The sequence below is a fragment of the Lepisosteus oculatus genome, chromosome 12 (genome assembly GCF_040954835.1).
Source record: "Lepisosteus oculatus isolate fLepOcu1 chromosome 12, fLepOcu1.hap2, whole genome shotgun sequence".
Lineage (NCBI taxonomy): Eukaryota > Metazoa > Chordata > Actinopteri > Semionotiformes > Lepisosteidae > Lepisosteus > Lepisosteus oculatus.
In genome coordinates, this window is record NC_090707.1 from 8,410,923 (window position 1) to 8,549,648 (window position 138,726).

General features: G+C 38.3%; 1 protein-coding gene across 14 annotated transcripts; it reads left to right on the plus strand.

Annotated features, from left to right (window-relative positions):
• The first annotated feature begins 59,483 nt into the window (after window positions 1-59,483).
• On the plus strand, window positions 59,484-119,632 carry ikzf2 (IKAROS family zinc finger 2). 14 transcript variants are annotated; one of them, XM_015358582.2, is made up of 10 exons: window positions 59,484-59,850; window positions 68,521-68,592; window positions 81,072-81,120; window positions 91,133-91,296; window positions 92,632-92,736; window positions 100,488-100,676; window positions 103,993-104,160; window positions 108,190-108,327; window positions 108,788-108,919; window positions 112,651-119,632. In XM_015358582.2, the coding sequence occupies exons 4-10, from the start codon at window positions 91,179-91,181 to the stop codon at window positions 113,424-113,426; spliced, it is 1,626 nt and encodes a 541-aa protein (XP_015214068.2). In that variant the 5' UTR covers window positions 59,484-59,850; window positions 68,521-68,592; window positions 81,072-81,120; window positions 91,133-91,178; the 3' UTR covers window positions 113,427-119,632. The 14 variants fall into 14 exon arrangements, with proteins under 14 accessions (XP_015214068.2, XP_015214080.2, XP_015214083.2 ...); XM_069196442.1 differs by lacking the exons at window positions 59,484-59,850; window positions 68,521-68,592 and adding exons at window positions 73,602-74,172; window positions 74,664-74,798; XM_069196443.1 differs by lacking the exons at window positions 59,484-59,850; window positions 68,521-68,592 and adding exons at window positions 74,198-74,483; window positions 74,664-74,798.
• The last annotated feature ends 19,094 nt before the right edge of the window (window positions 119,633-138,726 follow it).

Sequence of the window (138,726 nt, forward strand, 5' to 3'; positions counted from 1 at the left end):
CCCAGGCAGGCAGAAATTCATATCCTATTACTCCTTTCCTCAGCCTCTGGGTAAAGGCCACTTTGTCATGGCAGTGATAGCTGTTTTAAATCTTGCGCTCAACTGTTCCTCTTCCTCTTCCTCCATTGCCACTGGTGCAGTTTTGTAATGAACGTTTAATATCTCAGCAGGCTTTTGCCAGACTGATCATTGCAATTAATAATAATAATAAATGAATCACATCATCTTGCAAATGGAAGATCTGTGCTAGCATTGAAAAATTCTTTTGAAAGTTTCAGAGATCCAGACTATGAAACTCATGTTTTTCTGTGAGAACTGAAACTCTTTTATTAATTTGAGGTGTAGAACAGGTAAAATAACTTCATAAATGCAAAACAATGTCCTGCTTTATCAACAACCTTGTGTTTTTACAGTATATCAGTTAAAACATATGTATCATGTTTTTTTGGTTCATTCCTAAAGTATTTTATTAATTAAATAGATTCTGTTTCATTTTAAATATCATTTCAAGTTAGGAAGTACTCTTTAACTGATACACACATTTTACTCATTAGTGGAAGGTCAGCTTAATTTGTTATTAATGATATGTAAGATCATATCATTAATAATTTTTTTATTCAGCAACATAATAATTGAATTTTGTCCTTTAGAACAAAATACTCATCTGACATATTTATTTTCTAGCAGATACAAAATCCCCCTTGTTTCCTGTCATCAAGATTTTAAATTTCATAAGTAAAACAGATACAGATATGTACTGTAGGTAGCGATGTTAATAATAATAATGAAAATATAATACAACCAGTGAATGTGCTTTTGAGTGGAAAGTTAAAATCCCACTTTAGCAACACTTTATTCAAAATGAAACCTGACCTCTTGAATAAAATAACGCAATGCTTCTTCCAGAGGTGTGACAAGATTAATTAAAGACATTTAAAGAACCCAGGTTCCACCAGACACCGTGTGGATTAAGAGAGTTAACCAAACGCCAACAGGTGTATAATATAACAGGACACCCTAATGACATTCCTGCCCCAGGTTCATTAGGACCTCATGCCAGGGGTCTCCTAACAAACTCCTACAATTAACATAACTTCTAGAATCATGCCTGTGCTACATAACGCAGACCCGCAATCTGGCCCAGACCACACTCTGAAACAGATCGCTGACACGACCGCCCCCAACTTGTCATAAAGACAGAAGATCAAGTATTCAACACTAGTTGGGTTTAAGTAAAATGATACTTCTAAAACATAAAGTGTGTAAAAGAAGACAAAATATTTGATTGTCTGATTTCAATTGATCTCAAAATGATTCCTACATCAGTGAGTCATTAACTTTAAATGTAAGGGTAAAACTGATAAAGATTCTAGCGCAACAGCCTGAGGGATACAAAAGGGCAAGTTTGTCTCTAAGCAAGGTTTATCCTTTATTAATTCTGTTCAATTTGGAAATGTATGACATGTTTGGGCAGCAGGGTTACAAGGTGCACTGAATTGCTGAACATGTCTTGATGGGTTCATCAGGCTCTGTCCACCGAAGCGCTATTAGGCTGTGTCAATAACTATGCAAATCAACCTTGTCCTGCAACACAGGGATGTGCCTGATTACATCTCCTTGTGTCACTGTGATCTTGCAATCCAATAAAACATTCCAGGCAGATGTAGACGGGCACAAGGATAAGACTGTGCCCCTGTGACAGCCTGAGATCAATACTATGTAAATTGCCTTACTGGTGTCACATGAGCTGGCAGGTTTGTACACTGGGAAAATGCATCGTTAATTCTGTGACCATGATCATCAGACCCCACTCTGTTGGCAGAGTGCAGTCTTACTGCATGGGAGATGTCTTTGAATGTCGTATGGGCGCTTGCTTTTTTGCCGATTTGGGCCTGGCAAAGCTATTTGCAACCTAACAAAAGGACAGGCAAGTTGAAAAGGTTGCCATCAGGGGAACAGCCTTTTAAACACAACTGAAACATAAAGAAAAACATATTTTTGCTTTCTAAAATCCATTCAATTTCTTTCCACTGTGCCTGCTAAAGACTAAATATTCACAGATTTGGAATTTAAGATGTCAGTTTTTCTTTACAGTGGATGCTTATGTGAAAATGTAAAGGAATAAATGTGCACTGTACAGTATATACTGTAAAATCACACCCATTATAACAGTAACTAATTTCTTCACAAATCTGCACAAAAATAAATCATGTATACAGTATAAGATATAATCACGCATTGATGATCACCTCCTGCTGAAGGCGGAGATACACGCGTCACCTACAGTATGCATCTCAAAAACAATTTTGCTCACAAAAGTTAAATTATTTTTAAAGATCACTGAGCCTTTGGACAATGTTTTGTAACAGGTCAGAAAAAAATCCAGAGTTTGCAGCTAAAAGATTGCAGTTCTGCTCAGAGTATTGCGAACTTGAATAGGCTGTGATTCATAAGAACAGAAAGCACAGCACAGGACTATCACCCACTATATTGATTAATTTTCTGGGGGTTTGCCCTTCAGGAATCCCTGTTCTAAAATGTTATTGTTGCTGAAGAAAACAACAAACATTAAAAGGAATTTAGAACATCACAGTTCTAAATAACTGTGTGCTTGCTTGACTGGTGCTTTTCCATTAAATGTGTCTGGGTCTGTTTGTAAAGCAGGCGTCTTTACCAAAGTTATCTGAGTGCTAAACATTTGCTCCACAACAGCAATGCCCTACCTGGTATTTGAACCCACAACATAGATAGATAGATACTTTATTGATCCCGTGAGGGAAATTGCAGTGCAACAGCAGCTTTACAGAGACAACATAGCCACAGTATAACGAATGATACAATAATAATAATAGTAGTACAATACATACAATACAATCAGTACAGTGAGGGGTGCACTAAAAGAGTTACTCACAGTCCAGACACACAAAGAACAAACTAGAACAGAACAGTATGCAGAAAAATCGTACAACACATAAGAATATAAATATAGATGTAAATATAGATATAGATATAATTATAAATGTATTGCTTATATATAAATGTATTGCACGGGTCCCTGGCATATATTGCACAGAAAATCGTTGTTAACAGGAAAAGAAAGAGAACAGATGTAGCAGTAGATGTGTAGATGTGTTCAGTCCAGAAACAGGTCACTGTCAATGTTGCCTCTGCCCAGACGCAAGGTGGATCCATTTTACAGTCTTATGGCAGAAGGCAAGAATGACCTCCTGTAGTGTCCCTGTCGCACCGTGGATGAATCAGTTTATTACTGAACGTGCTCTTTATTTCTGCAAGCCTGTAATAGAGGAGATGGGAGATGTTGTCCATGATGGCCTCTAGTTTGGACACCATTCTCCTCTCAGCCACTACCTCCGAGGGGTCCAGGTCAGACCCAATGACAGAGCTTGCTCTCCTGATGAGCTTGTTCAGCCTTTTAGAATCCACTGCTATAATCCCAGGGCCCCAGCATACCACTGCGTAGAAAATGGCGCTCGCAACCACCAACTGATAGAACATATGTAGCATTTTACTACATACATTGAAGGACCTGAGCCTCCTCAAGAAGTAAAGTCGGCTCTGTCCCTTCTTATAGATGGCCTCGATGTTCTTAGACCATTCCAGTCTATCGTTGATGTGGACTCCCAGGTACTTGTACGAGTCCACCATCTCCACGCCACTCCCATGGATGTAGACAGGAGTAGGTTTGACCTTTTTCCTCCTGAAATCTACCACCAGTTCCTTTGTCTCAGTTCCAAGTGGTTTCTCCCCACACCACTCCACAAAGCTGCTGACCAGTCCTCTGTACTCCTCCTCCTGCCCACCCTTGATACATCCCACAATTGCAGAGTTATCTGAGAACTTCTGCAGGTGGCATGACTTTGAGTTGTACTTAAGTCTGAGGTATAGAGGGTGAAGAGGAATGGAGACAGAACTGTCCCCTGAGGAGCCCCTGTGTTACTCACTACCTGTTCAGACACACAGTTCTGAACTCTCACAGACTGTGGTCTGCCTGTCAGGTAGTCACAAGGTCATGGAGGCATCGACTTGCATCTCCTCCAGCTTCCTCCTTAGTAGTAAGGGCTGTATGGTATTGAAGGCACTGGAGAAGTGGAAAAACATTATCCTTACAGTGTTGCCAGCCCTGTGCAGGTGTGAGTAGGCCGGACATCAGACAGGTATAATGTAACTCCTAACCACTGCTCCACACTGCAACCTTAAGCAAATTAAGAACTTCCAGGGGAGTAGAAGCCTATTCCATCAAGCTATGGGTACAAGGTGGGGTACACTCTGGATGGGACACTAGTCCATGGCAGGAAGACAGACACAGACACTCACACAAGAGGACATTTTTACAGAAGTCATTAACATACAGTACCACCATGTCTTTGAAGAGTGGGAGGGAGGAAACGAGGGCACCCAGAGGAAACCCACACAAACACAAGGAGAACATACTGTATAAACACCCAGATAGCACCTCAGGATTTGAACCCAGGGCCCCAGCACTACAAGGCACCAATGCAAAACACTGCACCACTGTTTCGCCCTTTCAAAGGTGAAGAACTTTTCTTCTCATAAATGATGTCCTCATTGCAAAAGGTTCTTTATCAGTCAGTGAGCAACTGGCATGCAAGGGGTGCAAAGGGTGTCTGGTCTTGTGCTTGTGCAGTGTTCCCCTGGGCCCTGCTGGAGGCACAACAAGTTATCACCACAAGCCCTTCTGCAGTTCACCCAGGGTGCCAACAGCTCATCTGTACAGTGGCACAGAGCACAGCTGGCAGGGCCAACAGACAGGCAGCCAAGCATAGAGTCTGAGGACTGAAAGAGAGACACAGGAAAGGGAGTTCAAGCCACGGACTCTGCCGAAAAGTGTTGGCGCACTAAAGCACCTGATCTCAACAAACACACAGGAGCTGGGGAGATGAGTCACTATTTTGTTGCAATAGCTGGGAGGAGATGTTTCAATATGAAGTACATGATGAGCTTGCTGGGCTACAAAGTATCCGAAATATAAGGCGAAAATGCATGCGAAAGGAAATTCCAGGGCTGCAGCCCTGGAATTATTATTTGTAACGTTTAGAAAGTTTAGGATTTAATCCAAGGTGGTTGGGAGAGTATGCTTTTTTTTATCTAGCAAGATTGCATTGGGGTCCCCAAAATTCCCAGATTCCTCCCTGCACTAGAATATGACCCCCTTCCCCAAAGACTTGAAAATTATTGGAAGGAGGGGACACATTTCAGGAGTGAGTAGGGTGTCCCTTAGAGAACTGGCAAAATGATATCCCTGCACTATTCTTGCCACAAAACTCATGACAATATTGCACGTAATGCTGTGAAGCCAGCTGAACCTGATGAAGCTGTGAATGTCACCTCACAGACTGGGTTTTATTTTGTGACACCTGAGTGACACTGGGTCATGCGCCTTTGCCAGGATCTGCGTAATCTATATAAAACTCTGATGGGAACATAACAGTTTCTTAAAATAGGCTTAATAGGTTTCTTAAAATCTTACAATTGCCATATTATATACAACACCACACACTAATTACCAAACAGTTTACATTTATCAACAACAAAGCACTGTAATTTAAAACAGTATTTTACATTTATATTTAATTAAAATACAATTCCTGAATTATAACACATTTTTCTGAATTGCTATCGCTATAATTTCCTTTAATTCATTCTAACTTCTCGCAGATTTAAGTAATATTCAGTATTCGTTAAAACGTTTTTTTAGTATTCGTTAAAACTGTTCTATCAAACTCAGCAACGGTGACGTCATCGCGACACAGACAAGCTCCTTCTCGAACACATCATGAGGACATGAAGTTAATTTTCAAATTTTGACATGTCGCGATATTTCTAGCTGGTTTGAGGGCTTATTCAGTAGCATGTGAAATATTTATTCGGCACATAACTGGGGAGCAGACGAACAAATTCACAGAATCGCTGTCACGTGGACCCTCCAGCTCTTCTCGAGTTCCCCGCGAGGCGACAGGAGTCACGTGGTCGTGCACCGCAAGCGGTATGGCGCAGAGTGGTAGCGCAGTTTACAACTCTGCTACCTATAACAAGATTAGCTCCGTAAAATCAGCATGTCACATGACTGTGTGACCTCTTAATCTCCATTTTCTGTACAGCATTGCAAACAAATACTGTAAAAATAATTTACCTGAAACGCAAGTTTGCAGTCTGTTCAAGCTGACTTAAAGCTCCACAGAAACTAAGTTAAGGAACTGGAAGAATTAATGTTATTTACACAGTGGGTGTTTGAGCTATATTCCCATATGTGGCCATGGACTAGACTATCTGAATAACTTTATTGGAGGGTGTTAATTAAAACACAGAAATAGAAGGATACTTACAGTACTTCTCACTTTTGGTTTTGTCACCAGAAAATAAATCTCCTATTTATTTATTGTCCAGCTGAGTGTAAAATTAGTTTTATGTGTGTGTTTTCAAGCAGCATCTTATCATAATTAAATGTTCTGAAAAGACTTTCAAACTAATAACAGACTTCAGGTGAAGTAGTGGAGGAGATTTGCATAGCGTGATTCAATTAGGAAGAGTTACTTGTATAAATGATATTGTAATTCCATCACCGACTGCAAATACACATGCTGTTCCAGCTGAGAGTCAGGTGGGAACATTAATTTAGAGTATTAAACACAGGACAGGCCTTTGTGTTTGCACTTGCATGGGTGCTAAATTATTTTTGTCAGGGTTGGCTAAAGACATTTTCTATTAAATGGAACTGATATATCTCAAAAGGAAGCAGCAGGCTGGCTGGCTGCATATTAAAAATAACATTTATAACATCAGTAGGCTAAACAGGAACACAACTGAGAAATGAACAAGCTACAGTATTACATCCTTAAAACACTACAGATTCTTTTGATTCAGGATAACCACCCTGTTGGACTACATGCCCCTAAATCCACAGATTAAGACACTGATCTAATGTATTCTGGTTTGGGGCATCTGGATAGCTGCCTAAAAATGATTTAAAGAAGCAACATAAAGGTTTTGTTGTATTAGAATCCCCAAAATGACATGATTGTTTTAGAAACACATTTAATATTTGATCCTTGCAGTCCTCTGTGATTTACTCAGTGCTAGTCAAATAAGTCATCTACACAAATAGAAAACTTCACAAAAGTCTTCTAAAATAGGCTTGACCCTTGATCCAGTACCTGGAGGGAAACCTCCTATGAAAGGTAAGGTTGCTGCTGAAAGAGGTGTTAGTGAGACCAGTAGGGGGCGCTCACTCTACGGTCTGTGTGGGTCCTAATGCCTCAGTATAGTGACGGAGACACTATGTTGTAAAAAGGCGCCGTCTTTCGGATGAGACGTAAAACCAAGATCCTGACTCTCCGTGATCATTAAAAATCCCGGGGCGTTTCTCAAAAGGAGTAGGGGTGTTTCCCTGGCATTCCTGGCCAAATTTCCCCCTGGCCTTTACCAGTCATGGCCTCCTAATAATCCCCATCTCTGAACTGGCTTCATCACTCTGCTCTCCTCCCCACTGAGAGCTGGTGTGTGGGGAGCGTACTGGCACACTCTGGCTGCCATCACATCATCCAGGTGGGGGATACATATTGTTGGTGGTGGAGGTTAGTCCCCATTGCTTGTAAAAGTACTTTCAATGGAGTGTCCAGAAAAGCACTATATAAGTGTAGGGGATTTTTCATTCTTATTAATTAAATTAAAGTGCAATTTATACCTTTGCTTTAATTAAGTAAAATTATTAGGAGTGAAATGATGCTCCTGTGATTCAGATGATAAAGAGGAACTTCTCGCGACAATGTGAGTGGAGAATTCCATCGCCGATTTATGCAATCCTCAGACTAAGGGTTGACAGACTGCTCTGCACTCTGCAAATCAATAGAGACTCACACTCTTTAAAGATAGCGGTGTCTTCTCTCCCCTTCAAAGAAATGTAATAATGAAGCTATAACATCGAGTTCTGAAAGTCTGCTCTTTGACTCAGAGCCAGCTACTGCGCTGAAACGTCCCAGCTTGTGAAGACTGTGAAACGTTACTTCCTCGTAACACGGTGAAAGAGAGAAGACCCTGCTCAGTTTCCGAGTGGTGGGGTAGGGTCTTTTTTCTGGATGGCAGCTGTCAGTGTCTTTTCTTGAAGTTGTTCTTTAGTTTCCTCCCCGGGCTTCTTAGACAAATCAGGTTAGTTTCTGACAGATGGCTGGCTGGGGGGAGTAAACGAGTTACGCAGAAATCATAGGTAAAAGAAAGAAGGAAAGTAAATTTACAGTAATTGTATTTTTCTGGCAGCATGCAATAAAGTAATACAGAGCTTAAAGGAGGACATGAGAAGTATTTTGAACTCTTTGCATTCGAAATGCAAAGTGCATGTTCAGGAGTTTGTTTCTCCTGAGGGCAAATTAACTGCGGAAAATATTGTTTCTAAACTCCCTTTAATTTATTAAGAATTTCTACTGCACATCTGCGTCTTTGATTTAATTGTAGGAAAAAGCCTTCAGCATTTGAATAGTTATTGTGTACAGTGTTCCATTATCACAAGACATAATAATAACAATTATTAAGTATGAAACATTTTCCACTAAAGAAAGGACACTTATTATGCCCCTTAATACACCTACAGTATATTTAGTTTATGTCTAGAATTTACTTTTCTCACAAATTTACTGTACTTCTACTTTACATATTTGAAGTAAAGCTTGACTAGGCAATGTATTTAGGGCAGAGCAGTGGCTCTGTGGCTAAGGATCTATGCTTGTAGCTGGAAGGTTGCCGGTTCAAATCTTGCAGCTGGCAGAGGAATCCTACTCCATTGGGCTCCTGAGCAAGGCCCTTAATCCCAACTGCCCCAGGGGCGCTGTACAATGGCAGACCCTGCGCTCCAACCCTAGGCTCTCTCCCTGTCTGTGTGTCTCATGGAGAGCAAAACTGCAGTATGCAAAAAGATCATTCCTAGTGCAAGAAGTTGTAATGGGTTAATAAAGTGATGTTATTATATGTATTCTGGACACATGCATAGGAGATCAAAACATGATAGGAATAAAAGGAGGGGCGCTTTTGGATTTGTAAGACATACAGACGTGTATCCACATGACAGTCTATATACAGTACTACTGTATGAAATCCTGTGCTCGTCAGAGTTCCTTGCAGAAAAACCTGAAACAGTGCTTTATTGTTAAATTATCTTTAGGGCTGTGGTAAACAAATGCCATTCTGTTCCGTTGCAATGCTTTGGTCTGCATCTGCTGCATCGTCAATCTGCTGCCTCACCATTTTACTCTTAAATGACCCAGCTGCTGAACGTTATTTAAATAATGAATCATCGGTTAGGGCATAGGAAATTGCATCGGGATGCAATGGAAGTGTCAGAGGGGCCTATTCGCTCTCTGGAAAATAAACGTGGTGGGAATGTTCTGATTGCAATCAGCAGCTGAAAATGAGTCAGACAGGGTCGGCAAAAATGTTTTTTTGATTTGATAAAAAAGGAGTAGTTAAAAAGTACGGAGGCTAACATGGACAATGACTGCCAGCAATCAGTTGGGTTGTTGAGGTGCATATTCTTTAAAGTATCCTATAAATTTGATATGATATGCACTGTCTTTCAACAGCCATTGTTTTAAGAACGAACTAGCCAGTAGCATCATCCTAACCACATTTGCTGAGACTAAACACTCAAAGTGTTTACAAATGCATCTTTACTTTGAGCTTCAGTATGGATTCACAGAAATACAATAATCAAACTGGAAATGATATTACATACATACCTATACTAGCAGGTACAGTTTTATTAGTTTACAGATCTATATTCCAAGGCTTAAGTGCAAAAAAATACATATTTGCTATTAAGTAGAAAAGTCTTGATTATTCTGTTATATACACAATCAATGCATACCCTGTACTGTACCTCCGCATTATTACATTGGCAGGAGAAATCCTCTGTTGTCAGACCTGTAATTTATTTATGGTGGTTTTCTCTGCAAAGTAGGAAAGGCATGAAAACCATTTCCCTGATTGGCTTCTGTTATTTAACACATTCTTCATTTCATAATACAAAATACCTTTTTAACCTTTTTCCATTAAGAGAACAGGACACAGGAACATATAAAGATTACAAATCAGGAGAGGGTATTCAGTCTTTCTTTACTAATAGCCACAGTAAGTGGTCCTAAAATCTCATTCAGCCATTTCTTGAAAGACGTAATTTCACTCCTAATCTGTCATATGGCTAGGCATAGCCATAGGCCTAGCTTGTTCCAGACTCCCACAACCCTTTGCATAAACAAAAGTGCATTCTGGTCTGATTTATAATTAAGGTGACCTTTGGTTTCTACTTGTGTCCTCTACTTCGTGTTTCAAAATTGCTTCTGAAGAAGTCTGTTGGGATTAGTTTGTCAGTGCCCTTGAGAAATTTTGAATACTTGAATCAGGACGTCGTATTGTCTTCTTTGTTCAAGAAACAAAAGATTCAGTTATTTTATCCTGTCAGTGCAACACATTCCTTTAAGCCCCTGAATGTACCTGTAATGCAGATAATATATAATCTGCACGGATTCCAGAGCAACAATATCTCTTTTGTAACTTGGTGACAAACATTAATTTAAATTAGGTGTTAAAAGTTCATTGTACAATTTAACATAACTTAGTTTTAGCAGTATATCACATAATTCTGAGCGACTTCTTTACTGCATCCTCCGATTTTCTGGGAGATGTACTGTAAATGAAATGCCAGTGGCAGAAAACCCAACAAATACTGTTTTTAGTTAAATGTTGTGCCACATCCCAGTCATCAAAGCCACAAACAGATATGGAACGAGACTCTAATCCTGATTGTAAATAATAATTGAAAATAATGAAATCTGAAAATAGGTCAAGTTACAATTAGTGACTTATTCTTCGTCCCACAGAATAAAGATCCAGCACAACACATCTCAGTTAAATGAACTGGATTCATCAATGCATTAAATATGCATTTTAATATGTGCACAATAGACTTACTATGAGAAATGCCATAATAAGAACTGCTGTTACTGCTTGCCACTACTACATTGCTACTAATAATAAAGGCTAGGATCAGGAGACGGTACCATTTATGGCATGCAAAATATATTTGCATTTTGGGAAAACGGTGAAAATTGCACAGTGCTCCTCAAATACAAAGGAGATTAAAGGAGTAATTGCCGGTCTTGACGAAGTCAATTTGCTTCCCTATTTTTGCCAGAATTGAGGCTCAGGAATGTCCACGACATCACCCCCACACACACACACACACATCTCCACAGTATACCTGAGGCCTGATATCAATCTGCGCTCGGCCGTCTCTCAAAGGTCAGGCACACAGCTCTATCGGGGTGACATTTGAAAGGAGCCACAACGGGACTTCCTGTTTGCACATGCTGGGGAAGGTGGTTAGACGCAACAGCCTCTTTACTGCAGACCCTTCTGAGTCCACCAGCGCCCCCCTCACCCCCCAGCTCTCCTCCCCTTGCTCCAATATCTGTGCCCGGGGGCCAAGGGAAGGACAGGAGCACAGGGCAGGTACTTGAGAGAGAGGAGGGAGGAGAGGAAGGACACTGTCGATCAGTCAGACCCCCAGATTCGCTCAAAGCCTCTCTCTTTCTGGCTCAAGAAGCTCCACAGACAAGTCACTAGTATAACTACAACATCAAATGGATAGAGAAGAACAGCTTTCACAGTCGCTGATTTATTCTCTTTAAGCCTCCAAACTTCCAGGGTGTAGTAGATGGCATGGAAATGCTCCAGAGCACAGAAAAGTGACGGACCAGAGATAGGATCACACCTCTCTGCTGGTGTCTAGGAAGCATTGTGATGCTTTACACATAAAATCACCCTACAGTACCCTGTCTCAGGCTTGACTCAGCCACTGAGACTTCGGGAATGAATTTCTAATCCTTCACAGGAAATCCTCACTATGGAAATCATTTTACCTCAAATCGGGCCGTTTTACCTCACATCCTATCCTGACGCAGGACATCGTTTTATTTACTTTTGATCATTTTTGCAGGAGCTTGAATTCGTTTGCAATAGCACACACCCATGCCATAATAACAACATCAACAACACAAAATGTTTTATCTTAGTTTTATCTTCATAATAACAGTTGTTTTGGTTATTGTTGTTATTGTTTTCTGTTTCTTTTTGTTTGTGATCATTTGACCTGATTATTTCTAAGCGAAGACGTATCCTGTTTTAGCAGCTCAGAGACGGTCATGTCCTTCGGTTGCCTGTAGATGGCTCTGCAACTAGGCAAATGCAATTCGGAGAAAGGAAAGCAGCAGTTATTACAATTCATGCATTAACCGCTGCTAGGCTTTACGGAATGTGATAAGGAATCAGAATTGTTAACTTCATTTCTCATCCACCCATAACCCCTTTGTTTAAAAGATCATAAAAAATCCAAGAAAATTCCCACAGGGTACAGATTCGAACTTGCAAGGAGAAATGGAATTAAAAAAATCACCAAATGCTAAGAAATCAGTTTCCTCCACCCCGCCACTGCAGCTGAAGGTCGTTTTTTATCAGACAATCTCAGTCATATTATGGCACATTGGGAGCAGAATAATGCGTTTTGGTTAAGAAGTCGTTTCACCGCAATACAACACTTTTGTTTCTTCTAGGGTGGGGGGCGACACCAGGGTTCGTTCGTGCTGTGCAAATACTGTACAGTAGGTTAAGATGATCAAGACACGTAAAATCTGAACGAGTGGCACCTGTTAAGCCAGACATTATGCACCAAAACAAAGGTCAAGGCGTATTTACAGAGCTGCGGGCTCCGCTCAATGCAAGACTGTAAGTTTGGCGGGCACATTCATTTCGAGCGCATTTTAATTTTAAATCGTGACGAATGGGCCATTCTGTAGGTAAATTCCTCTGTGAGGTTAAATCGTTGGCTTCCAAGACAGTCATGTCTCAGTATAATCGGCTTCATGTTTCGTTTTAATAGTCTGGGAGTCTGCCACAGACCTCACTGGGGGGTGTTTGAGGGGTTTCTTTGTAATCCAAAGGGAGGTGATATTAAATTCCCCGCTCCAACAAGCCTTTCACAGAATTAAAAAAAACAAAACACCTTCAACCCTAAAACAGACTTGACAACTTACAGTACTTCACCAGGACCACAGTTTCATTTGCATAAAGCTTTATATTACTTCAAAGCCTACAGCCTACAATTGCTTTGTTTTCTAAACGTATGGAACCATTTAATTGGTGCTTTTGGAGGAACGTCCATTAGCGACTTAATATAATAATATTCATCAACAGATATTAGCAGACATCCCGAGTCTCCCGGAAATCAGCGTCTCCTCCGTGACTCCCGAAAGTGATATCCATAATGTCCCGGAAATCGCCGCCCGCTGCCAAATTGTTTCTCAGATCTGCTAAACAAGCCGCATCTCTGTATAACGAAAGTTTGCAAATGAAGTGAGATTATTCAACTGGACTGGTGAGTACAGTATATATTTATAGTGTATTGTGTATATATATTATCTATCAGCGAATTATTTAATTATATAGGTGTAATATTTTTTAAGGGGTACCCCCTGGCCTGTAAGTTGGGCTTTTTGAGATTCCAGGTACAGGTATTGAAAGATCAAGCAAAAAATATATATTTTAAACAAAACCAATATCTTCATAGATTTCAAGTATTTCTCACTACGTTCAAAGGCCTGCGCCATGTCTTTTTTTTTTAATTTCTTTACAGACTCCGCAACAAGTAAAGGTTCAATCCGAGCTGAAAAGCATAAAACGGAAACACAATGTTTTGGCAGTTGAGTCTTCATCAGGTGTCAACAGATTTGAGGCATCGCACTCGAAGAAGGCTCAAAGACTGAAACCTTGCTTTTATTTTTTTATACTTTGGAGCGTGGAATACATCTTTACTTGTTCCATTGTTTTAAGATGTTAAATAAATTAATGTTAAAGATTGTAAAACAAAATCCTCCTGTAGTCCAAAGACATACTGTACTGGCTTGTTAATTGGCTTCTGGGAAAATTGACCCTGGTGTGTGTGTGTGTGTCTTTGTGTGCCCTGATATGGTGTCGTGTCCAGGGTGTACCCTTCCTTGTGCCCAGTGCTTGCTGGGATAGGCTCAGGCTCCCCCATGACCCTGAATTGTATGAAGTGGTTAGAGAATGGATGGATGGACGATAAAATTAGGCTTGTGTATGTTACTAGCAATAAGACAACTTAACACCACATTACTCCTCCCTTAGTAACAAACTCTTCAAATAATAAATAACACAATGGAAGAAACTGCCTACTAAACACATTTGTGAAATCCCATATAAACATTTCAATTCTTAAGCCCAGAAAGGCAATGTTTTATAGTTCCATTTTTATATACGGAAAATGAAATATTAAAGTGAAAACCTGACAGTTTCATTTATAGTTTTCTATGGAACACAATGGTGCAAAAGAAAAAACGAATATGAAGACATTATTTAATACTTGGCAAATTGCTAGCAATGCACAAACATTATGGACAGTGAAATGAACGATGTTTTTCTGACATTATTTAGGTTTCATTCAATTACATTGGAAGTGAATAAATATATTTTGCAATGTATTATAAAGTCTTTAATAATGCTTTCTGGTATTGCCTGCAGTGTGACTTCAGCAGTCAGACATTCTGAAGTGACACACTATAAATTCTTCTCAGTGAATACTCTCCTTATGTAATTTAACACAAAAAAGTTCCCACTCTGTACACAGGCCAATAAAACATCTCATAACATTTGTGTAGTTACAATAGTGTACCTTCGTGAACAAATTTTGGGAGACACCTCAAGATACATGTAATGTGTATATATATACATTAGGAACAAGTAATAGGTTTATTCCATGCTGAAAAAAAGAAGAAAGAGAACACAACGTTTCGGCCGTGGAGCCTTCTTCAGGCTCCATGGCTGAAACGTTGTGTTCTCTTTCTTCTTTTTTTCAGCATGGAATAAACCTATTACTTGTTCCTATATATACATTATTAGTGTAATTTAAGAGGCAATAATATAATGTAGTCTTAGTTGATCTAGTTAAGGATAAGGATACCAAATGTATGAAATGTCTGTAAAAAACATCATGGGATTATGTTTTTATATACAGTATGTTCCAAAAAATAAAGAATCACTTTCTGAATTCTGTGTCTACCTTCAGAGGTAAACAAGTTGAAACTTTTTTCATTTTTTTGCAGCTTAATAATTAAATTACTATATGCTTTTTGGATTATTTAACTAGACCATTAAATTAGGGTTTTGCAGTTGTCTGTGTTCTTGCTGTGTAACATTGGTAACCTGTAACATTTGGGGGTGAATTAAACTCAATATGTCTATGACATGACTCGAGACCATTTAGTTTTTTTTTTTGGTTACTTGAGAGAGGATGTTTTGCTTGCAATTGAATCATTGTAAAACAGTTGAGAACACTGATCTAAATATGATAATCTGCAGAACAGATGGCAGGGAAATCCCCCACCTACCAAACCACAGAATTGCGGCTATTTACTTTTTAACCCCTGTGCGCCTGTTGTCATGCGATCTCGATTATTTGAGTGTTTTATTTTCAGTCCACATAATGTTTGTGCTCTTATGGGGTTAAATGAAGGTTGAAGGAAGCAATATTTATCAACATAATTAGGTTATATGCATTAACTTACAAGGTTATTGTTTTACTACATTAAACAACTGTATTAGACAAAACCATTTGAGGCAGAAGTTATTAATCTCTTCCGCATTAAATACATTTTTAAGAAGCCAATAAAACTCCTTTTAAAAGGAGGTGGTGTCCTTTTTCAAGGTGAAGGGGCATTTTATTATTATTTTTCACCACATGTGTAAAAGAAACTATATGTAATTGCGTATTACTCATTTAGATCTACTGTATATTCTATTGTTCAGGAAAAGAGCTTTAAAATACACTCCCATTAGAGATGCAGTTTAAAATCTCTCTTCATGTAGGAGTTAATGCTACAGGAATGCTCCTCAGTCCCAGTAAATATTCTTCCTGGTGTATTAATAGAAAAGTGAAGATAAAAATTCACTTAAATAAATTAAAATAGAATTCTAGTTCAGCCTCTAAACTTTTGTCAACAGGTCTTATTTAAAAAAAAAATGAGTATGCTGAAGATGTGAGTTGTGAGGGAGTTACATTAAAACCAGGGAATACCACACTGGGACTGACAGGCATGGAGAGTGAGTTGGCTCCACACAGATGTACAGTAAGGTACTGAAGCACACTGGGTGACAGCAGGGGAAGGAGACTCACTGCCACCCCTCTGCCCTGTTCTAGAGTAACAGAAGGGATGAGCTCCAGAATGTCAGAGGACCGTGTTAACTCCAACAATTATTTAATGGTTATGCCTCTCATACTGTACATCACATCGGCATGACAACATGGACGAGGCTTTGCAAGAAGGTCAAATATACTAGACTGAAACCCTGTAATACTCTGCCCTATATAAAAATGAGCAATAAAGGCAAAGTGGTCTCGGAGATTATCGGCTTGTTCTGGACTTGAATGCAGATCTGTCAATCATTTTCTCTGCAACAGGAGGTTGTGTGATGCATGTTAATGAGGATGGTCCTCTGGAAAATGGAAAATGGACTGTGGAAAAGGGAAATATTTAAAGGCAGCTGAAACCTGTTAAATAGGTACAGTATACAGTATACAGTATATACCCTGATCTTTCCCAGCGGTACTCAAAGCTAATCTCCAATTTTGTAGAGGCAGAACATCAGTACAAGCCTGAGGAAAGTGCTTCAGAGCATTAAATAAACAGAAGCACATTTATTCTAAATTCAGTACACAGCGGAACCTAAAAAAATGTTAAACAGTTCTCTCTCTCTCTCCCCTTCTCTCTCTCTGTCAGCGCATTGTGAGTGCTGTTTTAAACTCTCCCTAAATCATGCTAGCTCAGCAGTTTGGATTGTTTGTCAGCGAAGTACTCTTTGAAGGGGAGGGAGGGTGGGCAAGTTGGTTTGTTCACTTCTTTATAGCATCTTAGGGTCCCTACTTTCCTGTGTGCATTACACATTCAGGGAGCTATCAGTTGAGAAAATGGTTCACATGGATTCCTTCACGAAAGCCCTATGCAATCCACTGTTGTTTTGCTTGTGTTTTATCATTGAAGCATTTAGGACTGTTAGTTGTATGCTCACTGACCAAAACATTAGGAGTGGACGCTGAAAGAGTACCTAGGGAACTAGAAAAGTTGAAAAAGGACATGGCAGGTATTCTGCAAGATTGGGAGATGTTTGGAGCACATTCAGCCAAAAGCCATTATTTTAGCAGGATCGACTTCAGGTTGGGGCTGGGATGAGGGTAATGCTGTGTGAGATTGAACAGCATGCTCCACTGGCTCCATCAATGTTCACATGGATTGAGAGTTGGGGATTGTCCTGGCCAGGAGAGATCTAATGGCCTTCAAGGCAGCCACATGTTGCCTGCCACTGATGCTTTAGACAGGAGGACCCTAATACTTTGCCCAAAGAGCTTGTTTAAATCCTCACCTTTAACCCTCTCTATCGCCTGTCAGAACCTCTCAGTCACCAGCCTGCATAAATGCAATTAAAAGGCTTTTCTCTAAAGACGGCAACAAAATCGATAGAACAAAAAAGAGCCTTATCTTTAAAAGATGAGCTGGAATCAATAACTCTTCATCTATAACATAATACACTCAATCATAAAAACTGAAAAAAAAAAACAAAACCTGAAAGTTTCAGCATCTGTCTTGTGGCCAAAACCTTTAGGTGCATATTCTGGTCTGAAATCTATAAAATGCAGAATATACTTCAACATACTGCGTGAGCTGTGTTGGGGACAGTCAGGGGATTTCTTTTAAAATGCTCTTTTTGAAACAGATTCATTTCAAAAACATTAAAATTTGGAATCTTTCTTTTTTAAATGAAAGGTAACTTAACTTCATATGTTTTGTGAATAATAATATCTTTGTGACATAATCATTCTGGGGAGAGAGCATAAAACAGCAAAGACTAATTCTTCTTTTCATTATCACTACTGTATAATGATCATCATGTTTATTGCACCAGCATACAGGCAAGTATGGAAGGCAAAGTGACGTAGAGACTGGTGTCAGGCTGCTCCCAACGTTTGGCTCCTGGGTTTGATTCCAGACTGGAGGTTTGCATGTATCCCTCTTGTTCTATGTGTTTTTTGCTCTGGGTGCTCTGATTCCTTCACTCATTTCAGAAACATGCTGGCTGTGTCTGGCTGATTCGGTCTCTCAATAGTCTGTGTGTGGACTAGTACCTTGTCCAGGGGTGTAGCGATGCTTTGCACTCTGTGCTTTCTGGATAAGTGCCCAGTTGCTTTCTGATGATGGGTGGACTGTCAGGGACTCAGAACACACAAAATAAAAATACTCCTGTTCTCTAGGGCACTGTTCTCACTTGCTTTCAAAGAAATAAGACAAATGACCGTGGGATTGCTGTTAGCAGAAGCACCTCCTGTTCACTCATTTAACCACAAGAACAGGAGGAAGGCATTTCTGTACACAAAGGAATGTGGGAGTCTTGGAACAAGGTACCCAGACATGTTGTTGAAGCCTACTGTATATCCTGGCTTCTTTCAAATCTACAGTACATCAATTATCCCATAACCAAAAAACAAGCTGGATAGGCTGAATGACCCCCTCTCATTTGTAACAGTTTTCATTTTCTTTTGTTTACTAGATGTGTTGCTTTCACACGAGCAAATGGTCAAATACTTTAAACAATTCAATGATGGTCCCATTATGTAAAAATCCTTTATATATGAATATATAAATATATATTACTTTTTTTCTGTTTGTGGTCCGAATACCTAACATCTTGTAATTATTGTCTAAAAATGCTTGCTGTTGTCTTTTCAGCCAGCAGTTCCAATTTAGTGGAATCAGATGATAAAAGCAATGAAATTCTGTTCAGCTCCCATGAGCATGTGGAGAAATGATGCATCATCCGAACAGCTGAAAAATAAGGCAGATGTCTATGCTAGGAGCTCAACTATCATCCACAAATCACTAGAAAGTTGGTCTTTTCTTGAAAAAAAGAACTTGTGTCTAGGCTGTGCTGTGAGGCTGAAACAACAACAGCTGTTTTGTTTGTGGTATACTGTAAATCCTACAGTCAGCTGATAAAGGGAATAGTCAATCAATTATTATTTAAGAGGCTTTCTATAATGGGGTGGACAGAAGGGACAATTTGAGGTCTCATGTGTCTATATTGCCCAGAAAAGTTGGTATCTGGTGGAACTCAGCCCATTTGAACACAGATGATGGTACGATCTGCCAGATGTTCACCAACAGACCCCAAGACGAAGATGAGGAGCTTAAAAAAAGAAACTGGTCATCTACACGAGACAGCTCTGCCAGCTTTGTTGTAGATGTTTTGTGAGAGTTTCTGCTGATTTGTTGTTGTTTTTTTTTTGATCTCATGTTTTTTCCATTTAATGTTTTTGGAATGGTGCTGAAAGTAAATCCATGTTCATGAAAACCCTAGAGCTCTGAATTACAAGGATAGAGTATGCTGTTAAAATATTTAAGAATTTCTCTAATATTTGGCTAACGTTTTAAATATGGATGCATTAACTGACATGACTTGTGGTGCAGTAGCCATATACTCACAATATTTGTCTTATATCTTAGCTTTTAATGGGAAGACATAGGAGAGTCTTTCTAGATTAGGGAAAGGGACTTTCATTACAGCTAGTCACAGTGACCATTTTTGACTCAAGAAAGTATGATAAACATCCAGTACCAAAACATATAATATTGGTGGAATAACAATGGCAATCCTATTCCCAAAAGGGGTCTGGTTGTAGTAAATGAAGCTGCTATGTTAAGCACAGCAGATAAATAAGCTAAATTCTCTGTCCATCTTGATACAGTACTTAAACTGAAATGTTAGAACATTGAAATATCTGTAGCACATCACTGCATTTTGCATGACTTCACAGATGATAACTGCGTTGCCAATACAGCAGACGTTAATTTGTTTTTTAGGTGGGCATGGAAGCCTTTCGAAAAGATCAAACTGCGAGAGTATTTATAGCACCTGCTAACGTATCCCTTCCACAGAGGAAAAAAATGTCCCCCCTGAGGAAATGATTATGCTGAGAAACAGCTGTGTGGAGCTCATTTCTCTGTCTTTGCCCCTGTGTGCGCTTTTTTGAATAACGATTGCGTGACTGTGGCATATGTATGTGGACTATGGAGGTCTGTATGGATGGAAAAACCATTTTGCCTCCATAACAATCCCAACCTCCTGAAGTTTCTCCAGCTGTATTGGCATCGGTGGACCTAGGAGTTCACCTGAGTGCCCTATGGCTCGTTTATTTTTGCGAGAAAAGTTACAAGCAAGAGATGGCCAATCTAGACAATCTGGTAGTTACTAACTTACTGTCCTGAGGATCTCATTCAACTGTTTCTTGAAGGAGGGCTGGGTATTTCCATACTCCCACAAAGCTTTGGGTAAAGAAGTGCATGCTGTTCTCAGTTTTAAATGCACTTCCACATACAGTAGTTTCCAGTTCTGCCCTCATTCGTGTTTCACTGATCATTCTGAAGTAACCGGTTGACTTTGTCAGTGACTTTGAGGCTGTTGAATACTCGTAGTGGGTCCCCTCATTGTGTTCTCTGTTCAGATTCATTTCATTCAGTCTGTCAGTGTAGGACATTGTCATGGCCACGCATAATCAGACACAAGCCTCCTCTGATTCCCGCAAACACAGACTCATTAGTTAATCACCCAATCAGTCACCACCGCACCAGAGTACTTAAGGACTCTTTCCCATCATCTCAGTGCCCAGTATTGGGTATCCCACTGCAGCTCCTAACCTTCGTGTGTTCTCACTATCTGTGTGCTGTCTGTTTCCTGAACCTCCGGCTTACCGACCTGCGCTTGCTACAACTACGACTTCAGATACTGCGTATTGGTTAAGTACGCCTGGCTCTCACAAAACCTGTGCTTCAGATAATATCATTCATCACATAGGGTCCAGCTTTAATCTTGGCTGCTGTGCCATAACAAACATCCCCTTAAGTCCTGGAACACATTTGGTTACTCTTCTCCAGACTGTTTTCTTTAGTTGCAATATTTTCTATAATGCAGTGACCAAAATTGTACAAAATTGCTTAGAAAGGGCCACTTACATGTACTGAATGTGTCCTGTTTATTTTGATCATAATAAAAGCAAAATGAAAGGTATTGCTTTAAGAGGCTAGTGTCTTGATCGGTATCCCACCCTGCTTCTGGAGAGCTACAAGTCTTTCAGTCTGTCTGTGGTTTACTTGAAGTAGTCAAGTGAGCTTTAAACACCAACTGAACACTTTTAAACCCTTAACGATTTAGGCTGTCTGGGATGGAAGGTGGAGACCAGAGATTTATAAATGGTTGGGAGTTTTCTCTTTCAAAAGGGGTGAGATGTGCCAGATGACCTCGTCTCAGTTGTAACCATCTCTGTGTTCTCTGTAGTGGGAGGTATAGGTTTTCTAAAAACAACAACTGGGAGTGAAGCTTGAGCTTTAAGCAATTACACAGAAGAGACCGAAAAGCAAATAGTTAAAAAAACATCCTCACATTAAAAAAACTAAGCTACAAAACAGCTCTTGACTTGTGAAAGCCTTTCAAATCCCTCAGTCTCCTTGGGAAAGCAGTCCTCAAAGCTCACAGTATCACAGTACACACAGCCACTTCCTCCCCAGCCTCCGTGCATCGATTAAACACTACATCTCGATGTGTAATCTACTTTCCACTAGCACCAATGTTCAGTTTATGCTTGCCACAAAAACTGCCATCAATGACATTTTGTCGAAGCAACATTAACAACAAGAGCAAAAAAAAAAAAACTTCAGGGCTTCTTGAGTTCTAATTCATTTTTAGCTGGTTTGACATTTAAGGCATTTTTCCGAGCTGCGAGATGACTGTTCAAACATAGATCTGACTGCTGGTTTTATCAGTCTCTAGCAGATATGTAGAATATGTGTAGCACAGCTTTCTGTGATGCCAAAGATAAACGAGAGCAAGGAGGCAGACAAATTGTTTTCTAAAACAACAGATGCGGAGACGTCTACAATTAAGATTTTAGTTGCAGCAGCTGTCACTGTGAGCCACATCATTCAGCTACACAGACAACTTCCTCCATGCCTTGATTCATTTGGCTTCAGAAAGAATGGCACTTCACAGATATGTCTTATGCTGTGTCTCGCTGAAAACACTGAATAAATCTCAATCTTTAAGTGTATTATTTGTGCTGTAGCAGGAAGCTTTCTTTTGTGGTTTCTACCGTGAAAATCCATCCATCCATCCTTTTGCAGGAACTGCTTAATCCTGTGGGAATGGCAGTGAACTGGGCCCTAGCCTGACATAGCATGGCGAACATGGTGGGTCTGCACCCTGGATGGGACATCACTTTACACACACACACACAAGCCCACAGGGATGATTTAGAGACACCAGTAAACCTCTCTGCCTAGCCAGCATGTCGGTGTGACAGGTGGGAGGAAACTGGAGCTCCAGGAGAATCTCGAAGCAACCCCATGGAAACTCCACACAGAAGGCATGCCAATGAGGATTCAAATCCAGGCCCCAAGATCGGTGTGGCAGCAGAGCAGCTCCCTTTCTCTGTAACACTGTGATGCCCGGTCGGGTTGAAAACTGATCTGTAACAAAAGCGTTCTTTCAGGACCCTATGCAGACGGCATAATCCGGGGTAGAGTGAGGAAAACACAGGAAAAAAGCATGCAGGGGTCAGGAATGAAAACAGGGGGCGTGTCCATGGTGTGGGATTAAATGGGATTAAAAACAGGAACTGGGTCAGGACCGGCACGGGAACAGGAACTAAAAACTTGACGGGACCAGGCGCTTCCAGATCCCGGACTCGCCTGGTACAGGAACCAGTGCAGAGCCCGGAACAGAGTGAGCGTCTGGCTTTTAAGGTGAACTGAAAAGGGAGCTGGACCAGGGAGCAAGTGCGGGAGATGAGTAAAAAACAAGGAAGGGCTGGAGCGTCCTTAAGAGGAGGGGTTTATGAACGTGACCCGATCAAATTCACATGAGGAACTCGACCCGCCCCCGGCATTACATGCACTAGATTTGGCAGGCTCTCCAAAATGAGCATTGTATTTAAGCCCCACAGCACCATGTCTCGGGGCTCGGTTACTGGGGTGCTCTCGACTTCGCACTTCCCCGATCTGTGAGTTCTGTGTTTCAGCCGAGTCCTGCTTTCTGGCGATACTGTGCCTGCACAGTCCCACTTCTGTTCCTGGTCTAGTTCCTGCTTCCCTTGTGGACAGCGATGCAAGACTCATATCTGTGGAATTCGTCACGTTTCCAGTCCTCTGTGCGTTGTACAGTCAGGCTTATGACAAAAGACTCACTGCAATACTTCTGAGCCAGTCGTTAAACGTGTCACTTTAAATTAGTAATTGCATTTACTTGGGCTGCTCTGGGTTTTATTCTGGGTTTTGCCAGCAACCACATCACCCTACAACTCAAAACCGGCAGCCCACTGAAGCTCAGCAGTGTGAGCCTGGTTTGTACCTGGATGGGAGATCTCCTGGGAAAAACTACAGTTGCTGCTGGAAGAGGTGTTAGTGGGGCCAGGAGGAGGTGCTCAGGGAGACTATACTGTAAAAAGGCACCATCCTTTGGATGAGACATAAAACCGAGGTCCTGACTCTCTATGGTCATTAAAAATCTCAGGATGTTTCTTGAAAAGAGTAGGAGTGTAACTCTGGCACCCTGGCCAAATTTACCATTGGCCTTTACCAATCATGGCCTCCTAATAATCCCCATCTATGAATTGACTTAATTACTTTGCTCTCTCCCCACTGAGAGCTGATGTGTGGTGAGTGTACTGGTGCACTACGGCTACCTTTGCATCATCCAGGTGTGGCTGCACACTGGTGGTGGTGGAGGGGATCCCCATTATCTGTAAAGTGCTTTACATGGAGTGTCCAGAAAAGCGCTATATAAGTGTAAGGAATTATTTAATCGTTGGTCAAAAATAACAATAACGAAAAGGTGGGCTCCTATTTAGGTTCGGGTGTGGTGAATCTTTGTGCCACCAGGTGTCACTGCTGAGCCACTGAGGCAAATGAGAAAATGAGAAGACTCGTTTCAACAGTTCTTGGTCCCCATGTTAAGCAAACCTAACCCAGAATGGAGCTTTCTGCTGCAATTCATACATTAAATCTTTTGTCATTTGAACAGATAAAATAATAACATGCTTTTTAAGAAATGAATGAAATGAGGATGAACCACATTCTGGACATTTTTGTCCTCTCTCGTTTTATTGAGAAGAATTTGTTCTGCTCTTCTTGCAGGCATTTTCTGTTGATGCTTTTGTGTTGGCTGATGAAAAAAGTCATTAAAAATGGAATTACTGCCTGCTCCCTTAGATCCCTCCGGTAAACACGATGACTCATCTTAATGGACTTAGTGGTGGCAGAATTAAAATAAAAAAGTTTAAAAAATCCAGTACAATAAAATCTTCATTTGAACAGTGTCTTTCATCACAAAAATCCCAAGGTATTCCACAATAAAAGATGATAAACATGGAGTTATTGAAATATTTTACACGCCATGCTTGCTGTTCAATATTTTAGGGGGTAGTAACGAAAGGCCCTTCATGATGAAGAATTGAAAGATTATGAGAATGTCTTTATTAAATCTTTTGGATTTTAATAAAAATATCTTTGTGACACCAAAAACAGAAATCATTTGCTTTGGCATAATTATGTATGGGTGAGCACATGTCTGGTATTGATTGTGAAATCACAGGAAAACGATAATAAAAAAAACAAAAATCCAAAGCTTTTATGAGCAAAATATCTTTAAATTCTGTCATCTTTCAAAGATCAAACTGTGTAGAAAATCGTTATTTTTTCCTCATTACGACTAATTGCGCCTTCCCATTGGAACAAGCTGTGGATCGGTGTACACATACACAATCCAGAGAGCAGCTGTCCAGTGTTAATAAAACTCCCATTACAGAGCAGTTTGTTCCAATGTTGTGAAGAGCCTGACTTGGGCTCATTCCTGACCAGGGTATGTGACATTTCATGAATAACCTTATAAGAAACAGCCATTGTGCCATGTGTGGGAAGTATTTTGTATTGTATAATGCGTATGTAATATCTAAACACCCCTTCATGGTAATGACAGCGGGTTCCCGGAGCTGTACTCAGACTATAAACCTACAGTACCTGCAAAACTGTTTGGATTCAGGGCACCATAAGGTACACATCTTATGTGCGTCTTCTTTGTTGTTCTCTGTAAGATGGCCTTCTTCTAATAAAAATATGGAATTTGTTAGGAATAATGGATAGGCTGTACTGATGCAATGAATATGTTTCAAATATAATTAACTTAATATTACTAACTTAACATGCATGAGGTGTTAGGCTGAAATATTCTGTGCTTGGTGTTGTGTTTAGAAAATATTTTTCTAAAAGGGAGGTATTACGGTCATTGTGTGATCTTTCAGTACTCACTTCCAAAAGGAGAAACATGGTTATTTAAAGAGTTTTAGCATTTAGCTTTCCTTACAAGGTCTTTCATTAAACACTGTGGTGTGGTACACCGTTTCATGTTTATTCAGAGCTAAACTCCCTTTGAACCTTACAGGAAACACAATTACTGTAACTGCAGCAAAAGGGTACAAGTATGCATGACTGACTGAACACTACTCATCTATGAACTGGCAGGGCCACGTTCTGTAGGTGTCTTTTGTCAAGTGAGAGTGGTACTTTCGACAGAAGTGGAGCAGACAGTGTGAAAGCTGAAGCAAAACCTGGGTTCTGTAACCAGCCTCTTTCTCCTGCACAAGACACAAACCCTAGGATGCCCTCAATGCAGTCATTCTCCTAAATGGATCGCATCCAGTGTGTGAGAACATCCATCTAGCACAGGCATGAAACCAAAAGGCCTATATGAAACTAACACGAAAAGAGCAATGGTAATCTATAGAACTCACACAAAAAAACATATTCGTGTCATATTCCTTATTGATAAAGACATAAGAAATAAATATAAAACAAAAAAGATACAGTATAATGAGTGGTGTAATAAACAACGGAACAAATCCCACCTTTGGTAGTCACAAGGTCTTGGGTTCTTGTTTCGCTGTTGAAATCGATAGTGATTAGAAGAAAGTCAGTGGGTTTAGGGAAAGCCTTCAAGAACAGATAAGCCTTCTGTTTCAATTTGAACAAGCAGACCAAAGTGGGGTCCCCCCTCACCAGCTGTGGGGGTGATCAAGAGATACTTGCGTACGTGGTGAAACTAGCCTGAGAACTGTATTAAACAGCCCTGGAAGTGGGCAGCTCTGGGCATGGGGGTGAGAGGGTGTAGAGTTTCAAATATTCCAACCACTTGATAGTTTCATGGCTGAGCGCTAGCGTTGCACATTTCATGTTCCATGACACAAAACAACGGCACTGCTAAAAACTGTCAGACGACACGTTCGCTGCACCTTCAAGACTGTCCAGCAGACATTTACTGTAAACAGCTGCGTAGGTATATCTAAAAACGTTGTTTAAACGAGGTGTTCACCAATTGGAATTTGGAGCATGATGGCTTTTTTCCCCAATCTTCCTACGAAATACAGAGAGAGATGTTTTTCATAGACTTTGAACAAAGCTCTTCCAACTGTCATTGAAAATAAGAGGTGTTCCCCAAAAATGGGATAATAATAAAAGTTCCTTACACATTATATGTCACTTTTCTGGACACTCCACTCAAAGCACTTTACAGGTAATGGGGACTCCCCTCCACCACCAATGTACATCCCCACCTGGATGATGTGACAGTAGCCAGAGTGTCCCAGTAGACTCATCACACATCAGCTATCAGTGAGGAGAAGAACAGAGTGATGAAGCCAACTCATAGGGGACTATTAGGAGGCCATAACTGGTAAAGGCCAATGAGAAATTTGGCCAGGATACCGTGGTAACACCCTTATCATTCTCTTTGCCTTTTTACAGTATAGTGTCCCTGTCACTATACTGGGGCTTTAGGACCCACACAGAACGAAGGGTGAGCACCCAGTACTGGCCCCGCAAACACCTCTTCTAGCAGCAACCTTAGCAGGTCACCAATTAGAGTGGTGGCACTGTTGTTAAAGATCTGTGCCTGTGGCTGTAAGGTTGCCGGTTCAAATCCTGTGGCCGGCAGAGGAATCCTAATCTGCTGGGCCCCTAAGCAAAGTCCTTAATCCCAGTTGCTCCAGGGGTGCTGTACTCAAATGGCTGACCCCTGTGCTCTGACCCCACACTTCTCTCTCCCTGCCATGGAGAGCAAGCTGGGTTATGCGAAAAGACAAATTCCTTTAACAAGATATTGTATAGGGCTAATAAAGTGATCTTATCTTATCCAAGTACTGACCAGGCTCACAGCTGCTTAGCTTCACTGGGTGGCCAGTTGCGAGTTTCAGGGTGATATGTCTGCTGGGATAAAACTACAGACCAATTAATTTTACCATCCTTGGTTAATACATTTTAAAAATAGTTACAGTATTATGCTAAGAGCCATAGGAATAAAAGGGAATGAACTGAAAGATAAAGCATTGAGACATGGTTATTGTACTGAAGATGTACATGTATTAATGATGGGAGATAATGTAACAGGGATGATGTACTTAGTGGAGTATATCAGTTGTCTGTATTAAAATACTGCTCTTCCTAATTTATGTCAATGTCCTTTACTCATAGAGGGTGGAGCTGCAAATATTGTCCAAGCAGCACAGGAATACAAAAAAGTTTACATACTTTACAAGATGGGAAAGACACATGTCAAATGGAAATTTTTCAAATGAAAAGTAATATGTGTAAGTACGTTACCACACTTGTGGGAGAAACCTATTAAAGACATTTAAGTTTATGTTGACTCATCGTTGTCTTCTACCAGAAAGTGTGGGAAAATGATAGAACAGCAGCAAAGAAACAGTAATGTAGAGTTCAAATCAATGTACGGTATGTAACATGAATTATTCTATGCAATTTTGATCACCACTTTACCTAAAGGAAATTGTTCCCCTGAAAAGAGTTTCTCAAGACGTAACCATTCAGGGTTGAAAAAGGATTTCTATAGACAGACCTGTAAAAGGAACTAAATCTTTTTGATCAGAGCAGATTATGAGGGGGGTAGATAACAGCTGTAGGAAATGAAAGGTATTGACAAAGGTTGCTTCATTGTCTAAAGGCTTTTAGAAGCAAAAACAAGAGATTGATACAGTGCAAAGGATGTAGAATAAGGCACGTCTGGCATCCTTCAACTGTTGGCTGGTTAGGGTTTTTGCATCACTAACTGCCAAGATAACCAGCAAGTATGATCTGGGAATGGCAGTAAATGCATTCGGTTGGACATTGTTGGTGGTCGGTGTCCGGTAGTGGTGCCAATATGTTAATTACCCAACTCGCAACATGTTTGGCCTGTTTTCAGTGAAGCACAATGAGGTCAGCCTCTTTTTTATGTTTCATCTTCATATCTATGCTCGGAAAGACATAGTAGTTTGTCCACTTAACCTCATAAACATATATAGATTACAGCATTTATATAATATGCATAGTGTCTGTTTAGACAGTTAGTAATGGCTCCCAGCACTGTAAAACAGTCAGAACTAAGAAATTCTCAAACTTCATGGCAACTGTTTCCTTTAAGACACACCATAACCCTGAAAAACTCTCCCCATAAGGTGGTTACATGATGGCCAAAAATTGATGTAAAACTGGACCCTACGCGGTAGCAGGTTTAATATCAAGCATGGAGTTTGAGAGAGAGAGACGGTTGGCCAATTGTAGAATCCGGAATCGTAGTCAAAGGGAAGCACGGGTCGGAAAGCCAGAGATTCAAGAGCCGAACAGCAATCAAGTAGACACGAGGACGTTAACTTTACTGAGCACTGTGGTGGTGGTAAACAGGATTCTGAGAACTGGGAGGTGTGATGGTGATCGAGGGGTGTGATTGGAGAATTAGTTTCTATGCCGGGGTTTGCAGGATTTGGAAGGAGTCTGTTTCTGATTACTGGAAGGTCGTGACACACCTGCATCAGTGGTCAAATTTATCAGTGCCCCACTGAGGGGCTCTAAAACGGTAAAACAGCTGTTCTTGTCTGCACACTTTGGGTTCTACATATGCAGTAATGAATGAGAAGTCTATTTACATGGTTCTGCATTTCAGCATTATGAAACAGTGAGAATGTACTGTGTATATGTAAAATGCTATTGGTGTTAGGAAAACATTGGACCAATAAGCAAAATTAAGTAGGCCCAGTGAAATAGCTGTTGAAGGGCCAGTGTTGATCCAGTTCTTGAGTTATATGAGTACCAGTCACATAATAATAGTCATAATAATAAGGACTTTACAGTAAGAAAAAAGCACTTTACAGAACTACACAATCACAATAAAAGCTGGAACACAGTAGAAAATCAAAGGGGCTAGTTTTGGGGGGGTGACTCCTTATTTGTAACCTTACTTATGTTATTCTGTACATGAAATAAGGTGCTCCAAACTGTAACACACAGTCACTGAGAAGAGCACCTGGTTCAGAGAATGCCCACATGATATCCCACCAAAGGATCCTTTTGAAACATTATACAACTTGACCTCTTCGTCAGCTTTCAGCTACTTTCCCCCTGACAGCTTTACTCTCCAGTTGCCTCTCCTCTGCCATTTTTGTGTGGACCTAAGCAGGCAAAAGAGAAATCACCCACATTAAAGACAATGATAATGTGATATAATGCTGAATTTTGACAGCTGAAACAAGAGAAGCAGGAGGAATGATGTGGTGAGTGGGGTAAGAGCTAATTAGAATGATGACTTGTGGTATTCAGCACAGTGGGGTGGGAGCTGTCACACCATTCATCTCTGTGTTCTAATCACATAATAGAGTCTTGTCTGCCTCTCACCCATCTCTCTGATCCGCTCAGAAGACATTTGTATTGGGCTACAAGAGAAGTGATTAACTGTGGAATCTAACTCACAGGACAGACTGGCTATCCCACTGTTGGAGGAGGAAACAGCATGGTGAGAGAATATCTTTGTAAACAGAGCAGCTTCCAAATAGATTCTTTCTTTGTCTTTTTTAAAGGTGTAGTTATTTTCATTCCCTGTCTGCATGTACATTTAAGCCAGGTGATTTAATAAATCAGAGGGCATACTGTAGAGCGTTATTTTAAATCTACTATAACATTTCATACGCTATTTCAAATTGGGCCTTTAATGCACTACAGGCAGAAGGCCTGGGAGACTGTATTCCAGCAAGTTTGAACATACAAGCAGGCAGTATAAGATTATCAAAGAAAGCAGGTACTTTGTTCATGTTCATGGTCCATGTTGGTTTTACAAGGCTGAAGCCTTGAAAGGAGTTTCAGGTCTAGTTTTATATGACTGCTCTTGGGCTGACTGTTCAACACTCACAGGAATTGTAGCTAAGGAGGCTTAACATGGCTCAGTAGTAGACATTTTTCATTTCCCATTAAAGATAACCTTTGGCCTGGTAAAAAAAAATACAGTTCCTGATGATTCTGAAAGACCTCTTTTGTTTGTTCTGTGCCACTCTTGATCATATCTTTTGCTGAAAAAAAGGTCAGTGAATATTGTTGCTGCTTGCTTGCTTGCCTTTTTATTACCTTTTACAGTTCATTAAAAAAAGCCTTAAGGCATACAGTATATGCCATACAGATGCATCTCTCCTGACAGACGTCAGACAGGACTTTTTCTAATATCCAAATTGTTTTTTTACCTGTTCAGTCAAAGGCAGTTTTGATCACAGTTAATGCGCATTATGGAAACAAAAATCACATATATATTAAGCAGATTTTGCAGATTGTCTTTCACGTGTAATTTACTTTCCTGCCATTCTTAGGCTGCTGTTCTCATGTCTATTCTGCTTACCCAGACTCTGCTGTAGAGTAGACTGTCAGACTCCTCTATCAACCCCTCTCTTTCACCCAGCATCTGAAACTCAATTCCTCCTAAACTACATCTTAAATGAGCTTTCATTTGGATGGTTACTTACCTCTTCATTTAAGGAGAAAGAACCAAAACTGTTGTGAGACACAAGCTCTGCACAGATGCCTGCCTCAAGCAGTGGCGTTTCTCTGCTTTTCATTTCCAACTCTTTCAAATTAGGCTTTTAGCAGGGCAGGTATGGAGTTGCATGTCATTTCCTTTTCCAAGCATTAATCAAATAAAATTCAAATGCATGTGCTCTTCTTCATCTTATAGATTTGGATTTGTCGTCGCCATTATACTCACTGTCATTCCTGGTTTGGGTTTTACATGAATTAGATAATAATTTGTTCTATACTCAGGGAGGCATGGTGGTCCAGTGTTCAGCACTGCTGCCTTGCAGTGCTGGGGCCCAGGGTTCAATTCCAGAATGGAGGTGCTGTCTGTGTGGCGTTTGTATGTTTTTCCTGTGTTCAAGTGGGTTTTCTTTGGGTGCTCTGGTTTCCTCCCACAGTCCAACGACATGCTGGCAGGTTAATTGTCTTCTGAGAAAACTGGCCCTGGTGTGAGTGTGTGTGTGTTTGTGTCTGTGTCTGCCCTGTGATGGTCTGGCGTCCCATCCGGGGTGTGTCCTGCCTTGTGCACATGGCTTCCCTGCCACCCTGTTTCGGATAAAGTGGTTTCAAAATGGATGGATAGTTCTATTTTCACCTTTAATGTTTAGAAGAATTGTATATCAATATTCGAATGCATTATCTCAGCTGCTTCGCATTTCCATAAGATAACATTAGCTGTGTATTACTAGACAAGTCTTAAATGTTTTTCAGTTACTTTAACATAATTGGAATCTTATTCACACAAATGTTTCAGAAAACGTTTCAGTGCTTTGAATAAAATAAAGAAGATTTTCTTGCAATATAAAATATATTTTTCCTCTAAGTAAAGCAAAGGATTATGGACACACAAATACATAGTTAACTGGCCATATCAACTGCCCATAAACAGAATGTGACAGCATATAATTATTTTAGTATTAACAAGGTATGGCCAGCAGCTAACATTTCTAAAGCCCCCATAAATATATTGCTTGACAAATAATGGTACCTCAGACTTAGAAACCATTTAACGATGTTGAATGAGTATTTAGGTATGACAGTAGTAAAATTTACAGTACCTTACCCCTCTTGTCTGAAGGCCAGCCCCCCGGGCACAGGACGGAGAGGCTGAGACCCCAAAGCAGAGGGACGAAGGGGCTGCTGCACAGGTGGAGATGGGAAAGAGGAGGGATGCAGGAGATGAAATGCGAAAAGACACAGATTTGTGGAAGGTATATACTGTATACTGTACAACTATTGAAAAAAATGATACCCAGAATGACTGCAATTTAGAACAGCCAGGATGAAAGTGGCTTGTTTGTGGTCATCCCTACCAAATGTGAGTTCCAAGCTTCCATTGCTGTAAACAACTCAAACAATTCTTTTAAATTTGTTTGAACCAATTTTTTAATTATACTTATTACAAACCAAATGTTCAGTAAGATCATTAAAGTTTAATAGCATCATGGATCACTTTGAACCCACAATTAGGCTGCCTTATGTGCAAACCTTTGGCCCCCTGGCATATCAATATGTAATTATCAAATAATTAACATCTGTTTACAATTCACCTGCCTCTTACTTCGGAGCTCAGGGATGTCTTCTTCCTCTTTCTTCCTCTTTCTTATTTCTTTTCCAGACCAATCGAGACAGGACATCATTGGAAACATTCTAACAAAACTGAGAAATTAAAAAGCAGTTTATCAGCAAATAGAAAGCAAGATCCATACAATATTTAATTTGGGATTTAATCTCTTTCTTTAAAGATGCTGTTTTTAACAGAGTACTCATGTTACCAGGCTATGCTGATAACATTAACATTGTTACTTTATGACACTGAAGGAAATGTAAGCAAAAAAAAGTACAGAGCGAATTTCAAGATCATTGAAGCAAGCAAACTGCCTCTTTTCTGTCTGTGAGACATTTTTCAAGACCAAGCAGGCCAGTGTCTATTACAAATGAACAAAACAGAAAACAAAGTAGGTAACATTGAATTATGTTTTCATTTCCTTTCAGTCAACATATTTGGACTAATTTAAAACATATTAATATATACCACATATTGTAATATATAATACATATTTTAAGAAGTTTCTTGCACAGGTTCAGAGATTCAAAATGCTTTAAGCAAAACCTGGCGAACCCTTACTCTACACATGTACAGCAAAGTATGTGTCCTGGTTTTGGAAGTTAAATAGAAGGTCACCAAATTCAATCACCACTGAACTTTTAATGAATCTTTGTGGAATGTCATTATAAAATCTTGCGCTAACCTGTTTGATGAACCATAATGATTTTGTCTTGCCTTCTTCAGCTGGAAAAAAAAAATCGTTAACAGTCTCCAGCTAGATTATTGAGGTAAAGACATTTTCACAGCACCTCTGGGCAAGCAGCGACCTTCAGAGAGACACTGGCCAGGACAATAGGCTGATCAATACTCTTACTTTTTTTCATGCTTCAACTTTCTTACAGAACCCCCATAAAGGGCATTCCAGACTTAATAAGCAATCCGTTCTTGCAGATGATATTTCTTATGACATCTTAATTCTTAAAGTTGGGATATTTCCTTTCATCGCAGATTCCTATCCACATCTTTTGGAGAGTTCCCATATAGCTACTCTGTCTGGTTAAATCATTGATTTATATTTCTATAACAGTGTGCAATTACATTTGGATTCCTTCTACACCCAAGTATCAAAAGCCACAAAATGCAACTTAGTCCCAATGGACCAGAATCTCAGAAGCAAACCTGTCTGAGGAATGCGCATACATATATGAGTATCAATTCTAGGCTATTACAGGGGTAGGCATTTCATTCCTTTGCAGGAAATCAGTCCGATGAGACAGTGATTTACCTAATTGACTTTCATTTCTGTTTAATAATGTCACCTATTCAAATAAGTCAGTCAGTTATTCAAATAATAATAATAAGGATGTCTCTCCTGAATCCCAGGACTGTTTTCACAAAGGTGGCATGGTGTGGTAGATCTGGTGCTCATCTGGGTGTTGTGGCCAGTGTGGTCTGCCGTGCATCAAGCCTGGCCCGCGAACCGTAGTTCAGGACCCTATGCAGACATTATAATCTGGAAGTAAGTGGAGAAGGACATCGGGGGAGGAGGCAAAGAGGACCAGGATGGGTTGACAGACAGGGAGGCGCGACTATGGTGATCCAGTGCTTGGGGGGCGTGGCGATGGCAAACAGGCCCAGACAGTCCGAAAGGGGGAATCCGGGGCGCAGTCCAAAGTCCAAAACCAGGAAATCCATCCGAGACAAGACAATTAAAAAACAGGGACAGGGACATTGAACAAGGAGATTAAAAACGGAGTGATGGGGCCAGGCGCTCCAAGCCCCAGATATATATATATTGGTCCGGACGCCGTTAGGAAGCCTATGCCTCGGACGTAGGGCGATTTGATGCTAGGTGGGCCTCCGGGTGTCTGTCTTGCAATGCAGAGCCAGGAACAGCGAGAGTGCCCGGCTTAAATAAGGAGGGACAAACAGAGGGCAGGTGCATCAACTAAAATATGAAAGGGCCGGAGCGCCTTTAAGAGCAGGGATTCCGATCTTGACAGTAAAGGCTGCAACGTTTCAGCTAAAAAAGCTAACAAACATCAAATTAAGCAAAAGCACCAGTTCAGCTCAGCGCTTTGGGTAACGGAGACTTCAGCTGGGAGTAAATCCAGACAGCTCAGAGGCCACATGGATCGGGATTGGAAAAGCATAAGGCATGAAGAGGAGCAAACATTTTTTTCAAATGAAGGCATCAGTTCATTTTAAACTTCAGCTGCCAAATACAGTATGTCTGTAGTGCTATGCGGGGTTGTTGTTTTCCATCAATATGCTTATTTAAAACAAAAGATTTTGTCCTCTGCATGTGCAGCTTTAATGCTTGCCAACCAATCTTCTTGACCTTTTTGTGAGGAGAAGAGCAAAATGAGCAAGGAGTCTGCTCATTATTTCACAGCCTCTGACATCACTTGGGGTGACACCAGCGTTTGACAGAGCGGCTAATTAAAGAGCAATTATCGTTTAATAGACCTTTTTTTGCGTGAGAGCAACCAGTGTTCCAGAAATGTACCTCTAACCTCCAGCACTTTAAGCCCACACCATCTCCCAAGGCCGTGTTGTCAGGCACTGCTGTTCATCATGTTTCTGTCACTTTCAAAAACTCGGCTTCTGCGTGTCTGACTGGCTAAGCTGGGGGATAACTCGGCTGGAGTCAGGTACACATTGCAGACACAGGTACATTATTCATGCTGGGGCAGTAAACATTGTATTAAGCAATTGTCCTCAGGATGAATGCTCCCTTGCATGACAAAAACACTCCTGAATCTTCAGAAGCCTCGTTGTTGTATCATCTTTGTCATTGGTTCCTAAACCTGGTCCTGCAGGAACACTGGGTCTTCAGAGGTTTAGAACGGCCATCATGTAAGGTGTGCTGCGCTAATGGTCACCAGCTGGACCTCTGCAGAAGGAAAACAAAAACACTCATTGCAAGCGTGTCACATTCAGTCTCATTCCCACTTGTGCCAGTTCATCATCAGCTAATCATCTAGTGAGATCATCTAGTGTTTCATCAGCAATAATGGTAAGTACATTGAGGAGACATTGTGTAATGTTCTGTGTGCTATAAGTGTTGGAAACAGTGCCCCTATAGCCAGGTTTTTTTAATACTGAGGACTGGCTAAAGAAAATTAAATAAATAAGAAACAAAGTGATGAATCAAGTAATCAATTAGCACTGGAGATGCAGAGTTCAGATGGAAAGAAAACCAGCAGGGATGGTTTTATCCAGAACCAGGGAAGGAGACACTGATCTAGATATTCTCGAATTATACATTTTCAGCTGCCTATGTTCTTTTTCATAAACAATAAGTTAAGAGGTAACTTATTGATTACATTGTTTTCCGCTTCGGAAGGCTTTTTGCACTAGCATGGAGCTTTCGCTCGAGAATTTGCAAAGTTTCCATACATGAGAACTTCACATTTAGATTTACACTATATTTGCAATTAAAATACCCTTTTATTACAGACACTTACTGTAAAACGTGACCTAATATCCTCCAGTGACGACCCCCGTTCTCACCTTCTGGAAAGGCTGCTCTAGATAATAATCTGGTGGTTATCTATGACTAGCAAAGAGCAACCATTCTCAGTGCCTACACATTTATTTCGCATAACACATAAGACGTGTTTTTCTGAATTATTCAAGTTCTGTGGTTACAGTGCCAGGTAACAGAAGGCTGTGGTTTGGAACATTGACGTGAATATTCATCAAAAGCCTGCTTCCCCCTCACCTGAGAAGATTTAGCCTGAAGCAGTGTTTTGGATGTCATCTGTATGTACGTATGTCATTTACTTAGATCTTGCATGTATACAGAGTGAGGCTGTTTGGTCAGCAATGTTAAACAAAAAACGACCTTAAAAGAAAAACAAAACACTGCTCTGCCTTTGCCAGTCTGGAGTTATGTGAGTTCAGCAGCCACGCGCCTTATCATGTTCCCCTCAGAAAGCAGGTCTTCGGTGAAATGAAAGGGCAATTCTCCAGCAGAGCAACAAGGTGATTCTTGATCCTGATCACAGCAGCAGCGTACAGCAAAGAGGGAAACATCCATCCATCCATTTTCTAACTGCTTCATACAATTCAAGGTGGAAGGGGATCCAGAGCCTATCCCAGCAAGCAACGGGTGCAAGGCAGGGTACGCCCTGGACAGGACACCAATCAGGGCAGCAGGAAACATCTTTTTCAGACTATTTATTGAAGCCTACAATTTCAGAAAGTATACACATATAAATGCTTGTATGTTTACATCAGAAAGTATTTATAATTTAGCATAAACATGATAATGACTAAAATTTACTGTAGATTAATTGAAATTATTGTAGTAGGAACATCCTAATCCTGACCACAGCCTGAATCACAGACTATCCATAAACCTAGGGTTAGGTAAATCTAATGCTTTTGTTAGAAATGTCTATAACATGTTAAAACATGGTAATAGGTCATTTTTAAGAGTGTCATAAAAGAAATCTAAAGTATATCTGAAAAGTGATCATTAATGGTGACTTTGAATGGTTATTTTTTTTAGTATCATAAATGAAGTTCAACTGTAGCGCAAACTAACTTCATTTCTGCTCTCTTACAGATACAGTGCAGAGAAAAGGTTTAAGTTGGAATGTATTCTTGAGTATTTGTTATCCAAAATGTAATTAGATCTTCACAAAAAGCTTAACACATGAAGACAACCTGATTAAATGTAAAACAAATATATTTTGATTATTTTATTGACAAAATGATCCAACAGTTAATACCTTTGAGTGAATAAGTATGTGAACCCTTAGATTCAGGAACTGGTGGCACGTCCTTCAGCAGCAATGATTCAACAAGACATTTCCTGTGACTGTTTATCAGTCTCTCCCATCGGCTTTTAGGAATTCTGGCCCATTCAGCCTTACGGAACTGTTTGAAGTCCGTGATGTATCTTTACATGAAGAGCTTGCCTGAAGGTCCTGCCAAAGCAGGTCCGAACTTTGATGTGGGCAATCCAAATTGCAAAATTTATTCTTCCACCATTCTGTTGTAGATCTGCTTGCATGACTAGGATCATTGTCTTGCTGCATGCCCTTCCTGCTGACTAATGTATGTCCCGACATTCTCCATCAGGAGTTGCTGGTACCGAATTCATGGTTCTGTCAATGATTGCAAGCCGATCGGGTCCTGAAGCAGCAAAGCAGATTGCATGCTTGTAATTGCAAAGCATGATTAATACTAGAGTTGAGGTGCAGCCACAAAATGGAACTACACGGTAACACAGAAGAAACAGTGTAATTCATTGGTTAAAACACAGTTGAAAATACCATTCCTTATTTCAATATAATCAAAACTCAACAGTAATTACTTTAAAAATAAGCACACAACATTTTTTCAAAGTGACTCCTTACAATACTCCATACCCCTGTATAATAATTACAGTGTTATTTCCCTATTTTGTATGTAGGGGTCAAAATCCCCTATCCTTTCTTTATCCAAAGGGATCAATTATTGGGAGTGAGAAACAAATAGCTAACTCCTGCAAGGCTATTAAATGTAATGCAGGATTAATTACTCAATTATCTCCAGGCTTTGCAGATTCTCAGGGCACAATTTATGTTGTTTTTTAAACAGGGGTCATTTCTTTTCCTTTTCTTGATAAATATACAGCTTTCACAGTGGTTGTTTTGTATGTTAAATAGAAAGGCAAACATTAAAAGTAGTAGTGCAAAAAGTGGAGTGTGCTTTTAAAGCCATAAAATATTTTGAGGCAACTTCAGTAGCATTATTGAATGTGTTGGCTAGCACTATAGATTTAAGAGTCTAGATTCATAGATTTAGTAGTCTATGTTACTGTGGACATTTTTGCCATCTGAATTTCATTTTCGGAAGCTTTCTAAATGTTACCATTTCTCAGGAGCTTCTGCAAAGGAGTTTCTATCAAAAACAAGATCATGTCCCTGACTGGTCTCTAATCATCTGGGTTGTGCTGGCTTTTAAGCTTTCTTGCAGACACAAAACTTACCTTCTCTTTCAATACATATTTCTATACAGTAGCTTCTTAAAATATATTTAAAAGGCTTCTTCTGCTTTTGAAACCCACTGCATGAAAAGATTGTGTACATTTGTGTTGTTTTTGGCAGGTGGTGATTCTCATCTGGTATTAACAAATCCATACATTAATTGATTTTAAGACAGCACAGTAAATACAGTTTATTGAAGACATGTGACATAAAGACATTTTCTAACAAGGTTAGGTTTGTAGGGAGCAATGTAACTAATGTGTAAGGCAGTTCTGCATGCTCTGCAGTTTAACTAGACTTGCATCACACTCAGGCACAGTGAGCCAATAGAGGGGTGTAAATCCAATTTACTCTGATAAAAGGGAAAGTTCATCCAGGCTAAGAAAGGAAGAGTGATCAGCTGTGGTCTCTCTTCTGCTGTCTCTCTTCACGGAGAAAAGCCCAAGGTCTGTGTTCTGAACCCCTCTATGTTTCATTAATATTTTGCAGCACAACCTCTGCCTACAAGGGTGACTTGAGCAATTCCACTCTTCTTTGATACAGTACCTCCCTTTTTTGCTCTTTCTGCCACAAAAAATGAAATCTCCCACCCCACAAGAAAAAAAAATCAAAGCAAGGACTATATCACACAAACACCTGAATATAAATATGTATGTGTTTCTTGCCTAGCATTGAATACACCAGGAACCTTAAAATATTTTATTTTTCTTGGCATTCAGATTGAAAATTACAATGAGACAATTCACTCTCTCAATTGCAACATCAGAATAAAGAACTTCTCTGTATCTTGCAATTCACCTGGGATCTTTTTTTGCCTGTCTGAAACCCTACTATGTCATATTTTTCAATCACATGATTATGCTGATTAGACACTGTGGCTACAGCCAGGAGGATGCATAAAAAATCTGCTACTGATCTTTTCCTTTTAAATATAGAAAACACTAACTGAAATTTATATTTGTTTAATACAAGCATGTTAATATATAAAGTAATAGAGTAATAGAAGCAATGATAGATTACAGCAAATACTGCTGGCTAGTAAACAGAGGAGAGGAAAACAGGATTCTACGATCTGTTTTAGTGTCTGTGTCTATTCCTGTTGTGCAGTAACTCCCAGGTTAACACATAAAAAATGTTTTTTTAAAAACATGAATTCAGTTATGATATCAGCTCCTGGTACAAGTTCATTGCAGACATGTTAAACTGCTTTAAAAAAAGTGAAATTCACAGGATCTGCGAGTTACACCCAGGATCAGTGACTCATTTGGGAGGTAATTTTTGCCGGCTAGCATTGACGATAAAATATTGCACACATATCTCTGGTCTTCGGGACATTTGTCCACGAAGACTGATCACTTGTACAGTACAGTACGTTTTTATGCCCTAGCAGGTTTTATTTTCCACGGTCAATTTAAAGTTTTTCATCAAAGGTCATATCGCTTTGCTTTTTAAAGCAACCATGGCAGATTACAAATAATGTAATAAAAAAAAAAAGAATCGAATGTCTACCCCTGAAAAATAATTTTAAGTTCGGCAAAATACAGAAATTAAAAAACAATCTTGTTTTCTGCATCAAACAGTGTTATTTTCCTTGGCTGCAAAGGTCAGGGCAACATTTAGAGTGTGGATGGAGTATTTCTACAGCATACAACATCTAGGAAGAAGATGGTATTTTGTTTCAATTAGTCAGACAAAAATCTAATAGACCTGCACACCTGTAATACATACTTGCCATCCCTGCTGTGGGCTGAGAGACTAAACAGACACCATCCATTTTTCTTCTTTTGCAGACAATGAACCTTGCCCATTCAGCCTGAGGGATGTTGCATGCACTATAAGTAGGTGAATAAATAAAGCGCTTAAATAAAATCCTCTTGTTTCATAATGTACTGTAAATGCATTATCTTTGGCTACATTCTTCAATGCAATCAATTGTGAAGCAAAAGGAGAAGAATTACAATTTCATGCAGAGAGCAGAGATATTTTGCTGCAAGTGGCTCTAAATTATAAATTGAATTATTGAAAACAATTGGACATTACTTCACAGATTGCAGAAAGAAAACATTTTAGTATAATTGCAAATAAAAGGCTGCGTTTTTTGTGTAGCCTCAATTTAAATTAGTAAGGCAGGAGAATATCTAATAAACAAGTAGTTGTCTGGTCATGGAAAAATGGTTTATTTTACATCATATCTGCCCCAGAGGTGAGTAATGTAAATGCATTAAATTGTGGTGTCATAAAGACTTATGATCAAGAACATTTAAGTACAAAACCGCAGCAACATAGCTTATCATAGTGTATTTAACAGTGACAGCAGCAGAATGAAGTCTGAAGTTTAAAGGAAAATTGCTTATGTCCACTGATGTAAAAGCAAATGCGCCCATCTTTATTGGGCACTGCTTCACCATGCAGCGTGACATACTGCATATGTCCAATGCAACTAAGTTAATTGGGAGAAGTCAGAAAACAACAAAATATCAAAGCTTCTCAGATAACCCAAGGGGTCAGTGACCTCAGTTATTGCTTGAAATGAATAAGTGACCAAATTCGGACTTTTACACTCTGTATACAGTATAATTGACTTAAAGTATCAATGTGTTATGGTCCCTTGAAATCATTGGGACGAATACAAGTTCTATTTTTTGTCTCAGTCATCAAATGTGTTCATGGAATCGCCCCAAAATAAAAAAATCTACTCAGCCCAAAGGATAAATACAGTATGTAATTAAAACACATACAACGCACTGCTCTAGACCACAGCTTCAATATTAACCCAGTTGAGTCACATTCAACAGGAAAACTTGTCTGTGCTTTTCAAAGGACTTTCTTTTAAAAAAAAAGTTGTAAAATTTGCTATTTCTTTCAAACAAGCTCTAGAAATGAGTCATTTACAGTATGTATTTACCCACAGGCACACCACAGCGTCAATGACGCGACATTTGGAGTTCATTATGAAGCTGTGCTCTTTTCTCCCACATTTAAAAAATTCTTCTGATGTTTAAGCTTTCGCTCGCCTATTTTAATTATATTTTATTTTCTGAGTTGACAGTGGGCACCAGAGCATGCTAAAAATCAGACACCAGCAATATTCAGGGGATGAAGCCACTGTCTTTCCAGATAGTTCCAGAATAAAAAGTTAAACGAATTCACCAGCGTGGTGCCCTTGTCAGGTAAACTGTCTGACTGGGAAGTGGAAATTTGTGAAAGGCACACTGAGCTGTCATCCCTACGTATCTGAACAACAGGGACTGCTAGTGCCCAGATTTCATCAGGCTAGGCAGGGGATTTTCTATAGGGGAAGGGAGGGAGTGATGAAGATCTTTACCTGCCTCAGCTGTGAGTCTGACCTCACTCAGACACACAGACACACAAACAGCAAGGGCTAAAATGATGGGGTGGCAGATCACACTCAGGACTGGCACCCGAGAGAGAAAACAACTTCTTTTTTTAAAAAAAGGCTGGGGCAAGAGAACGTACTGTATTTATTTTTGAAAAACTGAATCCTAATCTAACTGTTTGTGTTTCTAAATTTCTGTTATATGTACAGTATACGGTACATATCATATTAGTCCAATAAGGGCTGTGATTTTACAATGTACTTACAATTAGCTTTTTGTCTACAACATCTGTCACCATGTCACAAAAAAGATACTGCTGCTCTGTTTCAAGGGCTTAATTGAATGTCACACTCTAAATGGATAAAAAAAAATATTTTTAGTCTTGAATGGAGACGACAGAGAGAAGCCCTGATTCAAGTATTCAAGGCCAATGATAAGTTACAATGGACTTCAGAATTACGTAGTAAGTAGAGGACGTAAACTAAGAGAAAACTAAGTGAAAGCTAAGAGAAAGTTTATTTAGATCTGAGACCAGGAGGTACTTCTTCAGCCAAAGGGTTGTGGGAGTATGGAACAAGCTGCCCTGCCATATTGTTGAAAGCAAAATCCGTGGCGATGAAGAATGAAATCCTTGTATTAATAAACTATCAACTGCTAATAGTCTGTGTCCTGTTGTACATCCAAAGCACCCAGCCACACCATTATGTTAGTCCATTATCCAGTAACAATTGAGCCAAAAGCATCAAAAGTAATAGCAGAACTGCTTGATAATCTCATCATGGAGCAACTCTCCAAACTGCAAACTATATACTGTAGGTACATCAGACCAGCTGGTAATGACCCCATAATTTGATTTGGGATAAATTATGTTCCTATTGATTTAAAAAATACACACTGTGTTTCTATTGCTTAAGGCTTAATAATTTTCTTTGATTATAGCTTAGAAACCCCTGCTTAGGAATATAGATTTTAGAATTACTCTTTTATAAAACCAAATGTGGAAAAAAAACATCAGTCCCTTGGATGAGAGAGACACCAGGCTGTTAAAACCCAGGTACAGTATGTAGGTGTTGGGTGACTAAAGGTGAAACTCTCAGACCCCTAGTGCAATTGAATTCCCTGTAAAACATTTTAATGTCAGCCCCACGTACAGAAACTGAAGCCTTTTTATCACACACCTGCAACCCGGATGCTACCCTGGTAACTTCTAGTGTCAGGGAAATTGCAAGATTTCACTAATATCCCTTCATTGCTGCTGTTTCTCGTAACTCAGTTATTCATCTTCAACTACGTGTTTGCATGTCAAACAGGAAGACTATTTCAATTAAAATTACCAAAAATGTGATGTCTTGCCTTTACCACACTGAGAACTGAGAAACTCTGATCTTTTAATAAATCTAAGTAATGTTTTTGATAAATACAGACCTAAATGTCTCCCAGCTCACAGGTAGAAGATGGATGAAGATTTACAATGTAAAATTGACTAATACTGTACATTTATCTTAGCCAGATACACTGTAATAATGTTAGTGCAGAATTTTGATATTTGGTAGAAAGGATAAAAAGACCAATTCTGTTTCACAAATATTAAGTCAAAATGGGCAGTCACAGACACCAGTTTGTCATATTCCTCTTCTATAGGAAAAAGCATAAGCTGTTTGAGACAGTTTATGGACAATATTTTTATATATGTATATATAAATGTGCAACCTAGAAACAGATTTTCTTAGATTTCCAAATAATACTCGTATGACGTCCCTGATTTATAATACAGTCTTCTCAACATTGCAGGCCCATGTCCTTGTCCATTGTATCATGGTCTATTTGAGGGGAAGATTATGTTTGTTAAAGGGTATTTTATGTGCTGTGTGATTCAGCAGAGAAGGTGACATGTTGAAGCAACAGAACTGTTGTCGTGTTTGTGTTGGATGATTACTCACATCGCCCAGCTTAATGGGCCCTGGAGATCCTACCTTTCGGCTTCTTTATATCAAGCAACGTTAAAGCCTCCTTCATGCGCAGACAGTGAAATAGGGGAAGACATGTGGTGAAATACACTAAGCAATGCACTGAGGGATATGTTAAAAAATAAAACTGCTGGAATCAGGTTGGCATAAGCCTCCGTTCCCATGCTGATATGAAAGTATAAACTGCCGTGAACAGAAACAAAAGATAAATGTTATAAAAAGTTTATACTGAGAACTGGCCTTTTATTGACCCTATTACGACATCTGTTATAATGTATTATGGCATAAAATATGATTATTTCAGTCACAGGAACGTTTCTGTACATTTTAGAAGGATACATTAAATGTATTTGTATGGTCCAGAAGTCACTGGTTGAAGTCCGGAACATGTTCAAGATTCCCCGAATAGCAGGGACTTTGGTGGCCTTGAGTCAGCCAGGTCCTCTCAGTTTCTAGTTAAGGCCTGTAGCTGAGGAGACTTGTAAGATACTGGCTGCACCTACAGGCTTGATGCAGTGAGGTCAGTGACAGTGGTTGCTTACTCACCCGCTCAGCATGTTAAATGGCAAAGGGCTCTGACAAATGACCATGTTGGAGGAGCATGCCTAGGGAACCTCATCTTCCCTGCATAGAACAGAAAGAGCACCCTATTTAGCTAAATGAAACAGCCAAGTTTTCAAAACAATAATTACCCACTTTTTTTAAAAATTGCAGCACATTGTACTTATTATTAGACCGTAATGAACTGCATTACGGCATCAATTTTTTGTTTTATAACATTACAATATTAAAAGTATTGATCAATCAGACTGGAGTTTCTGAAACCCGTATCCTGTAAAAGACATCACAAATATATGTACTTTAACTTTAAGAACTGTGACGAATATATGCACTGTTCTAGGAATGAAAATTCTTTCATTTCCTGAAGCATTTTCATCCTGATAGAGCATGCCAAAGCAGACTTATGGAGGTAGATTGCAACAGCAAAGGGACAGAATGCAGATCACAGAGAAAAGAAATAGTGTTTCTATATGACGTATGAGCTGAGCTTCTTCAAGGGCAGTGTCAGCTGTTCAAAATCACTTCACAAAGGCAAATGCATTAATGCATTAGGCATCACAGGAAAAAATGAGCGTTTATGATGTATCAGAGGCACTCAGTGGTTAAAAGCTTAAAGTTAGCACTCAAGAGTTGGAAAAATGGTATTGAGCAGAAAACAAGTATTTGACATGCCGTAATCTGTTTATAGAATCGTTTAAGAGCAAGCACACAAAAAGAGGACAACTTCTATTGTAACATAAATAGCTCTAATGTAATCGACTTTGACGACTCACCCGCATGTTAAATGGAATTAGAGATTCTGTTTTTTGGCAAGAATCTTTTTTTTTTTTAAATCTGATTCTTTTCTGTGAAAGGAGGCATAGTACTGGCAATTTAGGAACGATGTTGGCTGTGACCAATCCAATTTACAATGCCAGTGGCTAACAAATCCCACTTGCCTTTGAGTGGCTGTCCTCGATTAGGGAGCTTGACTGCATTATCCCCAGTGGAAAATTGGATTTCATTAAACCCCTTCTCTGTCAACCACTAAGAAAATATATATTTTTCATTTTCAATTTTACTGCGGCCAAACCAATAAGCTTCCTTTATGAAAGTGAAAACATTTCTTTATCTGCTATCAATAAATGTCATCACACACGCTTAAAAGGTTTGAGGTTCTTGTGCTTTTATTAATAGTATATCTACCTGATGATCTCTAATATTTTTTTACATCACATAAGTTTGAATTGGTTCAGATATACAGTACAACAACCAATCCGCTAGTCACTCCCAATATATTGCACCCAGCAAAGTCTTGATATTTATCATTGGCAGTAACAGTAATGTACGAACTGTGACTTCCACTTAAAAAAAATCACACTAAGAGTGGTTCACAAAAAAATATAATAACAAAAATGCAAACAATATTTGAATACTATTTGCAAAAAGCACATAATATGCTCTGGCATTCTGATGCAACATAATGCAAAATTAATACATTAATAATACATTAATACATTAATAACAAAACCATGAAAATCCAAAACCTAAGTTGTATTTCAAATAGAAATGTGTCTAAATGATACAGCACAGGGAAAAGATGCTATCCAGTGAATGTAGATGCAGTTGTTTTGAATATTATGTCTCAGTTTGTCTTATTTTATTTGGAATATATATTAAGTAACATCAGCAGGATAAAAGCAATGTGAGGATGAAGTCACTTTAATTGCTAATTAAGGTGATGGATGAAGTAAGTGATTAATTCCACTGTGTTTGCTTCAGTGTGCTTTTTTAATTTGTTCTGAGTCACAGCCTGTGGAGTTATAAACAGATGCCCTGGACTGGCAGGAGAGTGTAATTCTTCTGAGAGATGAAATGCAATACTGCAATAACAGTGACTTGACCAATTGTGCTGCAGAGGTCTAACTGTATGGCACACGAGCCAGAACAGAGGAAGGAGATTTGAAATGGGGGAGATTAGCATTGGCACACTGGAACAGAACAGATGTGCTTCCCACTTCTGATTATTCCTTTCTCCTTGACAGCAGTGCAAGCACGGGGGATTGTTGTCATTAAACAGGCAGATTTTTTTGTCTCTTGCCTGTTTATCTTAATTCCACGCCCACAAGTTCCAACTTCAACACGTGTATTGCCTCCCAAAGGTGCCTTCTTCTTGGTTTTTGCTTTTCTGGGGGGTTTGTTCCCACACGATCGCAAAGCCAATCAAGAACAGTGGAAACAGAACCGTACAATGGGCGCACTTTGGTCATGCAGTCCAGAGTGCACAATGAAGGGTCACCCCTCTGTAGCTTTTTATGTATTAACAACAAAACATCCCAGTGTGACAAGATTAAATATCTTAATTCAGATTAAGATTAAACAGGAATACGGTCTAGAAAAGATAAAGGAGTAGATGGAATTCCATCTGGAGTCTTTAATTAGACAAAGAAAGGGATGAGCAGTCCTGATGGAGTGGACAGATATAGTGGATCGGGGAGAATTCAGTGTTCAGGGTCATCGATGGCAGGGAGATTCTGAGCAGGAGTAGGGGGAAGGGCATTAGATAAAAACAGTTATTTAAATGGTTTCCTGTTTTCAACCATCACTCAAACGCTCAGCCTTTCACTTAGCTGAGCCTCAGAAAGGCTTTCTTGCTGAAATATTTAATAGTCTCATTTCCGTTTTGGATTTCAGTTTGCTTTTACCATCTGTGTACAGAAGGATGAAAGTATTTAGCAATCTTATGTCATGGGTATATCCATTTATAACCAAAGAAGTACAACACATACAAATCCGAGTTGTGAAAGTCATCCACAGATAAGTCCTGGATATGACTAATAATGAGTATATCCCTTTAATTCCTATGCTAAGTGTTCTTGTTGCTCTAAAATATAACAAGCTCAATATGCATTTATTTGTTTCATACATATGTATTTCTAAATAAAAAGCATCACTTACAACTATCAACATATCATGCATCTTTTAGAAACTTTTCTTTTGAAATGCCAGCAGCGTGTTCATGCATCAGTTCCTGAACAATGCATGCTGTTCTTCATACTTTAAACTGTCAAACCTCCACTGTATGAAGCATTTAATTATTATCTGAACTTTGACAGGGAGAATGTAATTCCATTAGGTGATTTTGAAAAGATTCAGGAGGGGCGGAGGATACATTTCCTCAGCGGCAAGGGTGCAAGTCATTTATGCAATCCATTAATTAGATCTTTTCCCCCTTGTAATCCACAAATGAAGCTTTGAAATATCACAATTCCATTAACCATGTTTTCTCCCATTGTAATGACTGCCGAGTCATGCATGGAGTGTTCTGCAGCAGATGAAAGTACGAGGAGATTAAAAACAGCAATCACATCAGAGAGGACCTGTCAGAGATGGTGAGCCGGCAGTCAAATTAGGAGCCCCTCAGCATCAGAATGGAGCTGTATTCCAGAGTAGGGTGTCAATGAAGACGAGCCTAATTCATCTGTTATGTTCTTTGATAGGTGTTCTACAGATCCCTCACCAAGTGCTTGCATTGTGGATATTGTTAGTGGTATGGAAACATTAGCTTGTGTGGCTCAGAAGCAAAAGCAAACCACAAATTCAGATTATTCTGCACTGTGTTGTAATTGACAGGTTAAGAGGAGAGCATGGTGGTTTAGTGCTGCTGACTCCCATCCTGGGGCTCAGGTCTTATGTGTGAGGTGAACTTGATCTCCCTGTTCCCTGAGATTTCTTCAAGTGCCACTGTTTCTTCCCACATGCCAACGATGTGCTGACTAGGTTACTCAATCGTCTGTATGTTTGTGCTCTGCAAGGGACTGCTTACAGTCCAGATGCCTGGCTTCCACAACCCTTGCTCTTGTAGCGGGCTTTGTAACAACAGATGGATGACAGGATTCACATTTCAAATTGTTTTGATGTACAGTATCTCAGAGCATTATGCTCTCTATTGATGATGGGCATGGGGGTTAAAAGATCAAATGAAGTGTATGGCAACAAATGGTAGTTAAGTTAAAGTTAAGTGCAAGTTAATTTTTTTTCTCTCAGCCTGTTAGTGGTGCACATTATCCTAGTGAGTTCCAATTCTTTCTTTACTGACTTAACACTCCTTTTCCTTTTGATAATTTTAAAACTTTTATATTTTATCTAATGCATGTATATACAGTATATGCAGAATTTATAGACTCTAGGACGGAGTCTAAAACCAGTGAAAGAATGCCTAATAATACAGTGATTGCACTAATCAAAATAACTATTTCTGAGAACAAAGTAATTTAAAAAGGTGAGACAACGTCCTGTTATAACCATGCTAATCTGAACCCTTTGGCATTGTAAGTGAAAAAAAAACATTAATCAGCGAGAAACAGAAGATTATGACATACATCAGATATTCTTGTCAGTTGCAAGCAAGCAGTGATTTTATCATAATGCACATTCTGAAGAGAGACCCTTTGATTTTGCTCCTGCTTTAAAGTATATCTCTTCTGTAAATGAACCTGTCTTTTAAGACTCACAAAGCCATAGTGCTACTAAGACAATGTCATTGGCTTTGACAAATTCTTGCCTGTCCCCTGTTTTACTCTTAATTGTATCTCTAATCTGCATGAGGCCATTTTTTCATTCAGAATTCAGTAGAGTAAAGTAGGCTTTACAATTAACTGCAGAATGCTTCAAACTCCAAGGTGAATACAACCCCACTTATAAAAGGACAAGGGCCTACTTTAAGTGGTTAGGGTAAATGAACTATAGAATATGTATGACATATGATCATACTTGTTATTACAACATGATGCTACATAAACAAAATGAAGATCTTTTAACTCTGAGAATCTGACACTCTAAGGCCCAAATGCCATCTACAGAAGATTAGTAAATGACTTTCCTTATTCATACCAATCAGTAACATGATGTAAAAAACTGACGAGTGACTTTTAAGCTTTCAGCCACTGTGTTCTATTAGGAAAGTCCTAACTGAAAGCCCAAGGAGAAGGAGAGATTAATGATTATTCTTTAAAATGCCCTTTTTTTTGTATTGGATTTTAAAAAAAAACAGCAAAACAAATAAACTGTTCCCCCTTTCTGTGCTGCTGTTGGCTTGGTTGTTTTTTTTTTTTAATACAAGCCTACGATTTCTCCAAACCCTGAGGAAAATAACAGTAACTCAAGGCTCCTGAGGCAATTCTGAAAAAAAAACTTTTTTCAACACATAAATAAGCAAATGCATGAAGAAATGAATAAGAATAAAAGATTAGAAAGGGTAGAGACCGAGCAAAGCAATATTTCAGGGAAATGTTGGAGCTTGCCAGTGGTGCCTTGTATTCACACCACACACTTTACTGATTGTGCCATTTTAATCTGAACTATCTGTCCTGTGTCGTTGAACCATGAACGACTAGGGAAAATCATTTTATGCATTTCTCTACACCTAATCTCTGGGCACTTCTACACCTCTTTCCCCCCACAAGAATAAATCAACAAAAAGCCTTCAATGCCATGTCCTCACGGCACCTTCAAGGTGATGTCAGGTGTCCGTGCATGGTACAAACCTGGCATGGATGGATAACAATAATCTACAGGCGACAAATACATTTTTAACTTCCAGAGGATAATGGAACAGGCACTGTCTGCTAGCCCATACCTAATCAAGATCAGAAAATTATTTATATGCTACGCAGCATGACTTTTTCATAGTGGGAACAGCATCTGTGTGCAGATGTATTCGTGATTGTTTTTTTCAAAGCTATTCAGTAATTTCACAGTTCAGGGTTTCAAAGGCACATTAAAAATAGAATAAACAGCCTGTGCCCTTTTTGCAGGCATCATGCATGGCGAATAATTATTAAACACATGACAAATTAATCTAAGGACGCTGCAAGTATTATAAGTGGAAATACCCTTTTTAGTTGTTTGTCATTTTTATTTGCTTTCTTGAAAAGGCCATGATTTTTTTTTTAAATCACACATCGAGTGTTTATAATTTAGTTTGTAGCCTATCAATCTAACATGAACTAATTACACATGAAGCAAATCTACCTGAATGAAACTGCAATGCACAATATTTTGTTTCTGTCTTAATGTGTTTGGTGTCACAGTTAAAACTTACAAACGATCCCGGCATTACAATTTATTCTGTTTTCTTTAAGCTCACTCACAAAATGCTTTAATAACCTTAACTGGATTCTGCCCCAGTCACCTCAGCATCGATCCTATAACCACATTAACCAATCATGTCATATGTACTGCAGAGATCTGTGACATTGACTTAGATCTCAGTCTATAGCCATACTGTCAATAATTTCTTGTCTGCTTTCATTAGCAGGAAGTTGTTTCATGAAACTATGGAATTTATTTCAGTGCTTTGCTTAAAAAATGCAGGAAATGAGGATGGAATTTCTGCTCAGTTTCAAAAAATAAAATGCTGTTTCCTAGGCAGACAAAAAAGGCTGTTTAATGTACCTATTATGCTAGTCCAAACTCTTCTAGTAGTCTATGTTTGTCAAACACCTCTTCTGGCAATCTGAGTATCTATGGGGAAGAAAAAGGGGTAATCTGTTACAATCTCATATGTGCAGTGCAAACCGATTTTGTTAGCAAGTAGGATTACCAATGACTATGATATTGCATGCTATAGTTGGAAAAATGTCTAAACTGCAACATTGAGTTATGACATCCCACACAAAGGAATGGAGTATGGACTTTGTGACACCCTGTCTGAATGGCCAAGAATGTCCTTCAGAGCCGCAAATGACAATTTAAAGCAACACAGAAAAGTAACAAGACAATTGCAAAGTGCAAATGAGCTCCAGAACTTTCCCAAAAGTTGCGAGTTTATCCGGAATTTGTTTTGGCAGTATAACTGCTCAAGATCAGTTTGTGCTGGTGTCTACATCTGGAGATTTCTTGAGTCCTCAGGAGCAAGTATCCAATACACCTCACTCATGTATTCTCCAGTATCCAGAGACAATATAGTGCTATTTACCATAAACCACTTCTCAGGAGCATATAGCTGCTTGAAATGGAAACCGTAAGGAAATAACCAATGTGAAGCTGATTAATAGATTACCATAATTAATTTGACTGTCATAATGATATTCTGTCTCATCAGCGCTTCTGGATTAACAAGATAAGAGCTTAATTGATTAATTTTTCATTACCACTAGACTCATGTCACCCTATTTAGCTAAAACGAACAGCTAATATGCAACATCATATTGGTAAAAAGGAGCCCAAACAGCGACAGCAGTGGTTTGAATAAATCACAGTCATAAAGCAAAAAAAAAACAGGGCTCTAATTAAAACATAACACATCATAAAAATAAAGTAAGTGTTCTCCCTCCAATATCACTAACGCTGACAACATTTCTTGACAGAAGCACTCAGCTGTGACTGACAGTTCCTTAGGAGTAATTTATGCAGATGTTTAATCTTTGACCACTGTTTAGGTCTACACTTTTGCTTGTGTAACATTTTATTACGTTGGACAGAGCCTGCCAGTTCTTTATCTATGAAGGTCTATGCAAGGGCAGTGAAATGAACAAGTGCCAGAAAAGACACGACTCTTTAATGCAAGTTGTTACCTTGTTGTTTCCTTCTGCCAAATTATGAAGATAAAGGGGCCAAGCTCACTAAAATGAAACAGAAGCACTTCTGGAATCGGCAAATATGTTTTAGATTATTAACACACACACGCCCTTGTGGGATTGCTAATTGTTTCAAAGTCCTACTCTCTAGCAACGACTCCCATACAACCTGGGAGATACAATGAGACATTTGCTCTAACAGACCTACTGATAGAGACTTTGACCAGTTAAACTGGCTTAATGAATCTTTGAAGACACACTCTTCAGAATTAAAGTGTTTTCAATCTACATACTGTACCCAACCATCTCTTACATATTTACACAGCTCTTATATAACCAATTATGAAGCCTTATGTGAATTCACAAATTGATGGAAATGAACTAAATCAACAACCAGTGAAGACAGACTGATATACTGTACTTCAATGGCACGCTCATGAGTTCAAGACCTTTCAAAAGAGATGCAATTATTGAACATTGCAGCATGAGTAACAGTTTATTTTCTGAGCAACTGCACCCAAGCCGGGCCACTGTTTGATAGTGGATACAGATTCCTGAGAATTACAACATAAATTAAATTGTTTCCAATAAAGCACAGAATACCATTCCCACAGGGTACTTTATTGTTCCGCAAAACTCATCACTCTAACAGATCTGGCAGTCCATTAATTTCCCTTGGAAATTATATTACTTCAATCAGCCAAGAAATTGCTTCATTTTCAAGAGATTATGAAAATCTATGATAGATTTTTACCGCAACCCACATCAGTAAAGCAAACTTTGCCTCCTCTGAAAAGTAATAAGGAATTGGCTGCCGATATTCAGTGTGGCTGAGCGCTGGGTTTTGATTCTGGATCAGAACAAGCCGCAGGGCAGACAATGGCAAGATAACAAATTATCTAAACAGGGGACTGATGGGTGCCAGTATTCAATTAACTGTGGCAAAATACCCACAAGGAAAAGCTAAAAACCATACAGAAAAAAATCAGAACTCACAATACTTGCTGAGTAATAACTAAAAGACTTTGCACATATGACAACAACCATTCAGTATGGTTTTACACTGATGGTAAAAATCTGTACAACAACATTTAGAAGCTAAATTGGATTATCTGTTTGTATACTCTGTTGTTGAGCTTCTGTACAATAAAAAAACCTATTGACTGCTGTGCAAATACAGGGATGCAACATCAAAGCTTTGCACAACCCTCATAGGCCCTTCATGCCCTTTTATTTGTTGTGATCTAGAGATACAATTGTCATTTTAACATTTTACCACAAAGTGAAAGATAATCTTATTCTAAACTGGTTGCCTGTAAAAGTAAAATAAATACTGAATGGTTGTTTTTTATACAATACAAAAACAATATTTTATTCTAAAACATGGTGATGTCTGAAGAGTATCCAGTAATTCTAATATACAATGTAGAAAGTGTTAGTAATGCTTGAAACAAACTGGTCAGATATCAGTTTGCTTATTTTATCTTCATTGCGGCCTGTACGTCTCTCATACAGCAATGTATTATCTTAAGAGAGCAAGAAGTCAACATTATGTGACAGGACAATGGTTGAACCCATCTTATATTCTCTATCACTACATAAGATTTATTTAATCATCTGTGATGAATTATTTTCATTACACGTACTGGTTATCCTAATTATTATTTTATTGACGTCTCAATTCTTACAAAAACAATCCAATAAACTGCTCAATAATGATTTTACAAAACTACAGCGGGGAATGATTTTCTTGAAGTGATATTTTATTTGAAGCAAACCTTAAGCTTCAACGTAGGGCTTAACTCTGTGCAGATACATATTGCAAACATACTTACTAATAAAGGTTGGGTTTTTTTTTAAGTTATTCTAGCATCAATTGTTCCTTTCAGGGCAAAATAAAATGTAGCCTTGAACACCTACAGAACATTCAACATGAAATATAAAAATATATACATATTGTAAAACTTCTCTTAAATGTTGTTTATGAAACATTTTAAAGCTGGAGCACTTCTCCTCCCTGAAGCCTTCCCATCAAACCACTCTCTGTGTGGCAGTGCTTATCATAATGAAATACCATTAGTTCTGATGAACGTAATGTACTCATTTCCCTGGCTGTCATCAATAACAGAGTTGCAGCACAACTCCCTACTCACTTTCTGTCTAATGAATCTCACAGAAGTGCATCAATGCTCCTAAGAAAAGCTATTTTGTATTCTGCAGGATTATATTATCATTTGTATTATTTTATATACTGTACTAGCAAAATATTAGAGAATGGTATGCTCGATAGTTGTGTCTAAACTAGAGGGAAAAACTCATCTTGTGGAATATCTGGCGTCACCTGGGGACTGTGAACTAGAAGCACATTCTTCATCGTGCTGTGTTATGGCAAAGCTGGTTCATCACAATATAGGTGACTTTACAAGAGGCTTTGGCTGTTGGGGCCATGGACCCCTGCTGAATCAAGAAAGGTAACAGAAGACCTGGCTAATTTGACAATTCAGTGGTTTGCCTCGATGGTTTATCCCATATAATATATATCTTTTGTAGTAGTTAGCAAATAACAAAAAAATAATACTTGAAGTACAATTGAGGTTGAAAGAAGTCACTGGATTTCTCAACACAGCCTTGTCAGCTGCCATGTCTTTCTGTGGACATCTGAGAATATCAAGGGGAGTTGTGAAATACTGCAACTGAAATCAATACTGGTGCATCACCCACATTTACTGTAGGTGTATTGTCTTTTTTCGTGGATCACTAAGTCATTATACTGTAAGTGGAGTTCTATAGTGACCAGACACTCCCCCATCAATCTTGGAAAGTATCATGACTTGTGGTCTCCCAGATTGAGTCCTGTCCTTGACAGACTATTTTTGGCTATATCGTTTCACCAGTTTAGACATTGCTTACTGTGAGCATCCCAGACAATAACAGTGGGAAGACTAAGTCCAGCATCCAACATAAAATTGACACAAAATTGGCAAGTGTCAAGCTCAGCCGGACCTCGGTAGATTGGGATCCTATGCGAGGCACCTCTGATAGCGAAGGTTAGGAGTTGAGTCCGTAGGCAAAGACGTGGTCGAGTACAAGAGCTGGGGTCCAAAATCCGGGAAGGCGTCGGGAGTTCGCCGGTACCAAACCGGGAGGTGAAGACGTGGTCGAAGGAAGGCGTTGAGTCAGAATTCCAGGGATCAAACAACAAGCAAAGCAGGGTAGGTAACGTACGAGGACGCAGCTCAGGGAGGAGACCTCAATCGTGAGCGAGGAAGGGAAGACTAGTGAGGGTTTAAATAGTGCTGAGAAGATTGGTGCATGGACATTTAGGGAGAGAAGAGCTCGTGGGAATGTGGGAGTGCTAACATGCCCATGTGCAATTCGTGACAAGAAGTGGGGCATTTTGGCTTGACATTCAACAGTCTGGAGCTTATCAATTTACCTACATCAGATATTCTGTGGATCATACCTGTAGAATGTGCCAGATTTAATGTAGGATTCAGTTCTCTGAAGCAGATTTTACATACTTACATCAGATTCAATTGCCCACATATACATTTGCTACCAATTCGTTATATTGGGAGAAGTATCTCCCTCCCACGTTACTGCATGAAAAGCTGTTGCTGATCAAAGCAATACAGAATGAAAGTAAACTTACAACAGAAGGAATGCAGCTGCTCGTCAAGGCATCATTAATGAGCATCACTTCATGATGGAAAATCACCTCTGAAAAAAACCCCACAAGATTAACACAGCAGGCAGAGCACCAGACCACAGACTGAAGTCCATGTGCCTAGTCTGACACACATATAGAAATGCAAGGACAAAATACTAACATAATTACTATGTTCCACCTTTTCAATGCTGAAACAAGAAATAGTTAACATATCTTGTCGCATTTCTTCTTTTCCAGTCGTATTAGAAGTTAATTGCTTTTTGATGGTGTAAACTTATTTGTCCCAGCTAACAAAGCAAAATCCTCACGGACACTGGCTGCTGATAGAGTCAAAGGGCTTTGATTTAATAAGATTAATGCTACGCAGGTTTAATAACACTGTTTGTGGAGGTGGTGAAATAATGCTATTGAATTATACAATAATGACGTGCCTTGTAATCAACATAAAAACCCAGAAAAAATCAATTACATCAAAAAGTGTTACTCAGCAGTGATTTATCATTCTTGGGTACTGTAGCAAAATGACAGAGTATTTAAAAAAAAATTGGTAGTTATACTGTATGACACAAGTTGTTTGTCATCTACAGTGCATTGTAATATACATCTGTAATATAGATCTTTACATATCTAAGATCCAGCCAAGAATTACATGTATGAAGAGTATATGAGCATTAATAATTTACTCAAAACCTGCAATTGTGATCTCTATTATTATTACAGGTTTAACTGTTATTAAAACATATTAAAATGGGTGAGAAGAAACCAAACTTGGAATTTAGAAAAACATATACAGGTATGAGCAGCCAATATGAAATGATATAGTAGCTAATCCATCACTTTTACCAAATCTAATGGACTCATTGTCAAATGTTGCTTATTATTAACATCTGTGCTTTCTACCATTTGTACTACACTGGACACTGGAGTGCTCTTTTTCCACATCCAAGACCTTCCCAAAGGTTTTCAATGTCAAGCCGGAGAAGACTGGGGAATCAGTGATGCCGCATGTACGTTAAGCACACTCTATAGCCTCAGATATCTGAGATCTGTCACGGTGAAAAGTGCGCTGCATATAATCAAGTGTGAGAAAAACACATCCATAATCCCAATCAAAACACCAGTAAGGAAGGCTTCTCTTTAGCACATCATATACAAATGTGAGGAGGTGTCTGATGGTAGTAATTATCCAGCCCCACAATTTCATACTTCTGCCTCCTGCCCCGTATAGGGGTCATATTTATACCTCGTCGGAACCGTCTTGTCTCATAAACGTTATTCAGTATGGGATTGGTAATACTGTATAATAGCACTGCACAATTCGCAGATCCTCAAATCAAATCTCAGCATTCCGGTTAAAAGAAAAAGTTTAATCCTTATTCTGATGCGAGCACTAGAATTCTGGGAACTCATGTCAAACACAAAAATATTAAACCAAAATTGTGCAATGGCTTTAAAAGCAGTCTGCCTTTAGTTTTCACTTGCACGGAGAAAACATCCCCGCTTACTCATCCTGTGGAAGACACGCCTGGCCGACCTTTGTGCTTAAGCGAAGAACTTGCAGAACCGCAAGCATTTGAACACAACGTAGTGTTTTTATTAATTCTGACCTAATATTTTGGGGGAGAATACGCGCAACTTTTCAGCACAGTTTATTTCATGTTTAACTGCATATACTGAATGAATTAATCGCTATATTTTGATACATATCTGGAAAACACGGTAGGCAACATCTCTGCGAGGTTTGCAGTTTGCACGGCTTGAACGACGGAGAGTAAAGGGGGAGAGTCAGTTTCTGTACAAGGGTATTGTTTCTCACCTAATTCAGTGTTGCGAGTATGTTCTGAAAGGTCACTAGTGCCCTCTAGCAAAAGATGTTCAAACTTCAGGAATTTTGGTGATGAGGTTCGTTTTTTCAAATTGCACTGATCAGAAATGAACAGAATCACTCTTACATAATTAAAGCACATATTGTTATGACGTAAGGCAAATAAAGGGAATATTTAATACCTCCTTAACACCTTCTCACATAGCTGTTTCAGAAAACTGCTAGAGCACATGCCTCTGAGTACTGTGTAAGAGCTAGTCAAGTCATAGCTCAACAGAATGAATGGGTTGAAATTTAAAAAGCACTCTTTCTCACCATCTACACGCCTACTTCAATCGTACAAATCTACTTGTAAACAAAGGGCTGAGTCTTCTGACTTCCTTAGTTCTGCAGATGTTCAAGAGACTATGAAGAATGAGTCAGTCATTTCACTGTATCTTTTTTTCCCAATCAAAGCACCAGCGACGCAGTTAAAATGAGCATGATCATTTTGTTACATCTGAACGATTAAAGCACAGCGAAGAATAATGAACGGCGCATGCTAGTCGCCAATGTGAGCCCTGTAGCGAGGATGAAAAAAAAACGTACAAAGCTAAGAAAAAAAAGTCTGTGATTCATATTCTAAGTAATTTATTGCAGTGCAGCTACATTGGCAAACAGAATGTGACATGAGACTCTCTTGATTCAGTACTGGGGAAAAGAGAAACCCTTTCTAAATTAAGCCATGGCAAATACTTTACTCAAAATGATATAATAATAGATACACTGTTTCATTCTTCAGTGGAAATGAAACACAAACGGTCCCTACAATCATCATTTTCAATTTTTTTTTACTTTGTTTATTTTGTGTTTGTGGTTTTCACCACCACATTTTGCCAGTCACACGGGATAAGGAATCGGGTATTTAAGCAGCGCGTTCAACAAATCTGAAAACATATATTTAACAGGATGTCCTGTTCCTGCTCACCCAAGCCCACAAAGAAGCAGTATCTCCTGTCTATGCAAGAACTGACACACGCATGCTAATTAAACGGGGTGAGATGAGTCTGAGTAACTAGATCAGTAATTTTGCTAGATAATAAAGCTAAGAAGAGACCCAGCTACATGGAGCTGCGGTCCTAAGTCTGATCCTTGAGGTTTCCCAGCGAGTAGCTTCTCGTAATAGGATGCAGTGTTCTCAGAGAACGGATAAAATACTATTCGATTACTTTCCCATGGTGAGAAAATAATTAAATCGTGTCACTCGTTTAAATTTCAGTTACAGAGATTTTTTTTCTAGTTCCTAGCATCCAACGAACCTAAGAATTTAAAATACTTGTTGGTCATGTCCTTTTTTTTAAAAAAAATGTATTTTAATACTACATCACTTTCCATGCCTATTCTTTTCCACACAGTCTGTGGTGATTATAGAATATGGTTCCTAATTAAAATCGTAAGTACATTGTATTACCATATGAACTGTTTTTGATAACTCCATCTTGTTTTCCACCTCGGGAGATTCTATAACCTCAGATTTTTTTTTTAAAAAGCATAAAAAATATTAAGTGACTTCCTCATGAGATTCAGCCTCTTCCTTTCTGATACATGTGTCTACAGATGGGTAAGAAGTGGATGTTTAAACAGCTATATTGTTCATTTTAATTTGTGGGGAGATCATTCAATACATTACAAAGAAACATAAAACTGATCACAGCAAATAATTACGAGTACAACCGGTTTCGTTGGGAGATTAAAAAATAGATTAAACGACAGATCGACGAGAGATTTGCTAATGAATACGAAACAGGTAACAGCTACGAGGATCTCCGTGCTGTTCTGACACTGGCTGCCCATGTTGCCGAGTACCTGAAAGATCGTTGCTAGGAAACGATAAAAACTTCCCTCTCGCGAGAGTCGGAATACGTCGAAAGCCATTAACCGGAGGCTCTGAGACCCTCCCATTTACTCGGTTTTCTCAGGGGCACGAAACCACGCCTATGTATATGCGCGAGGAAGCGTCCTTTAGTTGCCACGGAGACAGGGCAACCCGGAAAACGTGTTTCCGAAAGTTTTAAAGGGACAGTAACTAGGAGTTTCAGTTAAACCGTCCGCTCCTGGCATCATCATCATCATCATCATCATCACCACCACCACCACCACCATCACCACCGCTGTTGTTTATTCTATCTTTTAACTTTACTCCGTAACGTTTTATCTGCTAGATACAATAGTTTTCTCACATTTTGGCAGTCTTCGTCCAGTTGTTGGAAGTTGGGGCTCTGGGAACTGTCAGTTAAGGTTCCTGGTGGAAAGCGTCGCATCTGCCACAATGTAAACAATACAAGGTAAGATTACGTCTCGTCGTGGCCTGTGTGTGTTTATTCTTCTGGAAGGGTTTTGAACAGGGCGAGAGTCTCGGCAACAAGGCAGCATCGGGAAGCAATACAGTATATTGACCTGGGAGGAAATGTTTGAGAGAGCCAACTGTCAAACCCGGTAAATGTCACATGGCCTCACACATACAGTATGAGAGATGTTCTGATTTTATGATCGTTCAGCGTCAGAAACTCAGCTATGTTGATTTTGTATTATATATCGTCAAACAAACATTGCCAGTTTGCGTCCTACTCAGCACCCGAGTCCTCACGCCTCACATCTGACTGAATTACAATCCCAGCAACAGTAACGCAGCAGTGGCGTTGATGCTATCGAAATATCTTCGATCTAGCTTGCTCTTTCCTTTTTCTTCAGAGAAATAATGTGTTTAAAACGGCATAAACCGTAGATCAGAAACTAGTGGTAGTTGACTAAAGGGAAAGCAGAGTGAAAATGGGAAGTTCAAATCCTGGGAAATTTTCAAAGCATATCCATGGAAAATACCCAAGTTTTCATTTCGTCTCGACGACTGGGATTTTTTTTAAAGTCCTGTCTCGACGAGTTATTTTGCTTATACAATTGTTTTTTTTTTTGTGTGTGTGCGTATGTGTTGTTGGTAAACACGCTGTCTCGATTACAGTACTGCGTTATTTGCAGTTTAAACGTACCACACGGTGGCAGTATTATAGCAATGTTATAGCACAGGGGCATACTGTCAGACTCAGATCACAGTCCCCTGAGCGCACTTGTTTTGTTCTACAAATTAATAGTAGCGTTTTCTTTATGACCACATACTGTAGCTTCTGGGAATATTCTTTCTTTCCCCAAAGAGTCACTTGTGCTACGTTTTACAGTGGAAACACAGGGACGCTGTTGAGTATCACGTCTAGTACTGCCCGTTCACTGTGAGAAACTACAAGACTGAGTAAAAAACCAAGATGAGTTTCTTTGATCTTTTTTTTTTTACTGTAATAATGCTTTAATCATATTTCAGTTTCGATATTTGCATGGGTAAGCTGTGTTACTGCCATGACTGAAAAAAAGAGAAGGACGTTTTTATATTGTACACAAGGATTAAATGAGTTTAGGGCAGCATATCTTTCACGACGTTGCGGACAAAAGTCGGGTGTTTGTGTAAAACGTGTGAGGATGACGCGATCACGACGTCAGAATACAATGCAGAATCCAAGAAGATCTATAGTTCCCTGGTCAGCTGTGCCTAACCACTTAGGAAATCCTATCTGGGCCACTAAATCCACATTGACAGAAAGTAAACAAAAATACCTAACTGTAGATCTCACTCAGTTTTTATGGGGGAGATCTCAGTGTTTACTGACAATTTCTAAATGCGCTTTAGGCATATCTGGTGTGGCATACAGAACGATTTTATTTTATTTCCTTTCTCTGCCTACTAAAGGCTTTTGTTGTTTTTAACACCGCTTTTAATGCCTTCATAGTGAAGTCACTTCCATTGGTGACATCAGGGTTGAGCCTGCTCTTATGTGCTAATGCATAGCCTTATAAATAAATCTACTTTTTGTGTGAAGATTGTAAAGATTTGGGTAATGAGCTCTTTATTTTCTGTCCAACCCATATTTTTGGCAGGAAACAGCTTTCTCCTGCAAATTGTTTCAGGTGATTTCCATCTTTCTGTATAAACATTTCCTGTTTAAAGTGCAGTGATGGCTGTAGAGCTTTGAGGTTCGCTGTAGCTGTGCTTGTGAGCTGAGTTTCGTATCGCTGTCCTTCATTCCCTCAACAGGAAGCTTCAAAAATATCCAGCCACATATTCTTCGATTCACTGAAATTAATTGTGTGGGCGTTAGAAGCGTTCATTTGTTTCTGAGGTTTAAGTTTTTTTTTTTCAGAGAGAACTAAAAGATGGGTTAATGACAATACTGTATCTGCTCATGGTACGGGTTTTAAATGTCAGAGAAAGAAAAAAAATACAGGCATATGCAACAGTTAAAAGGCGGAGAGGTTGTGGTCTGTCTCTTATTGGTGGTTGCATATATTATTTTGCTGAATTTGTATACCTCAGTGTTTAATAAAGAAATATTTGTGCCAAGTTAAATCAGCGCACTGACCCAGATAAGATGCTTTTCAGAAAGTTCAAGGAGCTGTTTATTGTTGTACATTCCAAAAGCAAGGATACAAGTGGTTTACATAACTGGGTATGAATAATCACATCATTATCCAACATCCATAATCCAACCATGAAATGTTAATATGGAATCCAACATTGTGGAGATGTTGCACATTAACATTAGGTTTTGGGGAATGAATAAATCTGAATCTAAATCTATAACTGCCTATGGGTACTGTTATCACATAACAACTACTGTTCCGGTGTCTGGAATCTGGAAAAACTGGATTTGGGGAAAATCTGGATTTGGGGAAAAGGCATGTGGCAAAGTACCATATTATATGTATACTGTATTTTATATATATGTAGTTTCTATATTGTATTATTTATTTGTACTACATGTTGGGAGTGGTAAGCCATCTTTTATACTGTACATCACATTCCTGTGCGTAAAGTTTCTTCTGGAATTACCCAAAACAGGGAATTGCCAACTTAATGACAAACCAGAGAGAAAGTACAGTTTAGGTCATCCTATTTGTAAGTGATTACAAAGAGCAATAGAAAATGAGTCACAGAGCTGGAATTGGAACATGAAAACAAGAAGACAAGCTATAAAAATACTAATCACACAGAGCAGTGGAGAATGATGCTTGATGGACTAGTGTCACAATGGCTTTGAGGTGTTCTCATACTAAACTAAAAAGAATTGGAGAAGAGGAAGGATATCAAAAAGGCAATTCTACAAGAATTAGTCAGGCACTATTAAATTTATTCTTCTTTTGTAGTCTTTTGAATTGAATGTGTCTGTAGCAAAATAACATCAACTTCAATGCATTTTGAATGTGTGTGATTATCAGAGAAGCAATAGACATTTCCTTCCATTCTAATAGATTTGTAAACATGCGTGGCGCATTATAAATTTCTCCCAGATATATGCCTCTAGGTCTTTTTTAGGTAGGAACTTTCTTACAAATACTGACCTACAGTAGCCCACTTACTGCGTCCTCAGCATAATTCTCTGTTCTTGTTCCCCTGTGTTTGTACAAGGTCCCCAGCACCTGAAGGTGTTGTACGTGCCTTAACTTTAACTTGGCATCCATGCTAGTGATGGACTGCAGGCTCTAGTCTTTGATGTGATACACCGACTGTCTCCACATCAACACTACCACTGGAACAGAAAAAGAGCTCTGGCTTCTTGGTGTCAAGTGCTCTGATAAAGGTCTTCTTTCCAGCAGCCTCATCAATGAATCCTCTCTCTTTTCTTCTTTTCTTACTACTTGTGCTTACACCTTAACACAGAGGTTTTTAAGTGCTATGGTAACTGTAATACATGTAACAAATACATATTTCTTTTTTAAAATACCATGCAGGAGAAACTGTACCTGGAATGTACTGTATATAGATAAAAACAAATATGTTTTTTTTCTATGAAAAATTAGGTGAAATGTCATATTGATTTACTTTATGTACATGGAAAATAGATATGCAATTACTCATATTTACAATGATATCATAAATAGTTGTTCTGTAATTGACGTCAGGGTATACACCACTGTAAAAGACATTTAGCATTGCCCAGCTCTTTTTTCAACACTTAATCTGGATAGATCTGTATTTGTAGTACAAAAAGTAGCCATTTAGCTTTACAGGTGCATAAAGAAGACAGCATCCTGCTAATGAAGAGGAACACCTCACAATCAATCAGTCTGATCTGATGGTAAATGTGATGAATACTCATGACGCTTTTGTTATAATAGTAGAAAACACTACCGGAAGCTTTGAGTAAATTGTCAAACTCCTGATTATGTCCAAGGTAACCAAAGACATTTACATAGAAGTGTATTTACTCTGTAGTTTATATTCCATTACAAAATTAACCAATAATTACACTTATACACAATACCATAGTAATATACAGTAGTTAGTACTTATTATTAGTTATTATTAATATTTGTATACTTAGAGCTTGAAGTGTTCGGCGTTTATTTTCAAGAAACACACCTTCCCTGTGAACCGATTACAGTACTGCTTTTTAAGCAATATGTGTGGCTCAATTAGGAAGGAAGTCTGTAAATATGCACCACATGCATTTCAGAAAACTAATTAAAATCTTATATCCAACAAATTGGAGTTTTGAATAACGTTCAAGTACATGGCTTTATGTATGCTGAAATAAATGTCAGCATAAATTGTACAACACTTCATAAAAATAATCAAAAGCTCAAAAATACACTAAATTAAGTGACTAGAAGAATATAAGGAGTGATCAGTACCTCCTGTCACTCATGTTCCTGTTACAAAAAAAGGGATATTTGACCAGCAGTTCAATCAATACCCAAAGCAAACCTTTTTTCAGAATTGTTTAACTGTTGTGCTTTTGTTTCATTATCAAACCAAATTTTCAAATCAAACCAAATCACTTAGCAATAATTTTGAATGAGTTTCGCATTAAACAACAATAAAAACAAACGCCCCTGTATACTTAAAGAGCAAGTGTATATTTAATATTATATTTAATGTTAAAGGTCACCAAGGATTTTATTAAGATTATGTCCAAAAAATATGGAATGTTTATTTTTCCCCAACCTTGAAATATACATTGATTTGTTCCATAAAAGATTAGTTTTTCCATAAAAAAATTTAAAAAATGCAAAATGAAACAAAACCAAAGAGTAGCACATGTTAAAGAAAGCCAAAAGCATTGACATTGGATGATGGGGTTGTAAGTAAGTACTGTAGCTCATCACACAATGGGAGTCTACTGATGTCTGCTGAGTTTCAATAACATCACTGAAATAAGCCATTGTTCATAAAATTGTCTTTAACCTGATTAGCTAGATAACCTCTAGTGCGTATTTTTCTCTCCTGTAGTATGTCATATATCTGTGTGCCACAGCATGTTTTTTTGGTATTGTTGTAAAATAAACAGGCTTAACAAAGACAATTCCCTCTCTGTCCAGGGCTTCCTCAACCTTCCACATAGCCACAAGAGGGATTTCTGTTCAATTCAAAGATCACATCACAGTAGATGAATTTCAAGAGCTTCCTGTCTGAACCACTGCTGAGCTCTATTGTAGACCCAGCATTTTTATGTGCTGTGAGTTATAAGCATGAAGAGCCAGGGGCAGCTGTTCTTCAGATACAGTGCAAGAGATTGAATAAGGTGATACTGTATACATAATCACAAAGTTCCTAAAATCACTTAGTAAGAACATATATTTTTTCATATACTGCAGTTACATCTGAAGATGGTTCACTGAACAATTGAGCAACTGTTGCAATTAACTTTCATCACTGTACTGAAATTAAACTGAACCTGTTCAATCTGTTTTTTTTTCAGATATGTATAGTATAATACATCAAAATACTGTACATATATGCACATTTCCAGATTATATATAGATCACCTTTTTTAAAGACTTGTGTGCATTGAGAAAAGTGTATTATCATTTACCAAAACCTAGTGGGAAGTTTTAAAATCTTTGCTTGATAAGTTAATTTTTCATATAAAAATAAACGTTTGTTGTATTATATTGTTATGATTCCTAGATTGTGTGAATTATTAAAGACTACCTGCCATAGTATATGCATTTTCACAATAGCTGTAAATATTGAGAAAAAAATGACCATAACACTAAAAAGATGTCTGTGGAGATCAAGTAGATCTGCAATTAAATATGAAATATATGTGATCTTGGAATCTTGTTTCTTTATTTGCTACATCTTGTTCACATGGCTCAAGCAATATATGTCACAGACTGCTTATATTTTAATATTCTATATTATTTATTAATTACATCAGTTATGTAAGAATCAGTTATCTGCAATCCTGCAATGGCTACGAAGGAATAAATATCTAATGGCAGAATGTGTATCATGCAATTACTGCACAAGTAAACATTGTTAACGGTACATTAATGGTTAATGCAAGTTAATTTTATGGAAAAGCCATAGGAATAGAAATGTTGGAAATAAAAAGAAAGCTTATGTCTTATTCAAAGCTGTTTATTTGATATTTTCTTTTGTTTAGGAAAATAGGTCTGCTATTTTTAACTATTTACAGGTGCAAAATTGAGTGAAGAAGGAAAAAAATAATTTGCTTGTTTTTCTCCTTGGTGTAAATAAAGTGGTTTAGTAGTTTGTTTTTTTCTCCTATAGTACTGAAAGCCTAGAAACCCTTCTGACCTTTTCACTGTAACAGGTTTCACACAGGGCAGTGCACTCTGCAGAACATTCATGGAAAATGCTTTTTCTGTACCTATACATCTCTGCACGCGTTTGCTGCCTGCAAGCGAAGCAAAGCTGATACTGTGGTAAGGGAAGCTCTAGACAAGGGCCTTTGACCTGTGCAAAATGCATAGAACTGTGTGTATGAAGTCAGGCACCTGCTGACCTCTGCATGTTAGATGAAGCTGAATGTTAAACCCTTTTATGCAGTGGTTAAAGAATACCCCCCGAGACTGTAAGAACACCACAGACTCCTGGGTCTCCACACGCCATGACTTGACTGTCTCAGCAGTAATTCTGTGGATGGAGAATCCGAATTCTTGCCGAGCACAACCTCAATATGAATGTTTTTTTCAAAACACATTTTATTGTTCTCCTGTTAGCTGTTGTACAACAGGGTTTCACGTTAATAGACATTTGATAATGCTGGTACAATTGAAACATAAAGCTAAAATAAAGCACAGAACATTGGGTTGTTTTAAATTCCCTGGCTATCCGTGACAATATCATATCAATTTTCATTTTTTATGTTGCAGAGTCAAAGATAAAACATATCAAAATTAAAAATTGTACTTTCACAAGAAAATGGAACTATAAAATTGAGGTAATGTTCATCTCTTTAGTGTTTGCAAAATTATGTCTATTTATTTTGTCCTGTTTGAGTGATTTAGATATTTATATCACTGTGAAAATGAATTTCTGAGATGCTGGGCAGTGATGACGGTGCCCTGAGATACACAGTTCTCCACGTTATAACTACAGCTAAATATGGACAAAGAAATAATAGCACATTGCAGCATACAGCAATTGCAGCTTTCCAGCAATGTTTCTTGCCATTTCATTCCTAACCTTTCCATGTCCCCTTTCCGTGCTGTAAACACGTTTTAGCCCTAACTACTGTCGTGGTTTGGATAATTGGTGAAACCTTGTTTAAAAAGCGTAAAATCCTTTAAGATTTAAGAGAGTGCGACAAGCGTTTAGTTAAAATAAAACAATGAGTAAACTCATCTGTCATGATGACCCAAAAGATTATATAATATTACAGCTACAGTGCTAGTACTGTAACAGATTGCAGAGCGGTTTCAACACGCATCATTTCCTTTTTCCTAAATCGTGTCGAGATGTATATTTCAATGGAAAGCATGCATGCTATGAAAAGGATCTCTGGTTTGGCGTAGGAGGGAAGACTAACACCTTAAAGGCTGCCCAGGTGGCTTTTGTAGGGTTAATGCCTCTCAGTACAGTTGTATGGAAAAACCCTGTGCAGCCCTGAAGAGAGAAACCACAGTGCACTGTTGCTGCTGGTGCTAGTGGTGAGGAGGGAGGGAGAGAGGGAGGGAGGGGGCTTGTAACGGTTTTCCTTCACCTTCAAACAGAGTCATGTCTCTGCAATCAACAGCTTACAGTGGAAACTTCTTCACTTGAAAGAGAATGCTCTCTGCAAATGAGTCCTGTCAATAGTGATCACTGCTTTGATCGTCCAAATTCACGACATATTCAGGGGCAAAGCAGTGTGCGTGTGTGTGTGGATCCACCCAGCTCCGCTGGGAGATGTGTCTGTCAGTCGGCTGGGAGATTCCAGCACTTCGAGTCACAGAAGAGCCATGAACCAAAAGGAAAGAGAAAAGGGCAGCGGTCTGAAAATCTTGTCATCTGCGCCATGTTAGACAAAAACTCACTTAGTCTTATCGGGACAATTTAAATACTGTAGAAGTAGAAGGGATTTCCTGAGATTCCCAAGAGGAGTCCTAAGGGAATCCAGCCATACAGCTCATCCAGAAAGGGTATTTCCCAATCAAACCTCCCCACCTCCCACCACTGTTTCTTCTTTGTGATTGGACCTTTTTAGGAACTTTTGCGCTGACATCTTTGCCACTGTATTCTAGTTTTGCTTTGGAATGAGTAAGGACTGGATGAAAAGGTTTGCACTCTCTTCTTTGTCTTTAGTTTACTGACGTGCAGCACAATTTTCAAATCAATACGAGTATAGTGTATCGCATTATCTCTATTTACCTGATTAACAAGCCTTCAAATAAGTGCCTTCAAATAAATGTATTTTGTTTTTCAATGAATTTTTCAAATATGTAATAATAGGGCCACTCTGATATTTTTGAACCTGAGAACGGGCTTTGTTCTTAAGAACAATCTTTAAAAAAAAATCTTTCAATTTCAGAGTAACAAGTACCATCGATATTTTATCGTGAACATGGAATGTGCTGTTGCAATTACTTCATCATCTGATAATAAGGTTCCACTTCAAATAGTAAGCACTAAAGCTTTGTGGCGTTAACTATAAGAAACACTTACATTTTTATTTTTATAACAGAGTCCAAGAATCTTGAGGTAAGGACATCTGAAGAAAAATATAAACCCAACAAGGAGAAAACTCAGCCACAAGGTAATAAATTCTACTCCTAAAATATTTGGCTAAAGCAAGCTGATGGAAAATGCTAAATAGTATTAGGTTATTGAAAAGAAGTAGACCTATAAAATATTTTGACTGCTACAGTATATCAGAACACAACTCTAAGTAATTGCAAAAAAAAGTTGAAGAATTAGTTAACCCCGACTCCTGGAATTTTTCATTTAGTGTTTTATGTTGTTTAAAATGAATTCACTGAAGCTCCGTTGATCATCAAAATTTAAATACAGCTGTTGAAATGCCTTCTAAAAAATCACTAGCAACAGACTTTGAATTCTTCTCATTTTTCCTGGTTTGGGCTTTATTGATTTTATTGAAAATAAATGTAGTTTTGCTCAACACATTAGTACTGCATTCTGCATTCTTTTTACATCCTGTTTTAATCCACGCCTGAGTTACTTTGCTTGTGTACTGCATTGTGCACCTGCAATGAATGTGTTGGGTAAATGGACAGATACATTAATAATCAAACATTCTATTGCATTTTAGCAATTCAATCCAGTGATCACTGGGTAAAAGATCCAGCTGTTACAAAGTACCACATGTATGTCTTTTGGATCCCATAACTTAACATTTGAATTAGACTTCAATATAATGTGACAAATTCTAATCAGCATACTTAGAATATTTAGTAACTCTTTATACCACAGGTACTTTGTATTCACTTTAATAGTTCCACCATAACAAGACTTATTCATTACCTTTATTGTGAACAAAATTCTATGCTCATGGTTTATCGTACTATAAGGTTACTGTATATTGAGCAACCTGTAATTTTGTTGTTCATATGCTACGTATAATACAGTCTTTAACTTCTGTTTCGCACAATATTTATGAAGAAATACATTTCTAACTCCAAACAGATGTGCCTCGGCTATCATGTTCATTTACACATTTCTTACATTTCTGTTAGAAACTACAGTATATTGTCTGAAATGTTTTTCAGTGTACGTGGCTGGTAAATACAGTATGTGCTCTATAAAGTACATCTATAGATATTACAATTAAAATCTACTTATACTATAATATTTACCACTTTTCTTTTATGGTTGTTGCTTGTTTTTCCATACTTATAAAAAACATTTAAAAACAAATAAAGTTTTATTTTATAAATTGATCATCATATATCATACTGTACTGTATAATTCATTTCTATTGAGTATACAGTACGTACCTTCTAGAGGGTAGTTCAAGGAGCTCTGATCTTTAATACTGTACGTACCAGGCCATTGCTATTCAGACTGCTGATGGTCTATGTAGAGAGTACTCATTCAAATAGACTATAATTACATAAATATTTATTTAAGATACAGTAACTCTTCCATAGATCAATTTCTCTGGTTCAATCCTTCATTGTGTGCAAGAGCTGATGACACAATGACTGCTTTTTATTTTTTTTTTATTTAACTATTCAGTTGATTTGCTTGTTATGTCAGAAAACTAATTTGTTTTTCAAAACCTCCTGAACTCTTAATTTGAAATAGAAATGTTATTTTAATTTCCTGTATGCGGGAACATACAGTATCTCTTTAACAACGTGCTACAGTAAAATACAAGAAAGTAAAATTCTTCTTTGCAAAAGGCAAAGGGTTTACCCCTTTATAACCAGACGCACATTCTTTTATCGTTCACTATGATTTGAAACCAGACATTTTTTTTTTACTTGGAGGGTTACAATAAGTAAGAAAGTCAGCAACATAACCAGAATAATGTCAGTTTTATCTCACTTCACTACTACCCTGTACATCATGTCCCTAAAACAGTGACACAGATTCAAGTGGAACTCAGATCTTGAAGATTGTAGCTTGTCATTCAATGGAACTGGCTCAGCTGTTGTCATTTGTGCCCGCATCTAATGAGTCATTATTTAAAAAAAAAACATTTTTTCAGCTGTTATTCAAAGGATGATTACTGCACATAGAAATGCGGTGATCTGAACACAAACATTTCCTACCAGGTGGTCAGCACACATGGTCGTGTGCTACTTACGACAAGGTCTTACAGCTCTTCAAATGACATGATTGAGCTACTTTATGTCCCAACTCTAAAAAGCCTCCTGCATGGTTCCAAATAGAAAAAGTTTTAAAAACCTCACAGATGTCACACAAATAGATACACCAAGAGCACAGGAAAAGACCCACAGAAGCACTCCCCTTCTGTGTTTTTCACTGTGGCTATGAGGCACTCCTCAGTAAAGCCTGTTTTCTTTTTAAAAAGGCAAATCTTTGATTGGAATATGACAACCTCGGGAAAGACTGATGACCCAACTCCCATTTATCCAGGTACCCTTCTTATGACATCTGTGCCTGCCAGGAGTGTAAAGGAATTGCATGGAGGCCACACACACCCGGCTTGGTTGTGCACTAGAATTGGGGTAAAAACCTTTCTTTCCCCACCCCAGCTTCTTCAGTGCTTGAATTTCCGTAGTTAATCAGCAACTGAGCTAAAAAGAAAAAGTATAAAAGAATGTTTGACACCTAGGTTCTATTCTGTTAAATAGAGACCTGCTAAAGAGTGCACATCCTTAATTATGATTTAGGCATCATGGGTAGTTCCTGTCATATAAGCGAAAGGATTTTCCTATCATAGAACTGACGTTACTTTCTGGTAGAAATTTAGTTTCTTCCCTTAAATGTGGGTGTAGCACCCAAATGGGTCAACTGAAGAATATGACACGTAGGCCTGTAACCACAAGAGGGAGCCAAAGACACAAACTGAGAGGGGGGGTGTCATTGCATAGTCCTTGTAAAAGGGTTTGCAAGACAATCTAAACTCGTCAGGAACTGCTTTCGGAAGGATTTCCTCTTTTTTCCTTCTAAAAAGCTTTTTTAAATACTATGTTCTTCACAAAAGTAGTTATTTTTGACTATGTAAACCTCTACCGTTTGCCTCAACTAATATTTCAGCATAGATGAAATTTACTGTCCCTGACTTTGTGAAAGGTTTGGTGCAGTATGTTGTGGTCTATCTGCTTCGTTCACATTTTCAGCGACTAGAAATTACCTATGCCCCTTTTCAGTATATTTTTGGAAGTGGGGGCAAGTTCATCCTTCTCCATCAGCTTGACACGCAAAGCTGATATACTGTATATACTGTCATTGTACTTGTCATATTCCAAGATCATCATCTGTTCCCCTGCTTCTCTCTCTGATCACGATCTAGAATAAAATCCAGAAAAATAACATTGGATTATTACCCTCTTGAAATAATCGTTTGCCGAAATTAGATTTAGGTACATAAAACTTACAACCTTACAGGTGACCCTTAATGAACATTTTATAAAGACTTAACAAATGTAAACTTTTCAATTTTTTTTAATGTTCCAGGATCCAGATCCATTTTTTGTCATTCGTTTTTTTGTCCACGTAAGGCTGCATTTCATTCCAAGTAAATGTCATGAAAATTTACAACAAAAGACTTATAAGTAATAAGTAAATGATTTAATAAGTAAATTATTTACGGTGATCTCCTGTACAAATCCTGCTAAATGACCACTACAGGCCACCCATCATAGTGCTTAGATTTGAGCTGTTATAAATATGTGTGGGGTTTTTTCTCTGTTTCTCTAATATGTGATTATTTTTAGTTTTTATTTTTCACATGGAAGACAGGAATGTTTAATCTCCTTTACAATTTCTGACAGATTGAATGGGTATATTTCCCTTGTAACCTATCAATCCAGCAAAAAAGAAACCAGTTTATACTATATATTAACCACATGTTTTTTCAGTACTGTATATTGCATGTGGGCACTCGCAAATTTATAATAATTAAGAATCATAGTTACAAATACATTAGTTTGTAGCTGAACAAAATGTAATAGCAAAATCAGCTGTGTATGGTTTGAAGAAATCATAGGACGCTGTGGTCATTGTTTTTAACACTCTAGAACTGCAATATAATTAAGTAATATAGGAGAGCACAAATAAGTAACTTGGATTTTAAAATAGTAATGAGAGCACAGAGAGGAAATAATGGACTGAGAATTCTTAAATTGCGTTTTTCTTTTTTTTTATTTGTGATGGTCATTACATAGAAGGTGGCATCATGCGTTAACTCCTTACAGTAGAAATGATTTGTGCACAATATCAGTTTTAAAAAACAATTCAAATAATTTAATTTCTTGCTCTTTCTTGAACAGTGGCTAGAGATGTATGATGATGCTTGTGCATTATCGAATGCACCCTGAGTAAGAACTACAGTAAATACAGTAAAATGAGTAATCTTAATAAAGTTGTAGAAATTCCATTGCATGAATTGCAGCGCATCAAGCATCGGTTTGTTTTTGCGTTATTCAACTTGTGGTTTTCCGTGTCTTTCTAAAAAAAAAAAAACATGCATACAGACTCGCTGCTGTATGACCGCTCTTGTCTTTCAAATAATAATTGTTGTCAAACAGCATAAAACACGCGTATCGTGTATTTCTAGTCTCGGCTGTGAAGTCCTGTCTGTAATCGATTGCCGAGTACACGACGGCCGCTCTGGGGGATCCGTTTCTCTGCGTTAGACCAGTTTCCCAGAATAGCCACTGCTCGTTCGCCTGCCTGGCTTGGAAGAAGATGGAGGAAGTGCAAACAGGATTAACTATTGTTATAGATGTGTTATCTTTCAAAAAATAGTTTTCTTTTGTGCAACAACAGTAAAAAAAAAAAGGAAACTGGCGCAATGTCTAGATCTAAAGCAAAGGTAATGGGACTGTTTCACCTCCTGCCTTGTTAAGGTAAAAAAAAAGAATATAACAGCGTTATAACAATATATTCCAGGAGGTATCTGTCTTAAATGAAATACTCCAGCGTTAACAATGGTGCAGAATTTACAGGACAACACAACCTTTCTGCTGTCACTCTGATCAGTCACATCGCGAAAGAGTCTTGCATCACCAAGACTGAATTTCGCTTGTGACATGTCGCCTCGCTAATCGTCGATCGTCACACTTGTTGCTGACCCGTAGAAAGAGGTACCGATATGCCTTAGGACCCGGGATCGTGTTGTAGAGTAAGACGCAAAAGTTGTGCTATTGCATCGGTTCACCGTTGCTAATATGAGGTCGTATGCGTCCGGCTTGTCATTCCTAATCAATCAGTTAAACCGGTGCTATCGGCGGGCTAATTTCTACAGCACATCCACATATCCCAGAGCTTTAAGCACTGACGTATGTCGAGCGCTGATGCATACTGTACAGTACGTTCAGTGGGAATGGAGACGCGATACAAGTGAAGATATCGCTGTCTGAGTGGGTCCAAAAATCTGTCTATTTGTGATCTGGGGCCACAGAACCCAAGAACTTAGCCTTGACTCGTTGGCTTCAGTTTTAACATATAGGCTGCTCCCCTTTTCTTTTTCTGGGCTGATTCCTTAGAAACCGGTGGATCCTGTTTTTCCTTGGTTAATCGCTTTCTTATGCACAGCTGCGAATGAACTTTCCTTCTCCTATTTAATAGCATCCCTTAAAAGTTCGTTTTCTGTCTTCTTCTTCCTCCTCCGTGCGTCTATGACATGATTTATTCGTACAAGTCTAATCTCAGGGGGAAAAAAAAGGACACCCAACTTCTACAGGTGCGGTGAACGGACAGAGCTTTTTCAGGTTTTCGGGTACAGTGGAAATGTTGACAGGCTAGTTTAGTTCGGAGGAAGTAACCTAAAAGATTTTGTTGAGGTGTTTTCTGTTACTGTGCACTTAACCATTTAATTGGTGAACAGGCTCTCTTCCTGTTCCTTCTGACGCATGTGGTACTTTGCCAGAGTTTAAAGAAAGCTTCATTTTTTTTTTCTTCAAAGATTTTCAAGCAGGAAAAACATATAAAGAAGACTTCCAGTCGTTTAAACAGATGCCTCTTCTATGAGCTGGTAGCCGCGTTCCCCCTGTTGTGCGTTTTTTTTAACTCATTTAAATACATGATTATAATTTTCATATTAGGATCATCAGTAGTAATTTACAAGGGAGGGGGCGTGTTGTCATTGTTTCCTTTGGGGGGGTTATCGTTGAACAACTCGGGAAACGAGGCGGGGTGAAAGTTTTTTAATTTTTTTTTTCTTATTGAGAATAGCAAGAAAAAACGAAGCAATCTTACCTGCCTACTCAAATAAACAGAAATCGGAACTTTTCAGAGGGGACAGACTACAGCTTTTAACCTGGGACCTGTTCGTTCTGACTCGAAGAACTGACGTTGCTTTTTTTAAAAGTAAGTAGAAGGCAAATCCCAGACAACGCGTTATCTTCAGGGCTCTGGTCAGAGGCTGACAGTCAGGCTAATCCCGACAGAGCTACGCAGCAAGAAAGATATCCTTAACCTGTTGATTTACTTGGTGCAGTTTCGTGTGTTACCGTTTTTAAGGAATTATCAATTGTTACGTGTGAAGTATCAGCAGAGGATTTTCTACCAATGAAATTATCTCAAGTATTTTCGGTACTGTATGTGGTGGCATCTAGGGTCATGACTCTGCTTATAGTTAAAAAAAACAAAGGCGAATAGTAGTACCAGATGGAGATTGTATATATTTATTATGCGTTTGAACAGCCCAAGGGTATAGGCTATGTTGATAGACTCAGGTCTGAGAGGCAGTTGTGCTTGCCAGCATACAGTGACTGAGCTAACTGATGATAATGTACGTGGGCACTCTGTTTGTAGAAACCGATGCCTAGAGACAAGAACTAGGCAAGAGCTGCTCTGCCTCCTCAGTCCTCTCTTTTCGGACATGTTATTTTGTGACAGTTTTATTTTATTTACAGGAACTCTTTTTGTGGAAATTCTCCCAGAAAAATGTTGGTCCCTCGACAAACTCGGAACACGTACACAATACGCAATATGTTAGGCAAGAGCCGAGTTTGGATGGTTTTAAGTGACGTTTTACAGGATGGCGCGTTGATAAAAAAAAAAAAAGAAACAAGCTGTTCAGGATTTATCATGAAGCAAGTCCAGTAGTGTATTAATTTGTTAATACTTCTAGAAATCCATTGCTAGTATAGTAGGTGTTGTTACTGTTGTTGAAATCACGACTTTAAACATTGTCTTTGAAGAGTTTTTTTAGCTTTTTGGTTGCGAGCGTACCATTTTTAATTTGGCTATTTTGGAAAACCATTTGAAAGTACAGTACATACTTAAATATTTAACATTATACTAGAATTTGTTGATTTCACTGAAGCAAAGGCTGCTTAATCTTTTCACCAGCATGCTCATTTGTTACAGTGTGAGTGTATGTTTCTGTGCTGTGCACCTGTTAGCTGGTACAATTTGTGTGTGTGGGGTTCGTGCTGTGTTACTATGGATATTCACAATCTGATTTACAAACTCTTTTGTTATTAAAGGGCTGAACGGTATGATTCTGGATAGGCAGACGTTTATAAGCCTGGCTTTTAAAAACGTTTTAAAGCTCATGCAAAGTATGCATTTAATACTTAAGATTTCTGAAAACAACAACGAAAGTGGCCATATTTCAAATGTGATTTGTGTAAGTATGCATGTGAAGAACAAAATGGTGCACATATTTTAACACCAAAATGAGCAAAGCAATATTCTAATTCAATCTTTTCACACTTCACAAAAGGTTGTTTGAAACGCTACAAATTAATTCTCCCATTTTGAACTGTTAAACTCGAAAGTAAAATAAATACAGATTTCAGAAGAACAACAGAGGATACAGTGTGTTTGTATAAATTATGACAGACGCAGAGCTAGAATGTTGGGTCCATGAAATTTAAAGCAAAGGATTTCTTCTAGAGCTTAATTGGAAACGATTTCAGTAGGATTGAAACACAACAATTTCCTCTTGATCGTTTTTTAATTTAAATCGCTTCATTGTATGAACTGAGTTAGGAATGAGTACACAGGTAATGCCATACTTTGGATAGATCGCACTATCTTGAGTACACATCTAACACACATTTCAGTCCGTCTTCAGGTGATTTGTCTGTCATCACAAGAAGAGGAAATGATTTTTGTGTTTCCCACCCCCCAACAGGGTCCAATTTGGTATATCCTTTTATGTCTACCTAATTTGGTAGAAAAGGCTTAAGGCACGTTAAGTGAATCTGTCTGATTGCTCTGGCCAGCCAGGGCTTCTGTTTCTCCAGCAGTTCATAATCGGCATGTGTTGCAAAACTAATGAGTGACCTATGGGTCACAGCAATTTCCAATTTCCTAATGGGCATCCACTCGGGGAAGAGTTATTGTGGGAATCAGAAAGCTAGCAAATGTTTTCCCTGTAATACCTGGCAGAATTAGAGCAAGAGCAGTTTGGGGATCTTGGGGTGGTACCCATATGAGAAGCTTTAGGCATCGAGGTCCCAGATACCCGACTTCATTGATGGGCACTTTTAGTGCTTTTGTGTGCTCCAGTTGTGTCTACGGTAGTGTGTCTAGATTGATAGAAATATATGCTGCTTTTGTTCAGAGGAAAAATTCAAAGAAGCTGAAGTTGTAAACAGAATCTTCTGCCCACGGTTGTTGAACAAAATCCCGTGTAATTCTCACTTTGCAAAAACTTCCGGCTGCAGCAACAAAATACAGCACGTGATTTTTAATTATTATTATTCGATGTATTCTGAACTGCAAAGGAGTGGAATAATATGTTAACCTGTTTTTGATTCTTGGTGGAAATTGCCGGCCCACTTCGCATAGCATCCTATGGAAAGAAAAAAACGTCGTTTCATCCCCACTCACAGAGTGAGGGCCTTTGAGTATAGAGAGCCATGGCATGTGTGTTCACCCTTGACAGTTTCTTCAAGTCACAACACCCATCGTTACTCAAAGGCAAACCTGAAAGATTGAATCAGTTCAGAGGACGAAATGTTAATGGCTTCCAGATCATTTCTGCTTTCTCGTGCCTTATTCAATAGTAATCCTCTTGGATTTCCTGCAAAGAGAAGGCCAAACGTTACAGTACATCCACGATTCTGCGGCAATCTTACAATCTTGTTTTTCCATCAGGAATACAGTCTCAAAGCCGGCAGCATTAATATTTAAAATAGAATTTGCAAGGTCATCAGCTTTCATCATCCTTTTTGATTGGTCTACTGTATCTGAAGTAAATAGTCAGTGTCTCCTTCCCTTGTTCAATCAAAACTTCCTCCACAGGTGAGTTGTTCCTGCCAGGTCCCATATAATAGTTTATTCGAGTTTTGGTGGTTTTAAATAATGTTCTACAGCATAGTGTTGTAAAAAAAGAAACAGAAAAGAGCAGGATTTATTCTGAAACTGGTCCAATAGGGTGAATATTTGTTCATACTTCTAAGAAATGCTTCACTGTGCTCATGTGAGTACATGTTTAATTGTGAAAAGGCTCATGACATCCTAAAGGAAGTGGGACATTTTACTGATTGATGCATGAAGTCTGTTTTATATTTTTCATTTATGGTTTTTACCAAAGAAAATGTGTCTTTCTTTCTGTGCAGTTACTAAGTGGATGTTTTAACTAAATGTAAAAAATAATCATACAAAAACGTGTTTAGTCCATATTATGCATTGTATGTAATGGCTAACGATTTATTTTGTTTTTACTATTAACAGCAGTTTATTACATGCATAATACATGGAAATTGTTTCCAGACTGACGTATTATTTCATAACATTAGGAAAACATCTGTCAGCATTCAATAAGACCGATTACCTTAATACAGGAGTACAGTATCCATTTGAGTGGGATTGCTGTAAGTGCTTCAAGGTAAATACCATATTATTGTTGCTCCTCCCTTACTGAAATGGTTTTAGTGAAGTGAAGAAAGAAAAACATGATGTGTTTGACTACTTTTGGCCCAGCTAAAATTAATGACTTCGATGTCCGCTCTTCCTATCGTTGAGAAACAGAATTAACCAAATATTGGATTGTTCATCCCCTCACAGGGAACACAAGCTGGGTTAATTTGCTGTGAGATGGGTTCGTTTTACCCCACCAATGATGAGTTATCGCGATTGCAATCCTACTGAGTATAAGAGAACCGCAGGTTCAGACATTTGGTGTCTGTGCTTGGCTGAGGAGCCAATGGTGCAAAGCCACCATCTGTGGGATTATGACTGAATGCCTGTAAAGGAGAATTCCCCTTAAAAGAGGGTGATTTAACGAGACAGGTTTATTTAAGGGAAATTGTATTGATGGAGCAATAAAGGACAGAGCGCTGAAGTCACACATTTGGGTGATTGGCGGTTCAGAGCCTTTATCTCTTTGCTGTTTGGTTGAGTGTGTTGAAACATGTTAAACCAAGAGGTGAAACTGTTGGTGCACTTGTCAGTTTTGACATTAATGTCCAGAGTGGGAGGATACCTTAACTAGCCAGTCAGTGTGATCCGAATCTATTTACCTGTAAAACAGGAATACTATATTTTCAATTTCTGAAGAAAAAGAAAACGAAGAGGACAGGATTTTTTTTTTTTACCTGTAATGGAAAACAAGTTTTTTTTGTAACAAATATTTACATTCAGCCAAGTTTTCCAAGGTTGCCTGGGATTAAAATTGATTATGTTTACGCTGTTTTATAGCCTTAGGTTCCTTCAAGAACACTTAGACTGACCGCCTTCAGAAGAATTCAAAACCAGTTAGTTGAGAATAAATCTGCATTCATAAATATTTTTTTATTTTATTAATTTATTTGTTTGGTTTAGTGAGAAAGTAATTTCAGAAAATATGATGTACATCTTTCTGACTAGGACTCCATTAATGTGTAATATATTTACTGACCAAAAATAAAAACCCAAGGTCCATATGATTTTTTTTTTATTAAAGGTGCTTTAAATACATTGAGGAAGTTGTGTAACTCAGTGCTTAAGTCCTGAGTCTTCAAAGCAAAGTGGTTAATTCGTAGTTCACCAGTACTTTCAGAAAGATTTAATTTTGGTATTTAACCTGCATTAAAAGGACCTGAAACTACGAGGATTCTTACATTCAGTTTAGAATCCTGTTTCCAAAGATATTTAATCTCCCTTAAGAGAGTTTGTCCATTCTTAAATAATGGAGTAAAGTCTCCTTACATTATCCTGTATCCTTTATTTTGTCCATAGTGATGGAACACATGTATTGTAAATAGGATGTTCCTGGAAACTGCTCTAAATTATTATCTGTTGCTATATTCATCATATTGCGAAATGTCTGAGTGTTGATGGTTTTGTATAGTTGTGTTGCACAGGGTAATGCAGTCTTGTGCTCATCCTGTAAACTGGTCTGTAGTTGACAATGAATGAAGAATTACTGTCACTGATGTGAATGTGCAGTATATAGTGTAGTGCAAAGTTTTTAATTGCAAATCTCTTCATTATCTGATATTTTAATGGGCTTAATGTGACTGATTAGCCTAGATTTTATCTTTGTTGCTTCACATATGCAACTTTTAATTACAGCATATTAAAAGTGACATGTCCTTGGATTAAATTTGAGCTGTAATAAAAATGGCATAAAAACAATATGGGTTATTTTTTTAAATGAGACATGGTTATCTAAGCATGATTTATGTGAAGTTACCAGAACTAACAAATCACACCACAGTAGTAGTTAATAATAAAATTGTTCACTTTTATTTGCTTGAAACCTAAAACCCTTTGTCTTAACACCAGTGGAGGTGGAGATTTGGAGATGAAGTACATTAAAAAAACTGTCGACACAATCATCATAGATTTCTTATACACACTATTAATTATTGCTATGAAATCAGTATTATAATTGTATTAATTGTAGAGTTATTAAAAAAATCAGCTCCTTTTCAAATCAGTGACATTCAGATTCCACTGAAGTGAGATTTCAATAGTGAGTTGCTTATCTGATATGTAAGAAACTGCTCAGTAGTGAACGAAAGTGTGGTTAAAATATTTTTTAATAAATACTGTCATGTTGGTAAAATGATGAAAAGTTTGTTTTACTCTTTACTGGGTCATTGGCTTGAAACGTGTTGACAATTAATATTGTCTGCATTCTACTTGATTTTGTTACCTTGACAATTCAGTCATGTCAGGACACTTAACACTGCTGATATCCTATCATACATTATTAATATTTGGAAAGGTTTAAAAAGGTGCAGTGGGATCCTTCTGAATTCTGATTTTAAAATAGTACATTCCTTGATGAAATGCATTCTATTTCTGGTAGAATAATTCTTTTCTTACAGCTGTAGAGCTCTTTTTAGAATCAATTGTCTAGTATAGTGTAGATGGATAAAGTCGCATATTGTACATTTTAATCAGGTTTGACCAAATCTCTGTGAAGATCTAATTTTAAACCTCACTACAGGGAAGAAAGACCAGCCCTTTTGTTTTTAAGAGCCGCTAGTAAACGTTTTTTTAAAATAGTTTAACACATTGCTAAAGCTTTAACAAAGTCCACGTTCCAGCTGAAAGAAATCATTCTTTTGTTTAGGGTTAAATTTGAGAGTACTGTATCTTTAGAAAACACTTCATACTTAATTCACATTATCAAAGATATGACAGATTACAAAATATTTTTTCTAATGAGATTTTTCGCTTTGATTTCTACAGTTCTGATCCCTGACTATGGAAACAGAGGCTACAGATGGCTATCTCGCTAGTAAGTTTAAATTTAATAATCTATATGTAATTTAACTCATGTAATTGGTGGTGGTGGAGGGGAGTCCCCATTACATGTAAAAGCGCTTTGAGTGGAGTGTCCAGAAAAGCGCTATATAAATGTAAGCACTTATTATTATTATTATTATTATTATTATTATTATTATTATTAACTCACTGAACTAAAAGTATATTAGCATGATATTACGTTTAATATCAAAAACACGTGTGAACTTTTAAATTCTGAAATTTTATAAAAATAGATTACATTGGAGATTATATTATGTGGTCTTAGAAATATCCATTCACGTAAAAAAGGAACATATTTTATGGGCTATTCGGTTCTTTACTTGCACAATTATAATGATTAGCTTTCTGCGTTTTAGAATTAAAAGGTTAAGCTTCTGAATGTCTTTGTGATATTCTTATCTTTGTTACATAGAATGATTGTTGCTCATCCAGACTTGATAATGGTGTTGCTAAGATGACCCCTAATTGTAGTGTTTTCCTTTGATATCCGTTGTTGTTACAGCTGTCAGGCACTGTAGACTGAGTGAGTCCTTCATTCATTTACAGATTCATTCATACCACTGGGTCTCAAGCTGCCTGCTAGTATCACAAAACCAAATGAGCTATACATTTTCCTATAAAAAATGAACATTATCAGTTGACAAAGGTTAGGATAAAGCTCAGATATGCTGTTTTCTCATTCCCTTCCTGTTTATATACTGTATATTAATTGATAGGTAGTGACTCCAATTGAACGCCTTTCAGAAATGTTCATGCGACATACTCAGTTCTAATTATACTGTAAATGCAGCATATATGTACAGTAACTGCTGTACGATATTGTGTTTTTTCCTTTGGGTAGAGGGGTTGCTATCTCACACCCCATCTACACTACATGTTTCCTTCTCTGGTTTTCTGTAGGCGCCCAGCATTGTGAAGGTATCAATAAACAGTTTTGATCAGATAATGTTTGTTTGTGAAAACACAAGGGATTTTCCGATTCCTAATAGAAGAATTGACCTGCAGTGCAGGTGGCTTAGACGGAGAAGGAGAGGTTCATTCCAAGAACAGAATCTGTGAGCAGAATGAGTCAGCGAGGACAGAGGCCATCTGTGACTTCTATACAGACTCCAGTTTGGAGATGAGTTTTCTGTTACAGTGTTCTTGAAAATTTTTCATCATGTTAGCTTCAGCATTTAAGAAGAGACCTGGAACGTTCCTGAACAGTCACGTTGCAAAACTCACTGGATAATAAAATCTGACCGGGTTTCCAAGTTCCAAAATTGTGCCTGACAGACAGGGCCCAGTGAAAGAAAGTGACCCCCGTTCAATTTTCAGTGTTGTCCCGAGCTGTGTGTGTTTTAACAGCTTTTAAGACAAAAACGATGCATCACATTAAAACAATGAGCTTATGATTTGCATGTCGGCATACTGTATATTAATATAGATTGCACTAAATAGAATGGTTACAATATGTCCATGGGGTGTCCAGTCTAGGGTATATAAATGTGAAACTTTTGCCACTCAGGTTTTTACATGGATCTTAGAAAAACTCTAATTAAAATTCTGAATTAAAATTAATTGTAAAAAAATGCTGTTGCGGATTTGAAGGATCTTAAGTTCCAGCTCCCTTGTGGGCTGTTTCCCAGTTACCCCGGAAAAAATATTTGGGACTAATTACAGTCGAATTACAGTCAGACGCTTGACTATTATTGTAGCTCTGAATGTCAGAAAAAAGGCTGCTGGAAGACTCTTCTGGCCAAAGGAATCACTTGACATTTAATAACATGTTCGACTCTTGACAGTTAGTTATATGTCCAGGAAAACAATATCCTGTATCATGTTATTTACTACTGTACTTGGTACAGAATGATCACAAAGGGATCACAAAGCCTTCTCTCGTTTGTAACCTTAATGTTCTTCATGTTACTGTTGCTATAGACATGTATACTCTCCCGTAAGCCCTTAGATATCCAAGCCCTGGTTTCAATTCCTCTGCAGAAGAGGTTTCCTGACAACCTTTCGCAGGGCTTTCTTGCTTTTGTGCTAATCCTTCCGTAGAAATACTGTGTGCTTTCCATTGAAGGTGCCACCATTTGGATGTTTTCTGTATAATATGCGTATTGCTCTTCACTGTGTGATTGATAATGAAGATCAAAGACAAAGGTGATAAGTAATTCTGTTTCAATCTCATAGCTAGGTGATAACCCTGGGACTGCTGTCTGATTTATTGTGCAGCTTTAGTGCTTCGATTTTTATGTTTATTTCTGTTTCTAACTTTAATAAGGTAAATGAACTATTCATCTGGTTGAAAATAGTGGCTGCATTTTAGTTACAGAAGAAAAAGATGTATCGTATTTAGATTCAAAAGTGCTATCTTGTGTTTTCCTGTAAAAGTTATAATCTGAAGGGTGGTACTGTACCAGGTGTGAAGAGGTACCACCCTTGCTCTTTGCTTTGCTTTCAGAACCATCAGTTCAGAACGTACAGTACTGAGTTTGCCTTCGGAGCACTAAATCCTGATGATATTTGTATAAGAGGTTCTCTCTTTCCATACGTAGTAAAAAACAGGGTGTCTCAGGGTGTCTTGTTTTTCTAAATTTCATTTCCTTTTTTTTGTTAAGATAAAACAACTCTGAGCTTAAGCTGACACATTAAGATTTTAGTCCATGGGGAGAAGAATGATCTCCTATTAAATATTCACGGATCTAGCCAAAGTCATAGCTTAAAAACAGTTTATGCATTTGCTGACAATAGACTACAGTCTGTGACATTTGCAGAAGTGGATAAAGATGTTAAGTACAGTATGCTTCATTTTAAATTCAGTCAAACAACCTTTCTTGTTTTTTGGTGCAGGATATTTTTCAGTCAGAGTTAATGTGCCAGGGGTACCCTGAATGAATGCATCAAATGAAAAATGAAAACACCTGTAATTCTCACAAATCTTTTATTAGGAATACAAAGTTCCAAAAATAAGCTATGCAGAAGCTTAGTATACTAATACTGTAGGCATGTAGTGTACTGTAGCAGGAATTGTTATATGTGACAACAGGCATTCATGTACAGTATCATTATTGTTATTGTTTGTTTATGTAAAATACATAGAAACCATTACAGTACTGTATGTCTTATAAAATATCCTTAGAAAGGTGTGTTATAGGTTCATAGTATATTCATCTAAGAGATAAAACATTTTTAAAATAGTAATAGTAATAATTGAATACTGAATGAGTTCTGGACAGACACACTTTTTAATTTATTGTACTGTCATGGTATTTGTCATCCTCATTAATTCAACTCATTAACATTCATTTAAGTAATGAGAATGCTGGCCATAAAGATGTTTATTTTTCTCTTAAATCTAAAATATTGAAAATTATTTTATTTTAAAGCCTGTTATGGATAACAACTAGCCAAATGTAGCCAAATATCCAAATTATCTTATATGTTCTTGGGATATGACTTAACAATACAGAGATTATCCTAATAAAAGACAGTCTAACTCCTTAATGTAGCCTTAATAATTCCCAATACCACTGCACTACCCCATTCAAAGCAATGCCATTGTGATACACAGAGCATAATAAACCTTGTGTGGTTTCTTCTGTGCACACATTCTAGCATTGCTAAATGAGACACAGAGCTAAATTTCATCAGACAATACTCTGTTCTAATATTGAGTAAATTGTCATCAGCTTTGATATGGTAACGACCGTCAGGCAGCTTGATGTGATGGCTTTATGTTGGGGGGATGGTCTGTTTTGGCTATTGGCAGCAGATTTATCAAGTGGCTGCAACTGGGTTAAAGAATCTTCACCGTTTATGTTACCAGCTGCAGATACTGCTGTGACTATGTGATCCCTCAGGTGGTCTCTCCATTGTTATTGCACACAGTTGACCAGGTCTAAGTCAATCACAGGTGTTTCCTGTCAGTTGGTGTTGCTGTGGGGGGGGGTTAATGATGTTAATGACAGATCCTGATTGTCTTAGTGACTTGATATTGTGATGTTCATGACAGCAACAATCCCAGAGCATGATCCTTCTGGTGGCATTGTTTTAGGGTGATTTAAACCACTAAACCTGTGTATCTTTTGCACATGCAACCATCCAAATGGGAAAGTGAGCCGTGACATATTCTGTAGCATATTGCAATACTGTATAGTGCTCAAATGCTGTGACCGTTTAGTACTGCAGAATTAATCAATAGTAGTAAAAACACATGCTGCATTTCTGAAGAGTTTCAGTGTAGGCTTTCTTCTGAAATTAGCATAGATGACTCAGGAGATACCATAAATGAAAATACATCTTCAACTCTTCGCAGGTAATCGTGCAAAATGCATCTAGTCTGCGGAAAAACATCAGAAGCACAAATCCTTTTTTTTGTCAGTTCCCTACAGCAGTAGCGTGCGTCCACAGCAGGCATTACCTGCCTGACAACTGAACTGGTCTTTTGTTGTCTGTGTTGTTTTTCTTTCTAAAATCTGAGAACCTCGGGAGAAAAGAATAAAACTGTAGATCTCCACCGTTCGGTTCAGGAGAGGATCTTACTAGTCAGCCTTGTTGAGGTTAGGGACCTACCTGATGAGGGCTGGGAGATTGATTATTGAAATCTGAAGACTCATTGTAACTTCAGTCTTCAGTCATTAAAAAAAAAATCGGAATTTCCTGCAAGGAATGTGCGCTCTATAGACACGCTGAGGGATGGTCAGGAAGAATGACACTTGGTGGGACAGGAAAAACCAGATCCATGATCACTCTTTGTATTTTGAACTTGCGAAGACTAGGTGTTGTTTGTTTGGGGATAACTCCTGAATATTTCAGCGGCTGTGTGTTACGCCCCATTGTCCTGACTAGGCAGCAGCGCTGAGCTGTGGTTAGAGGTTCTGGATGACGCTGCTGTTGTACCTGTGAGCAAGACACTGCAGATGAGCTGTCCAGTAAAGGACCCAGCTACATGAATGGGTGCAGATTTAAGTAGGTTTAAATAAAAGCATCAGCTAGATATGTTAGTAATATTGTAAAGTTTCAGCTCCTGGCTTCTGTCTTCTGTCCCATCTAGCTCTGGGTTTATTCAATGCCAATGACTTTGTATAATAAATTTCACATTTTCTTCCTTCTTATTTAATTAGCAGTTTTAGTGGGAAGCCCTTTACTTTTACCGTACTGGTCTGATATTGGCTGAAATGGACGATACATTTAATTTAGTATATTTTTGTTGATGTAGTGTCCTAGGGCAAAATGCAGTAAACTCATTGGTACCATGACAAGTAACTGCAAGTCGTGAGTGGGTCATTTGCATAGACTTAGCATATTTACAGTGTGATTACATCCACATTCTTCTTGCACAGATTTTTGGAGTACACCAAAAAGTATAGACATTAGGACAGAGCAGTTATTTTCTCAAACATATTCTCAAACATCTGGAGTGCTCACATCAATGTAATAGAAGAAAATCCATTATTAACACTCTAAAAGAGAGTTTAGTCTACCATATATAAAGTTTGATAATATGATGTTTATAGAATATTTACAACAGTGTAGTTGTATAAGTTGTGCATACAAATGAACTACAATTATTGTCCTGGCCAAAAAGTCACATTGATTAATTGTGAAGTTGGATATTAGTAGCATTATTTGATTAGAATTGTTATTAAAGTCTGGACACTTGTGCCAATAGCCTTTTGGTGTGAATGCTAGAAGAAATACTAAATAAGATTTTGGTAAAACTGTGTATACAGTTATATGAACCTTAATAAAGAGGTTTTTACTCTCTGTGCCTTGGAAATCAAAGAGTTTCTAAGTACAATGCTGTGTGAATTATCCAAGTTCATTGTGTATGTTAAGTACATAAAAGTCTCCATCATCTTTTCAAGCTCCTACTACTGACCTCCATAGTGAGTACTAAGCATGAGATGAAAAGAGATTGCTAAAAGTGCTTGAATGACTCAGGATAACACAGTCTGATTCAGTGTTTTCATATCACTCATACGGTCTTTTACAAATGCACCTAAATACAGCAGAACCACAATTTCGGAATTAATACTGACCCCCACATCACCACCACACCCACTGAAGAGAGTGGGAAGAGTCTTGAATTCTCCTAAACACAGCCCAGCTTACAGTCAGTAAATGCATCTAGGGTTCTAGGGATTCTGAGCTCAGCTGTGTGGTCATGGAAAATGAGCTGAGCCGCTGCTACTGAAATCTGGACTGTGACATTGCTGTTGCCAGGGGAGGTCTGTTACCTGAGATTTCCTACATATCCGCTGTCACCCCTTCTGTTCACTGTCAGCGTTTCCAGTCTTACTAATACCAACTTCAATTGACTAAAAACGATAAAGATAATCACAATATAAAAATAATATTGAGAGCATAAGATAAATGGCTGCTTTTAATGTCTGTTAAAAGAGCGCCGTAAAATGCACTAAGGTTTGTAGTCTTTGTTTTAGCAAAGCAGTGCAGTTGAAGCAAAATCTGGGGAATATTCTTTTACTGCCTTAATGGAAGGATGGTGGTTGTCTTTTACTTTAAGGATGCCTATATTGATCAGCAGACAGCAATACAAGAAGGTCCCAAACTAAATAGTTCAGGAAAAATGAATGTATAGTTTTATTGGTGATTTTGTGCCATAGTCACTTCTTCAACCCAATTGACTTATCTGTAATAAAGTGAGATGATTTGTGTTGATGTGTAAGATGATGTGTAAGCTATATATCACCATGATCATGCATGTAAGCATGCTAACCTCATGTACAAAGCTGGGAGGCCATTATAATCGTTCATCATGTTTGGTTCCCAGTAGCACATGGATCTGAGAAAGACGAAAGGAGGCAGGATATTTGTTTCAACAAAATGGCTGAATGGATTGTTGTTCCAGACATCCACAACTCTTTTAGTAATAAACTGTCTTTTGTTCTCAGTTTTAAATACTTCCATGCAGAGTCCTGTGGTTTGTTTTTCGCTGTTGGTCCTGAAGAAGTTTAACAGGTTTATACCTGTCATTGTTTGGAATACTTGGATTGGTTGCTTCGTAGTCTTCTCTGATGAAGATGAAAAAGATTGCGTTCTTTTAGTTTGTTGCTTTAGGACATACCTATAAGCCAGTGATGTATTTGTTTGGTCTTTCCTGGAGTGATTACAAAGCAGCAACATCTTTCTTGTTCCTTGGTGAACACAGTTGTGAGTTTTCCTAGCACATTATACAATTTTAACATTACATCATCAATCCATTCAATTTTGGAACTGCTTCTTCCAATTCAGGATCTTGGCAATTAGCGGGTGCAAGGCAGGGTACACCCTGGACAGGACACCAGTCCATTGCAGGGAAAAAGCAGAGAACACACACACACACACACACACACACACACGAACACACGAACACACACAGACAAGCTCAAACTCACAGCAGGGCCAATTTTCCCAGAAGCCGATTTAACTATTTAGTTAGTGCCCTGGGCCTGGAACTGAACCCTGCATTACCCTAGCACTGCAAGACAGTATTGTTAAACCGTGTGTCACCATGCATTACATCGCTTGGTTTGAATTCTGAGGCCCTTAAGTGTTTCTGATTCCATCTTGTTTATGCATCCCTATATTGTCTGGAACAGTGGCTCACAATCCTGGTCCTGGACTACTCCTGAGTCCTGGAGTGTCTGCGGGTGTTTGTTTCCACTTGACCCTCAATCCCACATTGACACCCGTTATTTAGATGTTTTTCAGGATAAAAATTCTGTTGCGACAGTGAAAATAAACTGTCACAGACGTTCTGAGGTTCTTAGTGCTGCAACTGTAGTAAACCTGTCTGGACAGCTAATCAGTTGTGTGAGACTAGAAGTGTACTTTGGAGGGGGATATTTGAAAGGACAGGTTTTTCCAGGGTGATCTGAGTACCAGTGATTTGAAGGCAGCGCCAGAGCAACGTTTTGAGTAGTTTTGCTTTTGCAGAGAATCTTCAGTGTGTATAATGGAAAGCGACTTTAAGGTTGTGTGGGGCAGGTAGCCCCTGCCCAGCTGTGATTTCATCCAACGTCTCTCAGACTTCTGCCATCCCGACAAGCTAGATAGACAGCATCACCCCTGACAGACAGCGGAGGGCAGCCTTCTTGTCATGAGAGAATTTAACACTATAATTCACTGTAACAAGTGTTTGTACAAGATCTGTTACACTTGTGGAATGTGAACGTGCTGTGAAACGGAGTGTAGATTTCCAGTTCTTATGGATGATTTACCTGCTAACTTGTTTATCATACTAAAGTAACTGGATTATAGCCATGTGTAATAGTCAGAGAATTAAAGAAACACCCAGTATACTGTACAGTATATACATATATTGGCCAGGCTGGTCTCTAGTAGGGCATTTAGTAACAGTGTTTAGCAAGCATTGTTGCCAGCACCCTGTGCTTACACTTTTGTATTGCACTAGACCCCAACCCTTCTTACCAGCTTGGGGTAAGTTTTATTGCTCAGGAGCCCTTCATCCTGCTATAGGATTAAATAAGGCTTGGTATTCAGTTTTATACACACACATATATACAGTACAAGCTGGAATCATATGTAGTACAACATAAAGAAACAATATATAGATGCTGGGAGAGCAAAGAATATATTGCCTTCATAATTTATGTGTTTCCTGTTTTTACTACTTTCTTTACATTTCTGAGAATGGAAAAGTCTTGCCTTTCATAATTCAGTGCAGATAGTTTCATAATAAGGCAATGTAGACTCCTACAGGTAAGAATGCTGTTATATAATATGAAGTGTGGTAATGCAAATTTGCTGATCAGTCACGGGGAGTTGATGTTGGATATAGGTTTTTTTATTTTTAAATGTGCTAATACTGCAGCCTTTTTTGTTCCCTGCCAGTTTGGAATTGACAGTTGATGATCAGCTCTGCATATGAATATGACTCTAGTAGAGCTTTGACTTAATTATATTTGAAATGAAATGTGGAATAGTTGTCTCACTCGTCTTGCTGCAAGCCTGCTCGAACCCATAGACGTAAGCCACATGGATAACTGCTGAAAAGAATTTCAGCAATATCCTGTCGAGCCCAATCATACTTAAGAGATTGTAGGGAATCCCAGTCACAGTTATCTTTGACCAGAGTGATTGCAGTATTAATGTTTGTTATGGGTTGGTGCACATTGGAAATGTGTACAATGGTGTACATTGAAAATCTTCTTGGTGTTTCATTAAATAATGAAGTACAAGAATGTAAACTACATTTTCACCACACTTACTGGGGAGTATCCAGTAGGAACAATAGTAAAAGTATAGCAGTAAAATAGCTTTACTAAAGGCATATATTTGACATGCAATTCCAAATCTTACAAAAGCTGTTCTCTTCTTATGTGCTTTCTGGCTCTTCAGTTTATTGCAGAATATAACTTTTTGTCATGATCAGTTCTGTGGAATGGCAAATTACTTCTTTCTGCTTACAGTTAACTCACATGAGAGCTGCTACACTTAGCATGAACTCATTTTAATAAAGACTCAGTCACAACTCAGAACCAATCTGGCAATTGGCTTCTTTTCCAAACAGGGCTCTTTATAATACTAGATGGATTTGCTGAGAAAGCTGCAGGATTAATGTCTGATGTATACACCTTATATTGCCTAGTGGAACACTAGATAGTTCCATTACTGAGTTCTGCAATTATATAGAAAAGCACATTTGATGTAGATTCCAGACAACAATTTTGTGGAATACTGTACTCTTATATATTGGAAGCAATGTTTTACATATCTTGAACTAGCTCGTAATTCTAAGTTTAAAATATTCAATTCATACCAAGAATGATTTGTATAAATTAAAACTATGGAAAAAAAAACTTTGGCATGTGTATTGTCCACAAAGAATATTCTGTCTACAAAGATTGTTAGGGTTGTGGTCAGCGGGTTAACTTAAAGAGGGCTGGCATGTAAAAGGCATGCTATTGGAAAGGTCTTAGCAAGTTAGCACAAGGATAATACTTTTTGTTCCCCTGGCTGTCATTTTTCACCAGGGGATTGAAAACGAGAGCTCTCCGCGTTCCTCTGGGTATCAGGTTAATGCCTGAAACTCCGCAGAAAGGTGGAGTTTTCCCTGGGGCAGCATACCGAGATCCATCATCTAATGACCATAAGACCTCTGGAAACCTGTTCTTTACATTTGAAAAGCACAAACACAGTAAGGGCTGCTCTGGAATGTTTTACTAGTTTATGCATATGTGTTCCTGCGAAGGTCTGGGGTCCTATTCAGAGTGTATCCTGCCTTGACCCCATTTCTTGCTGGGATAGGCTCTTGGCGTACTGTATTGGATAAAGCAGTTTAGAAAATGGATGGATGTATAGGTGTTCATTTGATGCACTGTACAGCTGTACACCGTACACATACTTTTCCTTTCCAAGAGGACAAGTCACATTTTTTTTAATGTAACCAAATAAGTTAATTGATAGCATATCTTCATTTCCCTTAACTGCTTGGAGATCCACTTACATCAGGAATAGAGAGACTCTCAAATGTAGTCCATTTAGGAGTCCAGTGCACTGGACCACCTGTTCTATGCTGCTGCACAAAGGACCAGTGAGGACCCCGTTAGGTTTTGAAAGAAAGATGTTAATGCTACCAGTCTTTGAGCTGTTTCACCAACCTCAGTAATAATTATAATAAAACATTAATTAACATTACAAAGATGGAGTTTTTCATCTATAGATGTGGAATAGTATTTTTCGATTATCAAAAAAGAACTACCAAAACAAGATATTGTAGGTTGTGTATGAGATGTTAATCCTTCTTGCTCCTTGTTTATTTTATTTAATAATTTCTAACAGGGAATTCTGTGTTATTCTGTATCTTATTCTCTGCTTCTTGGGTCACACATCATGCTGTTAACAGGACAGCCCCAATATGTTACTCTGTTATTAATATAACCCAGTAACTTATTAATAACAATATATTGTGGAAGGAGTTCTGCCAAACCCTGCCAAAGTAACTTTTTTACTAATAACCTATGCATTAATTCAGACTTCTGGTTTTCTGATGCTTTTTTTATTTATATTACAGTATGTTTATTAATCTGTGTTATAATACAGATGTGGTACAGATACAGTCTAAAGTACACAGAAAATACAAACAGTATCATTCTTAGGAGGTACTTATAGCATAATTCATCACTCCCATACAGTAATTACCTCTCTTATCTCTTGCTGGTGGGTTTTTTTTTCAGTTTCAAATTCATCTGTGAAGGAAATGTACATATGATGTTTGTACTGTATGTGATGCCCAGAATTTTAGACGAATTGTTACATTGTTAAAGTTTTTAAGGGTTGGTCAGTACGTTCAGTTAATTTAGACAATGTTTAAAACAATTCAAAACAGATATAGATGACACAGAAAACAGTCTGGTATACACAAGGTCTGAATTGTTTATGCAAATATTGTTTGTATGAGAGATTATTAATGCTACACTTTGAAAGGCAGTCATTTTACTCTTAAATAAGTGCCCTTTCTCTTGTCTCTCAGGTAATGGTGACTGTTCTCCCAGGAAAGACCACTCCAGGATGGTGGTGGACCTCTCTTCAAATACACCCAATGGGCGACACTCTCCTCTAGGACTCCACACCAATAGTGAGTTCATTTTCCTTCATATAACCTCTGTGAGTACTCATATGTATATGTACAGTATATATATGAGACTCTATGTTAAAAATATTCCAGGTTAGGAGAAATAATATATACACAAAGTGCTCTGCAATGTATTAGGACAGTAAAATCAACTGTTATTTTTGTTTGCAGTCAAACATTTCTGTTTGAGATTAATATGAATGAGAGGATGATACATTTGTTTTTGATTGGTCACCACTGGAACTATCTCACATCTTTAATGATGAAGTAACTAATGATGGCTGCAGCAGAATGAATTCCGACATTTGCGGACTATTTGTTCAAATATCATGAATTGTAACCATGGATTTAACCAAATATACAATGGCTGTTATGTAGTGCATTCATATTAGCTAATGCATTACAGTGGAAGGAGCCAGCAAAATAATCGGTGCAGAACAGCTTCAGCTGGCAGACATCTACATCAAACAAATAGTGTGGAAGGCCAGTATAATCACTGACTGTCATGACCACCACCTGCACTGAACCTGAGCTTCTTCCATCAGAGCATCAATTTAGACTACATAAATTTAAGTGCTATGTCCTTTTTTATTTTATTTTTTCATCATGCATGTGATGATCCAGTTTCTATGTTTTTGTGAAGGTTACAGTACTTAAGCTGCTAACCTTTTTTCTGCTCGTATCCACGTATGTTTCTTAGTTGTTAATGGGTTCATGTTGTGTTAACTATATTGTGTATTGTGTTGTCTTTTATACCTGCCTTTAGGATAATCGCCAGTCTAAAAAATAAACAATTAGACTTTGCTGTCCCAGTGAAAGGAATCATCTTCAGTTTTCTTTAATTGAAACCTGTGTTTTTTTTGTGTATCCCTTGTTGTTTTCTGGTAGTCCACATAAGCACATGACAATTCTGAACAAAGAAATGAAATGTAATTCATCTCTGAAGTTGCACTGTTGTGCATGTGAACGGAGCAGACATTTTTGAGGCCAACACAGCTGGCTTTAATTTCATGTTGTAACCTTTTTTTTCCCCTTACCCGTTATCTGATTGTATAACCTCCAGTTCCAAAATATCTCATCCCTAAAGTGAACTGAAAAACAAAGAACTGATAGGCAGTACCAGCCATCTGATAATGTTGAGCATGTCATCGTGAGATGGTCCAATGAAAAAGGGAAGCACAGCATTCGTTATTAATCAGCATCTTGCAGGGACAATAAAAGCAGGACTCTGATCCTGCGATTGATATTCTAATACTGTTATTCACATTTCTAGAGAATGGAGGTTTCTTACAAAAACACCTACTGTGTCAACTTCTGTGGAAGAAACATATTTTGTCATATAAGAGAAGGTGCTGGTGTACCTTCATGGCAGGAGTTGTTGATCGTTGCCTAATAAAGACGGTTTCATCTTCCAGTCAAGATGGCGTGCCCCGAGAAATGGGTGCTGATAATTGCAGCACGGTCCTCTGATAAAACATGCTAGGACAGCACGTTCATAGATTTTCAAAGGTGAAAAAATGTCTTCAATGGAACCAGAACTGAAAAACAGCCAGCAGTTTAAAACGTGACTCACAAGTCCCATGTTCTCTTTTGTCTGTTGAGCCCTGTGACGTTCGAAGCTTGCGCAGTGTTGCTCTTAAAGGGCGTGACATATTGTGCTTTTTGCTGATTTCATGCAATTCCCCTATGTGATATACAGTCGATGGCTCGGGCCAAAGCTGGTGTCAGGTACTGTACGTACTGTAAATCCATCTCAGAACTAGCATTGTTGTGCATTGAGCTATTAATTGGGACATACAGTAAGTACAGTATAGAAGTTCATGCATGCTATGTAAGATTTCTAAATAGACCCCAACATGATCTAAGCTGTGGGATGCGGTGAATTAAATATATTTCATGTAAGTACTTAGCATTTATGTACAATCTGGACTTTACTGAGAAAAATGTATATGGCTATTGACTGTGTATTTTTTAAAATCCCATAAGGAAGGTAAACACAATGATTGATTTGTTCATATGTACATAACTATATATATTAATATTAAGGTCTGTTATAGAAGATACTAAGAACAGTATTTTCTTGCTGTGTGCACCATGCTAGTTACACATGCTGGTGAAGATGCACCCTTTAGGAATGAGCGTGAATTCAATGTAAGGTTAAAAAAACTAAATGTGCAAATCCGGGTATTTGCCTTTGTAGCTTTTGAGTTGTAATTGCTTTTGAAGTGTGAATTTCGTTCACTGGCAGGTACTGTTGCAGCTCCTCTGCAAAATGTGTAAATGGGGTGCACCTACTATAGGCTTCAATCACACTCTTCTCTTTTTTCTTTTGCTCTTTTGAGCTGGGTTCCATAGGCACTCCCACTCGAAGGTATGTGCCTGTTTCTGGCTCAGGAGGCTGTACTGTTTGGCTGCAGGCCACTGGTGTCAGGAAGGGGCTGGATGGCCCTGCAGGCAGGCTGGGAACAGGTTTCTCAATACTAGGGTTGGGGACTAGGCTAATTGAGCCCTCTTATCTGTGCATGGCACAAATTGTTGCTTTCAGCCCAGACTTTTATGTCAGCTGGTATTGGTCTGCCTTTTTTCTGCACCTAACTTTAGAAAAGTGATAGGAAAGTGAAAGACTGCATCTTCTGAGAAAGGTTATGAATCATCTTTTGATCCAAATCTGACTTTTGAATTAGTTTATTTCTGTAAGAATATAGCCATTCGTGTGTGAAACAAAGGTGATATACCTACATGAAAAAAAAAACAAGTAGCTGTTTGATATGTAGGCTAATTGTCTAATTTTTACACTCAGTATGTAAGTAAGATTAAATAAAAATGTCTTTGATATCTATCTGATAGACGCTACAAGGCAATACAAAAATTCAAATGCAAGGGCTCTTTTAACTTTCTCTAAGCTCATTGTTGGGATAGTGGTGTCTGCAGGTATATTTGCATCACATTAAGAAAAAGACATAGATTTTTCTGTGTGGCACATTCTCCACATGCATACTAGCATTGTGATCTTCAGGCCTTAATTTGATCCTTGGGAGAGATGTTCTTTACTTGGATTTGTCTCTGTGTTCCCATGGAAACCATTTCAAGTTCTGTTAGTACAAACACTGTAACACTTCATGAAGTGCACTGCCCTACAGAACCTCTAAATTTTCTGCACTGTTGCCAGGATACAAAAACAGGTTTAGAAATCTATTCTTTCTTGGGAAAAGTTAAACAGGATGTAATATACATCTGGTCACATAAATCCCTTGTATTTGTGCATTACCATTTGTTAGTGCATGCCACTTGTGAGGTGGGCAGCATTAGGAAAAGCCTCAGAAAGGCTTTTCTTTCCTTTCCACATTTTCTTTCTTTTCCCAATTTAGTGTGAAATGTTTGCTTTGAGTTTTACACATGCGTGATGAACTACAGTATAGTTAACAATGAAAATATGGTTCTCCTTCTAGTTGACAAATAACAATCTGAAAAAAATTACTGCTCATTTTGCTTGGTGGTTGTCTTTAAATATTTATCTTAGTTAGTTGATCTTCACACAGACAGTGTACAGTATATGTGGTGTGGGGGTGGAGAGAGAGAGAGATGGCTCTCTCTAGCAGATGACAGAGTCAGAGCAGAGAGCAGCAGGTTACTGTCAGCTGTTTCTGCGACAGCCTAGGTTTGCCAGTGCAGAAATTTCGCCATCAGTACAAAGACTCTTAAACTGCCATGTTGAACAAAAAGAAAAAAGGCAGGTTTGATTGAACAGTAGGGGTTTAATTATCATGTCACAAAGAATGTACAGATATTTTAGTATGATCAAAGATAGATTCCTTTAAGTGGTACATAACTTGATTCCTGAAATTTGCTAAAAGGTTTATCTTAAAAGGAAACAGGAATTGCTAGATTTCAAAGTGTTCAAGGTAGGTATGTTCAGTTTTATGATCAGGTAAGAATGCAAAAATGTACGTGTGACTCCTTTTCGTGGTACAGGTGTTCCAGGAGGAATTAGCTTTCATCTCCAATTTGTTTTTAAGAGGATCTTATTAGAAGTATGTTTGGGGTCATCTTCATGGACGTTTAATATTGAGAGGATTAGATCCCGCCGTTGTCAGCTTTACATAGGGTAACGTTATTTTTTATTAATGAATAGTAAAGTGCTCAAAGTAAATTTCAACATCAGTCATGTGTCATGAGCTCTTCATGATTTCAAAAGAAAACTCAAACTTGAGTTTAGTAATAAGTGCACTCTTTGGTTTTGGAAACATCACACAAAAATGTCACCTGATTTTTGGGGGTATGTGTGTCTTCACTTCTGCCACACAGGATGATATAGAAGCAGAGTTTAATAAGGTGCTCAGATCTAAAATTAGCTAATAAACTCTAGCATTTTAAATAGCACTTTCTGGGATTGAGTGTTCAATACTTTCAGTAGAGAAAATATTAGACAAAAAGGCCAAGCTAGAGTTTAATAAAAATAAGAAATGCATAACCTTATTGTTTTATTATTATTTTTTTAGATGGAAGGGGATAATATTTATGTCTGCAGATGAATCTCTTGAATTTAAGTCATGAAAGGTAATATTTTTAGAGAAGGAAATGTATATCCTATTTGTGCTGTAGTGTAGTTTAGGAACCCGGCTTTGTATATTGTTTCAGCATTAGCAATAGTGACAGTAGTCAACACAACTTTTTAGTCATGAGTTCATGAATGTTACCCAGTGCATTTGGCTTTGAAGATGGCACAAAGGGTGTAAGTGTCATGTTTGCTTTTTATAAGAAGCCTTTTCTCAGCACAATCCACAGGGCAAACAAGTCTGCAGACCACACGCAGGGCCATTGAACAGGAACTGCAAAGTTGCACAAAAACGAAAAGTCACAGAAGGAAGACAGAACAGAGAAAAAAAATCATTGAAATTAAGTGAAGATTGTGTGTGCGCAAGTGTTGATATTTGTATATCTGTTTGTAAATACTGTACATAATAGTCTGATCAGCTATACAGACATACTAATTTTAGTGGTATTCACTTTTGATTAGACTTACAATGTAGTGATTCGGCTAATGTTTTAATCCAATGCAATAAGAGATTTACATTTGTACGCATTTCGAGGTTTTACTGTACCCATCTCAGGTTCCTTGTTCAGTGCTACAACAGCAGTGCTCCACCTGCGATTTGACCTACAGCCTTGCCCGTGTGTGTTCAGAGACTGATCCAGTGCTGCAAAAAGATACATAGCATACTCATCGTTTATCAATAATAAATACTAGACTAGAAAATACTACTAATATTAGACATACACAGTAATAGGTTGTTTAAAGGGGAAAAAAAAACTTATTTGTTGAAGAAGCTGATATCATAATTGCATAGTCTTTTTTCTAATCACAGGGCATTTGTAAGATGCCTTCAATTTTGAAGAAGAAAATTATATTCAGTATTCTGAAGAAGGCAGTAATTGTACTTGTCTCAATCATAAAGCTGTCATTCAGTTAACACTGCTACCAAATTATTATGACATTAAATAAGTATTAGATGGATTCTTTCAATATTAAACATCTGTTGTTTAAATATTACAGCCCGGAGAGTTGCCTAATTATATTTTAATTAATTTGTGATGAATGTTATACCATGAAATAAAGTCAATTAAGGTGCAGATACTAGCTAATAATGGGAATATCTAAAGTGCATTTATGATTGATTAATTGTACAAAGTAATAAAATCTGCATGGCGGTTTCATATATTTAAGAATTTCACATCTATAGTGTTTATCGTGAACAAAACAGAAAAGAGAAGAAGCAACGCTCATACATACTCAGAGGTGTTAAAAATGATTCCGTCTCTCTTTTGTTGCATATTTATTGCTTCTCAGTATCTGCCAATCAGACATACAAATTAGTGTTTAGAAAAATTACAACAGAAATATGGAGGGTGTTTAACAATGTTCTCCCTTTCCTGCTGAGGATGGGCAGTGTTAATCACATGCCTTGAATCTCTGATTTCCTTGCCCCCTGCCTCCTGTAGACACAGTTCTGGCAAATGTTTTCCAAGCCACTCTTTAAGTTGATTTGGAAGATGTGAGCCTGTGCTTCTTGCAGCCCTGATAGTGTGTCCTCAGCTTTTCTGTAGGATGCAGTAGGCACTGTGAAACCAGCATTTTTTTCCTTTCCTACTTGCCTAATGCCCAATCAGTGTAGGAAGCGGGCTCTTAAAGGGTATGGCAGCAAATCATGGTCGGCTACCAAATTTCACCTCCTACTCTGCAGTGATTTGTTTATTGCAAACTCATTTCACTCTCTTTCCTTTGTGATTGGAATTACCTACAGTATGTTCAAAGAAACTTGGTACAAGCCCCTCCCTCTGGCACTAAGATGACACAGTTGATGCCCACGCCCTTGTATGCAGTTGTCAAATTCACGCCGATTTCATTTGTTCGTTTGTTGGCCCACATTATCAGGACTTCACATGACAGAGGAATGTAGCCCTCCCAAAAGACCTATAGTTTATTCTTAGAGAAAAACAGATTATGAAATAATTTAATACATATAAGATAAATAGCCTGACTGCTTAACAGTATTAAATGTTTCCAAGCTATTTACTTTAAAACACTTCTACCTGATGTATGAGGTTAAGCAATCAGATAATCCTTTAATATACATCTTTATATCAATCTTCGAAGATAACACTATTGCAAAACAAATGACTGGCGACACCAAACCGATCTTTAGGCTTGACAGGATTCTTTAAAGGGAAAGACTGTTTTACCATCGTATGTCTAGTCCATCAAGAAAAAATAAAAAGTGTAATATGATAATAACAGATTCAGAAGGAGAATCGACTTGCAATAATACAGTTACAAGTTATAGTGTAAGCTGCATATGTTAGCTTTTATTCATGGCACCCAGATCACGGCTGTCTCCCTGGCTCTTAACATGATTTCTTAACATGTCAAAAGTGTTGCACCCTTTTGGTGTTCATGCACAGTTTTTGTGGTGTGGCTGTACATAACCTCCTGTTGATAGTCTCCATTTATAGGCTTTAGCTGACACTGCACCTTCTCACCCATGAGTGAGAAATAGTGAGAGTGCTGAGGCACAAGAGCGATTCTTTCAAGTGTCCTATTAAGCTCCGCTATGGCCGTACAGTTCTTACTCACAGGCTCCTAGGACTTGAGTTAAGAGAGCTGTGAAATGAGCCACCAGTGTTTTCTACTAAATCTCCCATTTTTGCGAAGAAGCAGTCAAGTGGAAACCTTGTGAGGCTGACACCTGTCTCACTCTCCCACGTGTGCTAAGAGGCTCCCCACTCAAGTGTGACAGGAACAAGATGTTTGTGTGAAGGAGGACTGATAGATCATGAGACAGCCCAGGCTGGGATTTCACACCAGGGTCTCTGAGGACTGCGGGTGTTTATCGGTCTTACTGGTCAATCTGTTTTCTTGGTTACGTCAACTTTACGACTTCAGTGTTCATTTTGTTATACTATGTAGCTCTGAACATGAGCTCTTGTGGGGTGAGCATGCTATTCATCTCATCGGTATTCTCATCCTTCCTATGATTGTCACAGGGTCATGCTGAGTTCTGAATGCTCCAAGTATATAAGCCTCCAGCAATCATTAATAGTAGGCGTAACTGAGAAGAAATTCTGCATGCATTAGAGAAGAAAAAAAGTTGCTTGAGATGAGTAATTTATTTGAGCAAATTCAATTCTTAGTAACTTAGTTACTATTTAGGTCAATAAATAGTAATGACCAACCCTACACTGGTGTTGTTTTACAGCACAGATCAAGCAGGAGGCTGGGACAGAAGAAGAGGTGGAGAGGCAAGCTCTGGGCCTTGAGGAGGTGGTCCCAGGCGGGGAGGAAGGAGCTGGATTGGAGGACCCCATGATTGACAGCCCCAATGGCCTGCAAGACAGCGGCCAGGGAGGGGAAGGGCCGGGTGACACAGGGATCCGACTGCCCAACGGTAAACAGAAATGTGATGTGTTTGGGATAGAATGTTTTGAGCCCAGTGTCCTTAAGAAACACTGGAATGATCACTGTTGGTAAGCAGCCAGGACAAACGACCTATCAACCTATCCTTTTCCTATCAACTATACCCTGAATGTGCCTCAACACTAATTTCAAGACAGTCCTTGTCTTATTAGTTTTGTTCAGGCAGCAAAACTCTTTTAAATGTTGGTCCACTTCATCCACATTGGTGTCTCCAATGACTTTATCCACATTGATTCTATCTCAGTTGACCAAGTATAGTCAGCTGGCCATGACACCTTCAAAAGTAGTTTTCTATGTATCTATAGTGCTCCTCCCATTTACATTTCCTGACAACCTAGAGTTGCTCCTACAGTTGTATGCAAGAGTTTGGGCACCCCTTGCCAAATTACATGTTTTTTTGATTTTCTAAGTGAAAGAAGTAAACACAACCTTAGCACTGAATAACCTTAAATTTGACATGTTTCTGTAAATATTAATGCACAGTTACTATTTCTTTGCTAAGTTAAAAGATTGAAAAAAATAAAACAGTAAGTGTGGCATGTGCAAACGTTTGGACACTCTTCCACTAGTGTTATTTTTTTGTGAGGTCTCAGAACTTAATTGACTCGTTAGGCCTTAATCTAAGTCGGGTGATGACAATTCCAGAGCTTCATAAATTCTCTGACTCTTCAAACCTCTCAGGTTACACTCATCAACCATGGGCTCCTCTAAGCAGCTGATCAGAAATTAAAGATAAGTGACTCTTACAAAGCAGGGGATAGGTCTAAAAATATATCTAAACGCTTCCTGCTTGCAATTTCCACTGTCCGAAATGTCATTAAGAAATGGAAGTTAAGGGGAAATCTTGAAGTCAAGACAAGATCTGGAAAACCAAGAAAAATCTCCAATAGAACTACTCATAGACAGGTCAGGAATGCAAAGCAAAACCCCATTATCACTGCAAAAGGACCCGCAGGAAGGTTTAGGTGGCACGGGAGTACTGGTGCACTGGTCCACTGTGCAGCGTTGCTTGCAAAAACATGATCTGCATGGAAGAGTCATCAGAAGGAAACCTAACCTGCGATCTCATCACAAAATTCAATGTCTGGAGTGTGCAACTAAAAATTGAGCTCTTTGGCTACAATCACCAAAGGTACGTTTGGAGAAAAAAAGGAGAAGCATTTGAAGAAAAGAACACCTTGCCAACTGTTAAGCATGGGGTTGGATCTATTATGCTTTGGGGTTGTGTGGCAGCCAGCGACACAGGAAATATTGTGCAGGTAGAGGGAAGAATGGATTCTACTATGTGTCAACAAATCCTGGGAAATATTTCCTAAAGCAAGAATAGAAGGACTGTTAGCTGGCTACAAAAAATATTTGGAGGCTTTGATTTCTGCCAAAGGGGGTGTTACTAAGTACTGACTGCACATGCCACATTTACTGTTTTATTTTTTTTCAACCTGTTAAAATCAGCAAATAAATAGCAACTGTGCATTAAAATTTGTAGAAATGTGTCAAGTTTAAGTTTGTTTGCTGCAAAGTGCTGTTATTAACCTTGTGCATAATAAGTGTTTTTACATAAACTTTACATGTTTTCCATGATTGCTTGTGGTCTTGCTATGATTGCTATGATCCTTGTAAAATTCTCAAAACAGTAGTTTAAAGGGACAAGGGGATGGCTGATATTCAGGATAAAATTAATCCTGCTTTGGATGTATTATCAAGGAGAACATTCATGGTATCTTCCCTATCTCGTTATTGTCTTACGGTATTCTTGAGTGTCATGCTTTAGCAATGGGAGATTATTTAGTTTTCAAATTCCACCAGTTTAAACAAGATTTATACAAGTAAATATCATGTTATTTATTTTAGTAGCAGTCTCATCCTGCGACTCCCTCTGGTTTAGCTCTATAGTTTAACCACATTACAATGTAGATTTTGTGCTCCTTATTACGAATTAATTTTGCCTGATGCATTTATCCAATGCAACTCAAGTTTGCACCCATTTATACAGCTGTTTCGTTTCAAATCTAATGTGCTGGAGTACAGAGCCAAAACAGCAAAAATGGTGTCACTGTCCAGATACTTATGGACTGCACTGTTTGTCACTTTTTACAGCTCATACATGAACTGGCTATGTGGGAGGAATGTACATTATATTAAAGAGATTGTCAAGAAAGGCATTTCAGAGTATTGTGTCTGTTTTTGAGCAATAAGCAAAATTAATCTCAAAAGGCTTGTTTACTCATGCAGAAACAAATATATTTATAAGTTGGTATTAAAATTGATTGTGGCTCTTTTTTCAAACCATAATTAAAAGACTTGCATTTATTGACTTATTAATTAATTCGCTATTAAATTACCATATGCTTTCTTACAGTAGCCTTCTTGTTAAAGAGTATAACGTCAATGCAGCTCAATATTGACAAAAAGCAACAAGTGAAAGTTGTGGCATTCATCAGGACGTTTGTACATAACAATATACTGTAGTTCTTTACTTTGCACAGATTGCAAATTTCTTCTCCATCTTTGGCTTAAATATCAGATTCTACTTCGAAAGAGTTTCCGTTTCAGTATGTCCTGTCAGAAACAATGTCCTGTTAACCATGCGATTGCTCTAACATTAGCTAAAATCTCATTGTTTCTTTATTGCCAGTGTGGTTATTTATTACCGATAACAGTTCTTGAGGATTGCTGTAGTGTTGAAATGCAATATGGTGTCTCTTGACACACTTTTTTCCCAAGTAAATCTACTTATTGGTCATTGAATGGTCATTCCTAAATGTAGGACTGCATTTCATGAGTTTCATGTGTTTGCTCAAGTCTGAGATGTGCATTGTTGTGATGCTTTTATCTTGTAGAATATGTTTCTAGCCCATTTTCATGCTGACATATCATGGTTCCTTATCAAGATCCAGGTCACTTAGGACACAGTTCCTTTGATGAGAAATTCTTCTCATTTATAAAGATCATAAGAGGACCCTGCTGAAATAGAACAAAATTCATTCAGAATCCTGCTCAAAAAAAGGATGGAAATATCCTCCTTTGAAGAACTATGTGCCATACAGCATTTTAGAGTATTCAAACTCTGCATACAGTTTGTATGTTCATATATTCATATTAAATGGTCTTTGAATGTTTATATATAAACCCATTAAGCATGTAGTATTTCAGACTCAATGGTTTTGAGCATTAGCTCCATACAGAAGTAAGTGTGTTAACTAGTCTTTGGTTTGCCCTGGGGGACCCATGGAACAGAGTGAATGAAGTAGGTACTTCTTTTCTAATGAGAGCTTCCTCTGTTCCAGGTGAACGGCCTTTCCTGTGCAACCAATGTGGTGCCTCTTTTACCCAGAAGGGCAATCTGCTGAGACACATCAAACTGCACACGGGGGAGAAGCCATTTAAGTGTCCCTTCTGCAGCTATGCCTGCCGCCGGCGTGATGCCCTGACCGGACACCTCCGGACACACTCTGGTTAGTCCTCCCTGAGCCCTCCAGCCTGCATTCAGACCCCGACCCCATGTTTCCCAGTCCTGTAAAATGTTTATCACTGCTCGTATCATATTACTGCTCTTACATCTCACGGGCACTTCCATATGTGCCAAGAATTTCCTTGAAGAGGGTGTGGCTGGTCCCATGCCAGTTTGGATTTGGTCAGTAAGTGCTGTATCACCCTTCTCCGGACGGAAATAATTAGAAAAGGAATAGCTCATTTTAGGTTCCTATGACTAATCTAAAGTTATATACAGTAGTACAGAGAATAGCCACTAGCAACACTGAACCCTTCAGCTCAGAGCAAGCAGGATAGAGGTTAGAATATTTTGTTGTGCCATCTATACACAGTTCCGGTGCCCTAGTCTTCTTAACAAGAAGTCACCAGGCCCATTCCTGGAATAACACGTGAAAGAAGCGACATTTAAATACCGCACTTGGTTATTAGTATAGTGGTGAGGAGGTAATTTTTCTTTTTTTTTCAACTGAATCATTGAACTTTTTTTACATTTCCTGTTGAAGTTTTTGACAGAAACCAGAGTTTATTAACTACAGTTTCTCTGTTGAAAATATGTATATACACGGAACGTATCTGTATCCATGAACATTCATGTATTTATATGTGTTATGCTGGTGTAACAGTTCTCCCATTAGTCTGGAGAATGAAGAGAATGAGCATTTTATGAAGAGGAATATCATCAGCAAGCCAATTGTAACAGTAGGGGACAAATGTCAAAAACATGAAACTGACATCTGAAAGCGAAACACCTTTATAGAAATATTCAGTACCACCCACTTTATTATCCTCAGATAAAATGTATTTTTTTCTTAACATTAAGGCTGTTGTTATCGCTTAGATACTCTGTTCTTTCAGTCATCACAAAAGCAGTTTCCAAACGTACAGAGAGGCACAAAACACGAGGATCAAAATTTCCTGCGTCTCTGTCTCTCAGACCCTGACTGTCTACCACCTGAAAGAGACTGGAATGTTAGGAACTCTCTAGTTGCTGGAGAAACTGGCACGTCTCACAGTGTACTTACGCAACACCCTGAACATAAAAGCCTGGTCTACACTCCCTTTTTCTGGGAGTGTGGTGGCACTCATCCCGGATAACAGGTGTAACACAGAAAAAAAACAACCCTGCACAAGCTTTTAAAGTGGCAATTTTGTGTACGAAGGATTGTATTTCACCACGGTGACAGCAAAAGTTCTTTTTTCCTCCTTCTTCCTCATAGAGCAACTTGATAGTGTCAAGGGAAATTGTGAGGTAGGAGGACAGAGGTAAATTTTAGAAAAACTGTTTTGCACTTTGTCCTTGTCAAACGTTTTCACCCACTTCTGTCTGTCATGCAGCATAACAAGAGAAGTTGTGTAATAAAGATCAAAGCTTCATTCTTTTGTTATATTTTTAAAAAATACAATAAAATTAACGAGTTTGCATGTTTACCCTGAAGACACCCTTTGTGTGTACTGTAGCAAATCCTTGCTGAACTTCTTAACAGAATTGATTTTTTTTACCTTGATTTCATTTGCGTTTATATTTTAGTTTGTATACTGCGTAACTCTTTTCTTCTATTGTACATTTAAGTGAAGAAGCTTAAATAGTCCTTTTATTCTGAAAGTGTGATGTGTAGCCCAAGCTCTTGCTCTTTCTGCTGAGAAAAAGTTTGTGTCTTTGTGAAACAAGGGAAGGTCTTTTGGTAATGGATCAAGCTGCTTCAGAAATGATTGAACTGGTGAAATGTAACCTAAAATTTCACTTTAATATTTAAAACATTTGGACATGATTACATTTAATCTGTGTTTATGTTCTATAGATGACATGTTGCCTTTTTTCATTAGAATTCTTGCTTGAAGCCTTTTTCTTTTGCCATCTAATGACCAGTCATCCCAAGACCCCCTATTAAAGAGGAGTGCTAGTATTTATAGTGTGCCTTAAACATACAGAAAGCTGATGTGGGTTTGCAGTTTTTAGGCTGAAGAAAAAAAACACAAGTGTTTTACCTTTTTCATTTGAGAACAAAGCCTGTGAAAAACAAAAACGACTCAGTGTCAGTGAAATTGAAGTTACAACTCATCTTAGCTTTGTTGAAGACATTTTTGGATAGGTATATTTTTGTATTTATTTGTCGTAGATATCAAAGATTTTATTGTTTTTGACATTAAGAGGTCTTAGGAGGTGTTGCGTGTGACATCCTATATCTTGTGTGATTTCTAAAATAAGAAAAAATCTTTCCATAGTAGAAATCTATGGTTTATTTTGGTTGCTTCTTAAGATGAGATGCGTCTCTGCTTATTCCAATATTCGTATTAATTTGTTACCAGAATTCATCATTCAAACAGCTTGCAGCTACTTAAGAGAAACAACTTCTTTTATAAATACTAATACTGACTGTAAAATAATATTGTATGTATAACGTATACTATGGAAAAAAAAAACAAATTGGGGTGGTATGAGCAGTGCTTTTTGATGTATTTTAAAGAAATCATGCATGAAAGGTCAAAAAAGAGGCTGATAGATTTTCTCACTTTCACTTAATGCATCAAACTGAAAATAGGTTTTGGCTTTGAACATAGCTTTTGAAAATCACCGAAGCTATGTGGTTAAAATGCCGGGATTATTTTCATAATCGTCAATTTTTACAGATAATCACATCTGTTTCTAGTAATTGGAATCCTAATGATGAGCTCATGTGTTGTATAAGGTATGTTGCGTGTGCCTAGAAAGTTCCTCATTGATTGAAGCATTTCTGAGCTTAAAGCTTCAGAGTTGCTTTTGCTAGGCTAGCAATGTCAAAGGACGACATTAACAATAGATGTTTTAAGTCTTTAAAGCGTGTTCACTATGCAGCATTCACAAGGAGCCTGTGGACTCACGGGGAGTGATATTCACAGTTTCACCAACCATTCATTGATTCATAATCTTAGAACTCAGAACATACAGTAAGAGAGGATACAAATAAGAGGAGGCCATTTGGTCCATCTAACTCATTTGGCAATTAGTAGCTAATTGGTCTGAGCAGCTCATATGGCTGTTTTTTATAAGAGGCCAGGTATCGGCTTCAACAACATGACTGTGTAGCCTGTTCCAATTGAACAGAGGCAGAGAAGGCTGAGAGCAAGTCGAGTCCTTTTCTCCAGTGTCTTGGAGGTTGAAGCCAGTGAACATTGCACTGTGCGAAGGTGAACCATTATGAATTTGTTTCAGCTGAGATAATGAGCAGTGACCTTCTTTCTTCCTTTTTTGGAATCGGCTGGTCTTTGTTCCTATAAGGAAGCCACAAAGTCCACACTAACATTGAATTATGCAATAACGTTGGGTGGTTACCTGAAATTTCTTCTCCACATTGAGCCCCCATTGGAAACATGTGGCACAATCAGCATCTTTTTTTTGCACAATCGCCCTAACGTTAACAATGTATAATGTGGTGCTGAGAGTATGAATCACTGGAAAGTAGAAAGGAAATCAGAAAAACCTACAGGTTTGCAGAGAGAGAGAGAGAGCTAGAGACAGCACTGCTACGAAGAAACACTGCTATGACCCACATGAGGTTATGACAAGACCTTTTATTTTCCTGTTGCCACTGAAGTTTTCATTCTGAGCGAAAGAGTTAATTGGTGGTTTCATACTGTAGTAGTGAGCCCTGAGTTGATCTCAACAAAAGTGGGTTTTCCTTAGCTTGTCACCCACTTATTATGTCACCAGCTGAGTTAGGAGTAACCCTACGGGATTGTTGAGTCATTGAATCGTTGAACCAGACACCACCAACGCAACTCCTACTAGATTTTTTTTCTTAAATAGTCTCGCTACTTGTATCTACTAAATTTATTCTGTCAATCAGCTCTTCTGTTATGATCTTTTCCAAACATTCTGAATGACTGCTGGCAATTCACTGCTCTTTGAAGCTTATCTTAGCCACTGTCTGGTGCTGTGGCCCTCAGCCGATTAAAGATAATGCAGAACAGGTACAACATGGATTGAAATGACTGGGCTTTGGCTTCTTCCACAGTGGGCAAGCCACATAAGTGCAACTACTGTGGGCGGAGCTACAAACAGCGCACGTCATTGGAGGAGCACAAAGAGCGCTGTCACAACTACCTACAGAGTGTCAGTATGGACGCTGTGCCCCACGCTGGACTACAACAAGGTATGCTGACACATCACAGTGGAATGGGTATCAAAGATGATTTTTGGATATCTTGGTAGCTGATAAAGTCTCACCCTTCAGCTAGCTTAAGACATGCTTGATTCCAGCAAGATATACATTTGTTTTTAATGCAGCACATTAATACATTTTGTATTTGATTATATATTATAATATATATAAATATTTGAATATATGTTACTTCTTCTCATTTTTGCATTAAAGATGCTTAAGTCTACAAGACTTGCTTTGCGAAAAGTTCACTTTAAAATGAAAAGTTGCATCTGTGTTGAAGTCTTAAATCGTTATCTGAATGTAGCTTGAAAGATGCAATACAGCATGTTTTTAAGATCTACAGAAGGAATAACACTAGTTGTGACTTTCCATTGAAACCTGATATTTGGAGAAGGTTCAGGATTGTTCCAGATCAGTAAATGTGAAATTTGTTTTACTTGAAACCTAGGTGACACAGGAAAGGAGCAGCAGTCCATGATGGAAGGGATGTCGATAGTGCCTTTTGACAGGCCACCTGTGATCGAAAGGCTGCAGAGCAATGTGGGTAAAAGAAAGAGCACCACACCACAGAAATTTGTGGGTAAGTGTGGCCATGATGTTCAGTCTTGGTACCTATATGATAAATGCTATTGTAGAGGTTTACAGAGATGACGGTCTTGTTGAATAGTGGACTGTCAACAAAAGCTTAAGCTTGCTATTGTGTTTCATGTGGGTGACTGAAAAAACAGGTCCCTTTTAATTTCAAAGTGGATGAGTAACGTATACAGGCAATACTTGTAATATTTGGAGAATATCATCACCGCAACATGAGTAATTGAATGATGGAAGTTTCAGGCTCCAGTACCACATACACTTAGTCACACAGCGTTAGTCTTTCATTTTTACCATATTTATGGTTTTTATCTTCCTATACAACTCTGCGATCACATGTATGTTTTCAAAGCATAATTGTGCATATCATAAATATACATACAGTACAGGTATATATATTCTAATGAAAAATGTCTTCTGAGAAACAGTGAGTAGTTTTGAAATCAAGGTTTATTTTTTGTTCCACTGATGTTTAAATGTTTGAAAAGCTATTTTGCTGGTCTTGTGCTGTGCAGGAAATTTCACTATGAACAAATTCTATTTAATTCTGTCACTTATGGGTTAGTGATGTCAGAACATTTGATGTGTTCTGCACATTGCTGTGTGAAGTTTCTGTTTCACTAATGAATGGCTGAGGCAAAGTGAAGCAGGCTGGAACGGCCCATTTCCTTCTGATTTATAAAAACAGGATTATTTCACATTTTCATGATTTACTCTCATAATGTATCATATCATCTGTATTTTTAACTGTAAATCTGAAATGGAGAGAAATATCTCATGTTTTTTAAATGACTTGCTGCAGAGTACGGTTTCTCTGCGACACTGCACATTTGAGTTTCTCTCGGCCCCAGTGGCCAATCTTGTCTGAGGGCTCTAAGCACTGAGGAGGGGAAGGAAATTTGACTTGTCGAGCAACATAGCTGAATGCACGATCAGGATAAGAAAAACGTGGGAGGGAGAATGATGAATATCCAAATGAAAAAATAAGAAATTATTCTTAAAAAATGGAAGCAAATACTAAGTAAAACTAACAAGCTAATGCAAAAGACATCCTTATTTTAATTTTTTTGTTAATGATAAACAAGTGTGGAAAATCCACCAGAAATGGCAAACAGTGTAAAGAGTGCATTTCAGTATTTCCAACTGAAATTAAGAGAGAAATACAGTATTCTGTTTTTGCAATCACAGAAATGAAGCTAGAATCAACGAGAGAGAAATGTTCTCTGTTTTATATATTTCTGATATTTAATTTTAATAACATATATATATATTCTTTAGATACAGAGGGGCATTACAAATGCAACAAGTGTTATTGGACTCAGTTCTCTTTTGTCACATTTTTAGTGTCCTTCTGTGTATACGTTATGTACTTGTAAAGGTTTCTGTTTAAATTATTTTTTTAAGTCTGAATGGAGATATTTTTCGGTCAATACTTAGTAGAGCTTTGCCCTTGTAGTGCAAAGATGGAGTTTAGTGCTAGCTGGTCCCAGTTCACCATCCTGCCTCCTGACCAGTGTGGAGTGGGCAGCTCCCTCGGTCAGACTGAAAGGGGTTAGTCATTTTTTAAATTGATTTGCTTTGTAGGATGTTTGAGATTGTCATGCTTTAATTTGTCAAATGTTCCTGGTTGACATCCCCACAAACCAAGTGCATTATTAATGCTTGTATTATGATACATTCAGTCAATGAGAATGTTTCCTCGTGTGTCATTATGTACATTGTTTTATTTTATTTATCTAATGTTGACAAAAGTATTGTAGACTTTTAAAAGACAGGCTTCACCGTTTTAAATGGACAAAGTATACAAAATAAGTCGAAGAAACAGAGAGCAGTAGTTTAAGAATAGGACCGATTGATCCATAAATGTGAGTTTGCTTTTATGCAGGGTGGGGACAAGTCAGGACATTTTTGCCCTTCTTTCCCTGTCCCCCGTTGTACGTATTCTCTGTTTCCTTTCTTGTTTATTAGAGTTCTGTTTCTTATCTCGTTACCAAGTTCTTTGCTGAAAGAGAAAAAGAAGCAGAGCTGAAAAAAAGACCTGTTTTTCACTTTATTGTGGTTTGGCACACCTGTAGCATTGCCATTGCAGCCTGTACTTTGAGAAAAGCAAAACATCTTACCGCATCCACGTTTTGCAAGGGTTAAACACTTCTTTTGGGCTATTTTGCTCACACGGGGCTTTCCACCATTATAACCCCATGGCCAATAAAATGCACAATAAAGGCACAAATATAAAAGCACGATGTGTATCAAACGACTAAATGTATTAAACGTTAAATAGCACCGCCATAACTCCATGCAACTTCATAATTTAAGAAAATGTAATAAATCGATACCGAAATTATGGTTTTCATAAGTCAATTAATAACACAGTGCTATAAGCCTTTATGAATAGCTATGCGCCTGTAATGGCATTTGCACAAATGGTTATAAAGCATTGTGCATGTTGTTATTTTGTGTGTTTGAAGCAGTTATAGTGGTGTTATTCATTGTAATTCGAGTAAACATAAAAAACAACAAAACACAATAAAGAACGTATTCTCGCACTGCTCTTCTTGCACCCCATGAACATTCCTTCACTTAAAATATTGGCAAAACAGCTTTCCTGATATGTTGTGTTTTTTATGCTGATATCCAGGGATTTCAGTCTCCCGATGGCTGAAAGGAAGAAACTGCCTGATTTCAGTCATCACACATATATTTAAAAAATGCATATGGGATTTTAAAAGTTAGGGAAGAAGTTATGGCTTTACATTGTGTCATAAAGTTGCCTAAATGGTTTAGAAATTAAAATTAAAATTAATTGTGGTAAAGGAGGGATATTTTGATAAGAAAATTGATTTATCTGTATTGCCTGTCACTTGACTTTGAACTAATCTCAGTAGAAAGGACATTATTGCACCATTATGAAAAGGAAAAATGAAAAAAACATATTTATAAATCCCTTTTAATATTTTTATCTCTTCCACTAAGGAGGATAGAATCTACTTCTGTTACAGCTTTAATGTTTGAAATAAAGAAGTTTAAGTTTTAATTTTTTTTTTTAATTGAATACCCATATTACATCTTATCCATAAAGCCCTTTGGAATGTATAGACATGCAATGTCTGGAGTATTATTTATTATAATCATAACTGTTTACATTTTTTAGGTTATTTTTAAGAAACGCTGTGACAGTGAAGAGTGATATTTGGTGCAATATTTCCATTTTAGAACTCTGATCGGAATGACAGATATCAATGTAAAGTTGGTAATTGTGCTAAAATAAAGTGCTGTTGCAGAACACTGTTCCAGATTTTGAATCAGCCTCCTGAAATTGTGTGTTATGTGATGAAAGTCATGGTTTTCCTGTTTTCTGTCTGTCTTTGATTCAGTATAGTTGATTTTTATCTGCCCAGTCCATCCTGCACGTTGTGGTATTTAAAGGATTTATTTGTATAAGAGGCTCATTTCCGTTCAAGTTTATACTAATTTTATTTAATTTTTTTACGTACAAAAGAGTTTGTATAAATAAGTAGCATTATATATACGTATATCATTATATATATCATTTTATAATATGAAATTCACCATTTTACTTGGAAGGAAACTTGCAAACTCTGTAGCAATTAAAAAAATAACCATGCATTCAAATTCATTAGTTTAGAAGCCCTGGAATTGATATTTTGCCCCTTTCCTCCTCCAAAAGATGGTCCAAAATGATTTTCCATCTTATTTCAGGTGAGAAGCTGGTTCGGTACAGTTACCCAGAGATGCGCTATGATATCGGAATGAAGTACGAGAAGGACGCGGAGCTCATGCAGGCACATATGATGGACCAGGCCATCAACAACGCCATCTCCTACTTGGGGGCCGACTCCCTGCGCCCCCTTATGCACCCTCAGCACCTCTCGATGGCCGATGTGGTTCCTATGATGAACCCACTCTTCTCTCAGGTCTACCCCCCGGGCCGTCTGGAGAGGCCCAGCAGCCGAGAAGCCCCATCAGCGAACCACGACTTCTCTACAGATGGCCCCATCTCTCTCATCAGACCAAAGAACCCCCCAGCTGAGCGTGAGGGGTCGCCTAGCAACAGTGGCCTAGACTCCATTGACTCAGAGAGCAGCAGTCCGGAGGAGCGCCACGTGTATCCTGGAAACAAGGCCTCCCAGGCCAGGACCAAGTCCAGCCCAGGCTACAGCAAGGATGATGCCCGGGGTCTGGAAGCCATCAGCAAGGCCGCAGTGGAGGCAGCGGCGGCGGCCGCAGCAAGTGCTGCCTCTTCTCTAGGCCCCTCCAAACACTCCTTCCGGGTGTTCACCGGGGAGGGCGTGGAGGTGAAGGCCTTCAAGTGTGAGCACTGTCGGGTTCTCTTCCTCGACCACGTCATGTACACCATCCATATGGGCTGCCATGGATACAGGGACCCTCTGGAGTGCAACATCTGTGGCTACCGCAGCCAAGACCGCTATGAATTCTCCTCGCACATTGTCAGAGGGGAACACACCTTTCACTAGGTGTGCAGCCGGAGGAGAAATAAGAAGACGGAGTGACTGTGCGCGCACGTCTGTGCATGTCCGTGTTTGCTCATGTGCGCATTAGAGAACTTTGAAATCATCCCAGCCCAGGAGGAGGTGGACCAACTGCTTTTGGTGCTGCAGTTTTAAAGGTCTTTAGTACATATAGGTACTCGTATATATAGATACGTGTATATGCATTTATACGCACCAGTTTATGAAGGCCTAGGTCAGTGACTTATCCGTACGTTGTATGAAATTCTGTTGTATGAAAGACTTTTGAAATTGGGGAAGGGACAGGGATGGGTATGGGAAGCAAGCTGGGTTTGCTAGTTCATTCATCCTCTTTATTTCCAAAAAGCAATTTTTCAGTGAACTTGTTGAAGTCCTCTTACACTTGCACCTAATGTCTGTTATTGCCAGAGCAGCTATAAACAGGAATTTCTGTTGCATTCATTCTCTTATTACACTCTAAAAACACTTCTCCTCGATAAAATGGTGTCCTTTCGAGTTTGCAGTTTACAGCTTAAAATGTCGGGTATATGTAAGAATTCCTTGTGGAGCTTCCAGATGATGTTAGCAGAGCGTGATGTCATCATTGTGTCAAATATTGAAGCACATGCGGACCTCAGGCATGCCTGCTGAAGAGCTGTAGAAACAGCCATTGACTGTGTTTTTTAGAGGCATTTTCATGCTTATTACATGGTAGGCTTTATATGCTAACACATGATAGGCTGTTGTGCTATGGAAGTTGTATCACTTATCTTTACCTATTGCTATTTTTATATTTATGTAGAACTGGCGAACTGTTGCTGTGGTAACATCCTTAAAAGTGCCTTGAAGCAATATTAAAGCCATGTCAGGTACACTGTCAGCAGGGAGTTGATAATGTTACTAGGCAGTTATATTTTGATACAAAAATAGACAAGGAAACATATTTGTTAACATTTGGTGGTATTCAAGCTGCTAACCCTCACACCTAGAAATTCTCCCCAGGCAAGTTTGAAAACAATGGGGTGATAAAACTGTAGACTTAGGTTTGGTAAAGTTGGGTATTTCTTCCTTCATGGTATGATCTATTTTCTTGCTGTCCTAGAGCATTATTATGAATCAGGGGTCTTTCATAAGTAACATGGTGCTTCCTTTTTAATTTAAAACAAACTCGCTTTCATGGAAATGGGATTGTTCTCCTATACTGTATGTCACTCAACAACGGCATACGGTATGTGTTATGTAGAACTATTTTCCAAAATGTACCTGGATTGACACACTTGGCTGCTGGCAGTGTCATTTAGAAAACGACTCCGTTGGTAGCTCTCCCTAGGCTGCTGTTGGGTCAAAACGTGAGAATCCACAATCTCTCATCAACAGGATTCTTAACCCTAGATAAGCCAAGGGTTTTCTTTTTTATTGTATATATATATATGTGTGATATTGGAGGAGGTAGTCTTTTTGGATGACACTGGTCTATGGGTACTACTTGCAATAAATAGATTATTTAACAACAGGTACTTAGCTGTTATTATTTTGTTGAGAACACTTGGAGCATGAATGTTACCATATTGTTCTGTCTGTTCTTCCTAGTTGATAATAGGTACATTTCCATCAAGACAGTTTTCAGAGTTACACATTTACAGTTGCTTTCCATAATAATTGTTAATTGCTTAACACATTCAAGGAAACAACAAAACATCAAGCTAGAGATCAGTGCTCTTTGCTTTCTCTTTCAGCCCCAAATTAATCACTGTTTTCTTTTTTTCTTATATCCAAATCATCAGTTTTATATTTAAATGCAAAACCTTCCTTAACAACAGAATGAAGAAAAATCTTTTCAGTGTGCACACATCTAAACATAGCAGAGTAAGTCTTACCTCACCTTCAGTGGCAACTCTTTCCAATTCCAGAATCGAATAATAACTGATTTCTTTATATTGACTTTTATAGTGAAGTTCATATTCCACGTCAATAACATACCCTTTACAGATTTTGATTTATATTGTTATTGTACCCTGTCAATGAACAAAGTGTTTTCATAGTGATAGATTAAAAAGAATGGGAGTTAATCTCATGGCTACGGAAGACTTTTAGAATGTTTAGAATTTTTCTAAAATGTATTTTCCACTTACCTCACTCTCTTGGAGAATCAGCTACTGTGAAACCTCATTTCTAAGAAACCAACTGGAACCTTATACCCAGGTTGTAGTGATGAGTAGTGAGGGAGGAGTAGATTTACTCAATGAAGGTGAATCTGATCACTAAGCTAAACTGAGCCAAACTGAACTGTTCAGACTCTCAGAACTACATCATCAGCCCTCAGAGACTATATAAAGTACAAGAACAGTGGTGACATTCAGCCCATCTTTCCTATTTAGTTGCTAATGTAGTTGCTAGTTGTGGTCAACATCTCTTGGAGAACATGGCTGGGTAGATTGTCCCAGCATCTCACAAGCCTTTGGATTATTTTCAGCACCTGTAGTTATGAATTATTGAGTTCAGAATTGACTGAATATACGATCGTAAAAATGAAATTAGAAAATGATATGAATGTCAAAAAAGGAAGGCAAGAAATATCTCAACAACACTTGGAAAGCATCGCTTTTCGTTTCCTTTCCTACATTTATTTGAAAGTTCTATCAAACCTTAAGTTGTTAAATGCAGTAAAGTCACTTAATTTGTTTAATCCCAGTATACCTATAGACGTAAGTTCGAGCAGCTGCGTCAGCATGTGTAGGCTGCAGAGGAACAAAGAAAAGAAAAGAGACACAACGTTTTGACGGTGGGTCCTTCTTTAGGCGTCATTAAGAAGGCTCCTCAGCCGAAAAGTTGAACCTCTTTTCTTTTGCTTCAGCATGGAGTAGACCTTTACCTGTTCCTTTGCTACCTGTAGACTAGCCATTCATACTGTATGAACTGGGGTTCCATGTAAAATCTCCTTCCAGTGCACTTAATAAACACATGGCTGGGCATTTATCTTTGGAATAGGAATAGGAATAGTTTGTCTAGAAACAAATTGCCGAGAAAACTGTTGAGTGAGCCTAGACTTGATCCATTGCTTCCTGGGAAGATATTTACATTAAGGATTAGAATACTATGAAGTGGCACTAAGAGAGCCCTTTTATTATGCTCCTTGTAGATCAGACTACAGCCAAGCAAAGAACCTGGGTATCTAGTCAACAATCTTGTCCTTGTTTGGATCTTTGACTAATCTGAATAGTTTATTGTTGTTTTGATGTATCTTTGTCAATCGCGGAGATGACCGACACAGAAAGCTTGTAGCATACTGGGCAAAAAACGAGCTGGAAAGTACACTAGTTATTCAGAGGAGTTTGAATATGCAAGGCTAAATATGCCTTTGAATATAATCAATTAGCTTCAAGGGGATTACTGTCCTAGATCATGATTAGTTAATTAGACTAAAGATAGAAAAAAAAACATTAAAATGGTAAAAATAGGAAAGACTTTTAATGATGTAGGAAAGGGGTGTGTTCATACTGACTAACACATAACCCTTTAGCCACTTTAAGCTGCTTAGTAGCCATGTGCAGGGATTTGGCATTGTTTTGTAACGGAGCATTATGGATGAAACACATCAGCATCTGGCATATCATTATACCCATGATATCGTTTCTACTCATAATAGATTGCACTTTATGCCAGGCACTTCTTCTGGTTAATGGAAGGTGAATAATCAGGGTAGTTTAGTGTTCAAACTCAGTAGGCGTGTATGGCAATGTAGTGCCCAGTCTGGCAGGTAAGGCACACATTAATTGCCTTTGCCCGTTGCCCAGCTTTCTTTAGCTCTTTTTTGTAGTTTTATCTATGGGTTTACCTGCGTCTCTTGTGTAGGTATCTCTGTCTTTGACATTGGCATTATTTCCAATAAAATTCAGTGTATAGGCCATGTGTTCATTTATACAGTGTGATTAATGTATTTGTTTTCCAGACCACAGTTATCTTGCAAACCACCAGCATTTCTCCTTCGAACCTTTTCTCTGCTCACTTGATGCACAAGTAGAGGCTGGTGTTTTCTCCGATGCGCACAGTTAGGCGGTTCGTTATACACTGAATTTATCAGTATTCACACTTTGCATGATGTGGGAAGGGCTTGTCTTGTTGCTAATATACTGGCTTTAAAACCTGTTTACAACTTTTTTTAAAATGTAGTTTTGTACGTTATTAATGTAAGAGCGTGAAAAACAACTGAAAAGGTACTGTTATTCATCAGAAGGAAGGGGACCATGGCACCATTGCCTGTTTCCTGTGCTTTCTAAATGATGCAGATATATGTGTTTTTATTTTGTACATATTCTTAAATTAATAATAATATATATCGCATATTGCAAATGTTGTTTTTTTATGATAGGCTGAAAGTTTTGGTTAGGTATGTAATTATTAAGATGCATCATATTATTTTTTAAAAAAAGGTTTGTTTTACATTTTAACATGTAACCAGAAGTAACATTTGGGGTTTCAAAAACTCCTGTGTAGACATTACAAAAAGAAAAATGCCATGCATTCTCTTAATTTTTAAGGTTGTTAGATGTAGGATTCATGAGGCATTTTACACTTTTATTGAAGTATACAACAGCTTAGTGGGGAGCAAACTAGTTTTTAAGTAAACACAGTAGCTTTGGCTCTGTGGAGAGGGCATTGATGATTTAAGAAGCACTGATAAAAGGTTAATATTTTATTGATCAATGTAATTCCTATCATTTCTGTCGGTGTATGGTATGTGGGTTATTGGATTAAAAGTACATTTTGTCTGTACAGAGACAAAGATGGAGATAGTCTTCATTTTTATGGTCATTACATATTTTTATTCCTCCAGTAATTCACTGTTCATACTTAGAGGTTTTCAGAGAACTATAGTAAGTCAACACCCTCTTTCAACATGCTCCCATCAGTCCTGAAAGGTATAGTCTTTGCCTTCCTTCTTTTTGAAGAATAAAAAGCATTTTTAAGGAGTACAGGGCTTCTTTGATTATTTTTACTTTTTTAATTTGAATGCTCACATACCTTCAATTCCAGCTTTGACTCCCCTCCATTTAAATGTCACAGTCCAACTTTGCAAAACTTTTTTTTTCTCATTCCTGGACTCATTATAGTACTGGCAAAACAGAAGAGAAAATGAATACGGGATTTTTTGGTTTAAATACATTGACTGGCTTTAAAATCCCATTTGGTATTTGCATCTCATTTCATCAGGAAAAAGCTGAAAAACCAGTTTAAAACATTGCAAAAACATTATCACCCCAGATTATATGGGCCTAAAAAAATAATACACACCAAATAATTTCTAGAAAAAGCATAGTCGAAATGGTGAATTCAGCACAGCATGTATGTGAATAAAGAGTTTTTTTAGTTTCTAAATTTACAAGGATGTGCACTCTTGTGTAATTTTTGGTTACTCTGATTGGAAGAACACTTCCTGTGTTATATTAATTATTTCACCTTTAAGTAATAGTTTTACAAATCAAAACCTGGTAAAATGTTAGAGGCACAAAACACCTTAGTGAATTGATTACAAAGGACAACAAGAAAAGTTTTATTTTATTTAGAGGAGGATTAATGTTTAAAGTTAAACTCAATAAAAATGTTCTAGATGATCCAGTATTTTTTTCAATACAAGTTATTGAAGTCACAATGTTATTTTTTTTTTCTTTCTGTAACAATGTAAAATGAAATAAATCCACAGTTCTGACGTTCAGGTTTAAGATTTTAACATTTTGTCTTTGTGCAACAGGGTTAAGGAAATTGTGAAACAGAAGAAAAAGCAGGTTGTTTGCACTGTGTTTTGCAGCTACAAAAAATCATTTCTGATAACAGATAATGGGAAGCATATTCATGTACCGAGAAAGATGACCACATCTATTAATAAAATTACTATTGTTGGCTGAGTACACTTAAAGTGGAGACTCTCACAAAGAATCAAAGAAGTGCATTTTTATTTTTTTTTAAGTGCAATAGATCACTATTTTTGCTTCATAATAAAATGTACATAGTTTGTGGAAATTGAAGTAAATAACTTTTGAAATCCATTAACGACTGCGGACTAAAATGAAATATTAAAAGAAGTTGAGTAATTTTTTAAAATATATATATATTTTTGGTACCAATTTAAATGTGGGATTTGCTGTTACATTGTTGTTCCGAATGAGCCGTTTACTGAAATAAATTTCGGGATCTCAGGTACATTTGCCTTCAAAGGTGTGTTTGTCATTTATTTCGTAAAATGGGTGCCTTCTTTTGTAAAGACAGTTATAGTAGAGTCATACCATAGCAGTGACATTGACTTCAGGCATGTGTAAAACGGACATTTACAAAGAGAGAAACATTGAAATTCTTCCGTAAACTGTTATTAATAATAATTTAAACCTTGCTGCAAAACTATTTGTGTTTTTGTAAGACTTACATACTGTAATTTATATGTTATCTAAACTTTTATGGACAACACATTTGTAGTCCAACTGCATAGACAGATTTTATGAGTGGCAGGCTCTAAATACACATTAATATTAATAAAGAAAAAAGTTCAGATATGCACAATACCATTATATCATTTCATGTTTACGATCAGGAGAGAGTTTGTTTTAGATTCCTGTTTATCCCAAGTGAATAAGCCCCTTTACTTACACAAATTGCATATTTTGATTCCTTTTCTATGAAAAACTTAATTCCACATCTGAAACGTCAGTGTTTTTACAAGCAAGTACTGTAGCTGTAGGAAATACGTTTCATTTAAACAACCTATTTCTGAATATTACTTTTTATCACAGTCCTAAACGAGATGCACTTTTTACAAATATTTGCAAGTGCAAGTGCGTACAAAGGCGAAGGGAGGTGTTTCCGAAAAAGCCTGATTCTGCAGTTTGATGATCTAAGTAAAATCCCATAGGTTCTTAAAAACAACTGCAAGTTTTTTTAGAGTAGTTTAGGTGCTTCAGCTGTCCTGTAGAAGTGACACCTTAGCCCAAAGCCCTTTCAAAAAGAAAGACTTTCAGACTAAGTGACAAAACCTCTACTTTACTTGACTGTGTTGTCCCCCTGTTTCGTCTTTGCTTTGAAAACCAGATATTTTGCATGAAGCACCGTTATGTCCCTGCTCATTAAACAAGAAACCTCATTGACTGAAAACACAGAAACATGCTTAGTCTGCGCTTGTGTTTTCACTGTTTTTCTGCCTGAAAAAACAAAACACTGAAAAAAAGACAGTGTTGTCAGTGAATTGCTACATCAGTCTGAAAGTTGATATGAGTGATTTTCTTACCCATGTTTTACTTTAACTGATAAAACATTTACCATCACATGTAGAAAACACAGATTGAAATGACTGTAATTAGTTTTTTTCCCATAGCTTAAGTCAAAATGCAAAAACATTGCAAAAGAATGACTAGTGTTACAAAGCCTGCTTTTCATTCTATTGTGTACTTTCTAACATTTGAGAACACTAAGCTCGGCTTACCACAGTTTTCTGCATACTTTTCAGAATGCATACGCGAAAAGAGAGCTTGAAATCTCTCATTTGTCTTTGTTTATATGTGCCATTAAGGCTTGATAGAATCTAATTATACCTCATAAATTCTTCACATACTCTGGTTTTATATTCAGGATTATGTTTGAATTTTCCATTTTTCCTAACAGTATATTTTTAACTGTAAAATCAAAGGTGGGTGCCATCAAAAATTTCCCTGCATTGCCTCAAGAAAAGAGCTCTAGAAAGAAAGAGTAAGACCCATGTGAATTTTAAAACAATGAGACTTTTCTGAGTTCTACCTGGTTAATTCTGGTCATGGCTCAACATTCTCTGACTCACTGTGACTGTAATAAAAGCATTACACAACAACATTACCTAGAAGTACACATTTATGAAAAATCAACTCATAGTTGCACAGTCTAAAAAAATCTCCCAATTAACTTGGTATCTGAAATTAGGGCTAGCAGAATTACGTGTATAAAGCAAAGATGAATAATAGCCCTTTATGTTCCAAATATCTGCACTTTTTGTACCAGGTGGTGAAGTCTCACACCTGTGAATGCCATTGTTTTTTGCAAATACCCTATGTGGAATGGAGATAATACAAAGATGATATCGCCAGCATGTGCGTTACTAAAATACGAGAAGCCTAAGAGATAAGCAGGTTTCCTAAGTGATGAAACTTTTGTAATCAAATGTGCTGAAAAAAAGGGTTTCCACAGAATTGTGCAAAAGCACTGTATTTTGAATGGATAATATTACAGAGGTCCTTCCTTGCACCCCATGCTTGCCAGGATAGGCTCCAGCAACCCTGCATTGGATAAAGGGGTTAGAAAATGGATGGAGGGATTATTACAAAAGAGAAACTTTGTTATTGATAAAAGCAGAAATACAAAGGACAGGGATTTCTTTCCTGTGTTTCCGATCCTTTACAGTGGCTGGGGGACTCTGGCTTTTGGTTATCTTCAGTGCACAGTCCATGCAGTGATTCAATCAACCATCTCTCCAGCAGCACAAGAGCTGGCTTCTGTGTCCCTTGCTGTGGTGCTGTATCTCTGGTCTGTGAGAGAAGTATCCTCCTTTCCCTTCATCCACATTCTTGTGAAAAGGTCTTCCTGCTGGGTCTTTACAGACTGAACAATGCGGATCTGTACTCAGTTTGTCCTTGATGTAAATTAATTTTGAATGAAATTAATTACATTTAATGAGACACCAAGCTTCTAATTTTAGCCCAGATGAGCAATATTGTAACATCAAAGTCAGTGGTTTTCAAATCTGAATGTTTTGTCACTAGAACACTTTATACTGATATACAGTACCAGGATGCTTGAGGTAGTGCTCATGTTGTAGCATGTCCTTGAGTTGATTTTGTTTCAGATTAATAATCCAGGCTGACATGCAGTCTGCTATGCAGGGGAGTCCTTGTCATTGTGCTATAATTTGTCGTGACACTGACAGCCCTTGACCAGTCATGGGTGCCCCACGGATTGTTTGAGGTAATCCTTGTTGAAGCATTGTCTTTAACCGTTCTCATGTAGGAAAGGTGGCTATGTCAGTGTCTCTTGTTGGTGTGTGCCAGGACTCTGTGCGAAATGTGTGCAACTTGTCCACAGCCCTTTGGCTAACACATATCAGGCTAGCTACTTCTCCAATCTGAAACCTTTATCTAGATGGAAACAATGTCAGGAACTGCATCCCCTGATAAAGAAGAGTTTCACTTCCAACTGCCAGCTGCCTTATCTCAACCTCTGCAGGTCTAACTAAAATCCCTGTCTCAAGGACTCTTGATGCTGCTGACCTGACAAGCTACCTTCTGCAGAATCAACACATCAATGCAGCATTTTAAAATGGTGAAGATACACCGGATGTCCGATTTTGCAAAGTCTGGGGAATAATGTCATTTCAATGCTTTATTGAAGTTTGGACTACACTTACAAACTATGTGTGATTTTTAGTAAATCAACAGTCAAAGCATTCATCACTGTACTGTTCAGTTCCACCCCAGCTGGGACTGTAGTTTTAAGTATTTGACAGCTTGTTCACAGACAATTCTAAACACTGTGTACCCAGAATCTTAAACGGCAGTTCAATACAATATTACAAATAGTGCACCATCATGTTCATTAAGGTACAAAAAAGTTACGTGGGATATATACTTGTACTTAAACACAGAGCTTTCAAATTGTGTTGCTCTTGTGAGCATGTGTAATTAAAAAAATGATTTTTACTGATATTTCCCTTTATCTCAGAGCACCAAGCCCCTAAAAACAGAAGTCCTGTAATAAAATAATCTGTCTCGCTGTTCAGAAATAGTGGACCTCAAGGCATTGTTGTACAATGGCAAAACATCTGGCATTTTCCATGGTTTACCCAGGTAAGCCAGCAAGTCAAACCAATATTCACCAGGGATTGCAGGGACTGCAGTTTCGCTCGGCATGCGATTGCTTAGCAGAACCCCTGTTGAATAGGTTACTGTCCAGACTCTCGGCAGGTGAAGATATGCAGAGCCTCTGGGCAGTGGAGGGGCCTTGTGTTTCTATTGCACTGATGCAGTCTTGGTCTTGGGGTCACAGATTCGCTCCCAATATCAAAAACACATGACAAAGCTAAGTAATCAGGAAAAAACAGAAAAGTGTATTTCTAAGATGAGTCAGGTTACTAGTGGGATATCAAAACCTGTATGGAAGTCACCAGCGGTCTCTCAGTCTGTACGGGAATTCTGAAATGGGACTCCCAATCATTTATAAATAGTATTTTCCTAACTAACTATACTGACTATACATTCAAATAATTAAAATACAGAAACATACTTGTAGATTTTTGTGCGACACCTCTGAACAGTACTTCAATCTAGAAAAGACTGTTCTGGCATTTCTGGCTGTTTCCGGCAAGACTTGTTTAGCTGTCAGGCTTTAAACCCATACCTTGTGTAACGGTTCTTTGTTCTTTCTTCCAGCCTTGCCACTCCTGCCCTGCCAGTTCATCCCTCACTGCCTGGGCTCGAACGCGGGTCTCCGGAGTCACGCAACAGGGAACTTGCTGGCTGAGCTAAAGGAGACCTCCCTCGGCCCGGGAGGCTGAGATCCCTATTATGCGCGGGGGCGTATTCGTTACGCTTGCCTACGAACTGCAGAGAAACAGGTTGCTCATGGATTCCCTACCTGGCAGGTGATCCTGTGGAAGAGATGGGTGGGTGTCACTTGGCGGCTATGGATGTGCTTCCTAGACCCGCCATTCTGGTTCTCAGAGAGGGATCCTTTCCCTCACCATGGTGGACGAGTTGGGAGTTCTGTCTGGCTATGCCCTGCGGTTCTTGCGAAGCGGAAAGCCATTTTTCCAAGCATGCAGCTATGCGTTCTCGGACACAGACAGAACGAAGCTGACTTTACCGAAGTGACAAAAGTATATCTAAACAAATAAACTGAAACACTTTAAGATTCTCGTACTTTTCAACTTAAAACAATAGCCTACACTGATTCTTTTGTTTGTTTGTTCTTCTGTGGTTTTCTTCCAGGTATTAAAAACAGCATGTGTGGACATGTTGCAGGTTGACAAATTCCTTGCTAGAGCAGTATAGGTCATGCCCGGGTTTAAGGAAAGTAGTGATGACAGAGGTCAGTGCCTGGGAGCGTGCTGTCGGCGCCCACTTCAGTGTGGATTGTGAATAAGTAAGAAGAGTTAGATCTTCCCCAAGTCTGTGAATGAAATACAAGCCATCAATCCACACAAAAATGTAATTATCCACTAAACATTACTCGTCTCTACCACACGTTCCCTGCAACACACAGAAACCAACACAGTTGTCCTTATTAATGCTGGGACACCCAAGCACACAGGTTACAAAGGAGAGGAGGCCGTTCAGTCTATCTGGCCTGTTTCATAGTCAGTAGCTTATTGATCCAAGGATATTTTTCAGCTGTTATTTGTAGGTTGTTAGTTATCTTATATAGGGGGTCCTGTATACATCAGGGTTAGAAAACAGATTATGTAAATAAGAGAATTTCCTCCATAAAAACAATGTAAATAGAGAGATTAGGAACCAAAATAGTGTAAATTTAGCAAAAGAAAGGGAAACTTTTCCTATTGGAAAAGGTTGGTATAGAGCAGGTTTTAAGGACTATAAATTCGATTAAGTGTGTGTTTCAATTGTAGCTACCAAGACATGGTATGTGACATAGCATTTTTAAGATGGTTTTTCTCTAACCTGTCACTTTTATCTTGACTTAACCAGGCATTTTAATGTAACATCATTTTAAACATTCTATTTTTTTAAACTTAACAATTTCCTAAACACTTTATTTGTGTGCTGTGTGCCTTTTCTTCTAATGATGTGTGTCGAAAACATTCTGTAGTAGCAGTGCTCTGTAAACCCAGTATCGAACTGGTTGGTGGCGAGAGAGGTTTTTTCCAGAGAGGAGCTTTTCGATCGGGAAACATGTGATCTTTCTTTCAACAAGCCAGCAGAAGCCTTTCTCGTGGAATCAGGAAACAGCACTGGCTTAAATCCGATTGTCCCTCAGCAGGTTCTATGTTAATAAAACCAGTGAAACAGAATCTCCTTTTCTCCCAGATTATTGTGCAATCTTCACACCCTGCTGTGACATTTGTCTTGTTTTTCCTGAATAACAGAGGCAGAGAGCAGTGTACTGTACCTGTCAATGGACACGTTCCTTTTGCCCTCGGTTTTGTGTGGTTATACGAGGTCTGTGTTCTGCGAGTCTCTGCTTTGTTATTTTTCTTGTAGGACTTTAACTGAACAGCCATTGCCCTTCTTCCTCAAAGTTTCCAAGGCACTTTTGGGAAGGACCGTGTTGAACTGTCTCCTCATTTTTCTGCCTGTAATACTTTGCTACTGTAGTTTTTCTAACCATTTTGCAAACATCGGGAAGTCTGTAAAATCACTTTCCAGCATAAATCACTGATAAATTACATTTCCTCTTTCCTCTTTCCACCCAGTACCAAAGTATTTCTTGAATCAAAGAAAAGGATGGAGGAAATACATTGGTACCAGTGTGGGAATGATTATGAACAAAGCAGAATTTTATCAAAAGCCATCAAACTGTTTCGGGTCTGCGTGAAAAACTTTCTATCTGGCTCAAAGTTTGAATGCAATGGAGGCAGAGTTCAGTGAGGCGTGTTCCTTTCTTTCACCAGGGAGTTACATGCTAAGCACCATGTATTGTCTGGATCGAGGAAAGGGCGGAGGCGTTGCACCAGGAAACAGGGAATCCAGCTATACCTGTGTGTGCGGTTGGCTCTCCCTCCATTGGAATCAGGATAATTACTGCCGTTGCTTCAGAAAAAAATACACTTCTTCACTTACCACGCAAACACAATGGAAGCCTGACTTTGATTGTCCAAATGATCCAGGCTGCCTCTCAGCTGACGAAGAGACGTTTCTGAGATTCCTGCACCAAAGACTCAGCAGAGAGTATTGCTTCATACCAGTGTATGAAATGAATAGAAGCTACAGTGTATTTCTTAGAACAAGAGGCACTTTCTTACACCAGGAGTTGTGTCACAATATGGAATCATAATAATAATAATTAATAATTGCTTACCCTTATATAGCACTTTTCTGGACACTCCACTCAAAGCACTTTATAATGTATGTAGTTGGGATTTATGCTGCCGTTCAACACAAAATACTCTATAATATCAAAGTGAAAACAAAATTCTATAGATTCTAATTCTAATTATGAAACTGAAAATAACTGATGGCATCAATAACTGCACTTATGATTGCCTAGTGTACTGTATGGTGTGACCCAGTCTCAGAGCTGAAAGGTGGAAATGGTTATGACCATTCAATGGTTACTCATGAAGTTCTATCCAGGATTCCACTCTGCTGTAGGGGGCTGCTGGCGACAGCAGCAGAAGAAGCCACAAAAAAAAAGAGCTAGCACTGCTGCAAAGACCTCTGGGTAAGGAAGCCTGGTTTGTGGTTGAGCAATGCAGAGAAATGGCCTGTGATCCGCTCAGTGAGGGGGTGAGTGCTGAAGACCTCCATCTTCCTTCCTTCCCCTTATCAAGGGATGCATCTATTTCTTTTTCTCTTTCAAGGTCCAAGACTACCGGAAACCTAAATAGCAATGCGATGCAGATTACATACTGTATATTCTCAGCTCCTCAGCTTTTAAGGTCAGAGATTAATGCAACATGGTCGTCGAGTATAGAGGTTGAAATGCCCGTTCCCCTCTTTTCTGGTTGATGATACTCCATTCTGAGTTAACAAATAACTCTTTCATTAAGACACAGAACATTTTGTCTTCAATATGACACTAGCTTTTACAGCAAGCACGTTTAACACCTTTCTTCTAGCTAGTTCTAGCTTTAATTGGGTTAAAATATTCACAAAAGAGTTATCTATAAAGTGCTTTTTACTCGCCTACGCTGCCAAAGTAAGGCGTGTGAAAAGAAGTGTGTTACAGTTATTTTATTACTCAAAAGAGCAACACAGGCCAAACCGTGACACTTTTTTCCTAGCAATTTTCAAACGGGGTTCAGGTGAGGAAGCTATTTCTTTGGTATTGACAGACATCAACTGGATCTGTGAGCCAGGAGAGGACTCTCCTTCATGGAAACTCCACTTATATCCCGCCCCTGTACCAAACAGGGAATTGCACTGATTCAGCTAAAAAGATACCCATCATCTGCACAGGTTTGTGCTGTTTTCAAGCACCATGAATAGACCAGATTGATTGGTTTGCAGAAATTTTTAATTTAAGTCTTATTTTCCAATTCACAACTATGTGACTTGTCATGTATAAAAAAGAACAAGCTTAAGGACACTAACAGTGATCTACAGGGGGCGCTCACCCTGCGGTCCATGTGGGTCCTAATGCCCCAGTATAGTGATGGGGACACTATACTGTAAACAGGCGCCGTCCTTCGGATGAGACGTAAAACCGAGGTCCTGACTCTCTGTGGTCATTAAAAAATCCCAGGGTGCTTCTCGAAAAGAGTAGGGGTGTAACCCCGGTGTCCTGGCCAAATTTCTCATTGGCCCTTACCAATCATGGCCTCCTAATAATCCCCATCTCTGAATTGGCTACATTACTCTGTTCTCCTCCCCACTGAGAGCTGATGTGTGGTGAGCGTTCTGGCGCACTATGGCTGCCGTCGCATTATCCAGGTGGGGCTGCACATTGGTGGAGGTGGAGGGGATCCCCATTACCTGTAAAGCGCTTTGAGTGGAGTGTCCAGAAAAGCGCTATATAAGTGTAAGCAATTATTATTATTATTATAATTATTATTATTAATAGATCTCTTTCTCCAGAGCAAATTCACCACTATAGTAATTTTGACACCCTTTTTGAACCCCCCTGGCTTTGCTTTTTCCTCATGCCCAGACTGAATGAGGTCACACACTGCCAGGCACATGGCCTGAAAAGAGGTCAGAGCATGAGTTTGCACAGCTCTGGTACCAGACTGATGTTCTGTGGCACAGATTTCTTGAATTCCATTTCACAATCCCACCCTTGTCTTTGAAGCAGGCTGAATCAGATCTCACACAGACAACGGTGCACTTTTTTAATTTTAGGGACAATCCCAGACATCAATGGGCACCCACTACATGTAGCCAGTGATCACACTTCACATTTTTGTCAGCAGTAAAGTATTTGTCATATTCCCTTATAGAGAACTACGAATTATGCACTGTGGCAAGTCAGTTACATAAAGCATCCTTGATGGTTTTGGGACATCATTCCTAACAATTTATACAGTATAGAAAGGCTTTGTGATGCTGCAAAGGTGCAATATAAGAATACATGGAGCTTCAAGCCTCAGTTAAGCTGCATGTTGAATGAGCAAGATATGGTGATGCTTAGATTGTATGCTAACACTTTGAACGATTAAAAAATGGTGAAACTGTTCCGAATACAAGTACTAATATACTAATAATAATAGAGGATGACATTCCAACCTTTATTTCAGAGAACATTTCTCCATGTTTTGCAGCTCCAAATCAGCTCCAATTCATTTTCCACATTTTCCCCTATAACAAGCTTCATTTGTTTCTACCCCTGGCCTCATCTTCCATTTTATCCAGTCTTTAGAAAACGGGCAGTATATTTTGCCTGGAAGCAAAAGAGCTCTTTGCCCAGAAGTAGACACTATCTGTGCTTTGTGAAACAGCAATGGAAAAAGATCGAAGTGGGGGTTAGTGTGCAGCAGAAACAAGAACAGCGAGCAGCGCAGGGCAGGTGCGCTTGGAGAGAGAACACCTGCTCTGAGGGAGAGACGGAGACGACAGACTGGGAAACGAGAACTGGCCTGGGAGGGGAACCCCACTTCCCGGAGAGGGAGCCAGACACTGATGTGGTTTACGCGAATGGGTACACAGCTGGCTCTGGTTGAACTGAAAACGCAGTCAGACAAACTGAAAAAATAAGTGCTTTCCAAGCTTAAAGCCATGTCGGTATCTTTATTAAGTGATATCATGTGATAAAGGTAAACATTCAATGACAGGTATTTGTAAAAGTTAATCATTCTCTTTGCACCCACAGTTTGGTGCTTAATTCCTTTGTACTTATTAGAATGGTATTGAATAGCTATCAAGATCTGGATTTCTCCACAATTTTATTTTTGCATAAAATGGAAGCTATGTGTGCATGAGCTGTATCCACTGCATCCACTCATTTAAACCCACGGTAACGAATTTTGTACCTGTTTGGAAAGAATCAAAATAAAATCTGGAAGATTTCTTCTGTCCATCTGTGGTAGCTGCTTGACTGAGGCTGTTACAATAAGACATCCTGAGCATGACAGCATATTGCTTTTCAGCTGTGCAAAGGTCGCAGAGTGTATCCGACCAACATCCTGGAGTTCAAACATTACATACCACAACGCTGAAACGCAAAAACACCCTACTGTCCTGTCTCGTGTGCCTCAGCCACTGCTCAGACTCCTCGGCGATGAGCGTTTCTGTCGTGGCCTGCCTGAGTTTGCAGAAGATATGGGCTGATCTCCCTCCCAAGCACTCATTCACCATTGCCCCCGTCATCCACCCTTCACTCAGGCAAATGCTAAACCCTAAACACTTCAGCTTCATTTCAAAAGCCTTTGGCCTATATTAACCAAGGCAGAGCCCAAACAGAGCTGTGGTTTATGTGCTGCGTGTCTCATGAAAAGCCTGTCAAGAGAGTAATTTCTGAAGAAGTCTGAAGCTTTTTGGCTTTTTCCCCTTTGAAATGTCAACAGTTTCATTGTCCTTAACCTCTTCATCACTTCACTGTGCACCTTCGCTGTGGCTGTAACACATTATCAGTAACTTCATCAGCATGTAAAAACACTGTAAATGCAGAAGAAAGAAATATTAAAAGTGAATACTTAATAAAGCATATCATTTGTTATATTTTAATTAAAAAGCTCCATAAATCCTGAATGGATATTAAGTCAGGTATTTTATTATAATGTGACCTGTACAGACAGTACACTTCCTAGGTATCAGCGGTGACATTAGAATTAAAAATGTCTAAATGTCCAACAAGAACAGTCATAAATTCACACAGGTGTGAATGTCTTTTTTTGGGGGGCTGGAGTAGCTATGCCAAGCAGGAAGAGAAATTTGAAGGTCTTAAAAATATGTGAAAATCATTATTTTCTGGTCTCATGCAATTTGTAGTTTTACAGCTGTATATAGTTTTCTATATTTATTGCAATACATATTTCAAATCAGTTCTTGATATCCGAAATGACCCTATAGCAGTTGCCATAGGATACCCACACCCACACTCTAAATTTGTCAAATGTACTAAATAAACCATAATTAAATGGCTGAAGGACCACAGATGCTGCTTAAATGAGCAACATTTAAAACATTAAAATCCAGAAATATAGCTTAACGTCAAAGGTTACTGTGTACTGTATTATGCAGTAGGAAATAACTTCTGCATTCTATAGTTCAGGCTACATGGAATTAGGCTACGTCTAATTCCAGTTCCCATGTAAACCTATTTTTGAGATGTAAAACTGTGTTTCTAGTACAGGATTCTGCATCAGTGATTTCTATTACATAGCTCACAGCTTAACCTAGAGTTTGCCATTATAAATAACCCAGCCAGCTTCTTCAGCAAGTATTTAACTATCAATTTTAGATCAGTAGGAATCTTGGCTCACATTATAATATTTAACATGATCTCTAGATCCTGCCTTGCATGAGGGTGAGGCTCTGGCGTCCACTGTGACCTTGCATTGATAAAGAGGTCAAAATAGAATGGATGGATGATCCCTAGTGGAACTGTACCTCAGTACTAATGGAACCTTAGCTTATTTACGTGTATATAAAAAGAAAAAAATATAAATTTGTTTGCTTCACAAATTCAGGCATATGTACTATTTTATTGAAAGGTTTAAGAAGTCATTGCAATTTATGTTATGTTCTTTTACAAAATATATTTTGTGTATATTAGATAGTTTTGGAGGTGACACAAGGCAATGAGAAAAGGTTGCTTAGGGCAGTACATTGTGCTTGTTAAGTGAGTGCAACTTGGGTCAAAATAGTAAATATTTGAATAAAAAGGTTCTTGGAACATTACTGAAGACTCTTTGATCAATACTTGCTGCACTTCAATATTTGAAGAAAACTGCATTAAGAATTAACAACTGGTGTTATTAGTGGGAGTTTTCTATTATTTTGTTTTTCCTAAGCCTGATGTAAGGATTGTGAGACTTGGAATTGGTGGGTGAACTGTTACTATTTCCATGTTACATCTCTATCTCCGTCTAGCAAGTACAGTATGACAAACAATGGAAAATGCATTAAGTCAGGATGAATTTTCCAACTTAGTAGCAGTAGGTGAAAATAAAATTATTGCTGAGCCCATTCATGCAGAAAGACACACATGTAATACAAGTAGAGACTATTACTGTGTTGCGTTAACTCCATAATTTTATGTAGATGGGAAGATAACATTTGTGGAAGACTAATCTGGGATTTATTGTTAAAATCCTCCTGTCAGACATGGACTACGATCTTATAACAATCCTACTCACACATTTAATTGAGGATGCTTGCTTATAGTGTTTCTTTACCCCTTGAAATAGACAGTAAAGCTATGGTGAAACTGTAAATAAATTAAAGTGTTTGCAAGAAGAGACCACTTACTGCATTTTTAGACTTTTATGAATTCAAGAAATGTTTTGTTGATGGTCTAGGTCCTGCACTACAGACTTAAGAGTCACGAACATTGTTCAGGCAGTTAGGAAGAAGCCCTAGATAGTTTTGTGCACGTGTTAACAGGCATACAGAGCTATACCTCCATATTTCTCAAGCATAACACAGGAGTAGATTCTGTGAAGAGATATTAAAGGTTTAACAGAAAAAATGTTATCTGAGCTGGTGCTAAGTAATTAATTTTCATCTGTTGCTGAACATGCCCCCAAACTGTTCCAAGGTAGTGTTGACTTATCAGCAGATGGCAAAGATTTTAATCGGTCAGTTAAATGAGAGACAAACTGGTCTTAGACAAGACCGCTCCCTTGTGGATATACTTTTGCATGTACTTTATAAAGATAGTTATCTCCATGCCGAGCACATTTATAGATTCATGACTCCTGGAGCAATATCAAGACAACACTCTTCCTCTACGTCTTTTTCTCCATACATTTATCAAAAGGAAAGGCGGTTTCCTTAACCAGACAGCTGCATTATCAAAGATATATCGGTCCTGGTCATTGCTGTCACTATTCTTACATAGAGTGGTGCGGCAAAATCTAACTGCTCATCTGCGTCCTACTCTAGTCAAAGCTAAACACATTCAAGAAAAAAACATAGTCCCCATCACAATGAATATCATTCTGCTTTGATTATGAAGACAACACACAAGGAGTCAAATGGTAGCAGGTACAGTACAATAGGCCAGGTATTTGCTACAGTTAATAACAAGGGGCCAGAGTTCTACATCAGTTCTACAAAACTCTCTAACACTTTCCATTATTGAGAGTACAACAGTTCATGCTTTAATTCATATCTGTAAATACATTTTAAGAATGTTAAAAACACCATCATATGTGTAGATATGATCTGAAACTTTTGGGACTGTAACCATTACCACTTGACTTGGGGAAGAGATGTTTCAATATGAAATGATTCAAGTAATTCTATGTTCCAATGAAAGCTGTCATCTTTGGCTGGGACATTCTGTGAAAACACCACTTTGCTAAAGAAGATGGACACCAATCACTGCAGAAGTGGTCATATCCAGTGTTGTTTTCCAAATAAATCATGTTTTTTTTTCATGCTGAGAAATGTTTTTATTTAATTTATGATCATTTTCATTTAATTTATTTCTTCCGATATCCTGGTCCCTAGTAACACAGCACTGGGGCAACTTGAACTCCCTTATAGACCAAGTACAGTAAGCAACTGAAACGTCAACCAGCCAAAAGTGATAACCAAGCCCTAAGTGGACCTTAGCCTTTCTAACCTCTGAACAGAACAAAAGGATCAGTTGGGAAAATTATTTTCCAAGTTGGGAGATGTATTCAGAACATGGCTATGGATCACATGGACAGGTATTTAAAACTTTCTTTGGTCTTTCCAAGTGGAGAAACAAGTGCTGCAGTTTCTGCCCCTTCATGTCTTTAGAGAAAGCTTCAGTCCTTGTACTTTTTTCCATCATGTTGGTTATGTAGAACGATGACAGTTCCGGTTATCCTAGACTCCCATCTATTGTCATGGACATGAGGGGCATTGGACAGCCTGTATGTTTAGTTTTGCTTCCCACATTCAGGAATATACATAATTTCATAAAGGAGTATAAGTACATACATATTGTATTGCTTTTACCCTGATGTGTTCATACATACATTAAGGAAAAAACATTATACGTCTTCGTGTTAGCTGGATAGTTTTAGAGGTGATTTGATAGAAGTAGATTGCACAGCTGGCCTGGTGTCGTGTGTTGTTCTAGTTTAATAGCTGCAACTGGACTGAAATCAATAAAAATGCTTCTCTGAAAATTGCCCCAAAGAAAGCAAAATTCAGGGTAATGCCATAAAGTATTCCTGAAGAGACACTATTTTCTGAAACTACTAATACTACAATGCTGTAAAGCCTTCAGAATAATCACTTCTGTTGATTACAGGTTTTAGTGAAATGTATTTTGATTAGTTCCTTATCAGACCAGATTCTATGAAGAGATTCTAAAGGTGCAACAGAAGCAATGTCATCTGATCTTGTGTTAAACGTCATTTACCACTACAATGGCTGTAATTAGAACAGACATGCCACTAGAGGCCACTATACAGCCTCTAAATCGCTTGCAAAAAGCTACCATAGGAATTAAGTAAATATCAATTAATAGATTAAGAGTTTAGGAATTCACATTCTCACATGGGTGTAATTAAGGCTTGGTTTGGTATATAAAGGATGTCCACAGGTGTGGTGATGTTGAATGTTTGTTATGTTATATGGTAAATCCTTGTGAAGAATGTCCTTTTGTCATCATTGTGAGTTTGTGACTGCAGACACTGGGGCCTGCTGAAGTAAGGTCTGTCTCTCATTCCTACTATAAATATAGCTATGGCATATGTGGTTCCAATCATGAGTTGAACTGGATTGTTCGTTTCTCTGGCTTAAGCATCTTCCATCCTGAAAGTTGTCCAGTACACAGGCGGGCAACAGGGTGGATGAAAAGAATGGTCATGTGACCCAGCTGGTTTCCCATGTCCATCAACCACCAGAGGGTTACCTCATTGCAATGAGCCCACAGTGAGGGAGTCCTGGTACATAACAATATTAGTTATCAAGTGTTCTTAAATTTCCCCTGTTGTGCTCTCGGCTCAAGTAAAGATATCAGTGTGATCACAACTTGCAAATAAAAGTAATTTAACTTCATTAATATGAAATGGTAAAACCAGACCAGTTTTAAACACCTTATTCCCTCTAGAATGTGTTCTGTGGATGAATGGGTAGATAGAGAAGTGTAGGTTCCTTCCATGCTGACAATAAAAACTCACCACATGATGTTTCAGGTATGGAGCCTTCTTCGGGAGAGTCAAGGAGGGAGAGCAAAAATGAGGCAACGTCAGTGAAGCAGGGAAGACAAAAGAATGAAAATGGGTAGGGGAGATGAAAAGGGAGCTAAAGAGAAGAACATTGGTTAATAAATACTAGAGAAGATGTGGAAGGGAGCAATCTATAAATGAGACTCTTCTACAATTGAGTGCTGGTGAAATTATCCACGTTTAAGGATAATTTGGGCTTTTGATGTCTTTTGAGTACAGGAATCATTGAATTCTTGTGGCTGGATACAGAAAGATCAGAGTAATCATGGCTGGGAGAGGTAAAATGCAAAACTAGGGGCTTGAAGAGATCTCACTGCCTTAACTTGTTTGTTGAAATAGTCCATTTTCTTCCTATTCCATCAAAGTAAGTGGTAGGACATGCCCTGCAAGAAATACAATAAATGAGGTTGCTAGAAAACAATATTCCCCTTTGGGTGGATTTGAAATAACCAGAGCAGCTGCATACTATTGGGTACTGTATGTGTTTGTAGGTGGAACAGTGGCCTCTGTTGCAATAGAAAGTGTCTGGTGTGGATGGTGACTTTGGACAGCTAAGGGAACTGAGGACAGGAAGGCTGTGCAGATTAGATGTTTGACAGTAAATGATAATTGGTGCATCTGGAAAGCTTTTAGAATGGAGATGGTTGATTTGATGACTTGGGGAATAGCAAGGATTTCAAGAGGGAGCCTTGGATGTGTGCACTCCCGGTGGGAATGATCCTCTGAAGCCTGTTTTTGTCCCAGGTGAGGGTCCTGTCAAGTGCTGCATGAAAGACAATTGTACACCAAGATGGCATTTTTTAAGGATTTGTTTTTTGCATTTCATCACTGCATTGCCAAGGATGTCCAAGGATCTGTGAGAAATGGAGAGCTTTTTGTAATGTTTGTGATGGATGGAGCAATGAGGGAGGGAGATAGCTGTGCATCAGGGGGTTTGTAACACACAGAAGGTTTCAATAGTCGAGATAGTCAATAGAGAGGCTAATGTCCAGGAAAAGGAGAGTGGTGTAGGATACATAAACAGTGAATTTGAGAGATGCAGGAACAGTGATGAATCGCTATAGAGTGTACTGTAGATGATTGCTAGTGCAGGTGGTGGCATGAACAGAGTCATTGACCTATGAACCAGAGAGTTCAGGGATGATGCCACTGTAAGGAAGACAAGAGTTCTTCTACCCAGATGAAAACATATTAGCATAGTTTGGTTCCACACACTCACTTCTGATGGCTCATTGGGAGGAAGGGTTGTTGAATGAAAATATATTCCTGGTTCAAGTCAAGTCTGATAAATGACTATGTGCACATTGGGGGACCACGTACTGCATGTTTGTTCCATGTGTGTTTGAGAACTGTGACCGTCCAATACAGATCCAGTACAGTCCAGGCACTCATCAAGCCATGAGGATGACGAATCATTTGTTGACCCTGAAATTCAGGATTGACACAGCTAGGGAGTGATCTCATTAAGGTGTTCCTAATTTCTCTATACATTTACACATATGTCTTCCACATTTCCCCTGCAAACCTGTCGCTCAGAATTTCATCTTTTTACCCCCCTTTTTCACCTCCCCCTGTCCACATTCACATTTATTTTGTCTTTTGCCTTCCCTACTTGAGCATTTTTCTTCTTTCTTCTCGCTCTCTCTGTCTCCCACACCTGTAGAAGGCTCCACAGCCAAAATGTAACATTGTTTTTTCTTTCCTTTTCAGAAATCAGTCTTTGCAGCTTAGATGCAGCAAACCCCTTTTAACTGCATTGAGTAGGATACATCATTTTGAAAAGGCACATATGCATATAAAAGGATTTGGTTTTCCAAATCAGTTTTTAATCAGTGTTTACAGACCTCAGATTGTTGACTTTCTTACTGTGCCTTTGTTACAGTAAACGTGAGTAAAGATTCACAGCAAAGTAATAGTCATCTGGTCTCATCACTTGAACATTAGATACAAAATGACAAGAGTACACATGTTTTCTTCCTATCGTGAATCTGTTGTATAAGCCCAGTGACGTTGCCTTCTCTGTTTTACTGTAGTAATTATTTTATTCAGCTGCCTACCCACATTTCCCCTGCCTTTGTCCACATTTTTCCGAGCAAGTCAAACTTCACATCTGATTGGGCTTATTTTCAGTGAGCTCAAACCCTCTCTTATCAAGGAACACAACCCCCTGAAGCTCCATCTGATAAACTCCAGGCAAAAACGGGGTGTTCCGAATCACAGCTGAGGTCATGAAGGGGGTGGAAGAGGGTGGCTTTCCTTTGTGTCTGGACACCACTAAAGATTGACAGATAATTATTGTTATTACTGATTGTTCCCGTTACTGGTATTTGCTGATAAAGTTCCACTCAATGCAATGATTCAATGTGATAGACACTCTGAAGATATTGCATACAGCAGCTCATTGCTTGTACAAAAGGCTAAGACCTGTGTCACTGGGCTGAAAGAACGTGTCTCAGGTCACAGAGTATATTTTGCCTGTGCGGTTACTTTCTAGATTAAAATGATGAGATAACTGTATTTATGAACAATAAACTCTGATAGAACTTCAAAATTCAAACAAAAAAAGAACATGTAGGCAGAGAAAATACACTTTTACTATGTGAATAAAAGTGTGAATTTGAATTTAACCATCAGTGCGTAATTTGCTTTTGTCTTTTCACTTAAAAATACCTTGAACAAACTCACCCTCTGGTGGTAGATTTTCAGAACATTTTATTTAATTTGTTTTCTGTAATTTGTATCTATCATCCATCATTTATATCAAACAATATATTATATTCCAGTATATAGTTAAAGGTCTATTTGTAATGATATTTACAAAACTGGATTGATGTTTAATAGTCCATGAAAATATCAATATCTGTGAATTAAAAGCATTTGTAACTAATTTGGGCTATATATATAGTATATTAATATATTTACACCACTACAGATATAATAACCAAGTCTAAAGTAAAATCCTTACAGATACTACCAACTACATATTACAGTATATAGCATCTGCACTAGATACAAGCATTTTTTTAATATTGTGGTATAAAACCAGAATTCCAGTAAATACAAAAAACATTTAAGAACATAAAAAGGTAAGAAATGAGGAGTCCCATCTAGTCCCTTTGGAACTTAGTAGCTAAATGATCCTTCCATCTCATTAAGCTGTTTTTTGAATGAAACCCGGGGTATTTGATTCACAGATTCAACTGGGTGCTTGTTCCATACTCCCACCACTTTTTGGATAAAGAACTGCCTCCTGTTTTTTATTTTAAATGTATGATGAAGTTTCTGATTGCATCCTCTGGTCTGTGTTTTACTTTACTGAGCACTGAGGATTTATATATTTGGATAAAGTACCCTGGTAGTCTTCTCTGTTCAAAACTTAAAAGGTTCAGTTCTTTTAGCCTATCAGTATTGGGTATTATTATACACCTGAAATATATCTGAGTGAGTGCTCTTATCTAGAATGCTTCCAGCACAGCAATATTGTTTTTGTAATGTTAACTAAAACTGTGTACGATAATCTAAACGGGGTCTTAATACTGACTTATTCAAATTTACCATAAGAAGTCCTTTAATTTAAATTCTATGCTTTGAACACTATATTCTCAGTTTATGTTTCCTCATGTATTCCCCACATTGCCTAGAAAATGTCAAACTGTCAATGTCGATACCCAAGTCTTTATCTCTTCAGACTTGGTGTTCATTTTGTAATTATAGTTTGCTTTTTCATGTTTTGGAAGAGCAGTGGTCCAGGAACAGATCCCTGTGGCACTCCACCAGTTACACTGCCCCAGTGTGAGCATTCATACCTAATCT

What these genes read in the sequence shown, in the direction of transcription:
- ikzf2 (XM_015358582.2), top strand. Translation starts at nt 91,179, where the DNA reads ATGCCTGAAACTCCGCAGAAAGGTGGAGTTTTCCCTGGGGCAGCATAC. An exon ending in TCTAGGACTCCACACCAATA is followed by an intron (nt 92,737 to 100,487) that starts GTGAGTTCATTT and finishes GTTGTTTTACAG; the next exon opens with CACAGATCAAGCAGGAGGCT. An exon ending in ACACCTCCGGACACACTCTG is followed by an intron (nt 104,161 to 108,189) that starts GTTAGTCCTCCC and finishes CTTCTTCCACAG; the next exon opens with TGGGCAAGCCACATAAGTGC.